We start from the raw sequence: 128,673 nt of genomic DNA, 5'->3' as shown, positions 1-128,673 counted from the left end.
AGAGTCTTAAGTGAAAGAATAAAAATCATCCATCTTCTAGAACAGAAAACATCTTTCATCTAGAACAGAGCTAAACTTTACTGATACATTTATGGATTTTCTTTCAGTACTTAAAAATGCATATAATATGTGTATAATATTTAAACAAAATTGAGGGTTACACATACACACAGGTTGGTATTCTAATTTTCCTCCCTCATTGGCATGGTATCAAAAGTAGTTTATGTGTCTTTGAAAATAAATTCTTAGTAGTTTTACCTTCTTTTAGCTATTCATTCTTTGTTGATCCTTCATTGTCATTATTTTTTTAATGTTTTTTAGTTGTAGAGGGACACACAATATATTTGTTTGTTAATTTAGTTTTTATGTGGTGCTGAGGGTCGAACCAGTGCCTCACACATGCAAAGCAAGTACTCTACCACTGAGCCTCATCCCCAGCCCCCATTGTCATTATTACCAATGATGTTGTGGTGAACTTTATTGTGTATAGCTCTTTGACTCCATCCTTTGGAATTTCTTGAGGATAGAATCCTAGAAATGATTGTGAAGTGGGGGACTCTCATTGCCCCAGTGAGTACAAACTGATACCTTTAGAATTACATGTTGAGGAAATGTGTCTCTTTGACCCTTTAGCTCCAAGTATCCCAGTACATTGACTGAGCTTTCACATGAGTGGCCTCTGTCAGCCCCTTTAGTTTACTAAGCTCAAATTTCTCATTCTTATCCATGATTGAATAGATACCCCTGTGGCTTGGGAATCCTGACTCTTCCCAGCATGTTACCGCTTGAGAAGGTGAGCTTTGGGAAGCAGAAATGGTAGGACAGTGCCATAGCAAGGGTCTCTGAATGTCCTGGGTAGTTAGGTTGGTGGGCTCTGAGTGTCTTTCTGCTCTTTGCTTTCTCCCACTCTTTTTTTTTTTTTAAGAGAGAGAGAGAGAGAGAGAGAGAGAGAGAGAATTTTTTTTGTATTTATTTTTTAGTTTTCGGCAGACACACATCTTTGTTTGTATGTGGTGCTGAGGATCGAACCCGGGCCGCATGCATGCCAGGCGAGTGCGCTACCGCTTGAGCCACATCCCCAGCCCCTGCTTTCTCCCACTGTTCATTGCTATGTTTCTTCCTCTGTAGTCAGTATTTTTTGGGAACAGTTTATTTTAAAATAAAAATATTAAAAAATTTAATTAAAAATAATTTTTTTCTTTAAAAAAAGGTTACAGACAGATTATTATTTTTTTTAAAAAAGATAATAAGCACTTAGTGATTTGCCATCCTGAAGTGAATGAGGACATATTCAGGTATTTGCTTCCACTTAAGAGTGCAGCCATAAGTTACTTATTCTTATCCATGTCACGGATTGATCAGATGACAAAATGTGTTCCTTTGAAAGAAAGCCATTTTAATCCTTCATTTTTGACTCCTAGAAATTCAGCAGGCAGAAAGAGCTTTGGTTCAGCTTATTCTGCCTGTTATTTTGAGTCCCAATATTTAAATTAAGTTAAATTCTTAAATTCTTAGTTTACCTTACATCTCTTGTGTTTTTCATTCATTCCTTTATCTTTTCCTTTTTTTCTTCATTATGTCTCATTCTTATGAGAGGTGTTTTCTAAAGGATGTTTGCTAGTTTACTAATTATCTTGTATTACTAATTATGATATATTTGAAATGAAAATTTTTTGGACTTTTTTCTTTTATAGGAAGGTCATTTTGAGAGTTTTCTAATCCCCTCAGAAATATAGTGAGAACCAGTTTTTCTTAGTACAGTGAACTAAAAGAGGGTGTAATGATTCATAATATGATTAACTCTTGATCTGAATAACATAAAAATAATACGTAATCCCCCATATACATTTATTTTGGAACCCAGACATACTTTTCAGGCATTCACTAAGTTGCCCTTGTTCTAGAGCCCGGCACCTTCTTCCTGGAGCAGTTCCCCTAGGTGATGGAATAGGGTTGGCATGCAGCCAATGACACACAAGTTCTAGAGTACCCATTCTTTTTTTTTATACGTTGATAGACCTTTATTTTATTCATTTATTTATATGCGGTTCTGAGAATCAAATTCAGTGCCTCACACATGCTACATGAGTGCTCTACCACTGAGCCACAACCCCAACCCCTAAAGTACCTATTCTATCAGCCCACTGGGGATGCTTGAGGCACCAAAGCACTGGCTTAAGTGCCAATATATTATTTAGAAGGTGGAAAGTACATTAGATCATGTTTTCTTCTAGTCAGTTTTGCCTATGACCAACTCTGGTTGGAGGCCCCTGGACACTGGGTAACCAGACCAAATGGGTTATCATTTGGGAGATAATCAAGAGCTGACTTCCTTCACACAGGAAGGGGGAATGTCAGAGAACCTGATTCACGCATCCTTGGTTGTGCCCTCTTCTCCTATGGTACACATTGCCTTCCAAGTCATTCTCTGCTTTCACTGAGTGGAAATGGTTCATCTCATCCTCCAGATTGAGCCCAAAGCATGTGCCCTCCTTCCAGTTTCCTTATTTGTTACTAGTTCTTGAATTTTTCTCTCTTGGTGGATGGGTCATCTGTTGCCTCTCTGGCACCATTACCTTCAAAAGCTGCTGAGTTTAGAGTGAGCATTATTATAAGCAAAATGTGTGATCCAGAATATTCCTGAGTTGGAATAGCTATTTATATTGTACTTCTGCTTCCCAAAGCTCACCCTTCTCAAGTGGTAACATGCTGGGAAAAGTTGGGATTCCCAGGCCAGAGGGTATCTATTAAATCGTGGATAAGAATGAGAAATTTGAGCTTAGTAAACTAAAGGGGCTGATAGAAATGGGAGATTGAAACATAGGTAGTTTTAAAGGAGATGTGTTTATTTGACTGATGCAGGGAGCCTTGTTCATGGACTTTATATATTTTGTGGTGTTTTCCCCCCTAAACCCAGTTCATCATGTTAGTGATTCAGAGAAAAGTGTGCTGATGACTTGGGTTCTGCTGCCATTAGCCTGCTGTGTTATCTTTGGACAAGTCACTTAACTTTTCTGGGCTTCTTTCTGTACCTATAAATTTAGAGGTTTGGATGAGATGTTCCAGAAGAGCCCTCTGAGCTAGAGCATTCTGGGACACATCCCCCCATTGCTTTATGTGGCCTTTCCCTTGGGTGCTGTGTATCTTCTGCTTTGTTGCACACTCTTACCCTGCCCAGCCCTGGAATGGAAACTAGAAGGAAAGCAAAGGAATAAGGGAAGCAGGATGCCACCCCATGTCCTCCTGGCCTCATTAACTAGGGAGAAACCCCCTCCCTCCCTCTGGCGCTCTACACGGGGTCAAAATGCCCTTCTCACCAGAAATGTGCTGTGTGTGGCCCTCGGGTTCTCAAGTTTCTACTCAGTCTGCTACTTAACCTCAGACGGGAGGGACATCTTTATCTATAGCCGCAAGGCCAGTGCTGTGAGGCTGATTAAGCGATCAGTGTGGAGTGTGCCAAGTGTTTAGAGGGAGGTTGATGAGAGGGGAAAGAAAGACTTTCAGTTTAATGATAAGAGAAATTATGTGTCATAGAGAATTGAATAGAATTGGGTGCTTTAAAAGGAAAACATGAGAAGTCGAGTAGCGTCTGCCATGTTAATTCCTTGTTATCCATCCAGGAACCCTAAATGAGATTAATGCATAGGAGGCCTGTGTCTTGGGTCAGCTGGCTTGCCCTGGACTTTGTTCTGCTCATCTTTGCCTTTGTTGGGCATCAGCTAGACAGACGTGTGCAAAATGTAAAGTTTGCGTTTTACAAGCTGCAGAATGGACTTTCTATATACACATACATTTCCTAGGACCTGGCAGAGAATACTTTTCGAGATAAGGTGGGTGTCACCATAATGACCAATCTGTCCTTAAGCCCCTGATTCTCCCTGAGTAGCTGGGTTACAGGCACATGCCACTGTGCCTGGCAGAAAGTACATTTTCTGGATCATCCTTGTGCTTAGTTTCAGCCCCAAGGGAACTTGTTGGTTTTTCTTTGTGTAACACAGATTTGTACTGAGCATGCTCCACTTGAAGCTCTTTTCTGTTATCTAGATAGACATGGATGTGAGCCCTGGTTTCTACCAAATTGGGATCTTTTTTTGCAAGGGGGGTTGTTACTCAGAAATTTAAAAAATGATGACCCGTTAGCCAAAAAGAAGGCTCAAATATGTTACTCCAGCCTCTTCTACTTGGTCTCTAAAGTGCCTAGAGTTCTGACATCTTCTGTGTATCTCACAAAGCCAATAAAAGCCCCCATCAGCTGAATTAGTTTCTCTTAAATTGAGAGATTCGAGTCTGGCGCTAGAGGCCTGGTAGGCCTGCGCTGAAGCACATATGGCTTCCTGAGTTCTTGGATACAATAAGCAGGACTAAAGTTGGCTCAGGAAAGGAACAGAAGATGACTTGGGGTTAGTTTTTCTTTTTCAAATGTTATACAAGTGCAGAGCTATTGGCTGCCACCCACCTCTCCAACCATCAGCAGAGCTTGACCTTGGCCAAGATTTTGCCTCATCCTCTCGGCATTTCAGCATAGAGTTGCGTTTCAGCCGTGGAATGCTTAACCAAAAGCACATGCTATAGTGGTGGTTTCCAAAGAGCAAGTTTTTGCAAAAAGTCTGCATAGTGTTGTTTTATCAAAACAACAGCTTCCTCCAAACCATCAACCCAGCAAACCTCTAAATGGTGATTCTTTGGCTTATTTGTACACAAGGGCTAGGACTTTTATTGAATACTCATTGAAGTGTGGCATAGTTAACATATGGCAGATATGCACATCTTCAGAGTAAAGCCGGATAAACTTTGACAAGTGTACACACACATAACCAATAAGGGCTGGGGCTTTTATACTATGTGAACATCTATTCCAGTGATAGGCTTCTGGGTATTGGAAGGTTGTGTACATCTGGTCATACAAATTACTCTAAAGCAGTACATCCAAGTAAAAATGAAGAGTTGGTGGTCTGGTCTGGGCAGTTTGCCCACACTTAGTGGACTTGGTAACTACAAAGCTTCATAAAGCTTGATTTTAATAATTTTTTAAAAATGGGTAATATGTGTCCAAGTACAGTGGCACCAGCCTGTAATCCTAGCTACTTGGGAGGCTGAGGCAGGTGGGTCACAAGTTTAAGGCCAGCCCAAGGAACTTAGTGAGACCCTGTCTCAAAAAATAAAAAGGGCTAGAGATACAGCTCAGTGGTTGGTAGAGCACCCCTTGATTTGATCCCCATTACCACAGAAAAAAACAAAGTGTGGGGGGGAGTAATATGAAATTTTTAAAAAATGTATACTGAAATCTCTCCAGTCCTTTACTTCCTTAATGATAACCAGTATAATTTATTTGTATATTGTCCACCCATCAAAGAGAGAGTATATAGAGTTTGATTTGATTTGTTTTGTTTTTGTGGTGCTAGGAATTGAACTCAGGGCCTTGTGCATATGAGACAAGCATTTTACCAATCGAGCTATATCCCCAGACCTGGATTTTTAAATCTCAAGTTTCTTCTTTGGTGTTAACCAAGAACATTTTCCTACCCCTTCCCTTCATCCTCTAGAGCATTAATGCAGAAATGTTTTGGATCCCACAGCCTCCACAGTGCTAATCCTATTTATCCTATACTGTACTTTGCCCTCTGTCTGGCTCATTTGGCTCAGAAGTCCAAGTTTCTCATAGGATTGCCATGAGTTGATAATTGTTGAAGCTGGGTTATTATATTGGGTTCTCTACTTTTATGTCTATTTGAAATTTTCCATTAAATATTTTCATTCATTTTTCTTTCGAAGTAGTTCCTGCAGCACAACTGTCTGCCTTTTTGTTGAAGTGATGCTCATTCGCAAATTATAGGCAAATCTCTACACGGAAACCCCCTACCTGCCATACGATTTTATAAACATGAACTGGGATGATTACTTACCTTCAAAAGCCATCCTTCTCCTTAAACATAGGATTGACCTCAAATTTATTTTGAAAAGCCAACATCTCTGGCAGGCAAAATTTTTATTTGATTTGTTCACTAAGTTTTTCAGGCATGTAACTCTCATGCGTGGCAGAGAACTTCACAGCGAGCCACAGTGAACAGTATTTTATACAACTCATAGGTTCAAGAGCCAGGGAAGGAGGGCCTGTCATCTGACCCTCTTGGTGGGAGAGGAAACAAATCTTGCAGGGATGGCCTTCCTAGGTCACTTCCAGCTCCCAGTCGCCCTTTGTCTTTCCTCTGTGGCAGGTGGCTAGGAGTCACATCTCCAGATTGGAGCCTCCCAAGATACGGAGTCTGGGAAAAGTTGTGGAACCCTTGATGATTTTCTAAATCAAGACCCATATGGTTCCCCAAAGCCATTTTACCCTTGATGCCCTTTCATGCTGTCCTTTGTCTTGCTGAAATCTAATCACTGAGGCCTCTCAGATGAGAACATTCCCACTGGCTGGGCAGGCCCCTTGGAGCAGCTGTCACGTTTGAGCAGCATCTGCTTTCTGACAAGCTTGAAGACAGAATGAAGGACGTCTTTGAGTTTGGGGGACTGTGTTCAATATGCTAGCAGTTCGGTGGCCTGGTGCTGGGGTGGGAGGAGGGGTCATTCCAGATGGGTGAGGATCTTCCCGATTTCAGTCTATGGTCCTTGCGGAGTCCTAAGGCTACACTGGTTCCCTCAGCCTTTGGCTCCAGCCTTTTCTGGGCAGGGAAACAGAATGAGGCAAAATGCCTGGTGTGTTTTAAATAGATTCTGCCTGCTGCAGCCAATAAGCCCAACAGCTTGGAAGGTGAGTGACCCTTCCCGAGAGATTTATGTTGCACCAGTGCTCTTGCCTCCAGCCTGGAACACTGGCCACCCTCGCCCTCCTCCTCCCCCCCCCCCCAGCCCTCTACTGTTAACTATCCTCTCCTCTCGCTGTTCTCTGGATGGTTTCTCTTGAGGCCTTTCTGGCTTTAGTATTTGTTCCACTTTTATTGGTTTTCACTCTCTGCTTTTTCTTTCCCTGAAGCTGTTTTTCCTCGTATTCTCTTTTTCATCTCTTGGAGTCTGTTTGTATCCATTCTGCTAAGTACACATCTCCCTCTGCTGCTTGTCTATCATGGCTTTTCTCTTCTCTCTCTCTTTTTTTTTTTTTTTGTACCAGGAATTGAACTCAGGGGCACTTAACCACTGAGCCACATCCCCAGCCCTTTTTAAATATTTTTAAAGACAAATATTTGTAATATTTTAATACTTTGTTTAGGGCTGGGGTTGTGGCTCAGCGGTAGAGCACTCGCCTAGCATGGGCAGGATCCGGGTTCCATCCTCAGCACCACATAAAAAAATAAAGGCATTGTGTTGTGACCATTTACACCTAAAAAAAAATATAAAAAAAATATTTTGTTTAGAACTCTTGCTGAGTTGCTTAGGGCCTCGATAAATTGCTGAGGCTGACCTTGAACTCACAATCCTCCTGCCTAAGCCTCCTGAGCTGCTGGGATTACAGGCGTGCACCACTGTGTCCAGTTCTATCATGGTTTTTCAATGGTCCTCTTGCTCTCACTTTCCACTGCCTCTGGGACACAGTTCAGCCCCTCTTAGGCTTGTGTGCAGTTGGGGAAGCAGGGGAGGTGGCCCGCTGCAGTGTTGGACACTGATACTTGTGATCTGAGGTCACAGTCTGTGCTCCAGCACTGCCAGGGTACCTCAGATTGAGCAAGGATGGTATGCTGTGCCATTTTCAAAAAGGTTCCTTCTGGTAAAGAGAGACTTAGGAGGACCTGTGGGGCCTCTTCTCATCCTATCAACTCACAGAGACCACTTACGAGACCTAGGAGTAACTTTCAGAACATTTTAGATTTGATGTCTGGATTCCCGGGAAGAAGTAATGCAGAGAAAGTTAGTTAATTTTTCAAACTGTTAGTGGGCAATTGGCTGTTCATCTTGGAAAGAAGTAGGGCGTGGGGGGTGTGGATGGAGAGTGGAAGAACCTACCTGGAGCAATCTCATTTGGGGGACAGTGCCACTCTGAGCAGAACCTCAACCGTGGCAGCTGTTTCTTGGCACTAAGCCAAAAGAGGGGCAGTCCGAAAACAGAGGTGGGGGTGGAAAGTAGGGGACAGCACACATCCTAGGTTTTAAGCAGTAAAGGAGGCAGAAGAGGAAGGCCGTGTGAAGGCTCAATGTCAGAAGCTAATGAGGAGTTGGCACTGGGGAATCAGGGGAGTGGAACTTGGCCAGAGATGCTGCAGCCTGCTCTGCCAAGTGGAGGCAGGCAGTGTGAGGGGAGGCCAGGAGAAAAGGGTCCTTGACGACCTTTCCCCCACTAATCTCTAGCCCTTTTATTCTTTTTTACAGATTTGTCCTCATGTTTTTTTTTTTAATTTTTTAATGTTTTTTAGTCGTAGTTGGACACAATATCTGTATTTATTTATTTATATGAGGTGCTGAGGATTGAACCCAGGGCCTCGCACATGATAGGTGAGCACTCTACTGCTGAGCCACAACCCCAGCCCCTCGTGTTATATTCACAAAAAAAAAAAAAAAAAAAAAAAAGCAAAAAAAACAAAAAGGGCAGTCTTCTTTGAAAGGGACTCACAAGGGCTGGAGAATTTGAGGCTGAATGAACTGACCCTTTTGCTGGATTCTTAGGCCTCTTTGCCCACCTGGTTGCTGCAGCAGTGAGAGGCAGCCCCTCACTGGGATATGCTGAGGCGAGTCCCTGTGCAGCTTGACAACCCAGCAGAGAGCCCAGGGACAGGGGCCAGCCGTGGGTGTGTGCCCACAGAACCTCTGCAGACTGTAGGGCAGCCAGAGCAGTGGGGCTGTTGGCCAGCCCAGCTGGAGAGTTGGAGTTTGTCTTAGACCTGATCTGAAAGGCGCCTTCAGCATGACTCCAGCTCCAACCCTGGCCTCCTTTCCCCTCAGCAATGGGCTGGACTGAGACCTGCGGTGGAAGAAAGAGAAAGGAGAGCTTTTTTTCTTGCTTAAAAAATTTTAGGGGCTGTGAGTATGGCTCAATGGTAGAACAAACATGCTTGGCATGAGGCCTTTGGTTAATCCCCAGCACCAGAAAAAAGAAATGTGAAGAGGTAATAAATAGCAAAAAAGAAAAAAACAAAAAAGAAATTCAAAAGGTATACGGGATGTACAATAAAAACATCTCATTCTGCCTCCTCAAGCTCCCCTCCTTGGAGGCATCCCTGGATGTACCAACTTCTTGTATGTTCTTCTATTTTCTCCTTTTTAGATCTGCTGTAATCTGGAAATATTCAGATTCTTGATCATATAGAATGCTTTAAATTGTTTGGGTGTATTCATGTGTATGTAATGTGTATTGAGATCAAATGATGATAAAGAAAATTGTATCTTGGGTTGGGCATGGTGGTGCACACCTGTAATCCCAGTCACTCAGGAGTATCAGGAGTTCAAAACCAGCTCAGCAAATTAGCAAGGCCCTAAAAACTCAGTGAGACCCTGTCTCTATTTCTTTTTTTGGGTACTGGGGATTGAACTCAGGGGCACTCGACCATGGAGCCATATCCCCAGCCCTTTTTTTGTGTGTATTATTTAGAGACAGGGTCTCACTGAGTTACTTAGGGCCTTGCTTTTGCTGAGACTGGCTTTGAACTCACGATCCTCCTGCCTCAGCCTCCCGAGCTTCTGGGATTACAGGTGTACACCACTGGCCCAGCGAGACCTTGTCTCTAAATAAAATATAAAAGAGTGGGGATGTGGTTCAGTGGTTAAGCATCCCTAGGTTCAATCCCTTATCTGCCCCCCCAAAAAAATTGCACCTCAGTTTATTGTTAATAATTCTTGCTACAGCAAGAAATTATTTAAAATAAGTAGAATACGTAGAATCCTAAAATGCTAGTCCTAGAAAGGACCTTCCAAGTATTTATGTACCAAAGTCCTCTTTTAAACATGAGAAAAAGACCCAGATAAGTGACTTTTCCAAGGTCACCAGGATGGTTGATGGCATTCCTGGAACTAAAACCCAGGTTTCCCACCTCCCAATCATCCTTGCTTCCCAAGAACATGCCAAATGCTCCCTTTTTAGGTAGTAATATTTGTAAAGATCTGTTTCAGAGATGGAAGGAAAAACAAATGATTAGAGACAGGAAAAGAAATCACGAATTCCAAGAAAAAGGTGAAATAAAATTCCAATTAAAAATGGACCACACACACATCCACACACATGCACACATGGCAGAGGACAGAGGCTGTGGGCTGAGTTAATTGTCCACCTCTTCTGCTGCACTCCACGCTGAGACGGGGCCAGGTGGACTGTGAACAGTAGCATGGTGCCACCCTCTGCTGAAGGATGTGCAGCCTTCAACCTATTGTCACTGCAGAAAGCAGAGGCAGGTATGTTCTTGTCTGGTAGGAAGAAAAAATGTCACCCTAGACCAAGTTGTGTGTGGACACAAGGCAGGGATGTCAAGGTAGAAGGGAAGAGGTAGGAAGAGTTGCCTTATTACTCTACCTTGGAGCTCTGCCATCACTGGTCCCTCCAAGCATGGATAGCCCCGCTGTTTACCACCACCTGCCAGGAGGACGCTCCCCAAGACCTACATGCTGATAAAAGGATAGGATGCTTTTAAATTTCCTTTTTCTACTCTGGCATCAGCTCCAGATATGTGAACAATTTTGGTGTCTAAGCCAGATTGATGGGCCTTTTGATGGCTTCAGAGGGTGGCTTCACTGAGAGGGGACATGTATGACTGTAAACGCTGGTTGTAAAACCCTCAATTGCTTTGAAATGGTAAATTTCCAGGCAACACGGATCTGGTATTACACGCCTCCTGCATTAACAGCTTTTTCTTCCTGTTCAATTATTTTGACTGGCCATGGAGTAGAAATTACACTTCAGCATATATCGATGGATATTTTCAGCATGGCTAAGAGCTTCAAAATTTATACCAACCCCAGGAAAGGTCCTTTAATTTCTGCTTCACAGTTTCACAAGGAAAATGGAAGTATCAATTATAGGCACCATTAGACTGAAGGAATGTAGAATCATGGGTCTCTTCAACTCAAATTCTCTCTAGTCTTACTGCCTGGCCTCTTCAGTATTGAGCCAAAGTTTGTTCTAAGCCTCAGATCTAAAGGCCCATCCTCAAATAAAGAAGGCCCTTGAAAAGAAATGAGTATGCCTGTAGGGAATACACCGTAATCCCAGCTATGCAGGGGGCTGAGGCAGGAGGATTGCATGTTTGAGCCCAGCCTCAGCAACTTAACAAAACCATCTCAAAACAAAAAATAAAAAGGCTGGGGATGTAGGCTCAGTCTCATTCAATCTCCTGGATTCAATCTCCCAAACTCTCACATATCTTAGCCACTTTTGTTTGTTCCATTTCTTGGACTTACCTGCTTACCTGTCCTTCAAGGCTCTGCTCTCAAATGTCTTCCAACTTGTACAGTAGAGCTGTAGAGCCCTGTCTAATCCTGTGACTGTTTACACATATTTCTCTAATGTCAAATACTGAATCCCCCAGATGCTATGACCAGATATTGTTCATTTTTTTATCCCTATGCTAGAAGTGCCTGGCACCTTCTAAGTATTCAAAAGGAAATGAAGGGACCCCAACAGGCAACAAGCACTGGCTTCACTATCTGAGGCCTTTTTGGCATTTTCTCAGTCCAGAGTGGCAAGAAGCAGCAGCTTCCCACCCTCGATATTCATTCATTCATTGATTTACTCCACACAGATTTAGTACATGCTGCCAAGACGCCCAATATTGTGCTGGGAACTCATGATACACAAAAGGCTGCCAGGCCTTGCTCAGAGGCACTTCCATTCAAGGCAGAGAGACAGGAGTGTGGTAGGCCTTGGTCTGGCATCTCCGTGGGCCATCTGGTCTGCTCTGAGAACCTTTGCCATTCAGCTCTGCAGAGGCTGTGTAGAAAGGAGGTGATAGAGGTGGGAAGGTCAGGGGCCTTGGAAAAGGCTCCGCCTCTGGGACCAGTTCTGCTAACCAGTAGCTTGATTTGTGCATTTTTTTGGTATGAATTTCTTGCTGTTAGTAAAGAGCATTTGACACTTTTTTTTTTTTTTAGTACCTGGGATTAAACCCAGGGGTGCTTAACCACTGAGCCACATCCCTACTCTTTTTTTATATTTTATTTAGAGACAGGTTCTGAGTTTCTTAGGACCTCACTAAGCTTGCTGAAGCTGGCTTTGAACTCTCGATCCTCCTGCCTCAGCCTTCTGAGCTGCTGGGATTATAGGTGTGCACTAGAGCTTAAAGCTACAGAATTTAAAGCCTCTGCAGTCCTGTTACTCCCAAATGCAGAAGCTGGGTCATTATGATCAGCAATAACCATCATAGTTCTGCCATTGCCCAACAGAATCAGGGTCACTCCTTCTATGACTTCTGATGGGACCACAAAAGACTTTCTCACCTCCTCATCTTGAGGGCAGCTCATGAATAGAACCCCTGAGGGAGGACCTATAGCCCCAGCTATTCGGGAGGCTGAAGTGGGAGAATCACTTGAGCCCTAGAGTTTTAAGACCAGCCTAGACAACACAGTGAGATCTTGCTTTTAAAAATTAAGATAAAAAAAGAACACCCAAGGGCTGGGGTGTAGCTCAGTGGTAGTGCATTTGGCCTGGGTTTGATCCCGAGCACTGCAAAAGAAAACAAAAATCACAAAAACAGAAAAAGCCTTGCCCTCTTAGAGTTTACAGTTTAGTGGCAGAAACCAGTGATAAAAAGCCAAGGTTATCAGACAAATTGGATTGAGAATAAGACTGGAAGTTCCTTTCAAAGAGCCAGGTCCTAGCTGAGCACAGTGGCTCATGCCTGTAATCTAGTGGCTCACGAGGCTAAAGCAGGAGGATCGCCAGTTCAAAGTCAGCCTCAGCAATTTAGTGAGGTCCTAAGCAACTCCATGAGACCCTGTCTCTAATAAAATACAAAAAAAGATTGGGGATGTGGCTCAGTTGTTAAGTGCCCCTGGGTTAAATTCCTGGTACAAAAAAAAAAGCCAGGTCCTGCCCTCCATCCATAACAGTTTATAGAAACTTACAGATACCTTTTCCTGGGAAGACAATTGGTGCATTAAGCGTGATCAGCTGGCAGTGGGCAGCATACATCCACTGGATGGCTGTGACTTTGTGGGCATGAGTCTCATCTGTAAAATGGGGGCTTCAGGACCTTCTTCACAGGTGCCTGTATTCTGTGATCCCATATCAGCATAGCATGTGTTGCCTGGTTATGAACATTCTGTACCCCTAGCAGCCTCTCTTCTGCTTAGGACAGACATGGGCAGGGCTGGGAATCCAACAGGTGTCTCCCCTATGTCCTGGGGGCCTGCTGCAGCAGCAGACAGGACAAGACACTTCTGAGCTGGCACAGGTCTAAGAGTATTGGACACAAAGAGGCGGGGGCCCTGCTCTGTGCCTCTCTCCTCCACCCTGCCTTAGTGTGCCCAGCAGAGGCTCTGGAAAAGGCATCCACCCACCTGTTGGGCAGGACAGTTCACCCTTATCAGACCTTAGGTGTGGCTTGTGCTCTGTTCTTGGCAGCCATGGCAGCAGTCCCCTTCGTGTTCTCTGGGCAGGCCCTTCAGGAGTCCCTTCTCACCCCCAGAGCATGTCTGTGGGAGCGGGTCTCCAGTAGATTGGGGTGGTTACTAGGCACTGAATTTCATTCAGTCTTTCCCAACAGGGCTTCAAGTAAGGGCTAACACCCTCATATTACAGTTGAGGAAACTCAGGTTAGGAATTTGCTCACTCTCCTCTTCTGTGACATAATTAGCATTTGAATTGAGTTGTCCAGCTGCACATCAACTGGGGTCCCAGCTTACCCCAGGCCAGCTTTGGTGGCCTTAAAAGAGAAGGTGAACTGAGCTTGAGAGAAATAGCAAACAGGGGAACATGCCTAAGAACTAGAAGTTTAAAATGGCTCAGCTAGAGGGAATCTGAGAGCATGTCTCTGTATCCCTCCTTTTCCAGAGGAGAGGACAGGCCCAAAGTGACGGGAGACCTCTGCACATAGAACTCTTAAGCACCCTGCAGACTGCCTTGCACCCGTGTCCACACACTGACATTGAAAATGGCTCAGGATTTAAACCCAGCTCCACCACTGACCTGCTGTCAGACTCCAGGCAAATAATTAAACAGAGCCCTGTGAAGTGTCAGGGTCCTTAGCTGCAGGTGGGGATGGTAATCTTGAACTCATCTCAAGAGCATGAGAACTTTAGAGACAGGACATGTGGAATGTACGCATGGGGGCTGGCTGGCACCTGGGAGGTCCTGAGTAAACTGTAGCTAATACAATTACTCTTGTTTTTAAAGTTCAGTGAACACTAGGAATCAGCAAATCTCTTAGGGATGGCTTTGATCTGTCATTCTGCTGGGATCCACTCTAGGACCAGAGAGGAAACAAAATTCATTGTTATCCCTGATCACTGAAATCTACCTCAGACTCAGTTTTGGGCCCATTTGTGATTCAAATCTGGAAGGATGACCATAGTTTGTAGCCAAGGTGGCAGTTTCTAGTCCCCAGTTCTGCCAGAGTGCCTGTGGCTTAAGGCACATCAGTCAACCTCTGTGTCAAATTTCAGTCAGTTAAATGAGCATAGTGACTTCCAGCCCTCTTTTACTTCCATCCCCAGAGAAGTGCCCATCTGAGGGCTATTGTGCAGTCTAACAGTCTAACACTTTCATGAAGGGCTATGCCCCTCTGGTGGAGGGTGAGGGAAGTTTTATCTTAGGGACAGAGCTGCCAGATAATGACAATTGGCCTCCACTTATTCCTGGGGAATAAGTGGTGAGACTTGTAGAAACCCTGCCAAATTCCATCTTCCCCCTCCCTCACCTCATGGAGCCACCAGAAAGCCCTCAGCCTGATATCAGCCTGGCATGGCCCAGCTTCACCTCCCATACCCAGGGGTGAGTTTTTCAAGTTGAGGGGATGCCTTTGGACCCCACATCCTTTCACCTGGTTCTCTCAAGATCAAAGGCAACCAGACATGCAGGGAGCAACCTATGGCAACTAGAGGGCTGGTCCCTAGTCCTCCCACCTGGCTGACCTCCTGATAGATCACCTGTGTTAAAAGGCGGCACCAAGAGAGCAGTTCCCTTTCATTTTCATGGTTGACTAGAGATGTCTGTGGAGCCTGGTGCCTAAGGAGCAACATCTTCTTCCCTGGCCTCACACAGATGCTGTGACACTGGATCTGTCCCATGATTCCTGTGAAATCAGGCAGTAGCTTCACAGTGATTTTCTCCATCTGTGCAAATGAATCCTGGGCCCTAGGCAGTTTGATTGAACTCCCCAGGTGAGAGAGACCTGGGACAGGACCCGGGCATCTCTGTCCTCTTGCCTGTTGTTTATGATGGCCACACAGACTATTCCTAAGACTCCCTGCTATTTTCAAAGACCCTCTTTGGTGTGTTCTCTATTTTGTAGGGTCACCTCCCTGGTTGGGCCATTTGGAGAATTGTCTAGGTATCCTCATGATCAGTCTTTTGAGTCAAGGTATCATAATTGTGATGATAAGTCTTCTGGGAAAATCAAGTGGAGTTTCTTCCCTTTCCCTAAATAGAAAGGTATCAAGCATCTATTATGTACATAGTTCACTTCCAGAATGATGGAGAAAGAGATGGAGAAACAGAGAAACACCTCCTTATTCACTTCCATGCCTCAGGGTGGTGCAGACAGTGTGAGGGAGGGAGGACTTGACGCTGTGACCTCACTGCCTGATTCCCCAGGTGGCTTCATTTGGAGCCCTGACCCTACCTGAGTCTTCAGAAGAGCCATAAAACCCAGCAGCATCAACAGGAAGCAAACTCCCTGCCCACTGCTCCTGGCATTTAAGGATCTCCTGAGTCCAGACCAGCCCAGTCTTCCAGCCTCAACTCCCACCAAACCCTTACCAGGTCCGGCGCTATCTCCTTAACACAAATGCTTCCATCCTCTGGACCTTTGCTGGGGCAGCTATTCATGATCCTGCCCTCCCCTCCCCCTTATGCCTCTGAAGGATTTATTCGGACTTCTCTAAGCAGCTTTCCTGGCAACTAAAAGAAGACCGCCTTGCAATAAATTATTTCTCTTTCTGTGATCTTACTTCATCGTTTCCCATTTATTCATTGAGTGTCGGCCTGTACCCCCACCCTGGGCTGGTCTCCTAGGGCTAATCTAGCCCACCTGGCCTTTTGTCAGGAGAGAGTAGTTCACACATGATTGTCACCGCCTCCAGCACCGGCGCAGAATCTCAGTGATGTGTCTCTCACCACCGTGTTTTGCACTTTGTCGAAAAGTGTCAGATGGCTTGTAGAAGAGTGTCAGATGGTTGTAGACTGGGCTCTTCCCACTAATTAGTCATGTGACCTCTGGGGAATCGCCGGGCCACTCTGGCTTCTGTTTTCTGATGAAATAGTGATGAAGATACCTCAGAGTTATCCAGGGGACAGCGAGGCAGGATGTAGGAAAGTGTCATAAAAGCCCGGAACCCTGGGCCAATGAAAGATGTACACTGATTGTATCTCCATTCTCCTCGCCCTAGCTGCGAGACAATGTCGCTCCCCCTTCGCTCTCCCCAAATGTCAAGTGCACCAGCTTCCAAACCTTCCTCTGGGCGGCTCCCCCACGGATCGGAATCTAGGCTGTGGAGGGTTCCAGTGTAAACTCAGGACACCTCTCCTCCCTGCCACCCTTTCCCAAGGACTCGCAAAACACACCTAGAACCCCTCGCCGGAGCGCAATTCAGAGCGCCGCCCGGAACTGCAGCTCCACTGCGTGGGCCAAGGCCGGGGGTCGCGCATTTCTGGTCGGTGACTCAGGGCCTCTTGGTCCGGGGGTGGGGTGGGTAGGCGGGACCCACTAGGGCCGCGCGGGGGCAGCGCCGGGCGATCGGTCGGCGAGCGGTGGGAGACCAAGCTGGCTCCGACCCGTCGCCATTCCGCCGCGGGTGTCTGTCTCGCCAGGTCCCCGAGCGCAGGAGGAAGGCCCGTGCTACTTTCCATTCCCGGCGCTCCTTTACGGGTGCGCAGCGGCCCGGGCCGCCAGCAGCAGCTGGAGCGCGGATGAGGCTCTGCGCGCGAATGAATGGGCGCCCGGGGGAAGCGCGGGCTGAAGGGCATTAGGACCGTGAGGATCGCTCCGCGCTCCTGTCTCTCCCTATCACAACCCCCCCCCCCACCTCTCTCCTTTTTCTGCTCTGCAGGACTGAGCAGCCTGGCGCAAGCGAAAACAAACAGCTGGGGCTGGTAGCGCCCCCGCCCCGGCCTCGAGAGCACGCCGGACCCGGCTCCCACCCTGGGCGCCCGGCTGCCCACCATGAGGAAGATCCGAGCCAATGCCATCGCCATCCTGACCGTAGCCTGGATCCTGGGCACTTTCTACTACTTATGGCAGGACAACCGAGCCCACGCAGCCTCCGGCGGCCGGGGCGCGCAGAAGACCGGCGGGAGGCCAGAGCAGCTGCGCGAGGACCGCACCATCCCGCTCATTGTGAGTACGCCCAGCGCGGCGGGGGAGCCGCGGCGCGCGTCCTGCCCCCGCGCGGCAGCCCAGGGCGCGGGGCCCGCCGCGCCAGGCCGGCTTTGTATACGTTGGAGCATTCCTATTTGTTGTTATGGCAACCTCTGCTGGTCCGGCGGGGCCAGGGTGCTTGGATGGAGGGAGGGTGACAGTGGGTGGGGGTTGGGAGAAAGTGCTGCAAGTTTGGTGGGCCCTGCGTGCACGCGCGACTGGGAACGTGGCGGATCTCCCGGCTCTGCGCAGCCGGGGCTGGGGGCTGAGGGGCTGAGGGTGCCTTGCCGGGGGGAGAAAGCAGCTGGCCCTTGAGCGCAGCGATCAGGCGGTGGAAACCGCGCAGCTGAGCGCGTAGGTGGCGGTGCGCACTGGTTCTCCAGCCTCCTGGGGATAAAGGACATCGGGTGGGGGCGTGGGTAGGGAAGGGTCGCTAAGCGCTGCTTCTCATCCGGATCAACGTGGACCTTTCTCTTTGGCATTGACACCCTTCCAAGGGGGTTCTGTGGGTCAGGGAAGGGTCTTGTACTGTATGCGCCCCGCACCCCCAACCTTAGTGTTCACACTACAGTTGAGCCGGCTGTGTCCGCGCCTGGACTCAGCGATTCCTTCGCATGGGGTCAGCTCCGGGACGGCTTAGCAAGCAGGGAAACAAAGGCTGTGTGGAATGGTTGGGGCTTTGGTGGAGCTGCGGGGCCCTAGGCGCTCTGGGGACCCCGGCGGTGGCTTGCGGAGCCCCAGCCGTCCTGCAGGGGGCGTTCCTATCGGCGCCCGGGCACGGGGTGACAGCTTCTTGTGGCCAGGCAGGGGCACCTGTTGAAGCAGGAGACTCTGGGTTCCGCAGAGAGCGCACTTGAACGCGTGCGTTCTGGTGCGTTCTTCCAACAGGGGCCAGTGGTGAACGAGAGTCTCTGACTACCCTCCCGACAGACTGCTGGCCGCGGCAGCCTGGGGGAGCGAGGACCAGGAAGCAGAGTGGAGCCGGAGTAGGGGATTGGGGGAGGGTGCAATCCTGACGTGGAAAGATCTGGGCCTGGGAGAGGCGGGGTGAGGAGCTCCTCGGGGAGGTACAAGGTCAGGAGAGCTGAGGTTTGTTGTGGACTAGCGTACTTATCCAAAGGTGCCTCAGAACTCCAGGAACATGAAGCAATCGGTGGACCACTCTCATATTCCCATCCTGCCCCAGATTCCACTCTTGTTACCCACCTGGGAAGAAGTAAAAATCCTCAGCAAAGGAACCATTATTTCTGCAAAGGAACCTGACCTTTGCAGAAATAATGGGTTATGAACTTTATCCTAGATCCCAGTCTGGATGCATCTGTGGAGGCAAGCCTATTTAAGTGGAGGGTTTCCTTTTGAGCTCTGGATCCTTTCCCTATGACACTGTTTCCAAAGCACTTGACAGTGTTTGGACTGAAAGCCTGGAGGAAAAGCCTCCTGTGTCAAGACCCCAGAGTGCTGAAGTCTAGGTTACAACTGGAACCAGCCAGACCAGTAGTGGCCCCAGACCCCAGGGAGCTCCCATACTGCCCTCATCCTAGCTGCCTTCATCTGGGAGAACTAGCCTGGTCTCAGGGAAGGCCAGCCTGGGGCCAGGAGGGGAGATGCAAGCTGGCCAGATGCTGGTGACTGATGGGAGGAGGCTCTGAGTTGGAAGGGGGAAAAGGCCAAGGGAAGGTATGGAGGAAGAGAGAGGGCACGGTTAAGTCACCCAGACCCTCTTCTGCAGAACCATGACCCTAACCTTGCTGGGGCATCTCTCTCCTGCTTCCTCCCACGTGTGAGCCCTGGAGTGGGGACACTGCTGGAGGAATACAACCCTTGTTTTGAGGGGTAGGAATTAGAGGTGGGGGGAATGTGCTGGCCAGCATCTTCTTGCCCCTCCTTATCACCACAGGTGTTAACTTGCTGCAGGTAAGAAAAGGGCTGAGATCTGGAAGCTAAGTTTAAAAGAGTAAAAGAGGATCAGGAAGACACCTGGGAGCCTGGAAGAGAAGGTATAGGAAGAAAGGGAGAGTAATAATATCAGGGGTCGAAGTGACTGAGCCTTCTCTGGCCACTTAAGCACACAGCCAGCTCCCTCTCCGTTCTTAAGCTTTATCTCTGGAAGTTTTTTCCATCAGCATCAGTGCCAATCACACACTGCCCTTAACACTGCCTGGTCTTATATTCCTATCTTTGAGTTAATTCCCTTCTGAGTAGTTCTAAAGCGAGCGTAAATTCAGCATGCAGGGACTGTGTTGGAAGCTCCTGGCATCTCCACATTGGTGAACACAACAAGTCCTAATAAGAACTTCTTTTGCAAAGAAGTGCAATAGCGTTCTGGCCCTTTTCTGAGAGCAGTCAATGGTCGAAGCTTCAGATACCCTTGATATTTCTTTGCAAGTCCACCCTGACTGTAAGTAAGGAGGTAAGGAAATGCAAGATCATGCATCTTCAGGAGTGGAATCCTTTGTTCAACTTGAAAGGGGCAGGTGCAGCTGGGGAATTGTTCTCCCTGGAATTGTAGCCACTGACTGTCCTTGCCATTTCAGGCAGGTCAGAATGTTGCATGTGGATTTTCAGATTCTTAGAGAATGAGGTGGCCAGTCCTGATTTCAGAAGCGGAGCAAATTCAGACAAGCGTCATCATCACTCCCCTGGGGAATCAAAGAGCTGAGCCGGAGAAGGGAAGGGCTGTGTAACAGGCTGCCCAGGCGGCAGCTCTGCCTTCTTGCTGTCTGGATTGTTTGAAGCCAGCCAAGTTCCTTCTGGACTTCGGAGACACTTGTTTGGCATTGTGGGGTGTTGGCATGGCAACTGTATGGCCCGATTTCTCTGGGAGGTCCTGAGTTTTAATATTCGGGTTCTGCTGTCAGCCCCTGTATCACAAATTCTGAGGTGAAAAATTGGTTATAGGATTTGCAAAACTAAAGGGAGATCCTGATTCCATCATTTCTTTAGCTGCTAAGGATGGGGCAAGGTTTGCAACTTTTCTGTGTTGTGTTTCATGGACAGGGCAGTATACTGGGGACACATCTCTTGAATCTACACTGATGTACACTGTCAAGAACACCACCTAATGCAGGAGGCAGAACAGACATGCTGGCATCTTGAGCTGCCCCGTGGGGGAGAACATTGTGATTGTTTTGGTTTTGGACACAGGTTTTCCATATGCCAGTTCTCTAACAGGCAGGCACAGGAGGCCAAGGTGTTATATGGACTTTTACTTTATTGGAAAATACTACCCATTATGGGTGTCTTCAGCAGAGGTATACTCATTTGCAACAACAACCATCCTCAAATGTCAAACCATGAGAGATTTGGGCAAGAGTTTTCCTAAACTGGAGTTTCTTATCCTGAAATTGAGATACTGCTCAGTGACCATGGGCAAAATATTGACCATCACTGGATCTTGGTTAATCCGAGTGTTAAGTTTGGGTTGAATGATCGGCAGCCTTTGTTGATGCTTTGATAAACCAGTGATACTTTCATTCTTGAAGTAAGGAAAGGGCTTTAAGGAAGTTCTCCTGCAGGATGCTATGAGGTCTAGGCCATGGAGGGACACACCCCTGTCAGGAGAAGTTTCCAGTCACCCTCAGGCTTTTCAGGGATCTCCACCTACCTAGTAGGAGGGGACACCAATGATGGCTTTACTGACACTGTTCTCTGAAAGCAGAGGATTCAATAAGATCGGGATGAGTTTATATTTATAACGTGTGCATTTTGGTGTCATGGGAATATGATTTGCCTAAATGACAAGATGATTTTGTATTTAATTTATCTAGATGCCACACTAAAGAAAGTGGGTGGGGAGGGAGAAGCACAAACACCCACAATTCCCTTTGCCAAAAGGTTCTGATTTAAAGGGCCAGTTTCTGGTCAATAGGGTCTGTCCCTGGGCTATTGTTTTTAAAACAATATCTTTTTTTTGTTTACTTATTATTATGTGGTGCTGAGGATTGAACCAGTGCCTCACATGTGTGAAGCAAGCACTCTGCCACTGAGCCACAACCCCAGCCCTTCCCTGGGCTATTTTTGAGATCTCCCTGTGGGACATGGGGACAGCTCAGAGACATCTATATCTGGAGGGGGTGTTGACAGCCCAAGAGCCCCTTCCCAGGAAACCAGAGGCCCCAGGGCACAGGATTGGTCTGAAGGTGCTTCTTCTCCTTACAGCCCCTTTATTTCTGTGCTAGGACAGTAATCCTCCCACCAGCTGCTCTGAGGGCCATGGGAGTGGCTTTGTTCTCTGGTGGCTGTGTTAGCTCAGAAAGCAGAGGAAACCCTTGGGTATAGAAATGCCAGTGAAAGGTAGACAAGGAGGAGACCCTGGTGGGTAGGGCTAAGCCGAGCTACCCTGGGGGCTGTCTTGCTTTATAATGGAGGCAATCCCTCCAGGGTCAGAGGGGAGCACAGAGCCAAGCAGTTCATTACAGTGACAAGATTGGAGCTTCATACCCTGTCTGCTTCTTAAGGAGACCTGAAGCAGCTTCCTCATGAGTAGCAGGACAAAATCACAGGAGGCCAAACAGATTCAGGACTTGAGTCTTCTGCGAAGAGGCAGGGGAGTCAAGCCTCCAGATGGGTGTCAAACAATGATTATATTTGGGCAGTAAATTCAGTTCACATCATCAGACAGCATGCTTGCCTGGTACCGTAACTGACAGTGTATGGCCCTCTTTGAAAACCGATTCAAGCGACTTGTCTCTGAACACCTGTGGTCCTTGATCATCTATACCTGTCTAGCCTTCCTAATAGCCATTTACTCTGTAATATATTTATGGCAGCTACATTCATTGGATACTTTGACGCTGTGTAAATATTTTACAAGGTTTACTTCTGAATTCCCTCAATAACCTAATAAGCTAGGTATCATTTTTAGGTCCAGTAACATATGAGTGAACTGAGGCTCACTCATAGTTAGTGAATACATTGGAAACCAGATGTTTCTTATTCTACAGTCCAGGCACACGTCTTTTCTCTGGAGCATCTTCAGGGGAAGATTCGAGTCTGATGGATCGTGGGCCCTCCATGTCTTGCAGGTTTCACATCTGTTGATTCAAACAACTGTGTGGCGCATGCCTATAATCCCAGTGGCTTGGGAGGCTGAGGCAGGAGGATAGTGAGTTCAAAGCCAGTCTTGGCAACTTAGTGAGGCCCTAAGCAACTCAGCAAGATGCTGTCTCTAAATAAAATATTAAAAAGAGCTGGGGATGTGGCTCAATGGTTAAGCCATCCCTGGTACCAAAAAAAAAAAAAAAAAAAAAAAAAAGGAGGAAAAAAAATTGCATCTGTACCAAACATGTAGACTTTTTTCCCTTGCCATTAGTCCCTAAACAATACAGTAGAGCAACTGTTTACAAAATATTTATTTTATGTTAGGTATTATAAGAAGCTAGACATGATTTAGGCATACAGGAGGATGTGTGCATAGGTTCGATGCAGATACTTGCCATTTTGTATAAGGGATTTGAACATCATTGGATTTGAGTACCCTGGGGTGAGTCCTAGAACTGGACTTCCTTTCAGATTCCTAGGGATAACTATCAGTGAGTCTCTCCTGAAGCCCCTAGAGCAGCACTTTCCTTTGTCTTCACTCCAGAAGCATTTGTTGGAGGAAAAATGCAAAAAACAAACAGAACGAAATGCTAACAGGTTGGGGATTTTTTTTCTCCTTCAACATTTTCTATAATAAGCATTTATTAACATTATAATGGTAAAGTCAATATCATTATTTTTTAGATATTTGCTGACTGATTAGAATCACTCTTGACTCCTCAATTAAAATAGAAACTTCTGCACATGTCATACACTGTGATTCTCTCATCAATGCTGAGCAGTGAGCCAACATCAAAGGCAGAGGACTTATTTGAATTATTCGGTGGAGTTCCAGGGAATAGAGCTGGTAAAAGTTATAGGGAGAGAGATTTCTTTGCAGCAGAAGGAAAACTTCTTTGCAGAACAAACCAAACACTGGAGTGGTACAAAGGCTGGCCCAGTCTCTCTATAGGCCCTCCCTGTCAGTAGATAAGCGCTTCCCACAGTACAAAGAGTTCAAAAATTCTTGAAACCTTTAAATTCTCATGAGGAATCAACTGGGACCCACCTGCTTCTGTCTTTCCCTGAAATACCATCTGGCAGAGCTGGGCAGCCCCCTTCTGCTAAACTAGAAACTGAAGGTATCTGTGATGTACACATGTGCATGCAGAAGTGTCTCTAGGTGGACTTCAGACATCTCAATCATCTAAGACCTCAAGGAAGCTACGAAGATCTCTGTGCAGGGCATTGATAGCAGGAGACAGGCATGGAACTTGCCAGAGGCCACAGCTTGGAAATCAACATTGTTCCGAAAAATCAGTTCAAGTTTGCCCTTCTCCTGGCAGCCTTTAACTTTTCCTTGGTTACAAATCCAGCAGATTAGAAGAAGGTGAGGGAATTGCTAGGAGCTGCTGTCCATGCTGAGAAGTGACAGCTGTCAGCAAAGGACCAGGCCAAAAAGGGCCATGTGAGATGGGAGCAACCCCTCTCTCCATGCACATACTGGTCAGAATGCTGAAGGCATCATTTATTCATTCTCTTGACGATTATTGACCAAGCACCTACTATGTGCCAGGACTGTTAACCGCACTAGGGATAATAAAATAGAAATAGAAGTGGAATAAGCTAACATTCTAGTTGAGGGAAACAGAAAATAAACACATCAACATGATTTATTAGGCAGTGGGGAATGCTATGAAAATAAAATAAAGCAGTCTAAGAGGGCTGAAAGATGAGGGATGAATGGCCGGGAAGGGTTTCTCAGGTAAGCTGTGTCCTGAATGGAAGGAGAGTGTGAGCCATACAGACGTGAGAGAGTGTGCCGGACAGCCTCAGGCCCTCCTGGGTTCAACCAGCACTGAAAAGAAAAAAAAGATCCAGAGAGCCAAGCAAGGTCCAGGCCACTGTCCCAAGGGTGTATGCTTGGTGTCCTTGGCTGGGGCAACCTGAGCAAGCGGCACAGCAGTCAGTGCTGGCGGTCAGGTTATTAGGCCTCAGAGCTGAGGAACAGACAGGCTCAGACACACTCCTGAATCATCAGGAAGTGACAAATTATATTCCGTGTACAGGCGTGGTAAGTCAGGGAACTATGTCATTCATTTCAGAAAAATTTCCAGCAAGATGATCAAATTTATTTGTAACTGTTGGTTCTTAATGTTCTGTGGCTTGGAACACTTTGTTCCCTTATAATGTGTGATCAATGAGGTCCTTGTGTGTTTTGTGTGTGTCGTAGGTGGAGTGTGTGTGCTATGTGTCTGTGCATCACGTGTGATGTGTGTGCGTTTGTGTGGGCTATACGTAGTGTGTGTGAGCTGTGTGTTTTGTATGTGTGTGTGTGTGACTGGTGAGGGGGAAGGGAGGAAGCTGGTGCCTGAAGAGATTTAAGGGACAAAAGATAATGGGTCCCTTGTTGAAATATTGGAGTGGGGGGGGATGGGGGAGGACTCTGATTTTGTGGGAGGGAGGATTCCTCTCCCTGGTGGCACCTGATCACATCTGCCTTTGTTTCCTGATTCGGTTTGCAGTGGGCTCTTCAGGTCCAGCTGAAACTCTGGAGATGGTTTTCTGGGAATGTGGCACTAGGAATTCTTTCCTCTTCTGTTCAAGCAGAGCCCCTGACCACCAAAGCCTTCCTCAGACCCCGCAGTGGGTACCTGTGCAGCCTGAGGCCTGGCAGGACCTGGGACTCCAGGCAACATTTTTTCAGCCCTGTGTGGGTGCAGGGGCTGCTGGGTTCCTTGAGGCTCAAGTGCCCGAGTGACTGGTCTGATGTGGCTTCATGTGTCCCTGGCAAGCCGCAGGTGCTTTATTTTTGTGGTTCAGGTCACCCGTGCCCCGTCGCAAGCCGCTGTCAGTCATGCCCTTTCAGATGCTGCTTTCAAAGTCCAGATTTTCAACCCTTTATCTTCTCCCAGCAGCTCTGGCTTTTAACTTCTTTAAACAGACTGTCATGGAGGCTTCTGATACTTCAAGGCCTTGCATTCAAGGGGGTCCGGCCTTGTGTTTCCATAGCCAGAGGGAACCCATGTTACCCTCCAGAGTTGCCAAGTCAGAGGTCAGTTGGTGGCTTGTGTGTGTTGGGGGGTGCTTCTGGCACCTCTCAAGTGCGACACCTGATTCTTTGCTTAAAAGCCATCTTCCACCTCCCTGTGGAATCTCTCACTGGGGTTGGGAGGCTGGAGACATTATTCCAAGATTGGGGCAGAGCCCAGCTGGAGGTTCCGTGGGAAAGAACATAGGCTTGATCAGTCCCCAAATAGTTTACCAATCCAACAGACCAGATAAGAAAGGGATCCAAGAGACGGGCAAGCACACACAGGGACCAGGGAGGGCAAAGCTGCCTTGGGAAGATCAAGCCAAAAGGGATGGTCCAGGCAGAGTGGAGGCTGCTCACAGGAATGTTTTAGCACTGTTGGTGCCACTTGTGGGGGCACGAAGATGGCCAGGGCCTTCTCCCAAAACATGAAATGCCGTCCTCCCTGGATGCACCCCAAGATGGTCAATCCCCCTTTTTTTGTGTAACAGAGAACATAGCATCTCCTAAATAACCCTTCCAGACAAGGAGGTCCTTGAACCACACCTGGGCCTGGGTCTGTACTGGGGGCTGGGAGCAAGGTGGGGTGGGTCTGCTGCAGAACTCAGAGTATGGAGCCTGGTGAAGCAGAAAGCCAGCCCTGGGGCAAAGCTGAGGGCAAGCCAAGCACAGGGTCTGAGAAGGGGCCTGGGCAGAGAGTAAAGCTGAGTGTGAGGTGACAGGCCCAAGCAAGAGTGCCCCTAGGGTCCCCAGAAGCCCTCAGAAAAGTCATGGGGACTCTGAGAGAAGCCTGGCATCACTTGTGGGTGGGAAGAGCTCCCCTTATCTGGTCCAAACCTGCACTGATCTTACAGTAGCCATCAGGCCCTTGTGGCTATTGGGTACTCCAAATATGGCTATTGCAACTGAGAAACTATATCTTTAATTTTATTTAACTTTTGTTGTCTTAAAATTTAAAATAGGTGTTTCAGTTGTTGGAGAACTTTTATGAGTGGTTAGAAGAACTTCAATATGCAGAGTCTACATTTTAAAATAAAATTGAAAAATAAACTAAAAAATAAATAAATATATATATATATATATATATATATATATATATATATATATTTAGTTGTAGATGGACACAATACCTTTATTTTTTATTTATATGTTTTTATTTGGTGCTGAGAATAGAACCCAGTGCCTCACACATGCCAGGTGAGTGCTCTACCACTGAGCCACAACCCAGTCCCAGAATCTATATTTTTAACTAAATTTTATTTATTAATATTTCTAGTGAAAAATTTGTATCTAAATTGAAATGTACTGTAAAATTCACACTATATTTCAAAGATTAAGCATCAAAAAAAGATATTGAAATACTTCACTAATGTTCTTAATGTGTTGAAATGATACTATTTGAATATTCTGGGCTAAATTATGTATGTATGGGGGAAGTACTGGGATTCAAACCCTCATCCTGCCAATGTGCTAAGCATGTTCTCTACCACTAAGCTACATTCCCAGTTCCCTATATATTATGACAATTAATTTCACCTGTTTCATTTTATTTATTCAAGGTGGCTATTGGAAAAAATTTAAGTTACATACATAGTTTGTATTCTATTTCTGTTGGAAAGTACTGGTGCTCCTAAAGTGCTAGGAGGTTATCAAGGGAAGGTCACATACAAAGGGAATGGCTACACACCCTTGTTTATCTAGATCTCAGGCCTTCCGGTCCTTTTTGGAATGGCTGCTGCCTGGCTGTGGGTTCCTGATTCACCATCACCTTTGGGCACAGGACACCTCCCAGCATGGGCCCTAGTCCTCATATGGTCATTAAAATCAAGGTCAATATTTCTTGCAGTCTTTTCTTTTAGAAATCCCTTCTAAATCTTGCTGTGGTAAAATGGGTTTTGGAGGAGGGGTAGGAGCTGCGGAGGCAGGAAGCCTTTTACTCCCCTGGAAAGAAGAGGGATTAGTTCCAGTCTGTTGCTTTTGGTGTTCTGTCTTTGTCCTGTTAGAGCCAGAATGACAAATAGATCTCAGCTCTGCAGCCAGCTCAGAACCTGGGGAAATGGAAGGCTGGGTCCAGGGTGAGAAGGATTCCCAGGCTGCATCTGGGCTGAGTGGGAAAGGGCTTGGGATCGATTGACTGTGTCTGCAAAGGGCTTGGAAAGGGGCCCCACCCTATGTACCTTATATTTACTAATCCTGAATTAGATGAAGTTGTCTTCTTGGAGAGATTTTTCTCCACTTTAGAGACTGGATATGCCACTTTGAAGAAGCCGGAATCAGGGTCACAGAGAATCAGAGCATGGGCAGAGGAGATGATGGTCACCTCCGGGGGCCAGAACCCTGAGGAGATGTGCACAATTTTAGTCAGCACTTCTGTTGGCAAAATCTCAACAGCCACTCCCCTTACTCCATGGAGATGAACTTGGCTGTGGTTCAGGGCCAGCCTGTGGGGACAGGAGGCAGAGCCATAAACCCAAGAAGGGCAGGACCATGGTCTAGGGGAAGAGAGGAGACTTGGCCCTTTTTCTCTGTTTCCTCTCATCCTGTCCTTAAAAGTAGGGATGTAGATTTGAGAACATTTCTGGATTCTTGGTGTCCAATTTCTGCTTATGGCTTTGCTCACGGGGCAGCCTGGGATTGTGGTTGTCAGCACAGACACCAGAGCCGTAGCATCCGGATGTGTGTTCTAGTTCTGCCACTCGGCGAATTATTGAAACATTCTGTGCCTGGGTTTTCCCACCTGTGGAATGGAGATGCTGGCAGACCCCATTTCGGAGGATGGCTGTGAAGATTAATGAGTTAATTCACATAAATAGTTAGAACTGTGCCTAGTGCACAGTACTATACAAGCACTGGTATATAAGTTGTTAGCAGTAACAGGTTGTTACCATTTGTAAACTTGTTTATTAGTTACCTAGTGCTGCGTAACATATCACCCTAAGACTTAATGGCTTAAAGCAATAAGCATTGATTTTCTCTCCTTGTTTCTTTGGGCCAGGAATTGGAGAGTGTCTTGGATGGGTGGTTCTGAGTTTTCTCATGAGGTTGCAGTCACGTGTCAGCTGGGGCTGTAGTCACCTGTGTTTCTCTCATATAATTGGAAACTTGGTGCTTGATATTGGCAGGAGGCCTCAATTCTCCAAAAGGGCCTGCCTACTCCTTATGGGCTGATGACTGACTTTCCAGGAGCAAGCAATCCAAGAGACTTAGGCCAAAGCTGCAAAGCCTTTTTTGGAGGGGCAAGGGGTACTGGTGTTGAACTCAGGTTCACTCTACTGAGCCACATCCCCAGCCCTATTTTGTATTTTACTTAGAGTCAGGATCTCATTGAGTTGCTTAGCACCTCACTTTTGCTGAGGCTGGCTTTGAACTCGAGATCCTCCTGCTACAGCCTCCTGAGCTACTGGGATTACAGGTGTGTGCTATCACACCTGGCTGCAAAGTCTTCTTGACCTATCCTTGGAAATCACCTAAACATAAGACTACTGTGATTTTTTAAAATCTATTTTTTTAGTTGTTGAGCCTTTAGTTTTTATTCATTTAGTTTTATTTATTTTATTCATTTATATGTGGTGCTGATAATCAAACCCAGTACCTCATGCATTCTGGACAAGCACTCTACCACTGAGCTACAATCTCAGCCCTGCTACTGTGATTTTAAGAGATCACTGAGGCTGCTGGTTTGAGAACAGACTGAAGAAGGGCAAGAGCAGAAGTGCTTTCACCTGCCTGGATTGTACCTGGTACCTTCCCCCTAGCCATCACAATAGGCCTGTGAGCTGAGGACCACTGTGCCCATTCACAGAGAAGGCTACCTGTCAGCACAGCCAGGATTCAGTGAGGCTGCCTGGCTCCAAGTCTGAGGAGACACCCACTTCTCAGGATACCACCACCTGATGCCCCAGCTTCCAGGGGGAAGATGGGCCCTGTCTCTTGAAGTCAGCATGGGGAGCCACAGAGGTATTGATGGGTCCTCAGCACTCAGCCAAGGCTATGGGAAGAGAGAGGAACAGGGACAAGTTGGAATGTGTGATGGACTAAGGAGTTGAGGGGGCCCTTGCAATGGCGTTAGACTCTCCAAATTCCTGAAACACTGAGCTCAAGGAAAGTGTTGATATTACTGATGCCCCAGGGAGTTTTGTGCACTGGGAGCAGGCCCACCACCTGGAATGGATCCCTTACAGTAGGGAAATAAATGAACTGTGTCAATATCTAGCAGTATGAATGGAGTTTAAAAACATGATGCTAGAGCTGGGTGCGGTGGCACATGTGTGTAATCCCAGTGGCCCAGGTAGCTGAGGCAGGAGGATTGCAAGTTCAAAGCCAGCCTCAGCAATTTAGAGAGGCTCTGAGCAGCTCAGCAAGACTCTGTTTCTAAATAAAATATAAAAAAGGGCTGGTGATATGGCTCAGTGGTTAAGTGCCCTCGTTTCAATCCCCAGTACCAAAAAAAAAAAAAAGAAAGAAAAACCCAATTCATTGTGTATGTGTGCGCACACACACACTCAGCATGCACGTATATACTTCAAAGTATAAAAATTTACCAGAGAGGATATACAGCACACTTAACAACAGTGAGTATGAGTGTCCCTAGAAAGAGACAGAGGAGGACCAAAAAGGAATTTGTCTTTATTTGTAATGTTTTGTTAATTTTTATAAGAGACATTTGTGAAGTAGATGTAACCATGCATTGACAGTTGTTAGTCTGGTGGTAGTGCAAGTAATTGTATTTCTAGTGTTTGTGCTTTCTGGAATTAAAAAAAAAAGAAAGCCCTCAAATCTAGAGTTGGACATGGTGGTGCACATTTATACCTGTCACTTGGGAGACTGAGGCAGGATGATTGTTGGGGACTAAATGCTCAAGGCCAGCCTGGGACATATGTCAAAAACAAAACAACAATAAAAAACAAACCCCAAACTTCTCAAATATAGTCATATTTTAAAAGTAAATAAAAGAAAGAGGCAGCGGCCGGCCCAGGGAGGCTGGGTGTCAACTGCATGAAAACAGAGAAGGAGGTGCAGCAGCCTGAAGGCAAGGTGCCCGTCCCCAAGCTTGTCCCTCATGTGGCACTGCTGTCACCCACTGGAGGACAGCAAAGCCATGCTCAGGCTTTTCTTCTGAACCTGAGACCAACCTGGCTGGGCTGTCATTGGAAGGTGGTGGGGGAGGGGAGAGCACTTCCTCCCTGGGGGGCTCAGGAGAGCCAGGGCCCTTGGGACATGAATCCCAAAGGTGAGTCTCTGCACCCTTCCTGGGGATGAGGGGTCCACACGAAGCCTTCTGGCAGAAAGGTGTGCGATCAAGACAAGGAGCTTTTACTTAACTGTTCTTTCATCTCCCTTTAAACAATAATTTTCCAAAGACAGGAAATCAAAAGGAGGGGAAAAAAATCACCTGCACCTCACCATTCAGAGTCATCACTGTTCATATTGTTCATATTCAGGTAAATCATTGATTCAGATATTTTTTGATTGTTGTTGTTTTTATTATTATTATTATTATTATTATTATTATTGTGGTACTGGGGATTGAACTCAGAGCCACTCGACCACTGAGCCACATCCTCAGCCCTATTTTGTGTTTTATTTATTTATTTATTTATTTTTTATTTATTTATTTTTTTTTAATATTTTTTTATTTTTTAGTTCTCAGCAGACACAACATCTTTGTTGGTATGTGGTGCTGAGGATCGAACCCGGGCCGCACGCATGCCAGGCAAGCGCGCTACCGCCTGAGCCACATCCCCAGCCCTTGTGTTTTATTTAGAGTCAGGGTCTCACTGAGTTGCTTAGCGCCTCGATCTTGCTGAGGCTGGCTTTGAACTCGAGATCCTCCTCCCTCAGCTTCCCGAGTCGCTGGTATTACAGGTGTGCGCTGCTGCACCTGGCTTTTTGATTGATTGTTGAAGAAAACAAATTTATAAATTTCATGCTGTTTGTAGCTTGCTCTGGTTAACACTGTCTCTTGGACACTTCCCTTTGCCGTGAATTGTCTTCACGATATTTCTGAATGGCTGTCTAGTGTCTCATTGTTCCTTAGGTTATATAATCACCCTTCACACTGAGTAGTTAAATTGGATTGAGTTATAAAAATTGTTTTTTTAAGTAGAAATGGTCAAATATTGGCAGTTTCATGTGGTTCAACCAAACATGTTTGCCCAGTGTCTTTCCTTAATTTTGCAGTCCTGGGATTGAACCCAGGTGTGCTCTAACACTACATCCCCAGCCTTTTTTATATAATTTTGAAACAGGGTCTTCTTGCTAAGTTGCTGGAGCTGACCTCAAACTTGCCATCCTCCTGCCTCAGACTCCAAGTAGCTGGGATTACAGGTGTGTGCCACCACACCCAGCCAGTCTCATTTTTATAAACCCAGTCCTAAAATTCTTTTTTTTTTAGAACATTTTTTTAGTTGTTAATAGACCTTTATTTTACTTATTTATATGTGGTGTTGAGAATTGAACCCATTGCCTCCCACATGCCAGGCAAGTGTGCTACCGCTGAGCCACAGACATAGCCCCCAACCCTGAAAATTCTTGTAGGTCAGTGTTTACACATAGACTTTAAATCTCTGGAAAAGAAACTGTTGAATAAGATATCTAATTTTTAAATAAACACTGAATCTGACAGGGCTGGAATTAGAGTGAATTGAGCCACGTAAGTACAGAGTCAGAACCTGTCTTTATCTAAAATGTTAGTATTTTGTTTGTTAAGGATTTTTTTTTTTTTTTTTTTTTTTGGTACAAGGGATTGAACTCAGAGACACTCAACCACTGAGCCACATCCCCAGCCCTATTTTGTATTTTATTTAGAGACAGAGTCTCACTGAGTTGCTTAGGGCCTTGCTAAATTGTTGAGGCTGGCTTTGAACTTGTGATCCTCCTGCCCCAGCCTCTGGAACTGCTGGGATTACAGGTGAGCACCACTGTGTCCTGCTCATCATTAAGGATTTTTTGCATTAATTTTGATTATTAGAAATACTTCATTCAAATATGATGTGCCTTGATTACTGAGGTGTTGGGGGCCCCCTGAAGCTAACTTGGGTGCCTTACTTGCTACATCCTGATCTAGGTCCTGAGTGACACTGGTACCTGCCCTTTAGAATCATGTGGCAGTGCTCCTAAATCTCTGGGACCAGCAGGCCCAGGCAGTGCGCCCAACAGGTGAGGGTTCTTACCCACTCAGACGCTGGCTTTCTCACGTGTGACCAGCACTGAGCCAGAAGCTGGGGCGGAATAGGACCCAGTGTCTGCCCTCAGTTGTTGGGCTCTGGCGGAGGCTGATGAGGCGGGAGGGCTGTTGCAAGGAGGTAGGGCACATGCTGAGTGAGTGTGGCCACTTGTTCGCCTAATGGAGGGGACGTCCCTGAGGGTGAGAAATCAGGCTGTCTTCACAGGAGCACATACTGGTTAGACAGGAAGAGAAGAAACATCAGGCAGAGGTGTGGCCTGAGCAAAGGCTTGGTGTGGTCACCCCAAATCCAAGGTGCAGGAGAACTGGGTGAGAAACAAGCCTAGGTGGTGGTCGGGAAGAGACTGACATTCCATCTCAAGTGTTCTCTTCCCAAGCCACACAGACTCCAGGACAGCCCAGTCTAGAACAATCCACGCAGGCGGTCATTCTCCCTGTGTACTGGAAATAATGATGATGTTAATGTCTGCTATTGATTTCTTCTTATGATTTTTTAAATTTTTATTTGTGGTAAGGATGTGTAACACAAACGGCACCATTTTAACCATTTACTAGTGTGCAGTTCGGTGGCATTAGAACATTCACACTGTGGCACAACCAGCACCATGATTGGTCTCTGGAATTTTCTTTGCAGACTCAGACTCAGTCCCCAGGAAGCACTGCCTCCCACCCTCCCCACCGTTCTACTTCCTGTCTGTATGATTTTAGTTTTTCGTTACTAAGAATCAAACCCAGGGATGCTTAATCCTGAGCCACATCTCCAGCTCTTTTTTAGCTTTTATTTACAGACAGGGTCTTGCTAAATTGCTGAGGGCTTTGCTGAGTTGCTGAGGCTGGCTTTGAACTTGTGATCCTCCTGCCTCAGCTTCCTGAGCCGCTGGGATTACAGGTGTGCACCACTGCACCCAGCCCAGGTGTATGAATTTGACTAACTTTGGTACTTCATATAAATCGTATGTGTATGATATGGAATCACATCAATGCTGACTCTTTGTGATGGTTCCATCCATTTAACATGACTTCAGGGTTCATCCATGATATAGCATGCGTCAGAATGGCCTCCCTTTTTAAGGCTAATGAATGTCCATCATGTGTATTCCACATTTGGCCAGCCCACCCATCTATCCATCCATCCATCCATCCATCCACCCATCCATCCACACACACCTGGATTGCTCCTGTCTTTCAGCTCTTATGAAGAATGCCGCTATGAACGTGGGTAGAAAAATAGCTATTCAAGACCCAGCTTTCCATTTCTTTGGGTATATACCCAGAGGTGAAATTGCTGGATCCTGTGGTAATTCTATTTTTAATTTTTTGAGAAACCACCATACTGTTTTCTCATTTTTATTATTTTCACCAGATAAGGGAGCTGAGGCATCCAGCGCAGTGCCTACCCCTAGTAAATGTGCAGGGAACCTTGGTGGACCGGATGAGGCTCATGGAGGTTGAGTAACTCCATGGTGGGGGGGAATGGATGGGCAGCGTAGGATTCGAACTCAGAGACCATCTCCAGGGCCAAAGTCTCTTTGCCTCCAGGACGTGTGGCTCCCGGAGAAGCCCTGAGAGGGCCTGGCTCTCCTCAGAGAAGACTCTGTCTTTTCTTCCCCTTGGGGCAGAGGCTGGGGATACAGCCCTCTGGGGAGTCCCCTTCCCTTTGCTGCAAAGATTGTCAGTGATGGATAGGATCATTGTGACTCTTAGGGAAAGAAAGGGGCAGGCAGGTGGCAGCTGCAGTCACCCGGGTTGAGAAGAAAAGCAACAGCTCGGGCAGTTCATGGCTAATACAATCCCAGAGTCTTTGCCATCTGCCTGAAGCCAGGGCAGTAGTGACTTCACTGTCAGCTGACTTTTCCTGGTATGCCCGCTGGACAGGGTTTGTACCCAACCTCCCACAGCACCTGGTCTATGGCGAGCACTCAGAAGCTGCAGTGATGGAATTCCGGGGACGACTGCGTAGTCACCCTGGGCTAGGAGCTTGAGGCATGTCTTACTTAACACTGCCAGTGAGCTGGGGATCACTGATAGGAACCCCATTTTACAGGTGCAGAAATCGAGGCTCAGAGAGGATGTGCCAGCTGATTGATGGTAGTGCTGGGGTAGACAGCTGGCAAATGGGCTCCTAACCACACAGAGAGAGGGAACTCCAGTGCAGCTCCAGACCTCTGAGGTGTATGTGGTTCCACTCAAACCCCCACTGAACTCTGGGAGTGGGACAGAGGGAAAGGAACAAGAGAGAAGGGGGACAATTCCACAGCTGGTGGACTCCCACTCTCCCTGCTTGCTGTGTTCCCTGAGCCCAGTCGGGGGAGTCTCTGTTCTTTGTTGTAGCAGGGCTGTGGCTGCATCCCTGTGTTGACAGGCCACCAGCTGAACCCTCCGAGCCTCCTGGGCTCAGTGAGCTCATGTGACCCCAGGGGAGATGGCTTGCTGGGTAACACTGACGTCATGCTCAGCTCCATGTGGTGTGGTGTTTCTGAGATCTGAATCTCACAGGTCTGCACTGGGGAGCCCAGGACCGTTTCCTTTACTCCAGACACAGTCCTCCTCTGGCCGGTGGGAGCTGGGTGGGAGCCGAGCCTGTCCCCAGGGTTTATCTAAATCCCAAGCCACCATGACGGGCATTAAAGAAACAATATCCATCCTGAAGCTGCTTCCTGCTGGTGAGTACTTGTGTCCACAGAGCTCCTCAAAGACCAAGTGTTGGGATTATTAATTTTCCTGAGTTCCATGGTGGGGTCTGTCTCAAAGGGCCTGTGAGAGTGGTTGGAATTGATGAAGGTTCCCTGCCCTGGCTGGGGGTTTTTGATGTGCAGATAACTCAAGTTGCATGGGAGGGTGTGTCTCCCTCACAGGGACTGTAACCTGGGACCGTCCTTATTGTCCTCTGGAGGCGATTCTTTGTTTAGTTCCCTTTCACTTTTTTTTTCTTTTTTTTATTGGTTGTTCAAAACATTACACAGCTCTTGACATATCATCTTTCATACATAGATTCAAGTGGGTTATGAACTCCCATTTTTACCCCAAATACAGATGGCAGAATCACGTCGGTTACACATCCACATTTTTACATAATGCCCTATTAGTGACTGTTGTATTCTGCTGCCTTTCACACTGCCTGTTTGGTTAATACTGTGTGGTGTTGGAGCTCACAGGCCTGGAATTCTCCAGGCCTGGGCGCAGATCCCCTGCTTTACTCTCTTATGTGCCTTCTCTTCCCTGTGCTCCAGCTTTCTTCTACATGGTCAAGGTGTCCTGCCCCGGGGCCGGCACAGCACAGTCTGGCTCCTGCCTAAAACATCCTACCATACCCCCTATCTGATGATGGTTGGCTACTCACCCCACACTTGTCACACCTTGTTTATGTGCTCCTTCCTGTCTTCTGTCCCCTGCTCCCCATCCACTGCAGGCACAGCCCCTCAGAGGAAAGGCTGTCTATGGTGTTCACTTCTGTACCACAGAATAGTGCCTGCCACATGGATACCTCTAAATATGTGTCGTCACCATGGGACAAGTGACCCGACTTCTCTAAGTCTCAGATTCTTTACCAGTACAGTAGGCATAATTACAGTCATGGGGATGATATTAAAAGATACCATGCTCACCATGGCACTGTGTCTGCTACAAAAAAGCACAGGTGACTGTCACTTGGCTTCCTTGAGTGCAAGCCACATGTCTGCCAGGCTGCACTGGGGGCCTGTACAGTGCCAGGCATACCACTTGCTAGTTGTGTGGCCTTGGGCAAGTTACTTAACCTCTCTGTGCCTCGGTACCCACTTCATAGGAGAGTTATGATTATGTGGTGGCTTGTGCTTATGCTTATAATTCTGGCGACTTTGGAAGCTGAGGCAGGAGGATTCCAAGTCGAAGGCCAGCCTCAGCAACTTATTGAGGTGCTAAGCAATTTAGCGAGACCCTGTCTCTAAGTAAAATATTAAAAGGCTGGGGATGTGGCTCAATGGTTAGGTGCCCCTGGGCTCAATCTCTGGTACCAAAATAAATAAATATATAAATATATATATATATATATATATATATATATATATATATATATATAGAGAGAGAGAGAGAGAGAGAGAGAGAGAGAGAGAGAGTTGATTAGTGCTGATAGAATGTGGCACAGCACTTGGTAAGTACTGTGCAATTTCTACTGTCATTATCCCTCTGTTTCTCAGCTTTCCCATCACGTACCCATTCATTTAAGAGAGTTCCTTGAGCACCTACCTTGCACCAAGAACTGCCCAGGGTGCCAGGAAATCATAGGTGCCCCAGGCATTCTGGCACCTGTCCTCAAGGTGTGTTCAGAAGGGTGGGGGACAGTTGGTGGCAGGCGTGGGTAAATACGTAAGAAGGATCTGAGCCAGGTGTGGCGGTGCCCATCACATGCCCAGGCTGGACGCCCCTTTGACTTCCCATCAAGCTGTCGAGTTGCCCTGTTCTGTGTGCTGTTGTCTACATGGCCTCTGCCACCTGGGCTGTTTTGTGGCTTGGAGAGAGGCCTGCTCAAGTTCCCTTCAAGAAAGATGTTTTGTGAGGGCAGAAGGGAGCTGGGACTGCTACAGAAATTGGAGAAGGCGGGGGCCCTCTCACCCACCTGCCTCTCCCAGGGATTGTGTCATTTCTGAGTCTCTTTGTCTCCCAGGTACACATCCTTAAGCCTTAGTAGACCCAGCTTCTCCACACTTTCCACTGCCAGGTGGCTCATGACCCGGTGACCCCAGATCTGCCTCATGGCCCTTCAGTTTACTGCGCTTACCCGGCCGGCAGTTTCTCAGTTTCCTGAGAGAGCCTCTCATTGGCCCCACCGGCCACCGAGGTCAAGGGTGACTCGCCAACATTTGGACAGGCTACCTTTGGGTCCGGTGCCCAGCCTGGTCTTACAGCTATGGCTAGGTACTCATGGTCACAGGGAGCAGCATCACACATTAGGGCAGTAAGTGATGTAGGGGGGAGGCCAAGGCAGAATCCTTTACAAGTGTGGGATGCTATTAATGTCCTATTTCTTGGTAGGGATTTTGACTGATGCATGCATTTATCAAAATTCTTCCAAAGGTACTCTTAAGATATGCATTTTACAAACACATCTTAAGCACATATTGAATTCTAGTTGATAATATGCATGATTAAGCCAAGTATACTAAGGTCTCCAGCTTCCTTTGAAATGCACCATAAAATTAAGATATATTGATTGACAGATGAAAGGATGGATAGAAGGATAGATATGAGAATAACAAATGCGACAAAACCTTAGTGGTAGAATCTAGGTGGCGGGTATGTGGGCGTTCACTACGCAATTCTTTCAACTTCTTGGTGCGTTGGAAAAGTTTTGTAATAAAATGTAAACATTAATGAATAAAAAGAACTGTGAGCAGGCAGGCATCGACAGGCATCACAACACAATCTGCCCTTTTTCCAGTCAAAAGCGTGGGACACTTGTTCCCCAGGCCACTATAGGATACTGGGCATCTCACTGGCCAATGTCTAACTCTTGCCACAAGCCAGGATGGGTTGGTTGGTCAGTAACTGAGAATCTCTAGGATCTGCATGTCACTCACCGCTCCTGGGAGTCAATCCAGATCCTGGAAAACTGGTGTCCCTGGCCATGATTTGTGATTTTGTCCACTGTTGGAACATCTTTGTAGAATTGCATGCTTGTGTTGCACCTCTTGCTTTTATAGGGCCTCCATTTGTACAGTCGCACTGACATCCCTGTGGTATTTCCACTGTTATGACAACCCAGGAGGTAAAACCAGCAGGAGTTAGACATCGGCCAACAAGATGCCCATCATTCTGGGCTGGGGCTGTAGCTCAGTGGCAGAGCACTTGCCTAGCATGTGTGAAGGACTGGGTTTGATTCTCAGCACCATATATCAATAAATAAAATAAAGTTCCATTGACAACTAAAATATTTTTTTAAAAAAAGATGCCTGTCAGTCTGTGGTGGTCTGGGGCACAGGCATCCTGGGCTCCCTGGGGGCAGAGGCCTCAGGTCTAGTTGCTAGTCTGCCCAGTCCAGTAGCTGCCTAACTAGGTACTCAGGAAACATTTACTGGCTTGATGCGGAATGGATGAATTGTGGATTTGAGAGCTGGAAAGAAGCATTGCTCTCCTGATTGATGGGTAAGCTTCCTTTTAGCAAACAGTGAGGACTAAGCCATGAACAGTGTTGCAGCTAGAAATTCAATATAGCAATTACAATTGCTGGAGCATCCTGGGCTCCCTCTCTAGGCCCTCCGTTTCATGACTATGGGATTTTTTTCTTTCTGCATCGAATGCTACCAGAATACATAATAAATATGTGAATAGAAATAATCAAGTCCAGACTCTCATGTTGCTGGTGAGAAAACTGACTCAGGTTAAGTGACTTTTCACAGGCAAACGGTAGTGCATTGGGCAGCAGAGCCAACCCAGATCCCACCCTCCTGGGCCACACTGCCTCTTGTGTTTGCAGCCACAGCATGGAAACGATACAGCTGCCTCTCAGTGAGATATACTAACCCCCAAACTGCAGGGCCTGGATCCAGAAGGAGATTCTCCACTTGATCCCATCTGGGTCTTTAGTGACTGGTTCTGAGGGCTTGGAGAAAGTCCTCCACAGTATACTTGGAGCTGGAAATTCTCTCTGAAGTCTCCAGAGTCCTTAAAGACAGGTGCTAAAGCCCCACAGTGTCTCTTGGTGTCATTGAACCTCCAAGTCCAAAGCACGCTCACAGGATGTCTGCCACGGGCTATCTGCTAGGTCACTGACAGAATGGCACTTGAAGCTGAGGAAATGAGCTGGACAGGTGAAGGCTAGGGACAGTTTAATTTGTCTCTTTGGGCCTACGAGGGCTGGAACCTCTGAGCCACAACTCTTCCCTCTACGCCATGATGCCTCTTTAAAACCCCACTGGACATTTGTTCTGTGTTGAGGCAAACCAGGAGGCCGTGGGGACAGGTGGATAACCAGCTGCCAAGAAGCCTCTGATGCAATTGGGATGAACTTTAGCTAGGATGCTACCTGTCCCCACCCCCACTGACATGCTGGGCCCACCTGAGACGACACCTCCCTGCCAGTAACCCTGGGGCAGTGCCTTCCCAGGGCCCAACTGGGGTTGGTGATGTACATTTCCTTCATCATTTTTCACTGAGTGAGCACCTAGTTAGGCCTGGTGAGCTGCCACACCAGACCCTACTAACTTACCATCTGCTATTACTTGGCAATAATGAGATTCGAGGGATATTCACAGGGTTCGTCCTCAAGGACCAGAAAGTCACCGTCAACCCGGAACTCTGTAAATCCGGAAGCAGTCGAACTCTACCTCATCAGAAATTTAAGACCCCAGCACAAGGTGTGGAGAGTCAGCACTTAGAGAACAGGACACCATGCTGGTGGCAGGGCCCAGGCCCCGGCTGAGCCAGGCACCGGGACTCTCTTCCTGCTGGTGGGTGGAGTTCTTCATTTCCCTTTTGGAGGCTCCCAGAGATGGTGAGGCACTGGAGGCCTGGGAGAGGCTCAGAGTGACTGAGCCAGGGCTGAAGTCATCATTCTGCTAGAATCCCAGGCTTTCACAGAGCCATTCTGAGTCTCTGGTTGTCGTTAGCATGACTGAGTCACTGGGGATTGTGCTCAGGAGAGCAGGAGGCTTCTGAAGGTCTCTGTGGTCAGAAGCTCTGGGCTTCACCCTGCTGGAAAACTCAGGCTGTGTGGCTTCCCTGTCGCTGCTCTCAGTCTAAGGCGGAGAGATGCTGGTGGACTCAGTCCAACTTCCTGCCCTTTTGCAGGAAGACGTAGGATGTCTCCGATGGGCCCTTGCAGGATGGCTTCCATGATGGAGCTGATGGCCAGGGCTAAACCCTTGGTCTTACCCTCCCTGTGAGGTTGCCCTCCGAGACAAGGGGCAGTTCCCTTAAGGGAAACCTGGTGCTTTTAGAAAGGGGAAATGGATATTAGGTTCTCAAAACAAAGACTGTCCCCCAGGCTCAGTGAAGAAATTGTGCCGAGTTATTTTTGCTAATTAATTTAATATGAACATACGCTTTGTTGGCCCATGTCAGTGATCTAATCTGTACAGTTGTAAGAAGTGAGGGACAGTGCACAAGGCAGTTACCTCCCCATGTATGCATCTTGATGTCAGGACTGCTATTTGGAGATGCCCTCAAGTTTGCACTTTGACCTGCACAATCCTAGCAGGCTTCTTGGGAAGCAGTAGTTGTTGTTTTTTTTTTTTCCAAACAAGTTGGGCACTCCCAGAAGTACCCTTTGCCTCAGGAAACTAACATCTTGGAGGTCTTGCAGCAATCAGGAAGGCCGGGGAAGGGCAAGCTGTCCCAAAACATCAGAACCGAACCTAAGATGCCTGTGGCTGGAAACAGAATCTGGCGGATTCCAGAATCCTCTGTCTGGGGCACCTCCCTGAGGGAGCAGACGCAGGCCCTTGGCATGGCCGTGCCCTTTGGATTCACTGTCTATGATTTTAAACTGACAGAAGCAAATGAACGAGTTATAAACACTTTAGTAAGGCTCCCATTGACAGCCCAGATGCTGGGTGGAGAGTGACCGAAAGATTCACATGAAGAATGTGGCCCTGGGGCTGGGGCTGGGAGGAATTAAGTGCCCAAACCTTCTATCTGGGTACCATGATGGGCCACCATTAAAATGTGTTAAAGGGAGCTAATGTCACCCGGGAAGGCCCTGGCCAGCTTGCAGGACTTACAGAGCTCCTTCAACACATGTGGTTCTTGGAGACGCCTGTGAAACAGGAGAGAGGGTTAAAGTCTCACACATCAAGGAGGCTTCTAGGCCCCGCTGGCTCAGTGACCCCGATTACATTTAAATCCTCAATTCAACAGTCAAGGGATGGATAAGAGGATTTTTTTTTTTTTTAAGAGCAGGTCTTTGTATTTTCCTAACAGTTAATATTTTAAAATGTTATGTAGCCAGGTGCTGTGGTGCACGCCTGTAATCCCAGTGACTAAGCAGGCTGAACAGGAGGATCACAAGTTCAAGGCCAGCCTGAGCAATTGAGTGAGACTCTCAGCAAATTAGAGAGATCCTGTCTCAAAATAAAAACTAAAAAGGACAGGGGATGTAGCCCCGTGGGAAAGCATCCCTGGGTGCAATCAGTCCCCAGTACCAAACTAAGATAAAATAAAAATTTTGTGTAGGAAACTTTGGGTTTTCCTCAAAGCTTCCTGGGGGACTCTGACTTTGACTGTCTAGCACTTCTGCACTGGGTGACCAGGAAGACCGCAGACAGGTTGGCTTGCTGAGGACAAAATGAGACCAGGGGGCTGGGGTTGTGGCTCAGTGGTAGAGGGCTTGCCTAGCATTTGTGAGGCACTGGGTTCGATTCTCAGCACCACATAAAATAAATAAAGGTCCATTGACAACTAAAAATATTTTAAAAAAATGAGTCCATGGTCTTCGGGTCAGGATTGTGGGGAGCACCTGCTGCCACAGATGTATACCAAGGTCAGACTCGGAACCTGGCCTGCCAGGCCTTCCCCCTGTGCCCGCTGACCACAGGTCACAGACGTGCAGGAGGAGACCAGTGTGATGGGCAGGACCGCCTCACCTCTGCTAGGAAGGTTTGAAGTCATGTGGACAGAGAGTCCACCACTAGCTGGGGACCCTTGTCCCTTTATCTGTAGAACAGGGTGAGGTCAATGCCGGCAGGTTCATCAAACCCAAGCTCAGATGAGGTGGTGCCTGTGAATCTGCTTTACAAACTTTCCAGAGCCATAAGAACTGAAGGAACCACTGTCATTACTGGGGTAGGTATCCCGAGTTCTATAGTGGATGTGACCCACAGCCATTGCTGACTTGGGAGAGGTTCAGGTACCCTCCCGGATGGCTCAAGATAAGTGTATCAGGTGAGAAAGGGGACCTCTGGACGGCTTTGTCTGCCTCAGCACTGGCTTACTTAATAGTAGCAGCCAACTATAGAGTGCTGACTCTGAATCCGGGAGTGCTAAGCCTTTTACAGACAGGATCTCATTTTCTTCTCCCAGAACTTCTATGGGGTAAGTCCTGGGGAACAGAGAAGTTAAGTAACTTGCCCAAAGCCACACAAAAGTTCCATAGCAGAACCGGGACTTGCACTCAGGTTGTCCCACTCCCAAGTGAGTGCTCTGCGGGTGTGCTGACCACCTCCCCCTTTCCCATTATGGACTCTGTCCTACATCAGAGGGAGAAGATGGGTTAGTTACTTAATAATGCTCCCCCTGCTGGGCCCTGCTCTTCCTGGGAGAAGAGAGGGAGGCCAGTCCAGGCCAGGCCAGGCCAGGCATGGCGGCGGGCACCATCCCAGAGCCTGGGGGTGGGGGGTAGAGAGGGCACATGTGACTACCCCCCAGCTTGGCCCTATCCCTGAAGACATCAAGATGGGGCTCCGTCCGTACCCTTCCCACTACAAAGGGTCAGCTCACTAAGCAGGGAGTGTGAGACATTTGGATCATCATCTTCTACAAAATGCTGCAATTCCTTAATGAGCTCCGGTAAGCCATGTACCTGTGGGTGACGGGAAAAAATAAGCTCCCCTTGTCAGGCCCTAAGTGTGCGCTGGGAACCTCTGCTGAGCACTTTGCCACAGGGAGCCCCCACACCTCCAAGCGGATCTAATTCCAACCCATTTTACAGATGGAGAAGCTGAGACTTAACAGAAGCTAATGTCACTAATCAGAAGCCAAATAGAAGAGTCGGGTCAAACCCCACTCCGTCTTGCCCCAAAGTCTGGACTCTCAACTCGGCACACTCCCGGCAGGAGTTGTGCAGCTCAAGTAGACTAACGTATGTAGAGTACTTGGAATGTTGCCTGGGATTATAGTAAGCATTAGCTATTATCAGGACTATGTTATAGGGGAGGCCATTGAAAGGTAAAATGACTTGCCCAGGCAGAGCTGATTTTGTTTGTGTGTGTGTGTGGGGGGGTGTGCCAGGGACTGAACTCAGGAGCACTGGACCACTGAGCCACATCCCCAGCCCTATTTTGTATTTTATTTAGAGACAGGGTCTCACTGAGTTGCTTAGGGCCTGGCTTTAGCTGAGGCTGGCTTTGAACTCACCATCCTCCTGCCTCAGTCTCCTGAGCTGCTGGGATTAAAGGCATGTGCCACTACCCCTGGCAGAGCTGGCATTTTAATTTAGAGAGTCTAATGCCAGACTCTTGCCCTCAACCACTACCACCTCATAGTAACCCTGATCCATTTACCTAGAAAAAAAAATCCATTTTATGGAGACATAATCCACATACCATAAAAGTCATGGGCTTTAAGTGTAAAATTCTATGACTTTACTAAATTTCCAGCTGTGCAAACATCACCTTCACTGTAACCAGTTGAGGACACTGCCATTGTTCCCAAAGGATCCCCCCACTCAGTCCCTTCCCTGTCCCAGCACCTGCCCTGGATGACCGCTCCTCTGCCTCCCTCTGTGGATTTGCTTGGGAGAACCTTCCTGATGAATAGGCCATACGACATGCAGTCTTCAGTGGCTCCCTCCTTTTATTTCTTGTGAGGTTTGGGGGTTCACCCACGCTGCAGTTCATATGAGTGCCTTGTTCCTTCTTCCTGATGGATGGTCCTCTGTGTGTGGATAGGCCAGGTGGCTTTTCCCTTTGCTGGTTGATAGACATTTGGATGGTTTCCATCTTTTGACCTTTGTGGAAGACCCATTTATGTTTTTGTTTGTTTGTTTGTTTTAGTTGTGGTTGGACACAATACCTTATTTTATGTTTATGTGGTGCTAAGGATCGAACCCAGGGCCCTGCATGTGCTAGGTGAGCACTCTACCGCTGAGCCACAACCCCAGCCCCCCTTTTACATTTTAATAATTTATTCTGAAAAGTTCCAAAAGTAGAACGAACCCCTACAGACCCATCAGCTACCTTCGCACTGAACACTGTTGCTTCACCGAGATTTCTACTATTTTTTTTTTCTGGAATATTTCGTAGCAAATCTCAGACATATCGTTTTACTCTTCTTTTTTAAAGCATATGAATCTTTATTGAATTTCAAATGGGTGATATGTTCATAAAGTTCTAACCAAAGAATATAGAAAGGCATACGGTTTCATTCTGGAAAGTCCTACCTCCCATCTGCTCAGTTTCACTCCAACACTGTTATTTGCGTGTATCCTGCCAGAATTTCTTTAGCTATAATATAAGAAAATATGAATAGACCATCTTTCCCCACTTTTTACACAAAAGTACATTACATATACTATTTTGTACTGACTTTTTATTGGGTGGGGGGTACTGGGGATTGAACTCAGGGGCACTCCACCACTGAGCCACATCTCCACATTCTGTATTTTATTTCGAGACAGGCTCTCACTGAGTTGCTTAGAGCCTCGCTTTTGCTGAGGCTGGCTTTGAACTTATGATCCTCCTGCCTCAGCCTCCTGAGCCTCTGGGATTTCAGGTGTGCACCACTGAGCCTGGCTGATTTTTTTCACTTAATTATAAAACTTCATATCAGAAGTTTCTTTATCCTTCTATTTTTATTTTTATAGCTACATATTATTTCTTTGCATGGATATATACCATACGTTAGTTAACCAGTCACCTGTTCATGGACAACTGGGCTATTTCCTGTCTTTTACTACTATAGGCTATGCATGTTCATAACCTGTACAGCTGGGGATGGTGGTGCATACCTGTAATCCCAGTTGCTCAGGAGGCAGAGGCAGGAGGATGCAAGTTTGAGGACAGCTTTCACCACTAGTGAGACCCTGTCTACACCCTGGAGGTGTAGCTCAGTGGTAGAGTGCTCACCTGGCATGTGTTAAGGCCCTGGGTTCAATCTCCAGAACAGGAAAAATAAATAAATAACCTCTACATATGCCTTTTGTCGCACTAAAATCTTCATAGAATGAACTTCCTGAAAAGGGATTGCTGGGTCAGAGAGTGTGTGCTTCGTAGCACCTGCAATTTTCAATGATTTACCCTCTTTGGCCAATTTATACCCCCCGCCCCCAGGCTCCACACCTATTCTCTATTCCGTTCCCTGTTGCCCAGCCAACAGAATAAGTCACCTGACTGTTCAACATCATTGTTCTGCTTTTTCAACTCTTGCCTTATTTTCTGTCTTTCTTTTTGAACTTGCTGTAGTTTACACGTTTTATATTAAAACCGTTTGAGTGGATTATTCTTGTATATCTTGATTCATATTGTAAGGCATTTAAAAATAACAACTTCATTGAGATGTGATTCACATGGTACAATTCACCCACCGAGAGTCTTCGATTCAGTGATATTTAATCCTTAGCTCATTTTTAATGCTCATCTCTAACCTTTAAGAAAAGTGTTTGTTTTTTTTTTTTTCTTATAACAAAAGTAATACATGATCAGTTCAGAAAGCTGGAAAAAAAACCCAGAAAGGACAAAGAAAAAAATGTAGCACGGTCACCTACAGATATCCACTGGTAACTTTTTATATAAAAACAAAAACCATATCCTAATGTGCATACCAGACTGAGGTTTGCTTGATCCTTCTCAGTGTTCGTAAGTCTCTCCATCCTCTCGATTTGCTAATTGACCTAATCATCCTTGATGAGAACAATAGCAATACCGATGACAATGTTTCCTGCTTGTTGAGAGCTTCCTATGTGCCAGATACTGCCTTGCATACTCGGTGTGCCAGATCTCAATTAATCCTTGAAATAATTCCAAGAGATTGGTACCATGCTTGTGCCTATTTTAGAACTCAGAGAGGTTAAGTAATTTGCCTAAGGTTAAACTGCTTCAGAGAGGTTAAGTAGTTTGCCTGTTGTTAAACAGGCAACCAATGACGGAACCATGGTTTGAGTTCTTATCTGTGACTTCAAAACCCTGGCCACTTGACTCTAGTTCAGACTGGAGATATTCAGGACTCATTAAAAGAAACAGCCCCTCTCATAGGAAGAGTCTATGGGTGTAGGGGTCACAGCCCCCCTCAAGAGCAAACCTGGGACTCACCAAAATGCCAGTTCTTCCCCATGGCCCTCTCTGTCTCCGGGCTGGTGAATGCTGGGCCCGTCACCTGCCATGGCAAATTCTCTCCTGTTGTGTGGCTGTCACTTTGCCTGGCAGGGCCCGTCTTCCTCCAGCTTGCAGGAAGGGGGTGAGGCGTGGAGTGGTGTCCCTGGAGAAGGGGTCTGCTTCACCAGAAGATGTGGGGGCCCTTCTGGCACAGGTATTTTCCAGCTCTCTCCACCCGCACCTGTTGGTGGAGAACTGAACTGGAGCTTCTCAAACACCTTCCCCCTCCCTCTCCCTCACTTCCTGTGCCCCCCCCCCACATACACCTGTTCCAGCCTCTCAGGCACTTCAGGGCTATCTTCCCCTGCAGGTCCCCAAGCCAAATAGCCAGCAGGAGGCTCATGGCTGTGAGGGAGGATAGCAGGCTGGTGGCTTGGTTGCTGTGGCAACGCTGTTTGAGTGAGTGGGCCTCTGGCAGGAGACAGTTTTCTAAACCGAGTCTGGGAGCCCAGGGCAAAGACCTGACAGATGCCCTGCTGGGCATCTTCTGTGTGTGGTGCTGTGGTGGGGTGTGGCCCAGGAGGGTGGGTGTGTGGGGAAGGAGCTGGGCGTCTGCATGACCCAGCCTGGGGCTGTTGTCCTGCAGAGTAGCCCAGTGACGGGAGAGCTGCATCCTGAGTCAGAGACCTGAGACTCCCCTGGGGACATGGTCCCAAGCTGAGGCCTTGTTCTTCTGCTCCCTGCCAGGCTGGGCTGGTTCCTAACAAAAGATGTTTGTGTGAGGTGGAGACGAGGTGATGTCCATAGCTGGGGGTGGAGTGGGCACCTGCAGGAGCCCTGGGGAAGCAGGGCTTTGTCTCTGTGTCTTGGCACCAAGGGTGAAATAGCAGAACCCCAGGGAACCCCCATCTGTGCTTGCTCGCTGTTTCTCGCCTGCCGTTCTTTCTGGAATCCACTCCACTGAGGTCTCTTTCTTTACTGCTCTTGTCGAGGTCACCAAAGACCTCCACACAGGACTAGACCTCAGAGTTCACCCCTGGTCCCCATCCTTCTCTGTCAGCTGCTTTTGACATTGTTGGTCACTCCTCTTCCTGTCACTCTTGACTTCTGGAGGCCACACCTGGGTATTCCCTCCCCCTTGACATACTGGGGCTTCTTCCTCTGACCTAGGGCTCAGGGTTTGGTCCCCCCATGTGTTCTGACTTCTTTTCCCCTGGGAAGCTGCCTGGGGCGGTTCTGCATGCAGCACATTCACGAGAAGTGCCCAGGGACAAGTTCCTGGCAGGGATAGGATACAAGATGGGCAGGACAGGGATATTGCTGCAGTGGGGGCTGGAGTGGCCTCAGTCCCCAAGGCGGGGTGGGGAGAGCCAGGTGCTGCTTTAAGGCGTCACCTCACACACTCTTCCTAAGCGCTTCGAGGAGGAGTTCCAGTCACGGCCCCCACTGGGCAGGTGCAGGGGTGGAGGCTGAGTGAACTTGTACAACTGCCCACTGTGGGGGGCTGAGGCAGACTCTCCATGTTGCTACCTGCCAGCCTCGCCCCAGCTCCCCAGAGCCACGAAACAGCGGGCTCGGTGATACCTGCGTGCGGTCCCAGCTACTCATGAAGCTGAAGAGGCAGGACGGGCACAGGTTTGAGGCCAGCCTCAGCAATGAAGCGAATGAAGCAAGACCCCGGCTCAAAGTAGAAAATAAAAAGGGCTGGGGATGTGGCTCAGTGCTACCAGTACCATTCCCTCCCTCCCAAAAAATGCATGCTGAATAAACCAGGAGGCCTTGCTAGTCCCCTAGCTCTGCCACCTGCTCCCTTCATCAGTGGCATCACAATTGCAGGCCTCCTCAGGTCTGTTCCCAGGCCCCGTCTGAGGAGAGAGAGCACACGCTTCTGGAGTAGGTAGGGCCTGAGGCCCTATAAAACTGGGGGAATCTCTTGTTTATTAAAGATGCATGAGAGCCAGGCACAGTGGCACACGTCTGAAATCCCAGCAGCTCCGGAGCCTAAGGCAGGAGGATCGTGAGGTCAAAGCCAGCCTCAGCAACAGTGAGGCTCTAAGCACCTCAGTGAGACCCTGTCTGTAAATAAAATACAAAATAGGGCTGGGATGTGGCTCAGTGGTTGAGGGCCCCAAGTTCAATCCCTGGTACCAAAAAAAAAAAAAAGTACCTACTTCTGTAGGCATGCAGGTACACCCCTGCACGCCAACCACACTCACACTTGCACAGATGTACAGACCAAGAAATGGAACCACTCACCAGAGACAGGACCCAGATGAAGCTGTTTCTGCCCTTGCTGTCACCAGGGCTGTGATTGTGGGTGCTGCTGTCCCCCAGGGAGTCCAGGCAGCATTCCTGATCCCTTAGAAGACCACTCTGGCTCTCACGTCCTTGGGGCCAGGGGTGGTGTTTGGAGCTCACAGGATGGTTCTGGATGTCTACTTGAGGAGTGGCCATGGAACCAACCATCTGCAGAATTTTCACAGTGTCAATTGGGATGTGTACATCTAACATCCTAATGGCTACTGCCCGTCACCCACTCTCTTGCCTAGGCCTTTCTCCCAGGCTCCGTGCAGTCTCCTTCACCTTGTCAGTTGGCAAGGGACAGGATCCAAGGGCCACACTAGGTTGTCTCTCCACACAGCTGCTTGAGAGATCCTTGTAAGTGAGCAGGCAGCCAACTTGGAATTGAGGTAGAGCTTCTGTGTCCTTCCCCCCAGCCCCTTCTTTCCCATTCAGCAATACAAAGGCCCAGATCAGAGGAGGTAAAAAGTTGACTCTGGATCCCTTCCGGTCCTTCTTCTCGTCGGTGGAGCCCTCCCAGATTGAGAGCTTTCCAGAGGTGGTCAGAATGCAACAAATCCTTCTGGCTGCAGTGAGGGCCCAAGGCTTGACCTCCCCAGGGTCTCTAAACCTGGACTCTTACGATTGGACCTCAAGGGTTTGTGAGCCTCCAAACCCACCCACACCACAGCAGTGGGGAGGGAGTATGTGTGTGCTCACCCCCAGGAAAGAGCCCATCACTTTTAACAGGGTTTCAGAGCAGGTATATGGTCAACCCCTGGCCCCCCAAGGTTAAGGACCACCGCCTCAGAGATAGGATAAGATTTAAGAAGGCAAATTACAGAAATTGCATTCTAGAATATAGAGAGGAGTTCTTAACAGGAAGGGAGGAGAGAGGGCTGTATGCAAAATTTTATGTGAATATACCATCTGATAAGAATCTGAAAGTAGGTCACAGATTAACTAACTCCTGAATTTAATGATGAATTGAAGGGCTTTAATGATGTTAATGTCATTTGAGAGAAGATATGCTTAATAAAGATTATTTTCCAAAATGTAAAATGTCTGAGAAAAATCTTCTAGAACTCTTCCCCAAAAAATCACCTATAATCCCAACACTCAAGAGATAATAACTGGCTTTAAAAGAAGATTTTTTGAAAAGGTTTTTTTGTTCTCTCTCTTTCTCTCCCCACACAAACTGAGACTCATACTGATTTTTGATGTTTTTTTTCCCACTTATTATTTTATGAGCACTCTCTCCTGCTATTAAATAATTTTCTGTAACAGTGTTTTTCAACTTTTTTTTTTTACTAATGGAATCCTCATTTTCAAACAAAGTCTTACACAAAAGTCTAAAATATGAAAGAAATAAAATATGAGCAATTCTAGTTAAAAGCACAAGGAAAGAAGAAATACAATTTGCAAACCACCTCTCTTAAAACATGGCTAGCTGGGCTTGTGGCACACACCTGTAATCCCAAATACTTGGAGGCTAAGGTAGGAGGATTGCAAGTTTAAAGCCAGCCTCAGCAACTTAGGCCCGAAGCAACTCAGTGAGACCCTGTCTCAAAATAAAAAATAAAAAGGGCTGAGATATGGCTCAGTGGTTAAGCGTCCCTGTGTTCAATCACCAGGACCTCCCCCACACACCAAAAAAAAGTAAAAACATGGTTACATAGTATTCTATCATATGATGTGGAGGATAACTAGATTCAACAAACAAAAATGAAAAATGTCCAGGTAAACCATAAACAAATAGCCACATCCCAATTTGAACATCAGATAAACAGTGAATATTTTTTTAGAATAAAAAATATATCCCATGCAATATGTGGGATATGCATATACTAAAAAATTATTTGTGGTTATCCGAAATTCTAATTTAACTGGGTGTCCTGAATGATGTGCTGTAATTTATCTAATCAGTCTCCCATTATTGGACATTTAGATTATTTCCCATGTTTTCCTACTATAAAGAACAGAGAGCAGTGTATCTTTATACCCATATCTCACATCCTTAGTATTTTATATAACACCCTGGAATACAAACCGCTAGATCCAAGGCTGTGAACCACTGAAAGGCTTTGGATATCTTTGCCGAGTTGTTTTCCACAAAGGAATGTGCCCTTGCAGCTGTGCGCAAGCCTGCCCGTGTCAAGGGGGTTAAATCTGCCTTGATCTATTATTACCGGCTTACATTAGCTTGTCATTGTGCCCCAGCAAGGCCCAGGAAGCTTTAAGCCTGGCAAATTAGATCCATGGGGTTCAAGGTGGTGGCTAGAATGGGGCCTAAAGGTGTGGGGCCAGTTAGCCTCCTGGTGCTTGGGGTCAGGGGTCAGGATTGATAAAAAATAGGGTAGTAATGGCAGAGACTTCACCCAAGGCCAGCCATTTGCTAAAGAGGCAGTCCCCTCCCCCAAGTAAAGTGGAGTAAGCCATGAGCCAGGCCCGGGGAAGCACTCTTAAAAAAAGAAAGAAAAGTAAGCACAGCAGTTCAGGAGGCTGAAGCAGGAGGATTGCAGGTTCAAGACTAGCCTCAGCAACTTAGTGAGGCCCTAAGCAACTACCAAGAACCTGCCTCAAAATAAACAATAAGAAAGGTGTAGGGATGTGGCTCAGTAGTTAAGCACCCCTAGGTTCACTCCCCAGCACAAGAAAGTAAAAAAGTAAATTAAAAAATATTTTAAAAACCCACGTGGGCAGCTATCCTCACCACAGCATTCCGAGGACGGCAGAGGCTTCAGAGGAACAAGTCTGAAAAGGTTCTCCCCTCCAACACACACACACTTAAAAAATAAAAATTATAAAAAAAGAATCACAACCACCAAAAAGCACAGAAAATCACCCATCATGTCCCCATAACAAATCAGTTTTTCTTTTTCACCAGGCCTTTCTTGTCGAGGTCTGTAAGTTTTACGTAACTGCAACCATAGAGTCCGTGTGATTTGTTTCCTGCCCCCTCCTCCCGTTATTCTGCAGGCAGTTTTCTGTGCTGCTACAGAACTTTCAGAGTTAATTTTGTTAGTGTTATTTTTTTTCTTGCCACAGGTAATAATTATTCATTAAGATAAATGAAAATATCCAGATAAACAAAAATTGAATCACAATTAATTTGTAGTTTGTTTCTTCTCCTATTTAATTGCACATGAACATCTTTACACATTAAAAATGCGTTTAAAAAATTCATTTCTACAATAATTAATTAATTGATTAATTAATTTTGCAGTGCTCTGGATTGAATCCAGGGCCTCAAGTAAGCTAAGCATGTGCTCTGCCTTGGAGCTACAATCCCGACCCCTCTACATTATGTTTAATAATTATAATGCATTCTCCTAAAAGAGTAATCCCATAACTTTTCCTCCAGGTCCTATTACGATTTTATTCTATAAATGAAGAAATGGAGAGTCAGGAAATTTAAGGCACTTCCAGTAGGTCACATGCTGATGCATGGGAAGATGTAGGTCCTTCTATTCCACATATATTGTTTTCTATTTTATTTTACTTTATTAAGAACACTCGACAGGGGGCTGAGGATGTAGCTCAGTTGGTAGTGCTTGCCTCATGGTGACTGTAGACAGTGTGGTGCAGCAGATTTCTAGAGCCTATTCATCTTGCTTGACTGAAAGTTCATGCCTGTTGATTATTAATTCTGTCCTTCCCTACCCTTACCTCAGGGAAACCACGAATTTGACACTTTGATATCTATGAATCTGACATTTTAGGTGCCTCCTATATGCGGGATTATGCAATGTTTGCTTTTCTGTGATTGGCTTATTGCATTGAGCCTATCTTCCTCAGGTTCATCCATGTTTCACAAATGGCAAGATTTCTTGATGTTTTTCTCTTCTTTTGTGGTACTGGGTGTAGAACACAGGCCTAACTCATGCCAGGCAAATGCTCTTCCACTGAGCCACATCCCCAGCCTAGATTTCTTTTTCTTTTTAAGGCTGAACTTTATGTGCATGCCACATTTTCATCTTTTTTTGGGGGGGGGGTTACTGGGGATTGAACCCACGGATGCTCTCAACCAAGCTAATTTTTCTTTTGAGACAGAGTCTTGCTAAGGTGCTTAGACTAGCCTTGAATTTGAGATCTTCCTGCCTTACCCTCCAAAGTAGCTGGGACTACAGGTGTGTGCCACCACTTCTGATTTATCCATTCATCTATTGGTGGACACTTGAGTTGATGCTGTGATGAACATAGGAATGCTGATATCTCTTTCAGATCCCAATTCCAATTTCTCCCTTCCTCCCTTTCTTCCTTCATCCATCCATTCCTTCCTTCCTTCCTTGCTTCTTCTTTCTTTGTTCAGTTCTGAGAACTGCTCCCAGGGCCTCATGCATGGCTACAAAAGTGCTCTACCACTGAACTACATCCCAGTCCTTTTTGTTTTTTGGGACAGGGTCACTCTAAATTGCCCAGTTCTCCTGCCTCAGCCTCTGAGTAGCTGGGATTACAGGTATGCACCCCCCCCCACCCCCAGCCCAGCCTGATCTCAGTATTTTTTTTCTTTTTTTTTGGATAAATACCCTTCTCATTTCCCCACAGTCTGCAGCAAATACTGTAAATGATAGCCAAACACTCCATTCAGTCAAGAGAACATAATTGACTTACTCTTTTCCTTGCTGTTGACATTTAGAACGATTTCAAATCTTTCTTTTTTCTTTTAAAACGATTTCAAATCTTTGTTCTCATAAATAAGACTGTTGTGAACATCTTTGTGCCTAATTTTTGTCTGTGATTTAAATTGCGATTCAACTAGGAGTCTCAGGGGCTGGGAGCTGGGAGGAGCTCAGTGGTAGAGGGCTTGCCTGGCCTGTCCAAGGTCTTGGATTCAAACCTCAGCACTGCAAGAAAAAGGAAAAAAAAAAAAAAAAAGGGAAAGAAAGGAAGGAAGGAAAAAGTAAATGAATGAGTGAATCCCAACTGAGAGGTCATATTCACACATGTCACTCCCTCTTTCTGAAGTTCAACTTAAATCTCTGGGCATGTGGGAGATTTGGTGTACCATGCCTGGGATAGGCAAGGCCATGTGCCAAAGGATATAGCACTAGAAATGTACTGCCAGGCTGTTTTCCAAACGGGGACCATTGTAGTGGCTTAAAAACAATTTAGTGTAATACTCAAAGATATTCTGTAAGGAAGAAAAGCTCTGTTCCCCATTAACCCACAATGCCGTTCTCCAGAGGACTTTTCAATCACAATGTTTTCTATTTTATTTTACTTTATTGAGAACACTGGATGTGGGGCTGGGGATGTAGTTCTGTCCCTCCTGGACCCAAAGCCAACATGCCCATCTGTCATGCACTTGACAGGAACCACCAGGGGGGCTTCCTGGGTAAGTGGCTTCCTGGAGCCTCCCCATTGGGTGTAGTCTTATCTCTTGTCTGAATCTCAAGGGCCCCTGAGGGAGCAAGTACCATCCTGGTGACCCTTCATCAGAGCGGCTGCCTGTCCTCCAGCTCCCCGGCACTGAGGTCTCTGGGGCACAAGTGCACACCTCCTACAGAGAAGCTCTCTCGGCTCCCCAGAGGCCTTGTGCACAGACCTGGCCCTCAACGCTTTGGCATTTGCTCCCTGATCTGCAATAAATATGTCTTGGACGCTGATGGGATGAGCAGGTGTGTCCCAGATCATTTACTATTCAGGGTGGAAGAGGCCTCAGAGACCATCTTGCTGAACACCCTCTGGCTGTGCAGTAGTTTAGGGAGGGCCTCTGGAGGACTGCTGGGACAGTTTCACTTAAGGTGCATCATTACCTGCTTTTCTCCTAAGTGGAAACTGCTGCGCTCAGGTTAAGTCACCCTGCCATGCAGATGGCCTGGGGATTAGCCCGAGGGACTTGACCCACAGCCCTTTCAGCGCTCCTCCGCCTGCCCGCCCCCATCAGCTAAGTTACTAGGTTAAGCACTCATCACCAGGTGCTTTAGATAGGTATTTTTTTTAAAAAAAGTGTTGAAAATGGACAAAATGGCATTCATCACCCATGTACCTAAGTACCAGCTTCTTCAGGGCGTCCTCCTGTGGTCACAGTCTGCAAATACAGGTGAGGTCAGTTACCCTTGATGGGGGCTTGGCTTCTAAACCTCGCCTCACTGTTTATTGTTATTATTGTTGTTAATAATAATTGTATTAGGGCTGGGGTTGTAGTTCAGTGATAGAGTGCTCACTTAGCATGTGGGAGGCCCTGGGTTCAATCCTCAGCACCACATAGAAGTAAGTAAATAAAAGTATTGTGTCCATCTACAACTAAAAAAATATTTTAAAAATATTTGATGTATTATACATATTTATGGGGTACGAAGTGAAACTATGATTTTTTTAAAAAAATTTTTTAGTAGTTTTAATTTTATTTATTTATTTTTATGTGGTGCTGAGGATCAAACCCAGTGCCTCAATGAGCTAGGCAAGCGCTCTACCACTGAGCCACAACCCCAGCCCAATGCTATGATTTTTTTAAAAATATTTTTTTAGTTTATTTATTTTTTATGTGGTGCTGAGAATTGAACCCAGTGCCTCACACATGCTAGGCAAGCTCTCTGCCACTGAGCTACAACCCCAGCCCAATGCTATGATTTAAAAATAAAAATAAAAATAAAAATAATTATTTTTTAGTTGAACATGGACACAATACCTTTGTTTTATTTATTTATTTATTTTATGTGGTGCTGAGGATCGAACCCAGTGCCTCACATGTGCGAGGCAGGCGCTCTACCACTGAGCCACAACCCAGCTGTCCCCAGCCCATGCTATGATTTTTTAATGCAGCATGGATTCAAGCCAACCAATCCATCCATCGCCTCAAACATTTGACGTCTTCCCCAATGGGAACATTGCTGACACGCCTTCCCAGAGATATGGAAACCTACAGCACTCAGCTCTTAGTTATAGCTATCACACTGTGAAACAGATCTCCCCCCCCCAAAAAAAATCAGACTTATGTATGGTATCTGAGGCTTTATGCCTGTAGATCATCATCTCCTCATTCCCCCACACCCATAGAATGTTCTCCAGTTCTATCCATGTTGTTGCAAACGACAGAATTGATGAAGTTTCTTCCTTTTTCAAGGTTGAATTGTGTTCCATTGTGTAAATAGGCCACATCTTCTTTATTGGTTCCTGCACAGGTGTGCGCTCAGGTTGATTCCTTGACTGGCCAGGTTAATAATGCTCCAAGTGGACATGGGCGTGCACACACACTTGGTCCCTCTCCACCCTGTTTTCAGTTGTTGAGCTTGAGCTTCAGGAGGAGTCAAGTTGTGTCTCTAAGCATCCCCTGAAGGATGAATTCACATATAAAAGCACCACCACCCCCACACCACTGTTCAGCCCCCATCTGCTGCCCTCCTCCCTATCCCCTCCTGGCCATCAGAGCAGCTTCTGAAGTGGTGCAGCTGAGGAAGTGTGTGCCTCTCATCATTTCTTCATCCCTGAGACTCACTCGCAGGGCAACAGGTGGATGGTGACACTAATCAGCTTAGCCCTATTACCTTAGGTAGAGAAGAGTTAACATTCTTTTTTTTTTTTTTTTTGGTACTAGTGATTGAAACCAGAAGGCCTTTGCCACTGAGCTGTATCTCTAGCCTTTTTGTATTTTTTATTTTGAGACTGGGTTTCACTGAATTGCTTAGGGCCTTGCTAAGTTGCTGAGGCTGGCCTCAAACTTGCATTCCTCCTGCCTTGGCCTCCAGAGTCACTGGGCTTACAGGCTTGCGCCAATGCACCCAGCTACTAACACTCATTTAAAAAAAATATTATAAAAGGATATTTATTTATTTTAAAAGCCTGCCTTGTATAAAGTAAATGGAAAATTCTTCAGTTTTCCCATCTCATTCCTGCGCCACTTTCCAGAGGTGACCGCTGTTGAGCAGTTTGCTGTGTGTTTTTCCAGATATGCATTTATTTATGAAAACTGTTTATACAAAATGAATCACACCATACATAACAAACTTATTCCTTCTAACACTCATTTAGAATTCTAATTTAAGGAAAACCCATAATTTACTTAATCAGCCTCTAGATAGACACTTTTTCTGGCATTTTCTGTTATAAATAATGCTGCAGTCACAATACTTGCACATTTCATGTCCTGTGCCAGTTTAATCGTAGGGTTAATGCCTAGAAATGTAAGATGATCATGTAATCTACCGTCTGAATCAGGGCTAATGCAGACTCCTGGGAACACAGGTGGATAATGGGCCATCTCAGGAAAAGCAGGTGTATTTTTACCTAAAAATGGAATTTCTACTAAGTCAAAGAGTCGTATTTAGAAAGCTAATGTGGCGAAACAGCCTTCTATCACGATTGTACCAATTTATAATCCACCAATGTATAAGAGCTTCTATTTTATAACTGTCAAAATTCCATATTTACGACTGTCAAAATTCCATACATTGATATTATTTTTAAACTTTTCCAGGTGAACTAACAAGGAATTATGTCTTGTTTTAATTAGCACTTATTTAATAATCAATAACATCGAACATTTTTTTTGCATTTGTTCTTTTTAGATATACATGACACTAGAATGTATTTTGACATATTATACATACATGGAGTATAACTTATTCTAATTAGGATCCCAGTCTTGTGGTTGAAATGATGTGGAGTTTCACTGGTCCTGTATTCATATATGAACATAGGAAAGTTATGTCTGATTCATTCTATGTCTTTCCTTTTCCCTTCCCTTCATCCCCTTTTGTCCAATCCAATGAACTTCTACCCCCTGCCCCCCATTGTGTGTCAGCATACACAATTCAGAGAGAACATTCAACCTTTGGTTATTTTGAGATTTATCATGATAGTCTCCACTTCCATTCCTTTACCAGCAAATGCCATAATTTTATTCTTCTTTATGGCTGAGTAATATTCTATTGTGTATATATACCATAATTTCTTTATCCACTCATCTGTCAAAGGGCATCTAGGTTGGTTCCATAGTTTAGCCATTGTGAACTGTGCTGCTATAAACATTGATGTGGCTGCATTATTGTAGTATGCTGATTTTAAGTCTTTGGGGTATAAAGTACTGGCCACTTGCATTTCATTTTTCTGCTGTATCTTCATATCCTTTATGTGTATGTTGCTTTTTAAAATTTGGTCCTTTTCTTATTGGTTTATAAGAGCTTTTCATATATTAAAGAAGTTAATCCTTTTTTCTTAGATTATTTGACTAGCATTTTTTCCCCAATATGGTTTGTGTTTGACTTTGTGACATTTTTGCATTATAAAAGTGTTAATTTAGCCAGGCACAGTGGCACACACCTGTAATCCCAGCCGCTCAGGAGGCTGAGGAAGGAGGATCACTAGTTCAAAACCAGCCTCAGCAAGGGCAAGGCACTAAGCAACTCAATGAGATGCTGTCTCTAAATAAAATATAAAATAGGGCTGGGGATGTGGCTCAGTGGTCCGGTGCCCCTGGGTTCAATCCAGTACCCTCCCCCAAAAGTTAATTTTTTTGGTGGGGGGAATATTGGGGATTGAACTCAAGGGCTTTGCACATGCTAGGCAAATAATCTACCACTGAGCCAGATCCCCGGCCCTATTTATTTTATTTAGAGACAGGGTCTCCCTGAGTTGCCTAGGCTCACCCTAAACTTGTGATCCTCTTGCCTAGGACTTTTGAGTAGCTGGGATTACAGGCACATGCCTCCGTTCCCAGCAAAAGTGTCAGCTCTTATGTAGTGTTTCTTTTATGGCATTCGGTCTTTATGTCCAAGACTGGAAAACAAAAACAAAAATGAATTTTTCCTTGTACTTCTTGTTTCCTTTTTCAAATTTAAATTTTCAAACCACCTGGAATTGATTCTGGTTTAAGAAGTGAGTTCAGCCTTGTTCATTCCACATTGTCCAGTCACTTTTCCCAACATCAGTCACTGAGTAGCACCCCCCTCCCTCCCTCCGCAGGGCCATTTGAAATGCAGCTATAGCTCATTTGGCATCAACTGTCCATATGTATCTGGGTCTGTTTCTGACCTGTTTTCTCCCATTGATTTATTTGGTCTTGTATCTGCCATAGAAATTCTGCTATATAAAATCTGTAATATTATATTACGCCTTAATATCTGGCGGGTCTATTTCCCAATCTTTAATTGCTTTCAGATTTCCACTGATTGTTCTCTCATGGTTAAACTCTTCCAGCTGAACCTCCCCTCCCACATAGCTGTCATTTGATCGGGATTGCATCGAATTTGTATATTATGTCAAAGAGAATCTACATCTTTGCATCCCTGAGTCTTTTTTAAGAAGAAGCCGAGTCTTCCCTCTCCAGATCTGTTTAACTACAGGGTGGGTGGCCCTCAAGGAAAACAGGGATAAACACATATAATAAGCACTTTATTTAGATTACGTTACAATACATGGCATGTGTTGTTGCTCACGAACAATGTTTGGTTCGGTGCCTGTGCAAAACAGCAAAGAGCGCTGAATGTTCATCCATTCCCCGCATGGGTGCACCCATGAACATTTATGTCTTTGATCTCTCATGGAATAAAACTATAAAACTGCACCTTTAGTATGTCCCAGACATAATCAAAAGAGTTTGTATATATATATAATCCCTATTCCCAGATTTTACGGCCACTTTGTATATTGAAACTAGGTAAAATGCTGGGCTACAGGGATAGGGGAGGAGCCTGCCCAGGAGCATGGTCCTCTTGAAGGGACAGGTCGTACTGCAGTAGCAATGGCCCCTGTCTTAGTCTGTCTGTGGCTGCTAAAACAGAATAGCCTAGACTGAGCAGCTGATAAACAATAGAAGCTAATTCCCACAGCTCTGAAGGCTGGAAGTCCAAGACCAAGGCACTGGCAGGTTTGGTATGTCATGAGAGCAGCTCTCTCTGCTTCCAATATGGCACCTGTTGCTGCCACTGGCAGAGCATGAGTGCCCTGTCCCCCACATGGCTGGAGGTGGAGGGGCAAAAAGGGGCAAACTCTTTCTGAAGCTTCTTTTATAAGGACATGAATCCATTCACAGGGCTTCATCACTTCTCCAAAGGCCTCACCTTGTAATACCACTGCAAAGGGGACTGAGTTTCACCATAGATTTAGGAGGGGCCACAGACCAAGTAGACACCCAAAGGGAATCCCACGAGGGGAGCTGCTTTTCCCCAAGTTCTTCCCCTCTCCCTTCTCTCTTGATGCTTCATCCTATTCAAAAAGTCTGCTTTTGGGCTGGGGTTGGTGGCTCAGTGGTAGAGCACTTACCTAGCATGCGTGAGGCACTGGGTTTGATCCTTAGCATCAAATAAAAATAAACAAATAAATAAAGGTATTGTGTCCATCTACCACTAAAGAAAATATTTAAAACAAACAAAAGTCTGATTTGGGGGCTGGGATGGCGGCTTAGTGCTAGAGCGCTTGCCTGGCATGTGTGAGGCACTGGGTTCAATTCTCAGCACCACATAAAAATAAATAAAGGTTCATTGACAACTAAAAAATATTTTTTAAAAGTCTGCTTTTGTTATGCCCTATCCTTTGGGTGGACATTTTTGGAGAAGTATAACCTCACCGTTTAATGATTAGACACAAACCACAGGCAGTGTATTTCTGGATTTGCCCCATGATGTCTATACTGTGCCACATCAGCCTCTCTTCTGGTTTAGCTCTTTGTCTGAAAAAGGTTATAAGTTGAGATGACTGGCTGGTGACCAGGGCCTTGCTGAGTTTTAGGGGGTTGAATTTGAACCTTGCTGAGCTGGTCCTAACCTGTCACCGGCCTTGCAGCAGTCGTGCTGCATGTTCTGTGTATTACATGAGCATTGTTGTATTTATTTTTTCAGATAATGCCTGGCAAGTCCAAGTTCAATAGCTTCTGACAGTGAGATACCCAATGTGCAATGATAGCATGCTGACCTTGGCCTTCGCTGACCTGCACCAAACATTGGATAAAGGGATATTTGTTGAGGTCTGGGGAGCCCCGAGGTTTCCCTGTCTCAGCAGTTCTTTCTTCTCACCTCCTCTCTTGTAGAGTGTGGCCATGTTGTTTGGGGAATCATTATGACTGGGCAGAAAAAGACCCTAAACAGGAATTGGCCTTGTCCCCTCTTTGATGTACCTATGGCTGAGGGCCATTCAGCACCCTGAAGGTGTCCCTAGTTGTGAAGAACCAGGAGGACCCAGGCTGATCCAGCAAAGTCTGGTTGCGTACTGGATTGGTTTGAGTAACACAAACTCTTGTATTTTTCCTTTTTTCCCATGTTCTTTTGAGCCACTTAAGCAGAACCGTGTTTCCAAGCCTGTGTGCAGGCCAAGAGGTGACAGCATTGAGCAAGTGCTCATTGGAGCCATGAACTGATGCTCTGATCCCTAAGCCAAGGAGGGAGCTGGCCTCCAACCTCACTTGTCAGGGCTTGGGTTGGCACTGGGCACCAGAAGCTGGCCTGTCCCAAAGCTAAGGAACTCAGAATTGGAAAGGAGTACCAGGCACACTTGGGCCGGGCTGCAGTCTGAAGGCACAGAGAAGTCTTTGTGCTAGGCTCAGTGGCCAGACAGCCTCCATTCCAGTTCCAGTTTAGTCACTCAGTTGCTGTGTGACCTTGGGCATGTTACTGCACATCTTTGGGCCTCAGTTTTCTCTTCCATAAAGTATGACTAGGAACACCTATTTTATAGAAGTATTTGGAAATGGAAATCAGCACCTATCATAGCACCTAGTGTGCAGTAGACCCTCAATGAACAGTCAGTATGGCCCCAATTTACCTCTTCCCCTGGGCTTCAGCCACAGTTGCTTGGAAGATAAGCTGGGACTCTGGTACCCTTCACAGATCTGGACATGCCCTACCCAAGCTGATAAACTGATATGCAGGTGGAAAATGAGCTCTTGCAAAAGATTTCTGGGAACTCCTCAGAATCCCTCCATTCCCAGCAGAATGGGCTAGGCCACGGTGAGAAACAGAGACCTGGGAAGCCCCTTGGACCTGTTGGATCTAAGAAGAGACTGTCCAGAATAGGGGCTTGATGCCTTGACCCAACCTTGGATAGAGGACGCTGGTTGGGTTGGATTCCTAAAGAAATGGGCAATGGGTCTCCCCCAGTTATTTTGGTGAGACCACTAGTACTACTAGTACTTATAAGACCTCAAGAACCCTTTCTAGGTGAGACCACTAGTTGTCCTAGAGCCACCCCTGGAGGAGTGATATTATCATTTGGTGGGAAATCTAACTGGAGGCACTTGGTGGGTATCCCCAAGCAACCCCTTGATATGCAATTGAACTGGAGCCTTCCAGGCCTATGGGACAGAAGTGCTGTGAGGCAGAGGGTTTCCATAGTAACTAGGCTCAAGCTGAGTTGCAGTTGGTTCTGCTGATGGTGAAGCCCCAGAACAGAACAAACAAGAGGCCAAAAACCAAACTCATGGAGAGACTCGCTAGAAAGGAGGGTCTGAGGAGATAGCCTTGGAGATCCCTTTAAGATTCTGTGATTCCAGCAGCTCCATCATGCATCTGCTCTTGGCCGTGGTATCACACTGGAATTACCTGGAGACTGTTCAGAATACCTGATGCTTATCTCCCTGCCTCCCCCAGAGACTCTGATTGAATTGGTCTATAGTATGGCCTGAACATCAGAATTTTAAAAATCTTTCCAGGTACTTCGAAGGTGCAGCCCAGGCTAAGAAGCATTGATAAAAACACAGGCAAGGCAATAGCAATTAATAATAAAGATTACAGTGTATGTGTCAGGCCCGTGACAAGTGATCTCTCTCTCTCTCTCTCTCTCTCCATATATATATATATATATATATATATATATATATATAGCAAATAACTCCAAGGTCAGAGAGCGGTAAGAACTGGCATTCCACCCCAAGGCCATCAGATTTTAGAGCCCAGGTTTATTGCTATTATAATTGCTGCTTCTGAGGCAATGGAGAATGGAATACGGGAACACATGTGGGGCAGGCCCCTCAAAGACCCTTGACACCCTACTCAACCTATGTCCAACCTGAAGATCTTGGCTCTTTGCTACCACAACATCTTGTTAGTTGGATGAGAGCACTGGTAGGTCCCAGGAAGGCCCTGGGGATCTGGCTTTTCCTTTGGGAGAGCCTCAGACCTTGAGCTCAGAGAACTTGAATCATGTGCTCAGCTTCCAAGTTCTTGTAACGAATGGCAGGCTTTCAGCTTGGGACATAGCATCAGATGAGATTTTGCTCCTGGGGGAGGGAGGGAGGAGTGGCTGGGAAGCACGTTTTGTCCACCAGGTGTTTTTGGTTTATAGCCGGTTCAGGAAAAAAGTCAGGAGCCATCCATAAAGTAGGACCAAAGCACTTTTATTTGTAGTTTCATTGAAATTTAGTGAAAGGCAAACCCAGCAGGTACCTGTTTTACTGGCAGTAAAAGGAAATTGGGCAGCAATTATTTAAAAGGAGTTGGAGTTGTTTAAATCTAAAATTAAGCAGTATGTGTATGTTTTAAGAGAAAGTTTACAAGGCTTGGGAATTGGAGCTGAACTGTTCTTGACGAAAATGACATGGAAAATATTTTCCTTTCTTATTTTAAACCTTCCCCTTTTGCTATTTGTTTCCTAAATTTAGCAGGCCAAGAAGCAATAAGCAAATCTAGCAGGAAAAAAAAAAAAAAACTGAAGCTAGTCTCAAAAGTTTAATCGAAATGATAGACTGGAAAAAAAAAAAAAAAAAAACCTCTCCAAGATGAGAAGTAGTTCTTCCCATTTTATAGAGCACAGTCATTATTTCAACTTAAACAATTTCAGATGTGATTGACCTTATTGGATGTGGAAGTGCTGGATTTGGCACTCCCTTAAAGGACAAAGCCTGGAGAGGGAGTCACAGCCTAAACTTCAGCCAAGAACTCTCTGTGGGGGGCTGGAAGGATGTGGGAGGCTCATGGGGCTGTCACTCACCAGCTCCCAGCTCTCACTCCTCACCATGGCAACATGGGAGCTCTTCAGCAAGGTCCAGATGGAACCCCCACCCCAAGGCCTGAACACAGCCCTGCCTACAGGGAACACTGGGAATGTCCCACCCTGCCCTGGACTCCAATGTGGGCCAAATCCAGAGACCAGCCAGACAGCTGAGAGTGGATGGCTCTACCTATACTGGGTCATTGTCATTGCCATCAGTGCTCATTTGCTGAGTTTTGTGATTTTACTTTTGGAGAATGGTTTTCTATTTGTTAAAAGGACTACAGAACTAATATCTCTGAGCTTTTGGTTCCTGGAGCAGAACATCCAATTCAAACTAATTTTATAAGGAGAAAAAAACAGAGGGAGGGAGGGAGAAAGAGAAAAAGGAGGAAAAATTGATTTAAACAGGTAGGTGGATAGTTGGGGAGATGGAGAGAGAGGCTGAGAGAGAGAGAGAGAACTCGACTCTATGGACCTATACAATATTATCAGAGCTCACTCTTTCCATCTCTTGGTTCTTATTGTTTTTTCTTGATTTCATTCTCCAGACAAGATTTCTCCATGTGAAGGACAAGAAGATCCTCATTTCTCAAGCTTAGCAGAGTTGATGAAAAGAGCTCATCATATAGAAAAGCCTCAGGGAAGATTTTGATTGGCCCAGGTTGAATCTAATGATCATTCCTGAACCCATGGCTGTGTCTAGCGTCCCAGTGATAAGATTGGCTTGGCCCTAGTCTGGTGCTCACTCCTGTGGGAGTGCTTGGGGTGTTGATGGATGGGGGCAGTAAATGACAGCTTTGCCAGGAGCATGTGAGTGGAGGGGAAGTTCCCTAAGGCAGGCAAAAACTACCCTGTCACCTGCTTGAGCCACCAGAGTTGTATTTGGTCAGATGTGGGGGGGGCACAGGGTCACAATCACTCATCACTCAATCGTTCACTTGCCATTGTCTTCAAGGACCTGTGATCACCCGGACATTGTCATGGGCTTTGGAATCCAGTATTATAAAAGCAGACAGTCCCTATACTCTTGCAGCAACCAAAGTACATGTATGAAGACACGAATTGGTGTGAACATACTTTATATACAACCGGAGATATGAAAAATTGTGCTGTATATGTGTAATAAGAATTGTAATGCACTCCGCTGTCATTTATTTTTAAAAACTCAATTTAAAAAATAAATATATAAATAAATAAGTAAAATACAAACAGCATATCAGATGAAGACAAGTACCATAAGGAAAAATGAAGCAGTGGAGGCAGAGATCGGGTGGAGGTCAAGTGGTTGGGGAGGCTCACAGAGAAGGCAGTGTTTGAGCGGGGCATTGCAGGAGGTGAAGAAAGTAAACCATGCAGACATCTGGGAGAAGAATCTTCCAGAAGGAAGGCAAAAAGAACCAGAGGGCTACGGAGTGGGTACCTGGAGGGCTCAAAGAACAGTAAGGAGACCCGTGTGGCTAGAGCAGAGCAAGAAAGGGAACGGTGGAGTAGACTCCGGCACAGTGACAGGACATCCTGTCCCATGGATCATTGTGAGTCCAGGGCTAGTATTCTCTGAGGCAAGGTCACTGAAGGGCATGCGATGTTTTGGAGGATCTTATTTGTTTGCTGTTGGTTTCTTCCTGATATAGTAATTTAGGATTGGGGATGATATTTAGATATTCATTCATTTATTCATCCAGCCATTACCTACTATGTGCCAGGTGCTGGGGACTCACAGATGAACAACACACCTTCTTGCAAAAGTAAGAGGAAAGAGCACTGTCAGCGCATGTCTCAGATGCCCCAACCTGACATGGGGATTCCACGAACAGCCACAGTATCTCAGTCACTCCAGAAAGGGCTCCACACCCAGCATCTCCAGTCTCTACCTGGTCCAGCTATGACTCCTGATGGTCCTGCACCCCAGGGCCAGATGACACATTTACTCCCTCATCCCCACCATGTTTGGCAACATGAATGGAAATATGAGATCGTAGCTCTCCATTCCCTTTTAGAAGGGGGCAGAAGGAAAACAGCATTCACAGGTCACTACCCCTGCTGGCAGGGGTCAGGTGAGATGAGATTCTGGGGTCAAATCTGCAGCTCCTGTGCTCTAAGCTTGAGGTGGGGATTTCTTCCTGACCCTCTATGGCCATGCTTGGCATGGATGGGCCAGATTCCTAGGCTCTTCTTCCAGGGGCCACCCTGCTTTTTATTTCTGTGTTCCAGCCTCTGTCTGGCACAGTGCCTGCGCATAGTGGATTTCCAATAAATATCTGTTGAGTTAATAATAGTGATATATCCATGGAGTACCTACCACCTGCTAATACCCAGGGCAGAGGCCTGAGTCAGGCTGCAGATCATGGAGAGGACATCAAGGATGACCTTGATTTGTGCTGTCTCTGTAACCAGGACTACAGAAGCAGCTGCCTGGGGATAAGTGGGGACTTTGAGATCCTGAGTTAGAAGCATCCATGGGACACTCAAGTCCTAAAAGATCAAAGAAGGGGATTGAAAGCATAAGCAGTTCAACCACCTGAGGGAGCCTGAGTTAGGGTCCAGGTATGTGAACTGGCACTTAGACATCAGAGGTCAAGGGCCCTGGGTGATGATTGGACGAGGCTGGGGAGGGGCTGAGGAGGGAGGAAGTGAGAGTCCTGCATGGCATTTCCACGAGCCACATCCCACCCATCCTCAGTCTATCCTTCTCTTTGCTGACTCGGGGCCAACTGATATTTTAGCTCCAAACACAAGCGGTTGCTGGGTCACCATGGAAGAAGAGCTGGGACCTCTAGAAGGCAGTGGGCCTGGTGTTTCCATGGCACCCTCTTTTATAAGTTGTCTCACAGCGGAAGTGCCTCGCCACAGACCCTGGTCCACCTGGAGGAGGCCACTCCAGGGATCTGGGGCTGCCAGAGGGAGCCACAGACTTTTCCTGATGGCACCTGTGAGGTCGTCTAACTCTATTAGACGGGGCCTTCTCTGGAGAGCCAGAGCCTGAGCAGACGTTCTTCCACAACATTCTCTGCGGCCCAAGGAAGTTGTGAGTGAGATGTGTGAGGGGGGCAGGCAGGGGACAGACCTAGAAGTCTTCCTCCCACTTCCTGGCACATAGTTGGTGCTTTACAGAGCTTTGCTGAATGAATGAATGACAGAGGGAGTGAGCTCATCGTTCCTGAATGAATGAATGAATGAATGAATGAATGCTCAGGTGATCCAAATGAATGCGTACAGGAGGGGGCCCAGGTCTGGGGGATGGGTGGCTCTCCACCAATGTTCACTGGGTAGTAGTGAGTATGGGATGAGGATTCAGAGGTTTTCTGAACCCACAGAGTGGCCGTAAGTCCTAAATAAATAAACATGGCTATTTCCCACAGTCGACTTGTAAGATAATGAAGAGATATATGCTCCCTTCGGGAGCTCAAAAACTCACCCCTTTGCTGTTTTTCTTTAATTTTAGCTCCTCAGCCATTAGATGGAGGCTTCTTTCCATTCTCCTGACCCAGATTTGGGAGGAAGGGTAGGGACAGCACTAGTGCCATTATTGTCCCAGGTGGGAGGGATACAAAGGAACACCCTCCTTTCTCACTGAGTTGGACAGCTTGGATTCTTCTAGCAATCCAGGGCTCAAGCCAGAACATTCCTCTCCCTCTCTCCCTCTCTTCCGTCTTTCCTGAAATGGATTTTGAGACCCCGGTGGGGGGGGGGGGTGGAGCTCTGCCCCATCTGCTCAGTTCCTGGCATGACACCAACTGAGAATATCACAGGGTGACATCTGCATCTGTGTCACCCTCTGAACACACACCATGAGCGTTTGTGGCTAGCATGGGGCCAGGCCCACGGGACACAAGATCTCCTCTCAGGAAGCTCCCTATAGGCTGTCCTAACAGGAGGCCAACTTAAATAAATGACAGCCCCAGGGCTGGAGTCCTGGCTCAGCGGTAGAGCGCTCACCTAGCACGTGAGACACTGGGTTCGATCCTCAGCACCACATAAAAATACATAAATAAGATAAAGGTAGTGTGTTCAGTTACAACTAAAAAATATAAATAGGGGCTGGGGATGTGGCTCAAGCGGTAGCACGCTCGTCTGGCGTGCGTGCGGCCCGGGTTCGATCCTCAGCACCACATACAAAAAAAAAATATAAATAAAAATATTTTTTAAACAATGACAGCCCCTCAGAGGGCCCCAGTTTAGGAGGTTGGAGCTCCCCAGATCTTTAACATTTCCTGGCCAAGAAAGTTGTGGGGTGGGAGTGAGACTCTAGAGGGACATGAGGACTCTGAGCTGCCTCCTTCTAAAGGGAATCTCTCCACTCAGGGGTCCCATCTGCAACAGGTCCAGCCGCCTTGCTGGACCATTCCTCTAGGCTAGGGTTCTGTGAATGGAAGATTCTAACTGTTCTTCCTGCTTCCTCAGGGGCCCAGAGCTCCTGCCCAGGGCTTCTGATTGGGAAGAAGAGTTGGAGTTGGAATGCACTCACAGTTGGTGAGGTTTAATGGGGAATATCTGGCCAGAGGTTTGGTTCCCGTAGTCAGGTGTCAGGATGCCTTCATCCAGCCATTCATCTCTGTGTGTCTTTCCCCAGGGTCTCTCACTGGGGACTCTGGAAGCACAGAACAGGGTGTGGCTAAGGAGGGAGAAGCTGGGCTGTGGCATCTGTCATCCATCATTCCCCAGCGCTTACTGCCAGTGACCCAGTGGATCTGATGTGGAACCACTTCAGTAGCTAGCAAAAGTCCCAGAGCAGCTGCGTCGTCGGTTGAGTTCTGGTGGCTCTGGCATTAGCCTGTGAGGGCTTGCTTGTCTTTATGGGCAGTTCTGTTTGCAGCAGCTTGTCCAAGTCCTGGAGTTTGAAGGATGGAGCACCTCCTCTGTGCCGAGCCCAGTAAGATGTCCAAGTCCTGGAGTTTGAAGGCCCACTTGAATCCCAGGAGAGGGTCAATCTGCAACGTGCTTGGCAATCTCCATTCTGATTTCTAATACTCTTAGGATACCTTGTTTTGGGAGGCTGGTGTCCTCCAAGACCTATCCTCTCCAGAGAGCTTTGGTTGAGAGTGTGAGTTTTAAATTCAGAATGACCTGTTTGAATCCAGACCTATGACTCAGTAGCTCTCATCTGGGGCACTTTTTTTAAAAAGTCTCTTTGGCCTCAGTTTCCTCATCTGTACAATGGGGGAGAGCCAGGGTACAAATAGGGTAAAGTAGTTATCTAACACCTGACAGTATACTAAGCACCCAGCACATGGTGGAACTCTCCTGCCTGTACCCCCTCTGATGCTGACCTTCGTCTCAGGTGACAGGAACACCCTCAAAAGGCTTTGATGAGAAGGCATACTTGTCAGCCAAGCAGCTGAAGGCTGGAGAGGACCCCTACAGGCAGCATGCCTTCAACCAGCTGGAGAGCGACAAGCTGAGCCCAGACAGGCCCATCCGGGACACTCGCCATTACAGGTATGGCCTCCATTGTGTGGACCAAAAAGAAAGGCTGAGAAAGGACCAATATTGTTCAGCTTTTTTTTTTTTTTTTCATTTATGTACACTTGAGAAATGAGGAAGATTCCCTCAGTCTCAGTCTAGTGATTTAGACACTGAAAAACCCACACCCCAGCTACATTCCTGCCTCCCGTATTCTGTTGGCCTACTCGGGGTCAGTGAAGGTCATGGAAACCCCCAGCTGGGACCAGGGAGGCCCCTCAGCAGCTCATCTGGCATTCCAGCAAGAACGACATGCCAGGGGACCACAGGGAGGCTTGGGAGCAGGCAGCTGAAGTGGGGCCTCCAGCCCTGCTCCATGCAAATGGTGGAGTGCTCTGACCGTCCCCCCTACGGCCCTTGGCCCTTCTCTTCCTCCTGCCTGCCTGCCCCACCTCCCCAGCCACAGCCAGAAGCGCTTCCCAGTCACCCTTTCACCCAGCACTCAGTGTTCCTGAAATCCTCTACTCCTCTTTCCTCCCTTCCCCGTTTTCACCAGGAGGCTTCCTCTGCCTGAATGCCCCTCCCCCACCCCACCTATATCCTTCAAGTCTTGGCTCCAGGTCCTCTCCTCTGGGAAGGTCCCTCACCAACCCCAGCTAATTCCAGGCCCTTCTCTGTGCTCCACGCAGACATTTAACAGAGCCACCAGGTCACTGTTGCTGGATCCACCACCCACCCACAGCTTTGAGTGACAAACAGGAGCTGCACTGGACCCAGCTCTGTACACAGAGATGGGATGGGCCTCTGACTGGCCCCAGTTTGAGAGTAGATGAGAGTGACTCTGGAAATAGCTACTCCATAACACAAAGGACACGTGTGAGATGAGGGTGCAGGGGGACTGGTTCTCGAACCTTCCTGGTCACTTGGAGGCATGCCTGAGGTCTGGAGGCTCTCCAGGGCTGAGGGGCCCTGGCCCCCTGTCCTGTCACCCCAGCACTGTCAGCTTCCCCTCCTGCTACCAAATAAGTCAATGATCCTGCTACTAGGCCAGGTCCCCCACCAGGTCTGATGGCCACATCCAGGCCTCAGTCAACCCTGGGGCAGTCCTCCCTCGTGACTACCTGCACTGCAGATGAGGTTAGCATGAAGCTCCTCTTGGCCTTTTATAGGAGCCCTAGCCATGGCTGACCTAGTCCCTACAGCTGGGAGGATCTGCTGTCCCAAATCTGTGACTTGAGGGCTGGCCTGAATCATCTCTGCACACCCTCTTTGCTCATTCACACCCTGAACCTTCTCAGGTGTTCACTGAGAAATTGAAAGATTGCCTGCTAGGCATGGTAACTCATGCCTGTAATCCCAGTGAGTTGGGAGGCTGAGGCAAGAGGATTGCAGGTTTGAGGCCAGCCTTATCAACTTAGTGAGATACTGTCTCAAAATAAATTATATTTTAAAAGGACTGGATATGTAGCTCAGTGGTAAACCGCTCCTGGGTTCAATCACCAGTCTTGACAAAAAAAAAAAAAAAAAAAGAGGGATTGGCTTTATTAAGGCTATGAACATTGTAAAATAAGACTCTTTATATCCAAGGCAGTGGTGAACTGGTGAGGTGCCATATGCTGCCCCAGGGCCTCTCTGAAAGCTGAGGTGGATCAGGGTGTAAATGTGTGCATATGCACATGTGTGCAAGTGTGTGTGTGTGTGTGTGTGTGTGTGTGTGTGTGTGGAGGGAGCAGAGGCTGGACTGTGCCTCCCGTGATGGAGCCCCTGTGCTGTGGGGCAGTTTCCACTGGACTCCAAACTGTCACAAGACAGATCCACTAGGATTCCAGAGAAAATCCCACCAGCCAGACAAAGCAGGAGCAGGGGACAAACCATCTGGTAGTCCTGGCTCCCTGGAGCTGGGTACCATCCTCACTGATCTACATCTCAGAGGAATACAAGGGGTGGTGGGAGTTCAAGTCCACCCTCCAGATAGAATGTGGGTAGGTGTGCCCCCTTCAGGGAGAGAAAGGCATTGCTACCAGATTTCCTCCTTCCTGGGCACCTAATGACCAGGGAACAAGGACAGAGAATGGGGCCCTGGAAGTCAGTGCCAGGAGGCTGGGTACCCTCATGCCCCTTCTCAGCTAGCCATGTCCACTCCTGTCCCCCAGTCTGCAGGCATTTGGGAGCAAGCACTTGGGAAGCGTGACTTCTCAGGGACAGAGAGAACGTCCCTCCCCCTTGGCTGCCTCACATCTTTCTCAAGGAGAATTATTTTAGAGCCTTGAAGGATTTTTCCCATGGGGGACCCAGGCTAGTGGGACTCCTGCCTGGCTGACCGGCTGCTCTGCAGGGCAGGAAATGGGCCTGGGAATTCAGGCTGGAAGCTGCTCTCCGTGGGATGAATTCTATAATGAAAAAATAGTCACTGCTGGAATAGTCAGACAGCGATTGTAATAAAGATGGCTTATGAAAACCCGCGGTGGCAGTCGCCTTCCCGCCTGCCCAGGAGCCTGCATAAACACCAGGGGGGGAAGGCTGGCAGGAAGGGTGATTTCTAACTCCCCTTCCTGAGGACGGGGAGCCAGTGGTCCAAAAATGTGTGTCTGTGGATGGCAGAGTGGGGTAGAAGCAGGGTGGCCGGAGATGCTCTTGTCCTCTCTGAGGCTGGTTTCCCCTGGAGCCACTGGTGCCTGCCCCCTGCCTGGTGTCTCCCACAGTGCTGTGCGCAGGCAGAACAGGGATGCTCATTAGGCAGGTGGGAGTGATTCCTCCCCAGATCCTCCCACATGTCCTGAGGTGCTAGAAGGGAAGGAAGAAGCCGCAGGGGACCAGAAGACAAAAGGGAGGTGGTTTTCCATTTTATCTTGTATCCCTATGTTGTGTCACCAGACTGCCCCATCTGCAGGGACAGTTTTTTTGTTTGACTCCAGGCAGTGCCCTGGGGCCTAGTGTGTGTGTGTGTGTGTGTGTGGGGGGGGGGGGGCTGAACAGCAGGGAGCCCTCCCAACAGGCAGAGGGTGTGGCTCTGGGTTCTCTAGGGCTTGGTTAGGAGCTCCCAGGCCTGGAGATGCCCCCAACTTGCTGCTTCCCTCCTAAGACCCCAGGCTAGGTGGCATCTTGGGGCCAAGCCAGTGTGGGCTAGAGCATGGTCCGGAGAGGCAGGGAGCCTGTGTCCTGGCTTCCAGCTTGCCTTCCCTGCCTCACAGAAGTATTGTAAGGGGCACAGAGTGGACAAAGAGAAACATGGAGGCTCTCTGAGGATATCCCCATGGCTGGCCTCTCCTCCCTGCTCCATTTTCAGTTGCCCATCGGTGTCCTACTCCTTGGACCTGCCAGCCACCAGCATCATCATCACCTTTCACAATGAGGCCCGCTCCACACTCCTGCGCACGGTGAAGAGGTAAGGCCAGCCACCCACCTGCATTTCATTGGTGCCATTCCCCCAAAGTCTCGGGGGTCTGCAGTGCCTCTGGCCGGGCAGGACGTTGAGATTGAGATCAGACCATGTGAAAGCCAGTGAGCACTGGGAGGATGAATCCTGTCCTTCCAGGAAGCTGGGGCTAGTGTGTACGGGGGTCAGAGAGATCCCGGGAGTCTACAAGGAGTTGAAGACAAGGTCAGGTGTCCAGGGTGAGGGCAGAAATGCAGGGGGTGGGAGCAGAGGGAGGCAGGGATGAACAGAGGCCTCCAGAGGTGATGGGGGGGCAAACCCCATAGGTCCCTGTTGGTGAATCAGAGAAAGGTGTCCCTCTGTCCTCCTAATCCTGGTCTTACCGTCAAGTTCAATCCACTCTTGACCCATTTCCTCAATGAACTTAGACAAGAATGGGATTCAGAAAGGAGTGCTCAGTGGTATTCCATGGATTAAAGAAACTTGGGTGTCCCTTCCCAGACAAGGGGGGCAGAAGAGGGACAGAGGAAGGGCAGGGGGCAGGAGCTCCTTGAGAATGACCTTGGAGCCAGCAGGAGTCTCGCCAGCCTTCCAAACAGGCAGCTCCATCCAGCTGGGCTCCCAGGGTGGCTTGGTGAGCCTCAGGCAGCTCAAGTAGCTCCTGCCCTGACGACCCCATGAATGCAGTCCCCTGAGGGCCCAGGCAACAGTGCCAACCAGGTCCTTAGAAAAGCTCAGAGAGCTCTTCCAGGAGCCCAGAGAGTTAGCAAGCAGTTGACCATGACCAATGTGCTGGTCCTAGAGCTGGGTGGTAGGAGAATCCCATGTCCAGGGAGGTATAAATAGGAGGTCGCCCCAAATCCAGACTCTGTCTCTGTCCCCATTGCTGCTCCAGTGTCCTGAACCGAACTCCTGCCAACTTGATCCAGGAGATCATCTTAGTGGATGACTTCAGTTCAGACCGTGAGTATACACCTTCCTGTCTGCACCGATCCACACCCCACCCGGCCCGTTCCCCCAGGATGCCCAGGCAAGCTCTCTTAGGCTTGGCCTGGCCTGGCACACTGACCTCTTTGCCAATACCTGAGATCCTTGGTCTTTCTAGGAGCCCTTCCAGCCCTGGTGCCAAAAGAGGGGGAAAGTGTTGCTGCTTTGGATGGGACCCCAGTGACAGGACATGTTTCAAACAATGGAAACAATATAAACAGCATTCTTCATAATTCTAACTGCCAGCATGCAGAAGAGTGCCCCTTCTTTCTAGGTCTATGAGAATTGGGCCAAGGACAGGCATGGTGGCACACAACTGTAATCCCAGTCACTCAGGAGGCTGAGGCAGGAGGATTGTAAGTTCTAGGACAGGCTCTGCAAATTAGAAAGACCCTGCTTTAAAATGAAAAGGCTGGGCTGGGGATGTGGTTCAGCGGTAAAGTGCTTGCCTGGCATGCATGAAGCCCTGCGTTCAAATCCCCAAGCACCAAAAAAAAAAAAAAAAAAAAAAAAAGAGATGTAGATCAGTGATAAAAACAACAACAACAACCACAAAACCTCCTGGGTTCAAATCCCAGTACTGCAAAAAAGAGTAGATTTGAGAGCTGGGCCATTGCCCATTGCTGGTGCTCTCCGGCACTCCCTGGGTGGGGTTCAACTGATGTCATAGGTTCAGGCATTCCTGTCTGGGACTGGGGACAGGACAGTCCTTTGACCAGTAGTGATGACCATGGCCCTCCATCCTTCCCCATCCCACCCCTTTCCCCAACCTGGAATGGGACGGCCCCCGGTGCAGCCTAACCACTGTGGTCTGATGCCCATATCTGAATGAACCTGCCTTCCTTCCCTCCACCTCAGCTGAAGATTGCGTGCTCCTGACCAGGATCCCCAAGGTCAAGTGCCTGCGAAACGACCGGCGGGAAGGTGAGTGCTTGGACCTCAGGTGCCCTCTGGGTACCATGTCATCTGAGCCAATGTGGTCCTGCTCCCTTCCTGATAGCTGGGACCAGGGTCTGCAGAGGACCCTCCTTCTGTCGCCAGTCAGCCCTGTCACAGCACAACCTAGGCACCTTGCCGTCCTTCTGGATGCTTCCATTGTTCCTTCTGAGAAGCAAGGCAGTGATGGCGCTCTTTCTGCCTTGGAAGGAGGCTGTCAGGATGGAATGGAAGGGCCTTTGAGAAAACTGAAGGGAGGATAAAGTAGCTGTGAACTCACCTTGAATCCAGAGGTGTTTGGGAACACCAGTGACAGCATAGCATCGTGCTCAGCCCTCAGGGGACACATGAGAAGTACAACAAGCATGGTCCAGGCCCTTCGAGGGGTTAGTGTGTGGCCAAGAGTCAGAAATCACCACCACACAGGCTGGTTATAGTCGGATAATGTGGAGGTGGGAAAGCAAGAGGCTTCTGTGCAGGGGTGGCCTGAGGAGAGTGTTGGGCCTGTGAGACCCAGGAAGAGAGCAGAGGAGGGCATGCCTGGCTTGGAGGTGGTGCAGGTGCAGGATGCATACGTGTGTGGTGCTCACCCATGCCAGGCATTCACGGAGCCTACGCTGTCACATCCTATCCTCATAATGCCCCGTTGTCCCCATGTTTTAGACAGGGAAGCTGAGGTTTCAGGTGGATCTGTAATTTGCCCAGGGTGATGAATGGAGGATCCAGGCGTCCACCCAAAGGCCAGCTTCTTGTCCTCTCCCTCTGCTTCCACTTCCTTCCTGTGAGAATCCAGTCCTGGTCCATAGTCAGGAAAGGACAGTGAATTTTGATGTCAAAAATGTTGGGCCAGGCATCGTGGCCTACGCCTGTAATCCCTGTGGCTCCGGAGACTGAGGCAAGAGGATTGTGAGTTCAAGCCAGCCTCGGCAACTTAGTAAGGCCCTAAGCAACCCAGCGAGACCCTGTCTCTAAATAAAATATATTTTTTAAAAGGGCTGGGGATGTGGCTCAGTGGTTAAGCACCCCTGGGTTTAATACCTGGTAACAACAAAAAAAGCCTTGGAAGCCGTAAGAGGGCATTTAGAGTTGGGAAGGGAAGGAGTCTATTGTTGGGAGCCACTGATGATTTGAGAGTGAGAGAGGAATGGGATGGGCGACTTAAGACCCGTCAGGCCAAGGGGCCATGGGGATATTGATGAGGGAGGACTTCAACTGTCATAGAAGTAACCAAAGAGAAATGTTTCCCAAACCACTGCATTGTAGGGGCCATCAGCCTGTGGAGGCTGCAGATTATTTTTTTCCAGTTGTGGGGATTGAACCCAAGAGGGTTCTCCTCTGAGCTACATCCCCGGCCCTTTTTATTTTGTTTTGCTTAGTTGCTGAAGCTGACCTCAAACATGAACTTGCATTTCTCTTGCCTTAGCCTACTAATAGGCTTTTGGAAAGATGGATGGCTGGTTTGATAGATACAGGCTGAGAGCTGGAGAGAGGTGTGGCCAGGGACATCTCTCCAAAAAGTGATTGTATTCAGAGGTCTTAGAGTGAGGCCCTTCTTTCTCACAGCTCACAGGACATGGATGGCTACTCTGTCCAGGGCAGGACCAACTGGACTTCCTCTCTCCTGACCAGATAGGTCCTCAGGCCTGAGCAGGAAACTGCCAGAAGCAAGGTCATTCTTTGCCATCAGTGAGCCATTGGTGAGACTGTCATGGGATGGGGATGGAACAGCGCAACCTAACATGCGTAGGTCCCCCAGGCGCTGGGCTCTCCCCTTGTCATCTTGGTTCCTCCTGACAGGCAGGGCTCAGTGTATCTTTCTGAGACTCAGAGAGGCTAAATAACATGCTCAAAGTGAGTGAAGGGGTTGGCACACAAACTCAAGCCTGTTATAATCTAGAAGATTCTCTCCATGTCACACTTGGTGGTGTGCCTGGAGAGGCCTGCCCAGATGTCCCCAGGTGGAAGGGGCTTTGTGCTCTGGTTCCGCCTCGGTCTCAACCCATACTTTATTGTATTTTCCACTCACTACACTCTAACGTAACGGCACTGTCTGGTGTATGGAGGGTGCTCAGGGAGTGACCTTGAACAATGACAGGTGATGGATGGAAGAGAGGAAGAAAGGGTAAGGAGGAAGCAAACAGATGTGCAGAAGGAAGGCCACTGACAATACCTCAGAGAGCCTGTGCCCATAGGGGCTGAGGGCCCTGGGCAGCACCTTGGCTCAGTTCTGGTGTCAAGTGCTGCTGCCCTCTCCCTTTGCAGGGCTGATCCGATCCCGAGTTCGAGGGGCAGATGTGGCCGCAGCTGCCATCCTCACCTTTCTGGATAGCCACTGCGAAGTGAACACGGAGTGGCTGCAGCCCATGCTGCAGCGGGTGAAGGAGGTGAGCTGTGTGTTTGGAGGGGAGGGTGGGGGCTCCTTCTATGTGCTTGCTGTTCTCCAGAGTGGGAGGATTTGGACAGATGGCGAAGAAGGATAAGGCAGTTACAACTCAACTAGAAGAGGACAAATAGCCCAATTTTTAAAAAATGGGCAAAGGATTTGAATAGACATTTCTTCAAGGAAGATACACAATGAGCCCATGAAAAGATGTTCGACTTTATTAGTCATTCAGGAAATACAAGTCTAAGCCATAACGAGATCTCACTTCATAGCCACTAGGATGGCTATAATCAAAAAGAGGGACACTAGCAAGTACAGGCAAGGACATGGATAAACAGGAGCCCTCAGATATTGTTGGCAGGAAGGTATAATAGTGCAGCCACTTTGGAAAACAGTCCGGCAGTTCCCCCCAAATTTAAATAGAATTCCTAGCAGTTCCACATGGAAACAAAAACTACATCCACATAAAAACTTACACACAAGTGTTCAGAGCGGCAGTATTCAGAATGCCCAAAAGATAGGGAACCCTATCATCTGATGACTAGATACATAAAATGTGGTGTGTCTGTGATAGAATATCATCCAGCCAGAAAGACACATGAAGTGCATCTGTGTGGTACAACACGAATGAACTTTGAAAACCTTGTGTGAAGTGAAAGCTCGTCACAAGAGCCCATATATTATATGTTCCATTTATAGGAAGTGTCCGGAATAAGCACATTCATAGAAATAAAAAGTAGATTAACATTTCCTACTGGGGTGATGAAATATGCTGGAACTAGCCAGTGGTGATGGTTGGACATACTAAAGACCACTGAACTGGACGCTTTCAAGCTGTGAGATTATAGCATGTGAATTCTGTCTCTGCACAGAGATGTCTATGAGTAGGAAGCAGTGAGGCTGATTTAGTTTTTAAATGTTGAAACAGGGTCTCACTAATTTGCTGAGGCTGATCTTGAACTTGCAATCCTCCTGTCTCAGCCTCCTGAGTCGCTGGGATGACAGGCATGCTCCACAGAGCCTGGTCTTTATTTTCTTTTTACAGCACTTTTCACCCCTGAGCACAGACAGGCCATGGGACCATCCCCCCTGAAAAGCCCCCTCCCTAGGTTTTCATTATCCTGAGGGTGTGGGAACTGAGGCGTGGGGCTGGAGCACAAGTTAGGGACAAGAGCGATTTGAGGGTGAAAGCAGAGTAGGTGAAGAGAAGAGGGGGAAAAAGAGGCACTGCTTTGTGGCCCCCCTGGAGAGCAAGACACAAAGGGGGCTATAAAGTGAGACTAAATTTTGAATGTGGTTTAAGAGAAAGTGTTGAGAGCTTTGCCTGAGGTTTATCACGTCATCCACCTCTCCCACAAAACAGCAAAGCCCACAGTACTCACGGGTGTTTTGGGTTCTGGGGGGTGGGATGCAGGGAGTGGCCAGCCTTGTAGTGGATGTGGCCTGAGAGAAGTGGCACCTGTCCCCACTTACCTGGGGATCCTAGGACTCCTGCCCTCAAGTTGCTGGTGGTCCAGCTGGGAAGACTCACCCGAACATGTCCCGGGGTAAGTGGCAGTAAACAAAAGTCCTGCTCAACCAGTAACAGGAGGGCCAGCTCACACAGCACCTGAGTCACTGTCCCAGGAGTTGGGACACTGTCTCACACTGATGGTGAGAGCAGCTTAAAAGAGGAAGAAATCCTTCAGCTGGTAGCAGTCAGGGAGGCGAGATCCCAGCAGCCTTGAAATGATGGGACAGGAAGAGGCCAGGGAGCATTGTGCCCTAGGGACCCAGGAGGGACCTTCTAGGAGCCTGGTGTGGAGATGCACACAGCTCCTAGGAGCCTGTCAGGGTTCTGGGATGGGCCTGGGCTGACTACCCCACGTCCAAAGAGATTTTCTTCCCAGAGCAGGGCCTGGGCCTTTTTTTTTTTCCCCTTTTTGCAGAGGGTCTCACACCATCTCACACCCCCTTCCTAGGACCACACCCGTGTAGTGAGTCCCATCATTGATGTCATCAGTCTGGATAATTTTGCCTACCTGGCAGCATCTGCTGATCTTCGTGGAGGTAGGTCCTGCTCCCAGGGAAGGGGCTTGAGGTCTGAAAAGAGGCAGGTGAAGGAAGAAGAGCCCTGGGTTGGAGCTCTTCCCAGCCATGCCAGAGTCTTGCACCACCCCAACCCTTCCTTGCAAAGATAAAATCAAGAGGGTTTGGATGGAGCCCTGGGTACAAGGGCAAAGGGCCTGAGCTGGCAGTTGCAAGTTTCTGGAACAATCAGTGACAGAGCCGGGCTAGTCACTCATCTCCCCTCCCCAAGCACTGGCACATCCTTTCCAAATGCTGCCAGCCCAGAGACCATGGCCACAGGTCCTGGCAGAAGGCCACTATGGGACAGCTGTCTCTAGGGTAAGGGAGGGGGAGCTCTAAGCCTTGTGTGAATTCCTGATATGTACACCCCAGAGGTGGCCAAGGCCTGGCTGTGTGATACGGTGGCTGTCGGCCACATTTGGCTATTGAGCTCTTGAAAAGTGGCTCATTTTGAAAACTGATGAGTTGGAACTGAGATGTGCTATAAGCAAAAAAAGAAAAAAAAAAAAAAACAGACTGCAGCAGTTGAAATTTCCAAGACATAGTATGAAAGAATGTAAAATATGTCATTAGTATTTTTTTATAGGTTGCAATGATATTAGTTTGGATTTATTGCATTATGACTATTTTATTCAAATTAACTTCATATGTTCTTATGTTTTTATATGGTTCCTAGAACATTTTAAATTATGTCTGTGGCTTAGGTTTGTGGCTTGCAGTATATTTCTTTTGGAACACTCTGGTCTAGACTGGCACTGTGCTGTCCTGTATAATAGATAATAGCCCCATTTAGCTGTTAAAGTTTAAATTAATTAAAATAAACTAAGACTTAAACTGATGATTCAGTTTATCAGTTGTAGCAGTCACATTTCAAGTGCTCAACAGCCACATGAGGTCCCAGCTACCACATTCATGCTGATATAAAACAAGTCTACCACTGCAGAAAGTTCCTGACCACCACTGGTCTAGAGAAGAGCTGGGGGCCATAGTGGATTTCCTCTGTGGGGCCAGTACTCCAAATAATGGACTTAACCATTAGCTAGATCTTAGGGCTGGTGGGGTTCTGAGGGGCCAGACATCTCCCCTTTGGAAAATCACCCCAGTGCCCTGGCTCTTGCTGCTGCCCTGGCTGGAATTCCCTCTTCCAGGATATCTTCATGGATCCACCCTTCATTCAGGTCCCTATTCAAAACGTGCCTCTTCAGAGAACCTTTGCTGGCTACCTTTGTTTGGGGGGTTGAGGTACTGGGCATTGAACCTAGGGGTGCTTTATGCTTTACCACTGATCCATATCCCCAGCCCTTTTGATTTATTTTTTTTAAAAAGTCTGAAATAGGGTCTCACTACATTGCTGAGGCTGGACTTGAACTTGTGATCCTGCCTCAGCCTCATGAGTCGCTGGGATCAGAGGCTTGCTCCATGGTGCTTGGCCTTTATTTTCTTTTTAAAGTACTTTTCACCCCGACTGGTGTACAGAACCCTTATCTATTTACCTTTGGGGTGGGTGTCTGGTCAGCAGATTGTAAACCCCAGGAAGGCAGGGCTTGTCACCTTCTGAATGAGGGAGGGACTGCATGAAGGGCCTCTACCATTGGGCTCTGATCAAGGGAGACTCTGAGGGGTGGCAGAGTGAGGGGATAAGCAGGTTAGCTCTGCCCTAAGCCCGTCCTCACCCTGCTCTGTCCCTTAGGATTCGACTGGAGCCTGCATTTCAAGTGGGAGCAGATCCCTCTGGAGCAGAAGATGACCCGGACAGACCCCACCAGACCCATAAGGTCAGGGCTGCCATGAACTCTGAGGAGTCCCCTTTCTCCCTGGGCCAGGGGTCTGGGAACTGGGAGGTACTTGGGAGAACCGACCGGTCACCAGGGCTCCTGAGGGTGCACAGTCTCAGTGCCAGCTCTCTTCTGGGTGCTTGAGCCCTGCAGAGACTGAGAGGAGGGGCCAGAGAGCCAGTCAGACATCCTGCCACAGTGACTCTGCAGGCAGGGACTTGGATCAAGTGGCCTTGGGTCCTGGGGCTCTTTAAAGGGCTCCTGGCTTCTGCAGCTCACACATTGCCTCTTCTCTCTCTTTTCCCCCAGGACACCTGTCATAGCTGGAGGAATCTTTGTGATTGACAAGTCTTGGTTTAACCACTTGGGAAAATATGATGCCCAAATGGACATCTGGGGGGGAGAGAATTTCGGTAAGTTGAAAAATAATAACAATAAACACAACAGCAATATTAATAACCCTGACAAGCACATCCTAAGGACTTGACCCATATTAAGTAATTTAATTCTCACAAGGATCTGGGGAAAGTACCATGATCTCCATTTTACGAATCAAAAAACGGAGGCAGAGAGAGGTAAAGCAATTTATCCACAGCTATTCAAGAGATTTAGGTATTCAGGGAGAGCCTGCGGCCACAGGGTTAGGTGTGTGTGGAGGGACATAGTGACTGAACACAGACCACAGCTGCTTCCCTACCAGAAGGGCTTGGGGGGTGTACAGCCCATGGGTGGTTACATGTGATGATGGCCCTCCCACCTGCTCTTTGACCCTAGGCCAGGGAAAGTGCCCCCAAGCCTCCTGCCCTGCAGAGATTGCAATGATAATAAACTGAGGAGGAATTGAAATGCAGGCCACAGTGCTGGAGGCATAATGCTATGTATTCTTGGGTAGGAACCCTTAAGACCCAGAAGGATCAGGAAGCTGCCTAGTCCTCCCAGAAGCAGCAGGGAAGGAGACAGTAGGGAGCAGGATCTGCTGCCCCCTCAACGCTGGCTTCTCAGCTGGGTGTTGGGGCTGCAGAGCACCCCAGAGTGGTCACCTGTCACCTGTCGGAGCCCAGACTCCAGCTCCAGCCTGTGTGGGCTGCGTGTCCTGGGTTAGTTAGTTAGTCAACTTTTTGAACCTCAGTTTCTTTGTTTGCAAAATGGGAAGGAAAGGGCCCTCTCCCCCAGAGTGCAATTAAATGGAAGTCAGATTGAGTAAATCCAGGCAGGGTCCAGATGGCGCCCTACACGGTTTTTTAGGAAAGGACCTATTTACAGTGCGGCCACGTTACATGGACTGGGTCAGTGTAGTTCTGGGTGGTGCCACAACTGCAGAGAGCTGTAACCATGGATAGGTAGGAAAGATGGAGAGGGGTGGTGCCCGGGGGAGGGCGTGGGATAATCCCTCCTCACCCCTCTGCCATCCTAAAGGAAGCCCATCGGGGCAGCCCACACAGGGTGGAGAAGGGCAGAGCCACCTGGCAGGTCTCCAGAAGCAAGGCCATTCCTACCCTCACGGTCCTTTCCTACTGTCTCCTTTTTCATCCTGACCGGGTTTCTGGACCAACGAGAAGGACGGGAGGTGTCCCACCCATCTGACAGGTGGGGAAACAGGTGGCACTGTGTCTCAATCAGGAAATGGCATGTCTGACAGGTGTATGCAGCTCTCCTAGCAGAGCCACTGTGTCAGGGAAATGCTATCAAAGTCAAAGTGTCTCCGAGAGGTTAGGAGCAGGGCTCTTCTCCCTGCCCGAGAAACCCAGGAACGGTGGGCTGTAAGCAGTCCTGCTCAAACCACCCTGGTGGAGATGGTTGTCGGTTTTCTCCACTTTGTAACTTACTACTGGAAAACGCTGCCAGGCAGACATTTGGAAGAGTAAATTCTGACAGCTGGGGTGTAGTGACTCTTCCATCCTGACCCCCTTTCATGTGTTCTGAGCCCCAGTGACCTCCTCTGTGTCCTGGGACTCGGCCTGAAGGCAGTGTGGGCAAAGCCAGTTTTGCAAAAAGACTCAGAAAACTGGAAAAGAAACAGCCTCTCTTGCATCCGGAGGCCGGCCTGCCTGTCTGTCTCCCTCCCATTCTTTCTTCCTTCCGTCCTTTCTTTCTTTCACGGGGGACTGACAGAGACAAGTGAATGATCAAATAGCCAACTCTGCCTGAGGCGAGGGCTCCTGAGTTTGGGGAATTTGAAAGGAACACTGCTGAGTGGTTCTGCCGAGGGTTTGTTTCTTACAAGAAATTCAGAGAAACGTCTGTGCATTCAAAGAAATGTCTAGGTGAGCTGCAGTGCCCAGCCAGTCGGCTGTGGGACTTGTTTTGAGGCGTGAGACTCGTGTCTCTGGTGGGTTGGAGCCTTTCATTTCATTCCTCTGTTGAAGGAAGGAAGATGCCCAAACTAAGACGTGTTCCTGTGTCCCCTGGGACATTCAAACTCAGGAGTCCAGAGGCCACCTTGAGTGGGGATGGCAAATGTGAAATCTTTGGGATTCTTCTTAGGGATAATTTTATTTTTATTTGATTACTTATTATAATTATTATCATTATTGGTGGTACTAAGGATTGACCCCAGGAACTTGTGCATGCTAGGCAAGCCTTCTACATTGAGTCATATCTCTAGACTCAGGAATCGTTTATTTTATTAATTTTTTGGGGGGGGTACCAGGGATTGAACTCAGGGGCACTTGGCCCCAGCCCTGTTTTGTATTTTATTTAGAGACAGGGTCTCTCTGAGTTGTTTAGGGCCTCGCTTTTGCTGAGGCTGGCTTTGAACTTCTGACCCTCCTGCCTCAGCCTCCTGAGCCGCTGGGATTGCAGGCATGCACCACCTGCCCAGCCCAGGAATCCTTTTAACAATAGCTGGATTGTGTTCCTCCTCTTCTCAAACCCTGCAAGGGCTCCATGTCACTTAAAGCACTGTGGAGACCAGGCCCTGCACCATCAGCCTTTCCCCTAAACCACACCCCATGAGCTCCATCCACCTCATCTCCCACTTCTCCAGGTCTCCTACTCTGCACGGCTGCCCTGCAACTCACAGCTCTTACCTCTGGGTATACCCCTTGCTTGTCCCTCTGCCTAGAAAGTTCTTTCCCTAACAGTTGAGGGAAAACAAGCCCATCTGTCTTTTAATGTCAAACCTAGTGTTTATTTGGCTCCTGGGGTGCCCAGGACCCCTGATATTTCCAATAAAGTCACATGAATCACTTGCTCTCCTGTTTTGGGTCTTGTCACAGATGTCCCCCTTTCAGTGAGAAGTTCCCTGATCCACCTAATTAAAAATATAGCCCCCCAACCCACTACCCTTCCTTAGCCCCTGCTCCGCTTAACTCTTCCCCGTGGCCACCATCTGATATGCTACATGTTCTATGCACTTTCTTGTTCACTTATTTTACTGAATTTCTGTCTCCCCCTACTAGAGATAAAGGAATCTAGAATATGACATATGATAGGTTTTTAATAAAAAGTTGCCTAATGAACTAAAGAATCTGATCCTAAAAGTGTGAATTTTGTGTTGCAATTCTGTAAGTGAGTAGTTGGATGACTTTGGAGAGGTCATTTAACATCGTTGACCTTCACGGTCCTTATTTTAAAAACATATAGTTAAGTCAATTGTGGTGGCCCACACCTGTAATCCCAGCTACTAGGGAGGCCTTGGCAACTAAGTGAGACTCTATCTCAAAACAAAACAAAATAACGCATAGCTGGGTGCAGCGATCAATACCTGTAGTCCCAGATACTCAGGCTGTTGAAATGGGAGGATGGCTTGAGCTCAGGAGTTCAAGACCCGCCTGGGCAACATAGAAAGACCCCAACTCAAAAACAAACGGATAAGGCTGGGGTGGTGGCTCAGTGGTGGAGTGCGTGCCTAGCATGTGTGAGGCACTGGGTTCAGTTCTCAGCCCTGCATATAAACAAATAAATAAAAAAGGTCCGTCGACAACTAAAAATAATTATTAAAAAAACAAACAAATAAAAAATCACCCCAAAATGGTATGAATGATAATAATCTGACTTTACATGACTGCAGTAAGAATTAGATTTTGAATGTCGAGAGCATGGTACATGGTAAATGCTCCCAGTAAACGGAAGGTGGTTACTTCTCTCGTCATTGCCACTGTTGATAATAGTAGCAGTAATTAACAATAGTTTGGGTGGCATGGGCTGAGCAGGATGAAGTAACTTAACTATATAACAAAGTTGGTCTGGCAGAAATGGAACCAGAGTATAGGTCCTCTGTCCCCCAGTTCTGTCCCTAGTTCTATAACCTCAGTTTCTAGGGAAGCCCATTAACATGACCCACCTTGTATGGATCCAGGTAAGCCAAATGGCCATCCTGGCCCCAGGCCACATCTGAGCGCTGCCTGATGCGCACAGTCTGGACAGAAGGGGGCGTTAGTGCTGCTTCCTCCATTTCCACTCTGCTCATCACGGGGAGGGCCCCCATCCAGGTGTGCCAGGTGACAGCCTCCACCCAGGGACCACAAGAGTCCTTAGGGCCAACTGGGGAGTGGGAAGAGGGATCAAGGCTAGAACTCCTGAGAGGACCAGCCTTTTTATTTTTTATTTAATTATGGACTTTCTGGGGCAGGAAAAAGGTGTTTTAGTGCCACATGCTGTCTCACTCTAGGGTTAACATGAAGGGAAGGAGGAATTAATGAGATTGAGAGGGGCGGGGCTTGTGGCTCAGTGGTAGAGCACTTGCCTAGCACGTGTGAGGCACTGGGTTCGATCCTCAGCACCACATATAAATAAATATAGTAAATAAATAAATAAATGTATAAAAATAAAGGCATTGTGTCCATCTATGACTAAAATAAATAAATAAATAAAATGAAAAAGAAAGAACAGATTGAGAGGCTCAGTGAGCTGCCCAGGAGGGTCCTTGCTATAAAAGGGGATTGGCAAGTGGAGAACAAAGAGGCCAGACCGTGACATCCCTTATGGAAAGCACAGTGGCAACTTCTTGTATCTCCTGATGTTGCAAAGTTTTCTGCAAAGCTCTTTGGGCTTCACCACCACCCTCAGAAGGAAGTGAGTCTCACGAGGGCCTGGATACAGGACCATCTGGAGCTGGAGGCAGGACTGGCACCAACCAGAGAAATGCCAAGGAGCAGCCTTCGGTTTGGCTGGCGGTTGGCTTTCTGGGCTCACAGGTGCCCAGAGCTGGCCAATAAGCAGATGAGTTCTTCCTCAGCTTGTGCATGGCCAGGGCCTCTGGATCCAGGCAAGAAATGTTTGGTGCAGTTTCCCCTCCACTCATGGTCTTGGTGTCCCTTTAAAACCGTTCCCACTGCTCCCCAGGGCTCAGCCATAGGGCATTTGTGTACATGCATGGGTAAGCATGTGCAAGGAAAGGGACACCCTTTAATCAGGCCCATGAGCTCAACCCCAGCAGGTACCTCCAGGGATACAACAAAGAGAAGGAGGGCTGGGGTGCGGCTCTGTGGGAGAGCGCTTGCCTAGTGTGCACCAGGCCCTGGGTTCCATCCTCACGCCCCAAAAGCCAGCAAGACAATGAGACAGCCAGCCCCTCTCACCCTCACCCAGTGGGTCTCGTCTTGCCTCCTCATGGCTGCCGTCTCCTACAGAGCTCTCCTTCAGGGTGTGGATGTGCGGTGGGAGTTTGGAGATCGTCCCCTGCAGCCGAGTGGGCCACGTCTTCAGGAAGCGGCACCCCTACAACTTCCCTGAGGGCAATGCCCTCACCTACATCAGGTAGGTGAAGCGGAAAGAGCCCTGGAGTACCAGCAGGACACCACAGCTCCAGACCCACCCCATGGTTACTCACCAGGTGGCTTTGGTCTGCCTCCCTCCCTCTCTGCCCTCAGTTTTCCTATTTGCCCTTCCCAGGTCTGACATTCTGGGATTCCATGATGAAGTTGGGAGTGTTACCACCAGTTTTCTCTGGTTTTGACTCCTTTTGTCCATGACAGTCTTGGAAAACTGGCCAAATGACCAAATAACTGCTGCCCTCCATTCACTGAACCCTAGGTTCACTTGGTTCTGGATCCCAGTATCCCAGATCATAACTCAGTCAAGCATCTGTCCTTCCCTGTCCCCAGCCACGGGGTGCACTTGGTCTTAGGAGAGGGGGCAAAGTCCTAGAAGCCCACCCCAAGACCCAGTGTCCTGATAGGGGTGGCCAGGGGATGGTGGGGAAGTCATGAGCATCCCCTCCTCCTAACGATGAGTCTCCACCTTCTTCAGCCATGCTTATTTATGCAGGGCTTAGAGGAGCAACTACCCAAGTCTAGCAAAATGAGTGATCTAGAGTTTTGTTTGCTTCTCCTACCCCATTTTTATTTTTATTTTTTATAATCATAAAAGTCATGCATGTTTACTGTAAAAACTCAAGCAGTACCAATATGCATACTATGTACATTGATATTATATATTTATTTTTTATGTTATTACAGAGAAAAAAGCAAATATCCTCTTTACCCATTCTTTCTCCATGCATCCTGATTGTCTATTCGGAAATAACTACCATTACTAGTATATAGTCTCTCATTCCAGACCCTTAACAAGAACTAACTACTGTTAATAGATTGCTGGTCTGTCATTTCACACCTTTAAGTACATTTTCACATATACGATTTATGTATATAGACAGACATACCCACCATAGTTAAATTTGTGTCTGTGTGGATAGGGTATGCCATGTGATCCTTCAGTGGCTTCTCTGCCACCCAATACTGTGTCATAACGTCCTTCCATGTCAGCACATACTAACCCCAGTCTTCCTTGTCAAAGCTGATGGATATGGACAGATTGTCCTCCAACGAGACTGTACTCACAGAGCTCAACTTTTTTCTTTAATATGTGGGGGTTTTTTTGTTGGTTTTTTTTTTTTTTTTTTTTGGTACTGGGGATTGAACTCAGGGCCACTGGACCACTGAGCCATATCCCCAGCCCTATTTTGTATTTATTGAGAGTCAGGGTCTCACTGAGTTGCTAAGTACCTCACTTTTACTGAGGCTGGCTTTGAACTCATGATCTTCCTGCCTCAGTCTCCCAGGCTGCTGGAATTATAGGCGTGTGCTATTGTGCCCAGCAAATATGTTTTTAATTAACAACAACAAAAAAAAATCATATAGAGCTCATCTTAATCCTAACCCTCCCCTGTTGTCTCTCTGGTGAACTTGCTCTTTCCTCTTTTAGGAACACCAAGCGCACAGCAGAGGTGTGGATGGATGAATACAAGCAGTACTACTACGAGGCCCGGCCCTCGGCCATCGGGAAAGCCTTCGGCAGGTGGGCCCCTCCAACAAGCCTCCCTGCCACTTGTCCCCCTCCACCCATGTCAACATGGCCCCTGCAACAGGAAGTGGTGTGCAGCCAGGGAGCCACTCATGATCTCCCTGGCAACCGGGCCCTGATTGGGCTCCTCTGGGCCCAGGGAGGGTACACGATGCAGGGATAAGACCCTGGTCCTTGAAGAGCATGCGCCTCATGGGGTGGGCTGGGGACAGTGAGAAAAGGCTTGCTGTGAAGGCAGTGCCATCCATGGGCTGAGCTGCATGCAGGAAGAGGGGCCTCTTAGGGAGGGGCTGTCTGTGGAAGGCGTTTCAGGTTTGCCTCCTCCCCCGGTCAGATTGTGATCTGTCAGTCTGTTTTCCTGTTGTGGACTGTTATGACTACAGTCGAGTGAAGCATTTTCAAAATGCAGATGGGTTGTGAAATCAATTTAGGGAGTCGTGACCAGCATTAAAAAAGAGAGAAAGAGAAAAGCACCACAGATTAGATTAGTAGAGACCAGAATAGAAAATCAGAGTTGATTGCAATTAAGGGTAAGTATTGTTTTATAAAACTCATTTCTGTTGTGTGTGTGCACACACCTGCATGTGTGCCTGTGGGTGTACTCGGGGTACACTACATCACGATGTAAGATGTATATTTATCTCCTCCTTAAGGTTGTGGTCAGAGAAGTTTGAAAACATTGTTAATGATCAATCATGGATGAATCATCTTCCCTCTATTTATTTATATCTATCATTTAAAAAGAGTTATGTCACTATGTATTTTTTAATGGGAAACTATCATCTACTGAGGACGATCCTGGGCTTCATGTCCCTTTAAATTCATTTTCTTATCACAAAAACCTCCCAAGTAGTCATCATGTCCCCAGTTTACTGTAGAAGAAACTGAGGCTGGGCTAGGTGGCACTGAGGGTCCTCAGCTGGTGGCCATTGTGGTCGGTGTGACTGAGGCAGGTGAGGAAGCTGAACTGAGGTGTTTCAGGGACCCCCAGATGGTTCTGACTCCTGAAAGATGTAGAAAGTCTGCTCTTCTTGACATTGAGATAGTTTCTCCTCAACTGAAAAGCAGGAGAGGACAGCTTCTAGTTCACAAAGTCTCTGCAAAAATAAGGACCAGTTTGTGGTGTGCTAACTGAGGGTCTCAGGAGTGAGAACCCTGGGGCAAAGTGTGGTCACCTGTGAGCTGGGCTTGTCCAGAAAGGTGAGCTCCAAGCAGGATTTGAGATAGGAAAGAGGGAGACCCAGGAGGCCTTCCAGGTCAGGGGATGACAGGAGGCAAGTGGCCACGGCTGGACTGGGCAGGTTTCCATGGCTCTCGCCCTTGATGCCTTAATAGGCAGGAAGAGGGGACCAACCTCTGGGAACCTGGAAGGGGTCTCTGCCATCCTTCCCAGGCTTCCTCCCCACACAGTGACCTTGCCCGGTTCCTTGTCTTCCCCTCAGTGTGGCCACTCGGATTGAGCAGAGGAAGAAAATGGACTGCAAGTCCTTCCGCTGGTACTTGGAGAACGTCTACCCTGAGCTCACGTGAGTGCAACCCTCACCTTGCACATGGGCCTGTGCTGCCCAGGGGGATCTCCCTACCTGGTCTGGCTCCTTCTGGCTGCCAGGGTTTATCTTTGGGACAAGACCCTGGCGAAACTGATAGGGCATTGCCAAGAGTTATCTATTAGGTGTGATAGACAGGAACCGAATTTTTAACAGACTGTATCTTCGATCTAAAAATGGATATTGTCCCCAGCACTGCATTATGCAGTCAAGGCTGCAGAAACCCTGGCACCTTTGACCCTATCCTCCTCCTTGTGGGAATTTATCCTGAAGAAACAACAGCCACAGCAGAAGGCTGTTGACAGTCACTCTGCAGGCTTCTCTGCTGCTGTGGCACAAGGAGAAACAATTCTCAGTCGGAGCTGGGCTCAGTGAATCCCGTTGATTTAAACAAATATTATGCATCCAAGAATCTGATCACCAAGACTGTGGGGGAAAAAAAGTAGACAAATGTTTCTTCCAGTGTATGAGGTAGCAAAATGTGAATGGTGATGTCCTGGGGTTGTGCTCACCTGGGAACCTGTGTGCACTCTCAACAGGATTGCAGCTGTGACCGCTGGGGACCCCCTTTTTCCTATTTCCAAATCCTTCTCAGTGTCTTGGTCCATCTGAGTGACTCATTTTCTCACCTTTTTCAGCTCTTGACTCAAATGTCCCCTTCTCCGGGACATTTTCTCTGAATGCGGTAAACTGGCAGCAGCCTGCCCTCTCACATTCTCTGCTGGATTTCCCTCCATAGCCCGTATTGGCATCTAGGGTATATCTGGTCAGTTAATTCTGTTGTCAGCTTGCTGTACACTCCAGGAGGGAAGAGGTTTGGATCTGTTTGGGCCACTGCTCTGCCTCCAGCACCTAGAATAGTGCTTGTCACAACATAGGCGCTTGATAACCATTTTTTACTAAATAAATCGCAGGATCAGTGTGCCTCCATAATGTCTAAGTTACAGCCTCCCTCCACAGCTTGTCCCTCTACTGCCAGCTCTCTCCCAAGGATGCTGCCATGGCTCTCTGGAACACTCCACCTCTCAGAGCCTGCGTGTCCTCGAAAGAGGCAAATCTTTGTCCTTGGAGGGTACAGTTGATGCCTAGAAAATAGGCACAGTTAGGCCATAGCCATACCCAGGGAATAAGCTAGATGATTAACCCAGATAACACAATCCCAGGTCCCAAATACAGCATGCCTCAAAAGTAATAAGACTACAGTGACTCTTCAGACAATTTCCAAGAAATTCCAGCAGTTTGAGCCACAGCAGCACCTTTGAAGGAAAGTTGGTGGCTTGGATAATCCCAGCTCCCTGGATAATTGCTGTGTAGGGAAGAACATTAATTTATAAAAATGTAAAAGTGAACAACTTCCTGAAGTGACTCCTTTTAAGGGGACTCTGCTCATTCACATGGAATGTGTCTCTTCTGTGACACATTTCTTTACATCCTGTCAGGGTTTGTACAACATGTGGAGGGAGCCCACAGACCCCAGCCCCAGGGGCAGGACTGGGAAGCCTGTGGGAGGGACTGGGAGAACTGGGAGCATCCTCCCTCTCCACACCTCAGCCCCGCCCACAGTGGCATCCCCAAGGCTCCCAAGGAAGCCGATCCTGGGTGGATCCCAAGTCGAGAGCAGAGAGTACACCAGCTGTGTTGACTGAGGAGCATGAGGGCCTCCGCTGCTTTTGTCATTCATTGCTATCTGGGTTGCTCACCCCCAGTTCCAAGGGAGAGGCCAGGAGTGGATCAGTTGTCTGTTTGAAAGGAGATGTATCAGCCCCAGCAATGCCAGCTTCCCTCCAAAACCAGGAGGCTAATAGCTGGCCATGTTGCTCAGATAGTCACAGGAAGACTGAGGAGGCTGGAGGAGAAGGGTTTCATTCTCCTAAGCCTGCAGCACTTCCTCCATAGCTCCATCCCCATCCAGTCCCTACCTCTGCAGTTGGCCTCCAAAGCCACAGCCACTAATTTATTGCCTTTTTTCAGGACTGTCAAGAATGATTGTGTGAGCCTCGCATTTGTTTGTTTGATTTTGATTTTTATTTTTTGGGGTGCTTAACTTCTGAGCCACATCCCCAGCACCTTTTATATATTTAATATATATTTTTTAAATATATATTTTTCAGTTGTTGATGGACCTTGATTTATTTATTTATTTATTTATATGCGGTGCTGAAAATCAAACCCAGTGCTTCACACATGTTAGGCAAGCACTCTACCACTGAGCCACAGCCTTTTTAATATTTTATTAGAGACAGGGTCTCACTGAGTTGCTCAGGGCCTCACTAAGTTTCTGAGGCAGTCCTTGAACTCGAGATCCTCCTGCCTCAGCCTCCCAAGTCTCTGTGAGTACAGATGTGTGCCATTTTACCCGGCTGAGCTATGCATTTGTGAGAGTGCTGGTCACAGAGTAGACATTGAGTGCTCATTATAATTCCAAGCAGATGGCAGAAAATATTCTTCTAATCAAATCAGTGTATTATGACAATTTTCTTTTTTTAAAATATTTTTTAGTTGTAGTTGGACATAATACTTTTATTCATTTATTTTTTATGTGGTGCTGAGGATCGAACCCAGGACCCACACGTGCTGGACGAGCGCTCTACCCCTGAGCCACAACCCCAGCCCTTATGACAATTTTCTATTGGATAGAAGTGTAGCATCTTGAGAAACAGATGTCTTACTTCTATAAAGAGATATCTTCTTCTATTGGACATTGTCATTAAGTGTGTGTGTGTATATATATATGCAAGTCTATATGGAAAACATAGTGGGGACAGATGTCTCACTTCTAAGGCATCTTAAGGTCTAATGGCAGTCCTGCTTAGAGCAGATCCGTAGGAAGGGAATCGGGGGTAGACTTAAGAGGGCCACCAACAAACCCGGCAGCTCAGTCCTCTGGAAGGCAGCTGGGGAAGTGGTGATCACTGCTATCCCCTCTGCCCTAGGACCACTGCCACAGAGTGACATCAGGAGCTGCACCTGCTCTTGAGCTTGCTGTCCAGCTCAGGGTTTCTTTGCTAGTGTCAATGGGAAGCCACACTTACTGCCCCACCCCGCTGCCCCCTACATGAGCTGTCACACCTCCCTCAGCAGCAGCACGTGGGGAGAAGCAGAGCACAGGAGGGTCAGGAGCAAGCCCTGGAGCCTTCACAGCCTTTCCAGACCCTCATCCTCCACACAGTTCCCACAGAGGCTTCAGCAGGCCTCTGGTCTCTGGAGAGAGGGAAATCTAACACATTGTCACTGGACAAGGCAGAGAGGGTGGATCTCTTGTCCCCCAAGCCCTTGTACCTAGCAAGGGTTGCCAACTCAGATGCTTATGATGGTCAGACAGGTGATGTAACTAAGTCAGGTGGGTGGGATGAGGAATGGGGAATGGTGAGGACTGTGGCAAACTGAGATGCAAAGGCCCGGTCCAGCAGGGACAGCTACTACACAGACGGTGGATTAGTGTCATGTTGGAATATGAGCATGTTGAGGCTTGATCTTTCTGTTTTTTCCAAGAGAGCCCAAATTCAGATTTTTCTGTTACGTTAAATTAAAAAATTATTGCCAACTAATGAAAACCAAATAACAACCACCCTGAACAGGTCAGACAAACATTCCTAAGAGCCAGATTCTGCTCGGAGGCCAGCAGTTTGCCACCGCTGCTCTAGAGCTGCCCAACCTCTCAAGGAGGGTCTGGAGGCAGGCTTGCTGCTGCAGGGGGAGGGAGAGGACGTGACAAGGACCCCCTGGGAGCCAGGTCCTGTGGTTCCGTAGGCTTCTGGCCAGCCTGAGAAAGCCCTGGTTTGGTCAAGATCCTGGAAGGTGTCCACATCAAAGAATGCTGGAAATGTTAAGATACCCCACCCCAGGCCCATGTTTTCTATGACAAAGATACCAGGAGACAGATAAGAGTAGACAAAGGTCAGATTCTAACCTCCAGGTTCCTTATCACCCCCTGGAGGATCCAAATTCCAAGAAACTTCTAAACCTAGATGTATAAGACCACACCAGCTGGGGCCAGCAGCCTTCTAGGTTCATTACCCAAAGAGTGTCAGTGTGTGTGTTTAAGCATTTCCTGGGCATATAAAATGTTTTAATAGGGGCTGGGGTTGTGGCTCAGTGGTAGTGCGCTTGCCTAGCACTTGTGAGGCCCTGGGTTCGATCCTTAGTACCACATAAAAATAAATAAATTAATTAAAGGTATTGTGTCTATCTGCAACTAAAAAAATGTTTAAAAAGTTTTAATAATGTAATATTTTGCAGTATGCTTGTTTAACTTGACAGTATGCTATGAATATTTTTTGCAGATTACCAGGTAGTCTTTCACAAAGTCATTTATAATGGCTGCAGGATTTTCTAACCTGTGGATAAATCAGAATTTATTTAGCCCAGCTCCTATTGTTGGACAACTAGGAATTTCCAGTGTTCTCAGTATCAACCATTCTGAGATGAATATCTTTTAACACATCTTTAATCATTTCCCTAAGATAAATTCCTTGAAGTGACATTGTTAGGTCAGAGGTGTGCACATTTTTGAGGGCTTTGAATCATAATACCACACTACCCTCCCAACATGTGCTCACTGGTGGGGTATGAGAAGAGTCAATCTCACATCCTCTTGCCAACGTTGGGCATTGTCGTTAAATATATACATGCCTGTATGTGCATATATAAGTCTATATGGAGAACATAATGGTGACCATCTATTATGTATCTCTTTAATCCTCAGTGAGATTGAACACACTGTCATATCTGTATGTTTTAAGTTTGCCTCTTCAAAATCACCCTTTCCTTATCATTTTGAGATGGTTGTTAGTCCCACATTTAGGCCCCAGCCTCTCCCTGTTTCCAGGTCCCGTGTTCCAGTCTGAGCTCTCTCCTGCCAGGGTCCTCTTCTCAGACCTGTCCTTCAGGGAATCCTGGGAAACACTGGGACCGAGGCTGTCCCTGTCCCTCCCCCCCCACTGCTGGCCACGACTGAAGGTCATAGTGGCCTTGTGCCTGGGTACTGCCCTCTGCCAGAGGGCATGGGTAGGCTGGGGAGCGCAGAGGACCAGGCTGACGGCTGTCTTTTTCCTCAGTGTCCCGGTGAAGGAAGTACTTCCTGGCATTATTAAGCAGGGGGTTAATTGCTTAGAATCCCAGGGCCAGAACACAGCTGGGGACTTCTTGCTTGGAATGGGGATCTGCAGAGGGTCTGCCAAGAATCCCCCACCAGCCCAGGTAAGCTGGGAAGGGCCTCGGGGTCAGATCTGGGCGTGGGACAGGAGCCAGGGGCATTGACCATCAATAGGGTCAACTTCCTGGACCCATTCTCATCCTGTCTAGCTACACCCTCCACACACCCTCCTTCCCAGGGTCTTCATGCTCCTGACGCGTCTTCTTAGCCCTCTGGGTACCACACACTTGCAGGGGGAGAGAGGCCCCTTCTCTCCTGGGTCACAGCTATGTGATGAGCAGCAGGCCCCAGAACTGAACACACGAGTGAACATGAGTGTCACATCCACATCAACACTAGAGCAGGTCATGAGACCCCAGCGTGGACCAGCTCCCTGGCTGCCTGGCTCCATGTCCTATTATCCCCCATCCCCTGGGTCCCTTGGTATTTCCTTGGTTTCTCTCTGGCCAGCTCCAGCTGAACTTCCTCACCTCAGTATTTGATTATGAAAAATTTCAAACATACAGAAAAATACAGCCCCCCCCCAAGAATTGTACCATAAATACCCGTACACCCACTTCCAGCTTCTACAATCATTTGTAAAAATATTCTACAAAAATACACATTGCATTTGCTTTATCACCTGTCTGCCCATCTGGCCATCTAGAACTGTCCTTCCCTGGTCTTACAGGCATGGCTGTTCAGTGACCATCTCATCCAGCAGCAGGGGAAGTGCCTGGCTGCCACCTCCACCTTAATGTCCTCTCCCGGGTCCCCAGTCATACTGCAGGTGTGCAATTCAAGAGAAAGCAAGCAGGTAAGTCTCCACTCCTGGGCACAGATGGCCAGCAGCCCCAGGGGGACGTGCAGTGTGTGTGGCAGACCTTGGCAGAAGTCTAGTCTCAGAGACACCTCCAGAGGAACCAAGTCAACCGCTGGGTCCAGCCTATTATTTTGCCTATGAGGAAAAGCTTCTTTTTTTAATATTTATTTTTTAGTTATAGTGGACACAATATCTTTATTTTATTTTTATGTGGTGCTGAGGATTGAACCCAGTGCCTCATGCATGCGAGGCAAGGCTCTTCTTCTGAGCCACAATCCCAGCCCCCCCAAAAGCTTCTTTTTAAAAAAAAATATTTTTTTTTAATTAATTATACATGACAGTAGAATGCATTATGATACATCATATATAAATGGAGTGTAACTTGTCATTTTTCTGGTTGTACATGATATAGAATCACATCGATCATGCACATAGGGTTATAATGTCTGATTCATTCTACTATTCTTCCTATTCCCATACCCCTCCCCTCCCTTCACTCCCCTCTACCTAAAGTAACTCTATTCTTCCCTAGCTCCTGGCTCCCTCACCCTTATTGTGAGTTAGCATTCACATATCAGAGAAAACTTTGGACCTTTGGTTCTTTGGGATTGGCTTATTTCACTTAGCATGACATTCTCTGGCTCCATTCATTTACCAGGAAATGCCATAATTTCATTCTTATTTATGGCTGAGTAATATTCCATTGTGTATATATACCACGTTTTTCTTGTCCATTCACCTATTGAAGGGCATCTAGGTTGGTTCCAATCATGAGTTGAGCTGCTATAAACCTTGAGGTAGCTATAATATGCTGATTTTAAGTCCTTTTGAGTATAAACCAAGGAGTGGGATAGCTGGGTATAAAGGTGGTTCCTTGAGGAAATGCTTCTTTAGGTATTTGGTTAATGTCAGTCCTGCAGGTCTGAAGGCAGGAAGTCTGTCTCGTTCATACTGTATCCCTGGTCCCTGACAACCGCACAGCGCAGATGTCAGCTCACTGCCAGCCTGTGTTAGGAGTTTTACATACATCACCACGTCTGATCTTCCAAGCTATCTAGTGAGGTGCTTCCAGTACTGCCTCCTTTGATAGGTAGTAAAGCAAGGCTTGCTGATTACAGGCAGTCAGATCCCACATCTGAGAAGCCTAGGATTTAAACCTTGGCCAGTGTGACTCCTAAGCCAATAGTCTTAAGCCAGCACATAGTAGGTGCCCAGTAAGTATTTCTTGATTGCTGACTGGGGAAACTGAGACCTGACCAGCCTCCCATGTCTACTCTCACCCACACTATCTCCTTGACTCCTGGGAGGAGGCTGGCCTACCTATCCAGGGAGAAACTGATGGCTTGGAGTGCTGAAGTCACTTGCTCAGGGCACACAGCAGTGACTGGGGAGAAGTGGAGGCCAGGTTTCTGGGGCCAGCCCAACTCCCTTCTATGCTGTTCTCTTCCTGCCTGGAGGTGCTGCCTGCTCCCTGGGGAGGGCACTCAAGACCTGAGGCTACTGCAGTGCTTCCCGCCACCCTCCTGGCATGCTCCCTGGGCTGGCCGCCTGAGTACAGGCGAGGGTGGAGGGCTGGCTTTCTCCTTCTGCCTGCAGACTTCTCCACCCACCCCTCTTCTTCTTACCAGGGTCAGCTGGTCAGGGACGACTGGGAGTCTGCTATTCCATTCTGGAAAAGCAGCTGGGTCCTCTCCCTCCAGACTGGGTGTGTGTGTGTGTGTGGGGGGGGGTGTCTCAGCTCTGTGACCTGCTGAACAGTTTATATATATATATATATATATATATATATATATATATATATATATTAGTTGGTGATGGACCTTTATTTTATTTATTTGTATGTGGTGCTGCGATTGGAACCCAGTGCCTCCTGCATGCTAGGCAAGCGGGTTACCACTGAGCCCCAACCCCAGCCCTCATGCTGAACTACTTTTTTCCCCTTTTGGTCCTGGGAATCGAGCCCAGGGACAGTTTATCATTGAGCTACATGGCCAGCTCTTTTTATTTATTTTTGAGACTGGGTCTTACTAAGTTGCTTAGAACCTCACTAAAATGCTGAGGCTGGCCTCCAACTTGTGATATCTCAGCCTCCCAAGTGGCTGTGATCTTAGGTGTGCACTAACCTATGGGGCCAGGCTTCTGAGTGCTTTCTAACTGGGGGATGCAGCTTATCCTTTCTATCCTGAGCTGCTCATCTTCTGCCCAGCCCAGCAGCAGAACTGGTGCACAGTCTGCCCTTCACCTGGAGCGGGGACCTCCATGAAGGGAAAGCCTGAGCCACGCCCACCCTCTCCTTGTTGAGGACAGACCTGATAAGCGTCCGGCAGCCTGCACTCAAATACTTCTCTGGGGCTGAAGCATTGTTTTCTCCTTTGTGCTGACCCAGCCAGCAGGGCTTAGAGGATTCTCCTGGGCCCATTCATTCTGCTCCTGTGCGTCCTGCCAGGTGTCCAAGCACTCTGGACTCCTATGCCCCACCCCTTCCGGGAGGACAGCATAAGCAGCTCTCCCACTGCCAAAGCCTCTGGAATCTGGCCTTTTCTCCTTTGTCCCCTTTTGGCCAATTGGATGGCTCTAAGGTACCAGCCAGGCTCCTATGCATGAGACGGGGTCAATGGTGTCAGCAGTCCCAGCTTCTGCACTCCTCACATCTCCCTGAGACTGGCTCCTCATTTACAGAATGAGGGGCTACCTTCTCTGCCTGCCCTGGAAGGAACTGCACAGAGACTATGCAGATTAAGTGCTGTGACTTGATACTGTTTCTCTGGCCAGTCCCAGAGTTGAGTGGCCAGGAGGTCCTGAAACTACCTGGTAGCAGGTGGGAAGTGAAGAGTCCTGCCAGTTGGGGAGCCCCTCCTGATGACTGGGTGATTCATTCATTTATCACAAAGCTGCACTGAGTGCTTCATTGGGGCCAGGGAATGTACAGATCATGCCGGCCACGGGGATGGAAGGGGCGTGGACTTGACTCCCAAGGTACACACAGTCTGGAGGGGGAGACAGAGGAGGAGGCAGCAGCTACAATAGGGAGGACTGGATGCTGAGGTGGCACTAAGTAGGGTCCCTGCAGCCAGAGGACAGCCCTGCCACCCCAGACGTCCTGGAGAGAGGATGGCCACACTGCCCCCAGATGGGCATTGGGGGAGGTCTGGCTGCTGTGAGTTGAATGTGAGGAACTCTGAAGAGAGGAGACTCTGGAGCAATAGCACACTGTGAACCGTGAGGGGCCACAGGCTGCTCCCACTGGCCTTTGACTTTTAGGCTTGTAGCTGGGGCCACTTAGACCTAGAGAGGCTGGCTCTCAATCTGGCCCCTCACAGCCTCAAGGGAAACCCAGGGAAACTCAGGCTCTGCAGCCCCCACCTTTCACCTTACTCACCCCACGTCCCTCTCCAGCTCTAGCTCTGGCCCCATGGCTGGGTGCAGGGGATCCCTCTCCTCCTAGCTGCTCAGTGAGAACATGGACCCACTCCCTCAGAACTGTGGTCCTGAGCCTTCCCACCTCTTCTCAAGGACTAGGTGGATATAAGAAGAGGGGAGAGCTGGGCGCAGTGGCGCATGCTTGTAACCCCAGTGGCTTGGGAGGCTGGGGCAGGAGGATCATGAGTTCAAAGCCAGCTTCAGCGACTTAGCAAGGCACTTAACAACTCACCGAGACCCTGTCTCTAAATAAAATATAAAAAAGGGCTGGGGATGTGGCTCAGTAGTTAAGCATCCTTGGGCTCAATCCTTAGTATCAAAAAAAAAAAAAAAGAAGAAGAAGAAGAAGAGGAGGAGGAGGAGGAGGAGGAGGAGGAGGAGGAGGAGGAGAGATAGTAGCATGGGAGGCAAACAGGAGAGAAACCAAAAATATACTTGTCTCACTATTCTGTCTTCCCTGATCCTTGAAATCTGGGTCTCTCACTCCCTCTTCTCCATGTTCCAGACAACACTCCATGCTTTATCTAGGCCTTTCTAAAATGCTCTACAGCGGGGCTGGGGATGTGGCTCAAGCGGTAGCGCGCTCGTCTGGCATGCGTGCGGCCCGGGTTCGATCCTCAGCACCACATACAAACAAAAGATGTTGTGTCAGCCGAAAACTAAAAAATAAATATTAAAATTCTCTCTCTCTCTCTCTCTCTCTCTCTCTCTCTCTCCCTCACTCTCTCTTTAAAAAAAATAAAATAAAAAAAATAAAATGCTCTACAGCAAAAATTCTTCCCTGCTTATCTCAGCTGGGAGAGGAAGTCACCCAAAAGTGCAGTAGGGGACCTCAAGTACCCCTGTTGTCCCGCTCAGTGTGCCATGCCTGTAAAGATGGCGTCCAGTCACCAGCCTCATGGTTATAGGCTGGGTCCGAATTCAGGCTGCAGGAAGAAGAAATCTTATTCACAGAAATAGGAAATTCACCTAGGCCAAGACTCACAAACTTAAATCCTGAGGAAGCCCAGGTCCCTAGAGGACCAGGCAGGGACTATGACAAACTGGAGAACAAAAGCCCCACTGGGAGCAGAGAGAAGGCAAGTCCTCAGCCCGCCAACTGATGCCATTTAAGAAATTGGGCCCAATGTCCAGATAGAAGCTCAACATGCAGATTTGTATGTAGTAACTAAGCAAAATTTCAAATGAACGCTGTACTGTCCAAACAAAATACATCTCTGAGCTGGACTCAGCCCATGGGCATCTGCACTGTCTCCCTGGTCCAGACAGCAGCTATATGCCAAGCAGGTGCCCTGCCGCCAGGACTATGAGCTTGGCAGGATGGGCAGCCACTGACATAAGGGACATGCAGTCTGTTTTAAATGGGGGGATGAGGGAGGTGAAGGTACATTATTATTATTTCTAATCATTGCTTCTCATGTCCCTCCTTCTCATCTCTCTCCCTCCCAGAAATGGAGGAGAAAAGGATCTTTCATCCAGCATTCAGTCAGCGGCCTCTGCCTGGAGACGAAGCCTGCCCAGCTGGTGACCAGCAAGTGCCAGGCTGACGCCCAGGCCCAGCAGTGGCAGCTGCTGCCACATACATGACAGTAGCCCCAGGGCCTCTTGTACCTTTTGCATGAGACTTTGGGACCGGAAGGGGGTTGGGGTGGGAGTGTCAAGCGGGGCCGTTTCCATCTCCTCACATCTCTGCCGGAGTCATCAGCAAACACCCTGCCACGACACACATTACTCCAAAGCTCGTTCCAGGGAGGGCGCACAGGGGCACACCCAGTGTCCTTTATGCCTCCCTGGCCTTGCCCTGGGAGAGGAGACGGTCAGGGTGCCAGACTGTTGCTGGCTAGGGACTTGGCAAGTGTCCCTGGCCTTTTGTCCTCTCCCTTGGCCCTACATGGGGCTCAAACAGTGGTGTGTGGAAGATCCCCCTGTTGCCTGGGGGTGCGAAGGACAGAGGCCCTCAGAGGGACCCAGTGGGGACATGGGGCCTGCTAGTGGGGACAGTCTGAGAGGAGAAAGTGGGCAGCCTGTAGAGAGGCTTAAGGCTGGGAAGAGAGGGACAGAGAGGAGAGAGGCCACCTGTAGGGGCAGGTAGAGAACTGGAAGGAGCTGAGAAGTTTGGGGCCCTGAGAAATGCCAGACCCAGGGGTTGGGTGTGGGAGGCTTGGGATCCTGGGAGCAAAGGGCGGAGCCTTCACAGGAGACCATGGATGGAGGAGCAGCAAAGCAACAAAAGACCAACGTCTCTTTCCCAGGTGCCATCCTGACCACCTTCACCAGTCCCTAGGCCTGAGCCGCACACATGCCTCCAGCCTTAATGCTGATCTAGCAGGAGGCTGCAGAGGGATCTTTGAGGGCAGACTTGGGGTGCAGCTTATTAAACAGACTCCACTTCTGTTTGGCCACGTGTCAGGCTGAGACCTCTCTCTTGGGCCATCATGACCAGCTGGTGCCCTGTCCCCCCGCCTGGGCCCAGTGGGGAAACAGGCAGATGTCATGCACCCTTGAGCAACCCCACCCTCCTTTGTGGTTTTGAACCCTGCTTTCTCAAGGTCTTTGTCTCTGTAAATACTGCGTCATGGGTCAGGGTGGCCGATAAGAATGTGACTTCCTTTCGGAGTATGAACACCCCCTGAGTCACAAGGGGCTAGTCACCTGGCTAAACGGCACTCTCAGTTCCTTCTACTTACAGGAGGGATTCCCTTGAAAGGTCAGCCATTGCACTTGGCCAGGAGGCTGGCTGTGGAGAATTCCCAGTTCCCCCATGGCCTTGTCTTGGGATTCTTCCTGCTGTTCCCTCAAGCACCTGACCCCAACCACTGGCTTGGGCAGTATGATCTGTTGGTACCAGGACCCCTGGGGTCTCCCTCCCAAAGCAAACAGCCTGGGGCACATGCTTCTACCTCAGGAGCACCCAGTCTTTCATAGAAGAGAGCCACACTCTAGAGAGTTCATGCATTCCAGAAGGTCTAGGAATTTCCAGAAATTGTCCCCCAAATGGTGTGTGTTTGTGTATATGTGTGTGTGTATGTGTGTGTGTGTGTGTGTGTGTGTGCATCTTCCTGGGGAGAGTGACCCAGGAAAAGAGGATTTCCCTGGCTTCTTAAAGAGGTCCCTGATCTCAAAGGGTCTAGGCCTCTGCTCTGGATTGGAGCTATTTGACCTGCAGCTCCCCTCTCCCAACCTTCCTCCCTGCTGCACCCAAACTGCCATCACCCTGTTCCCTCCACGTGGCCCTTGGGGTTGGAAGCCAAGTGTTCATGGTCCCCAGCACCCACTCTGGAGGGTTCTCCAGCAGTGTCCTCTTGCCTCCTGGCTCTCGCCAGCACTCTCAGCAGGTATAAGTGCACCCCTGGACTCACATGTGGGGGTCCTTTGCCTCAGTGGCCACACTTCTCTCATTCTCTGATGTGGAGTTTCATCCACCGCCATTTGTGAGCCTGGCTTCAGATCCCCTGTTCATCCAGGAAGCTCCTGCTGTGGGCTAGAATAGAACCAGGGTTGGGGCGAGTCCTCTCCCTAGAGCCTAGGCCATGTTCAGGCGTGGCCCTTGGGGGCCAGGAGCATGAGCTCTTGAATGTAAGGACTGCTGCTCAGAGGGCCTTTGAGAGGGTCTCGCCCTCATTTCCATGGTCAGCCAGGCTCTGGACTTCTCAGCTGTCCTGAGTGGGGACTTGGCCCACTCTGTTTTTGCTTTTCCTCTTCTTGACCAAAGCATGTGCCACTAGCTGTCCTTGAGGACATTGTCTTTATGAAACACACCTGGAATAAAACCACTTCTTACATGTTCATGTGCACTTGTGCCTTCCTCTCTGACGCAGCGCCCCCTTCCCCTGCTCGGGGAAAGTTGGGGCCCGAGTGATACCAAACATGCTCCAGTCTAACCCTCTCCTGCAGCTAGGCCAGCCTCTCTCAGGAGAGCCAACAGGTGCCCTGCTCCTGGGGCAGGCCTGGGACCCAATCCCAGGGACCGGCTCAGTTCAGGCTTCATGTGGGACACTATGGGACTTGGAAACGGAAAGCCAAGGGCTTCTCCAAATGTAAGTGGCCCTACCACCACGCTCACTTTAGCAGACCTTCTCTGCTTTCTTGGGAGCCAGCTATGGCCCCTCCGAGCTGCCCTTCCCCTCCTCTACCACACAAGAAGTCACTCAGGCAGGACAGTATTCCTGGTAAAAAATGGTACAATGATTCTAGAAAGAGTCATGCCAGCCTAGGCTTGCTTGATCAGGTAGCAGATGTTCTGCATAACGTTTCCATGGAAACCAATTGGAAACCCCCACCATGTCTGATCAGAAGCTGAGTCGACCTAGGTAAAAATAAACGCTGCTTCAGTGCACATGTGAACTGCTGTGGGCAGGCCAGGCACCACTAACTCCCCTGGACCTGGCCATTTCCTCCCTTCCCTGCCCCCACTTACCTCAGGACTGCTGATGAGGAGTCCCCAGAACTTCTGACCCCTGAACCCGAGGGGCCTGGAGCAAAGCTCCAGCTGGCCGAAGTGTGCAACTTGGCTACAGCATCCAGTTTGGTCTGGACTTAGGAGACGTGTCACAGCAGAAGCTCCTGGCTGTGATCTCCATCCATCCTTCCTTCTATTTGTCCCTCTGGTTGCCCAGCACCCTCTCAGGTCACCTCCTGGCCAGGGTGGGTCAGCTCTCCACTCTCCATCCATTGTCGCTCCCAGCCTTGAGGGGCTCCGGTGCTGGCTTCTCCTGAGTCAGTCTGCCTCTCCAGAGACCCACTTTTCCCTCCCACCTCTTTTTCTTCCTGGAAACGGAGGCTGTCAACCTTTAGCCAGCCTCTAGAGGAATCCATGAAAGCCCTCCTGCTGGCCATTAACAACAACTGGTTAGGAGTCTTCCCCAGAACAGGAGGGTGGGGCGGCAGGAGGGATGTCTGTCCCAGGCCCAAACTCCAGCTTGTCCAGTAGGGAGCAGCTCCTGGGTTCTGGGCCTTTGGGTCTTGGCTTTGGTTTTGTTTTGTTTTTGCAGTTCAGGGATGGAACCCAGGGCCTCACATATACTGGGCAAGTGCTCCTCCACTGAGCTGCACTCTTGGCCCCGGGCTTAGGTTTTTCACAAAGACTCTTCCCCCAGCATCTCAGTAGGGCTTTCCCGGTTTGCAGTTGGTAGAAATAACCCAGCCAACATCCCTGTCCTCCAGGGGGTCTGGCACCCCAAGGCTTGAGAGGAAGGTCTTTTGCTGCACTGGATGGGGTGTGGTCCTCTCCCACTCGGGAATGGGGAAGGAAAGCTGGGAAGACTGAAGTTCATAATGTCCACATGCTCGTTCTGAGAATGTTCTCAGTGTGTCTGGTATTCGTCCCCTGTGCTGGTCTGAGTCAGTGTTCCACCAGAAGAAGGGAGGGGACCCCTTGTGGTACGAGGTCCTCACTGCCAGGCACGTAGCAGAAAACTGGAGATGAGCAGAGGAAGGGCCTGCTTTCTCCTGGCCAGGCTGCCTGAGCAGCAGAGGTTGACGGAGGCTCCAGAGCCATCTGGAGGACAGCCCTCGCCTGCTCTTTTAACTTGGGAAGTGGGGGGAAGAGTGGACTAGGGGTGTGGACTCTACAGACCCCATCATCTGGGTCCATCCCCGCTCTGCAACTCAGTAGCTGTGTGATCTGGAATAATTTGATCTCTCATCCTTGATTTCCTGACCTGTAAAATGGGGCTACTCCTAGCACTAGAGGATTTTTGTGAAGACTGATTTATTTAATGACTGGGAAGCACCTGACCCCATCTAAATGCTTACTAAATGTATGCTATTACTATTATTCACAAGCCTGCTAAATGCCTGCTATATACCAGGCCGTTGCCGGGGTGATGACACATATATAACCAGAGAGAAATGGGCCCAGCCCTCAAGAGCTGATTTCGAGCAGGGAAGTGGACAAACACTCATTTAGAACCTAGAAATTAGGCAACTGTAATCCCACATGGTAAAAGCAACAAGATAAGACAGGATCTAGGGGACCCCTAGAAGGGGCCTGGGGGTCCCTCAGAAGATGATGCTTCCAGGACAGCTCGCAATGACATCCCAGGAGACTTTTGCCTTGGGCTGGGTAAGGTCAGATAAAGTCAACTGGTCACCCCCGCCAGGCTGACAGTTGAGCAGGCAGCTTGCGGGTGTCCTGAGCTTTCCACCCTGTACACGAAGCACTGTGGTGATGTAGACCAGTCTGTAAACAGAAGAACTCTGGAAGGAAGTTATAGAAGCCAAACAGACATGCTGCTTGAGCTACTGACCATTTTTCCAGGGCTCAGTTTTCTTCCTGTGGGGAGCGGTGGGTGAGCCCAGAAGTGCTGGGAAATGCAGTGATCCTTGTCTGGAGAAAATGAATACAAACGATCAGGAAGGGCCTGGGAAAGACTTGTTTTCTCCTTGCTCTTAGATTGTCTCTGATCCCCCTTAAGCCACCTGCAAACCAAGGCTGTCTTGTGACAATAGGTCTTTCCAATAAATCTCTTGCAGGTTACTGTGGAGGCAACCTGCTCAGAGTCCTCTGAGGGGCTAGTGAGCAGGTGTGTTCCTGGGCTCGACCCAGCCCTGCTGCTCTGTCTTCCTGTAATTGGAACAAGTGGCCCAGGTGATGTGTATGCACATTTAGGTCTTCAACCTTCTGCACCTGGAGGGGCAGCCATACAGGACAGAGTCTGGCTGGGTGAGTGGGTGGGGCTCTGGACGGAGCCTGCTGCAGAGAAGCCACGAGGGGAAGGAAGGCCGCCCCTGTACTCGCTGTGCTTCCCCAGGCGCTGGAAGAGCGCAGGGACCAGGGCCAGAAGTCAAAGGCTCAAGCCAAGCGGTGGGGAGAAGTCCCCACTTTCTGGGGAATCCTCAGCAGATGGGAAACCAGCGCCGGTAGCATGTGTGAGTTCTGGGCCCAGAACCAGGAAGGAAGAAGCTCTGGAGGTGGGTGCTACGGGGACACCCCAAAAGAGCCTTGGTCTGGCCTCTCCCTCTCCTGGCTGTGAGGGTCGGGGCAGCTCCCAGCCGGCAGGAGGCGAGCTGCTCTCCATGTGTGGGTGGACGTCTCCCGCAGCTGCAGGGTATGGGTTTCACTGCTCACCAGGGCAGGGGCTGCCCTTGTCCCAGGCTGACTCTGCTTTCCAGAGCCTTGGTCTCCAGGGAAGGGGACTAGAGGAGAGTTGTTCAGGTTAATCAGATCACAGTAAGCGATGGGGACGGTAGAGTGGCACTGGGGCTTTCTCCTGGGTGTGCTGGGTGGCCTAGGCCCTGGGGCTGTCAGGGAGGAGCTTGGGCTGACCTGCATCCTGATGGGTGTGGGGAAGGTGGGTAGGCCCTGGGAAGCAGAGTGGGCCCTGCAGGGATGCCCCACCCAGGCCACACAGACTCCCCCACCTGTAGTGGCACATCATGGACCCGGTCAAGGTCGTCTTGCATCTGAGACTCGGCTCCCTCCCTCTTCCTCACTCAGCCAAATCCCCTGCAGCCTGTTTTCTGCTTCTGTTTCTTTGTGTTGTCCCTCTGCCTTGTTATCTCCGTGGGTCAAATGTTGCCCATTTTTCCAAAGGCTGCTACTGTAAAGAAACGTCCCCTGCCTTAAAAGAATCTCCCCAGCTTGTTTCTTGAGTGTTCTGATTATCCCTCTCCGGCCTCCGTCACCCCCTTCCTGGTGCACTCCTGGCTTCGATTCTCCGTTAGTCTCGGCTCCTTGCTGCCAGGAACTAGGCCTGCTCCAACTTTGTACCTCCCCAGTGCCATATAAGTGAATGTAAAGATAAAGTGTTCAAGCTGCATTCATTTTGGTTCTGGAGGTGTGGCTCAGTGGTTAGGGTGCTTGCCTGGCATGCATGAGGCCCTGGGTTCTATTCCCAGCACAGCAACAAAACAAAAAACCAACATTGCCTAGAGAAAGCCCTCTATGTATATTTGTTTCATTTTTTTCCCCTCTTACTTCTCTTAGTTTGGCGTTTTCACAGTGTCCCCCCTTCCTTCTTAGTGGTGGTCTCCGAGTCCTCAATAATAATGTGCTGGTGATGCTGGGGGCTGTGAAGATGCCTAGTCCTGCTGCACGCCCCTGAGGGAGGCTCAGACTCACACACCTCACAGAGGAGGGAGTAGGGGGCTCAGTCGGGAGAAAGAAATTTGCCCAAGGATAAACAGCTCAGATGCAGCTCCTCACCCGTCACCCCTTAGAAGTGTGTCAGTAGTTCTCAATGTGGTTCTGTGGACCAGCCTCTTGAGCATCACCTGAGAACCAACTAGAAATGCAAACTCAGGCCTCACACAGACCTACTGACTCAGAAGCTCTGGGGCCAGGGCCCAGTGTCCGTGTTTAGCAAGCACCCAAGGGATTCTGATGCATGCTCAGGTCTGAGAGCCACTCACTGGTTTGGTCACTGTGATGGGCTCTGGTGCCCTGAGTGAGTGCCATGAGTTGACGCCGGTACAGGAGCCATGTCCTGCTGCCTTGCTAAGTAGGCTGCCTGCTGCAGAGCTCTGGGCAGCAATGGGTCCCTTGGGGCAGAGGGCAGGTGGGCATAAGGCTGGGCCGAGGGCTGCTGCTGAGCCAGCTGCCACATGCCAACCTTGCTTTGTGTGATTTATGAGTCTCTTTCCTAACATCAGCTACGTATGGCTGAGTTCATTCTAGAAGAGTTTCTGCCCCAGAAGATCCATTAATCAAGGAATCAGTGCTGTACCACCCAGCCTGCAGGACAGGTGTACATTTGCCATAAGTTACAGGCAAAGTCCTTCTGTGGATCCTTCATCCAGTGACCTGATTCATAGCCAGCTCCATCACTTATTAACCAGTCACTGAGACTTACACATTTTAACTTTAATCCTTACTGCAACTCTATCTGATAGGTGTTTTCAATATCATCCCCCTTGACAAACTAGGAATTTGAAGCCCAGAGAGGTTAATGGACTTGTTCAAGATCACACAGCTATTAGGAGATAGAGCCAGGATTTAAAATTGTAAAGTCTACCCAGGGATCACACTTTCCTACCCTTTGTTGCCTTTGATATCTTGGTTCTGAGTTTGAGGCCTCCTGAGTTCCTACCAACTCTGAAACTTTTGATCTGTTATATCCACGTGCAACTGAGAACACCCAGGCCCCCCAGGACCTCTCAGTCTCACTGCAAAGCCCCTTTGCATACCCACTACACCCTAATCTCTTGCCCGGCTGATTCTCGGAAGCCCGGAAGGTAGGGTGAGCCAGTGCTGGCTGTACCACTGTCAGGTAGAAAGAGGCCCAGAGTCACAGGGCAGGAAATCAGGACACAGGGGACAGCAGGCCCAAGGTCACCATGTTCCAAGACACGGGGGCAGAGGCGATGGCTACTGGTATATCAGGCGTTGTGCATCTTCTCCGGGGCTCAGGACGTTGGGACCCCGGAACAGCCTGACCCTGGGGGGCTGTTTGTCCATATGGTCTGCATCCTGGCCAGAGCTGTTTTTTTCCAAAGAGCCTTTGGGGATTGAGGTTTTCTGTTCTCAGAACCTGTTTGTTCAGATTTGTGGTTTTGTCTGTCAATGGAGGCCCAAGAAGTTCCCAGAGAGGGGACTTTGACTCAGGACAAGTGGAGTTCTTGGCTTGTGTGACAGTACCTACCAGTCAGAGACAAAAGGTTCATTTAGGAAAGCAGAGACACATTCAAGGGCGCACACAGGCCATCTGGGGCGGGGGGAGACAGCAGCCCCCGGGTGTGGGTGTTGATATTTATAGTGGCATGGTTACTAGTGGCTGGGCTAGAGGAGGAATCGGGTGGAGTTACACAATTTCGTGCCAGTTTCCCTGAGCCTGCGCATTGTCCTCATGTTACTGTTTTGCAGTCAAGGGCGTGGGCCAAGGGTGCAGGCTGGGGACCTGAGCTGGGTTCTCACTAAAGCTTGTTTGTTTTTTTTTTTTAAAGGTAAAGCATTCTTTTTTTTTTAACCTTTATTTTATTTATTTACTTTTATGTGGTGCTAAGGATCGAAATCAGTGCCTCACACATGCTAGGCAAGCGCTCCACCACTAAGCCACAACCTCAACCCCTTGTTTTGCTTTTTAAAAGTTCACTGATGCTTCCTGCACTCCAAAAGTTTGTGAGCACTTCTGAGATACAGTCTTTCTTCTTCTGTATCCCCAATTCCTATCTCACATCCAAGGTGGGGGCTGGAGGGTGCTTTGTGGAACCCCAGAGTGTGCTCAGCTTGTTAACTTTGCAGACAGAGAAATCCTGGCAGTCATGGAGCCTAGATATGGACAAGTGATGTAATTCTTGTGCCAGGTGCTTCTCGGAGCACCTCCATCCCCATTCCTAGCCAATGGGTGAGGGACTTTCTTGGGGAGTCCCTAATTGCGTGTACTTGTATTGGATTGAAAACTGCACGAAGACAAGAACATTATCTAAGCACCTAGTACTGTGCCTAGCACACACCAAAGAGCTCAGTGCATTTAAAAATTTTTTTTATTCTAATTTGTTATATATGACAGCAGAATGCATTACAATTCATAGTACATATATAGAGCACAATTTTTCACATCTCTGGTTGTATACAAAGTATATTCACACCAATTCGTGTCTTCATACATGTACTTTGGATAATGATGTTCAACTCATTCCACCATCCTTGCTAATCCCCTGCCCCCTCCCTTTCCCTCCCACCCCTCTGCCCTATCTAGAATTCATCTAATCCTCCCATGCTCCCCCTCCCTACCCACTATGAATTACCCTCCTTATATCAGAGAAAACATTTGGCATTTGTTTTTTTGGGATTGGCTAACTTCACTTAGCATTATCTTCTCCAACTCCATCCATTTACCTGTAAATGCCATGATTTTATTCTCTTTTACTGCTGAGTAATATTTCATTGTGTATATATGCCACATTTTTTTTATCCATTCATCCACTAAAGGGCATCTAGGTTGGCTCCACAGTTTAGCTATTGTGAATTGTGCTGCTATAAACATTGATGTGGCTGTGTCCCTGTAGTTTGCTGTTTTTAAGTCTTTTGGGTATAGACCAAGGAGTAGGATAGCTGGGTCAAATGGTGGTTCCATTCCCAGCTCTCCAATGAATCTCCATACTGCTTTCCATATTGGCCGCACCAATTTGCAGTCCCACCAGCAGTGGATGAGTGTGCATTTTTCCCCACATCCTTGCCAACACTTATTGTTGTTTGTAATCTTAATAGCTGCCATTCTGAGAGGAGTGAGATGAAATCTTAGTTTTCAACACCCATAAATCAAAGGCATTTCTGTATATCAGTGTCAAATACTCTGAAAGGGAAACGAGAAAGACTACCCCATTTACAATAGCCTCAAAACAAACAAACAAACAAACTTGGGAATCAACAGAAGAGGTGGAAGACCTATACGAAGAAAACTACAGAACCCTAAAGAAAGAAATCAAAGAAGACCTTAGAAGATGGAAAGATCTACCTTGCTCTTGGATAGGCAGAAACAATATTATCAAAATGACCACACTACCAAAAGCACTCTACAGATTTAATGCAATTCCAATTAAAATCCCAATGACGTTCCTCATAGAAATAGAAAAAGCAGTCATGAAATTCATCTGGAAAAATCAGAGACCCAGAATAACTCGGAGCATGTTTGCGAATGAATGGACGGTAGAATAGACCCACCGTTCTCCCTCTGTTCTGAGGGTCTCTGGGGTTTGGGCAGCCTAATTTTGACTGTTGACTTGAGTTTTCATGAAATCAGCAGAGGACTGACCCAGTGGAAATTCTGTTTCATCAAGTGTGAGAGACTCTCGGCATTTGCAAGTTAAAGCCACGTCAGCGCCTGATTAAACAGACAATGGAGAGCAAGGATTAGAGCCCAGAAGCTGCTGCCCATACAGATGGGGATGCACCCCCCACCACCACCTTGTTAGAGACCTCTCTTGCATCTTAATGAATTCCTTAAAAGGCTAGGGCAGTGGAGGCTGCAGCTTTGGAATTATCTAAGGTTTTCCTTTATTTTTATTTTTTTTTTTTAAGAGAGAGTGAGAGAGGGGAGAGAGAGAGAGAGAGAGAGAGAATTTTTAATATTTGTTTTTTAGTTTTCGGCGGACACAACATCTTTGTTGGTATGTGGTGCTGAGGATCGAACCCGGGCCGCACGCACGCCGGGCGAGGGCGCTACCGCTGAGCCACATCTCCAGCCCATAAGGTTTTCCTTTAAATTGGCAGCAAAGGTAGAGGTTTCTCTGTGGCCTAAGCAGCAGTCTTCTCCAAGCTTTTTGCCTAGGGCCATGTCTCATCTCAGAACAGAGGCGTCTTTACTTTATTTGCATACAAATTGCAAACATCTACAAAGTCTACGCTCAAGCAATTTTTAAGTGAAACGTTATTGCTTCCCTGAAGGCTATAATTCCTTAGTTTTTCTCTTCAATATTCTTCTCACTTAGCAGCCACTCATAGTGACCAGATTTTTTCCATCACAGGAGTGTATAGGACTGAGGAAGGAGCCACAGGAAAGAGAAGGGGCTAGCTGGTTAAACCTGCTTTATAGGATATCCGGGATCCGACCAAAGTGTTTAAAGTATGATTTCATTTAATTCTGAAGCCAACTCTGGACTAGGTACTATAATCACTTTCATTTGTAATCAGGAAAGCAAGGTTCAGAGATGTTATGTGAGTTTCTCAAGGTCACACAGCTAGGAATTGGTAGGGCCTAGAGGCCAAGGACATCTGACTCCTAGGATTTATTCTTAAACTACAGTATCTCTATGAAGTGCTGACTCATTACAGTTCTTTATATATCTTAAGGAATTCTCATAAAATTATTCAAATAGTGTGTGGGGTTTACCGACTCGTCCCTAAATTATTTTCAAATCCGAACATGCTAGGAGGTTTCTGAAGTTAAAGTAGAGTAGGATAAGCTACATGATTTGGGGGGTTCAGTGGAAAATGAAAGTATGGGTCACCTCATTTGCAAATTATTCAGAATTTCAAAACGATGGCAGCAGAGCATTAAACCAAGTGTGGGGCCCTTCTTACTTGGTACAGGGCTCTGAAAAACTGTGCAGGTTACAGGTCCACGAGGCTGGGCTTGAGTCAGGGTTCCGGGTAGAATGCACATCTGTTTTGTCCTGGTATCTGGCATTGGGTCTGATACATGATAGATGTTAAAAAATTGTTGGCTAAGCAGGGTGCGGTGGTGCACTCCTGTAATCCCAGCAGCTCAGGAGACTGAGGCAGGAGGATCATGAGTTCAAAGCCAGCTTCAGCAACTTAGCAAGACCCTAAGCAATTTAGCGAGATTGTGTCTCAAAATACAAAATAAAAAAGGGCTGGGGATGTGGCTCAGTGGTTAAGCACCCCTGGGTTCAGTCCCTAGTACCAAAAAAAAAAAGCTGTTGGCTAATTCAATAAAACAATGGAACAAATATCTATTATCTACTACATGCCCAGCAGTGGTTTAGTACATGGGACGACACAGAAGAGGCTGGACACCCGAGGAGTTTTTGGGAAGCAGATTTATTTAGCTGCAATGGTCCAGAGTATCTATCACCTAAAAATCTCGAGACCCTGCGTCTGGAAATTCTTTTAGATTTGTATTCAGTGGGTGGTTACATGTCAGTGGGTGGTATATAATTTACCCTTTGTCCCATAGTTTTAGCCTAGATGGAGGTTTTACAATTTTTTTTCCTGCAAACCTTGCATTTACAAAAAAGAGGAAGCTACAAACCACAATATGCTCTGCAGAAGTTTTTGCTGATATCCTGTGTAAAAATCCCATGTATATATTTGTTTTCCCCACTCTATTGGGTGTGTTCTTCTAGAGAACCCTAATTGACCTTACAAAAGATCCCAGTCGGGCATGGTGGCACACACCTATAATCCCAGTGGCTTGGGAGGCTGAGAAAGGAGAATTGTGGGTTCAAAGGCAGCCTCAGCAACAGTGAGGTGCTAAGCAGCTCAGTGAGACCCTGTCTCTTAAAATACAAAATAGGGCTGGGGATGTGGCTTAGTATTGAGTCCCTGAGTTCCATCCCTGGTATCCCCCACCCCGCCCCCACCGGGGGGTTTGGGGAGAGGAACTCTCTTGCTTCCTTTCTGCCATATGAGGGTACAAGAAGGTGACCACCTGCAAGCCCTCTCCCAAACTCCACCAAGCTCTTTGACTTTCAGTCTCACAATCTGTAAAATATAAATTTCTGTTGGTTATAAGCTGCTCGGTCTCAGGTACTTTGTTTATAACAGCATGAACTGATTAAAAGTGATAGTGCTTTAAAAAATTCAAGCAGGAAAGTGACATCACCAGATGTTCATGATATAAAAATCTCTCTCCCTTGGTGAAGGATAAACTTTTGAGTCATAGTGGACATCTATATTTTTACTAGCCAAAATCATCCCCCTCCTTTTTCTAGGAAATTGTTCTTTCTCTTGTGATTTGAAACAGAAGCTTCCATTTTATTATAGATTCTATTTGCTTCTACTATTGCTGAGTAACAAATTACCCCATAATTTAGTGGCTGAAAACAACATTAATTATCTCACCATTTCTAGGGGTCAGGAATGCAGGAGTGACTTAGGTAGTTTTAGCTCAGGGACTCTCATGAGGTGGCAGTCAGGGGTCAAGCCAGGACTGTCGGCACCCCAAGGTTCAGCTGAGGACTGAGAATACACTCTCAGTCAGCAGGTGGTGTCTGGTAGGCCCTGATGGTTGCCTGTCAACCTTACTCACATGGTCCCTTTCCCATGCCAGAGTAAGCAATCCAAAAGAGAGAAGAGAACATCTAAGAGGAAGCCATAGTCTACCACTTTATACTAGAAGGAGATTCCGTGGCTTCTGCTGTCTTCTATTTATTACTGTCCACCGTCACTGGACAGTAGAGGTTTACACCAGGGTATGACTACCACAAGACGGAGATCACTGGGGGACATCTTAAAAGTTGCCCACCATACAGATCTAGCTCTTCCCTAGGCCAGATGACCCAAGTGGAGCTAATCAGAACATTTCCTTGGGATTTCTGAACTTGACTAGAAAGAAGACAACTTTTAAAAATTATGGTAAATTGTGTGTGTGTGTGTGTGTGTGTGTGTGTGTGTGTGTGTGTGTACTGAGGATTAAACCCAGGGGTATGTTACCACTGAGCCACATCCCCAGCCTTTTTTACTTTTTATTTTGAGACAGAGTCTCACTAAGTTGCTGAAGCTGGCCTTGAACTTGTGATCCTCCTGCCTCAGAGTCCTGAGTCACTGGGATGGTTGTGGTAATTTGAAGACTGTGAACAGCCATGTTCCCCGCTGATAGGAACTTGTCTGTGGGAAGAATAAAGCAGACAATTAAAGGAAACAGAAACCTTTATGTGAAATGCTAGGCATTCCCACAGCCTGTCAGTTTCTGGTTCCATTTGACCTGAAGACCCCCCTGTGCTCTGGCCAGTCCTGATTTGGTTACATGAGTCAATGAACTATGCCCCTTCTCTCTTGCCTAAGCTAATTCAAGGTGGGTTTCTGTCATTTGTAACAGGAGAATGATGACTCACTGACAGGCAGATCCAGAGTCAGGAAGACCAATTAGGAAACTTTCAGGGAAAAAATGATGAGGATCTGAACTAAGACCCTAGGATGGTGATTAGGGTTCAAAATAGGAAAATATGTAAGAACTGAAGGCCGGTATCATGGAAGACTGTCTTATTCACCATTGTATCCTAAGAGATCGGTGCTGAGTCTTGGCACATAGTAAGTGCTCAGTAAATATTTGTGGAAATGGATGATAAAATGAATGAATGTAGGCAGAGACAGAAAGGGAAGAGTTGCTGTTAATAGGATACAGAAAATGTAAAAGTGAAAAATTAAACCCTCAGTTGGGGATGGAGATGAGTTCAGTTTTGAATTCCTGGCAAGTTTTCTAGGTGAATGGCTGTTAGGGAGCAGGGTAGTTGGCCTCATGAAGAATACCTCTGACCTTGTCTCCTCTTTTGTCCACATAACCCAGTGAGTGATGTAATGACACACATTCAAAAGCCCTTCGCACATGAGAGAAAGACCTACTTTTGCAAATAGGCAGAACTCACAACCACCTTAGGGACTGGTGGTCCTTGATTAGGAAGAGGCTAAAGTTAGCATGACAAAATCAGCTGTCAAGTGTCGGCTTAATGAGTCCTTCCAATTCCTAGAACAGAAGGTCTCTAGGGTCCCCTGTACCACAGCTGACTCCTCAGCCAGACTGCAGAAGATCGTGAGACAGGCTGAGAGGCTTGAGATTGGGTATTCAGAACACAGTGGCTTTTCTTATTTGGGGATGCTCATACCGATGCTGGGCACAGCTGGCAGCTTCCTAACAACTGGCATTGTAAAGCTGTAGGAGGAGGGCAATGCCCCCTTTTATACGGGCATTCTGCGTCCAGCCAGAAGCAATCTGAGGAGGTGGTGAAGCAAAGGTTGTTAAACATCACCAGGATTTAGTGGGAGGCGCTCACTCTGTTCACATCCCTAGGCAAGGCTCATTAGCCTGTGTCAGAGATGCAGCTTCAGACGCTCCAAACATCCCCCACTGCCCGCAGCTTGCAGGACGTGCACCTGACACAGCAGAGCCACCTTGGCCTCCCTGTAAGTTCCTCCTGCCAAGCAGCCAGGCAAAAAGTCCAGAGTAAAGGCTCCATGAAGGCCCAGGTTGGCTGTGCACCTGGGACTCGACTTCCCTCCTGGGCTTGGGAGGGGCTGGGTGGTGGGTGCTGAATGGAGCAGTGGACTTGAGGGTCTGCAAAGGGCAAAGCCTTTGGAGGGCAAGGAGCCAGCACAGTGTCAGGTACCTGGCTTCCACACCACAGCTATGCAATAGTCAAGACAGGATCAAACTTGATTATTCCATTTTTAAAAATCTTTTAAAACTTGCCATTATGGAAAATTTCAAGCATATAAAAAAGCAGAGATTAATATCTACCACCTAGTTTTAATAATTATCAATTTATGGGCAATCTTGTTTCATCTACTCCTTCCCACAGTAAACCCTAGATAGGACTTCATTTTATTTCTATATATACTTTAAAAGACAACTTAAAAAAAAACATACTAGGACTTGGGGTATAGCTCAGTGGTAAAGTGCTTGCCTAGCACATGAGAGGTTTAACCCTCAGCAACACAAAAATAATATAACCACATTACATTATCAAACCTAAAAAAAATCATATTTCCTGAATCCTGATGGGATCTTTATACCAGCATGACCTTCTCCTTTGCCTACCATCTCTAATAGGAACAATGTAAGACGGGATCAAGGTAAGGCTGGATCTCACCCAGGCTGATGTACTTAGCAACTTTAAAAACATTCCTTAGCTGGGTGCTGTGGCATACTCCTATAAATCCCAGTGGCTAGGGAGGCTGAGACAGGAGGATCACGAGTTCAAAGCCAGCTTCAGCAACTTAGCAAGGTGCTAAGCAACTCAGTGAGACCCTGTCTTTAAATAAAAATACAAAATAGGGCTGGGGTGTGGCTCAGTGGTTAAAGTACCACTGGGTTCAGTCCTCAGTACCAAAAAACAAAAAACCTAAAACAAAATAGAACATAGAACATTCCTTGAAATAGTATAAGAGAGAAATTTTAAAAACACAAAAACAAATATAGCCATATGTTTTCATCACACCTTGTGGCACTTTCAGTGCTACAAGGACAGCTCCGCAGAGAAGTAGGAGGTGCTGAAGAGATTCCTTATCTAGGCAGCTTGTGGCTGGACTGACTGCCTGAGGGTGCCAGCCCTCTGCTAGGATGCAGAGCAACTTCATAGTAATGTGAGTTTTTTTAACTTTCCTTCTGGCAGTATTAACAATAGCATTAAGTATTTCTGGGGAGTAAATTTCATTAAAGCAATGTACATACAGAAAGTGCACAAAACTCTTAAAGAGTTTAATTGCCTTGTAATAGTAGTTCTTACTTACTGAGCCCTGTGTTTATCCTGAGGAGTAAGTTAAACAGTGAGAGTGAGGTAGAAACAGCATAAGGGTGATTAGGGCAGTTAGTCATAGAAACATAGTCACCTTTATGGATGAGCAGGGCATTCCCATGCAGGGGCAGCCTGGAGTGGGGAGTCAGAGCCCAAGCAGGGGGAGAAGATTGTCTATGCAGATTGTGGCTGGGAGCCAGGGTGGCAGGTGTCAAAGTCTCATGTTTGCCAGATGCGATAGTGGCTCGGGAGACTGAGGCAGGAGGATCTCCAGTTCAAAGCCAGCCTCAGCAAAAGACAGGCACTAGCAACTCAGTGAGACCCTGTCTCTAAATAAAATACAAAATAGGGTTGGGGATGTGGCTCAGTGGCTGAGTGTCCCAGAGTTCAATCCCTGGCCGCCCCCTTCAAAAACAAGTTTTATGTTTTTATCTGACCTTTCCGCACTTATTAGAGCTATAAGGACATCTTATGAGAGAATCACCCAGCAGAGGGGAGGAGGCTGTCTGTTGGGAAGCCGGAGCCCTCTTCCTATCCACAGGTTCTCAAGACAGTGTGCTCATGCTCCATGTGGGCCACCAACACTGCCTCACTGCTGGGAGCGGGGGTCTGTTGAAGTGCCCACCCAGAATCTTTTATACAAATGCTGTCCTCCCAGTGTCTACATTGGTAGGTTGCAGAATAACTGGGTGATATTTTTCACAAGTGACACGGGTCTAAATATTTGTCACTGGTGATCACTAGCCTTACACATGAAAGAAGGTACTTTCTTAAAATACTTAAAAAGGCCCAGTGGGTCTGGCTCAGAGAAGCCACCTTCTATTGGGATGTCAAGATTGTCCATCTTTAGATCCTCAGAGCTGCACTGGGACTATCCTCACAAGCATGTGTCCTCAACAGCCTTTCAGTACCAGCACCCTCAAATAGTTCCCTAACATTCCCCTGTCCTTACAATCGCAACTTCCCATTTGGAATTGGCTTTGTGACTGGGGTGGGCTTTATAGTAACCCTTCCCAGAACTGCATTGTAGGTAGAAGTAGGGACCATCCTTCCGCCAAGCATCTGGGCCCACTGCGAGCATCAGGGGCAAAGCCATGTCTGGAATGGCCAGAGCCATTGGGTGGAAAGGGCCCAGAACCGTTGGGTGCACTGCTACCTATTCACCTGGAGACCACACTCCAAGACTCAGCCACTCTTTTTCTTTAAGACAGGAGGGGCCCTATACTTGGCCAAGCCCAGGGGGTCCTCTATAATAAAGCCTATAGGTGAGAGTCGGCATTACCAGGGCAATTCCTCCAACCCCAGGCTTCCAAGGAAGAAACAATGATCTATCCCATTTCTTTAAAATTACAGTCCAGAGACCTTAAATTCAAACACTGATGACAAGGACCCAGGGCCTGTCTCAGTTAAGTGATTCAATCAGTTCTTGTTAGTCTTCTCCCTTCTCTCTTGAAAAGCATAAAGCAAATCACCTTTGGCACAGAAGAGGCTTTTAAACCAACCTTTTCACAATATATCTCCAATTCATCATGCTGTGGAAGCGCATAATTACAGAAAGGTGTGCACTAGATGAGCTGGCACAGGCTCCTTAAAAGTCGTTGAAGGGATTGCTATTGTCTTCAAGGCAACACATCTTTTGTAGAGCAGGCTTACAAGTCAGACTGTGCACTGGAGCAGATAGGAAGGGAATCACTAGGAAATTATCCCCCTCTAAGGTTTCTATCCCTGAAATTCCCTCAGGCCATTGGCTAGCTTCCACCAACCTCACCATCTGCCAAATGTCCTGATGACCTCGGGCTCTCAACCCTTTCTGTTCTTTAGCCTGTCTCCCTTGCCTTCCTGCCTGTCCTAGAGCTTGGTTGGCCTTTCCATATTATGCTTGTTACCCATGATTCTTTGTCCTCTGAACACTCCTCCCACCCCAGTGTTCCCTCCCTGGCCGATTTTATAATATATGTAAATATATATTCGGGCTGGGGTTGTGGCTCAGCGGTATAATGCTCGCCTAGCACGTGTGAGGCGCTGGAATTCGATCCTCAGCACCACATAAAAATAAACAAACAAATAAATAAATAAATAGAAAGTTGTAGTTTAGTGTCCAACCACAACTAATATATATATATATATATATATATATTCATATTTTTGCTCTTGTCTCTCCATACTGCCTCTAGTCACTCTTTGCAATATAATTATAGCCAATTATGTGCCTTGCCATGTTTAGTCGGGTACAATCAATGATTAGGGTGCATTTAAATACCACATAAAAAGTGATCACCTGGAAGTGTGTTCAAAATGCAGAACATCTGAGCCCACCTCAGGCCAACTGAACAAGACAGCAAGGTGTGCAACATTCACAAAGAGACACACACTGCTTAATGTGCATCAGAATCTCCCGAGAAGCTTTCTATTTCATGTATTTTGAAGTTCTGCTATTGGCTGCATGTCCATGTAGGTTTATCTCTTGATGATTTTGCCCTTTAATCATTATAAAAGAGCACTCTTTATTCCTGGTTATGAATACTACTTGCCTGATAGTAAGTATAGTCACTCCAGCTTCTTATGTTTAGTGTTTGATTGCTTATATCCACCCTGCATCCTTTCACTGTTAACCCACCTGTGTCTTTAAGGTAGGTTTCTTGTAGACTGCGTGTAGTTGAACCTGGCTTTATTGATCCAGCCTCACAATCCAGTCTTTTTATTGGAGTGTTTAGACCATTTACATGTAATGTAATTATCAATGAGTGGGTCTAAATCTATCATCTTGTAATCTATTTGCCTACCTGTTCTTTGGGTGTTCGGGCGGGTGTGGGGGGTTCTGGAATAGAGCAGGTATTCCACAACAAATGCCTGTGGGTAAAGATGGGGTTAGCATTACCATGGCAACTCTTCCATTCCCACATTTCCAAGTTTTTTAGGTTTTTTTGGTGGTAGTTGCTCTTTCTAGATATGATGTATGACAGTAGAGAGTCCGTATAATCTTGATAGCCTACTTTCTTTTGGACTGAATTTCATTTTTGTTTGTTTTGAGATGGGGACTCACTATGGTGCCTAGGCTGGCTTCAAACTCCTGGGTTCAAGCGATCCTCCCACCTCAGCCCCCTGACTTGCTGGGACTACAGGTGCCTGGCTGAGGAATTTCTCTAGGACTTACAAATAGACATCTTTAACTTTTCACAGTCTACCATTGAAATGATCTTATACTCCTTTGTGTTAATGTTAAAAAACATTTTGACAGTGTATTTCCTTTCCTCCTGCTGTCCTCTGCAATACTGTCATACATTTTAATTTTTTGTTATAAAACCTCATAGTACATTTGGACTTTAAACAGTGAATTATTTATTCAAGAAATTTAAAAATAAGAAAAGCCTTTTATATTTGTCCAGACTTACCATGTCTGATGCTTTTCATGTATTTGCATAGATCCAAGTTTCCATCTGTTTTTATTTACCTTGCCTGAGGAATATTCTTTAATATTTCTTGTAGTGCACACATGCTAGCAATCGGTAATCTTAGATTTTGTTTATCTGAAGAATTTTCTTTTTTCTTTTTTTTTTTTTTTTGAGGGGAGAGGCCACCAGGCATTGAACTCAGGAGCACTCACCCGCTGAGCCACTGAGGATGTCCTCAGCCCTATTTTGTATTTTATTTAGAGAAAGTGACTGAGTCGCTTAGTACCTGGCTTTTGCTGAGGCTGGCTTTGAACTCAAGATCCTCCTGCCTCAGCCTCCCAAGCCGCTAGGATTATAGACATGTGCCACCGCACCCAGTTTGAAGAATCAAAAGTTTTATTTATTTATTTTTTGGTGGTGGTGGGATTAAACCCAGGGATACTTTACCATTGAGCTACATTCCCAGCCCTTTTTATTTCTTTACTTTTTACAATTTTTAAAAATTGTTTTTAGTAGTTGATAGACCTTTACTTTATTCATTTATTTCTACACAGTGCTGAGAGTTAAATTCAGTGCCTCACACATGCAAGGCAAGTGCTCTACCATTGAGCCACAACCATAGACCCCTTTTTATTTTTGAGACAGCATCTCACTAAGTTGCTGAGGCTGGCCTTGAACTTGTCATCCTCCAGCCTTGACCACCTGAGTGGCTAGATTCATAAGCATGTGCCACCATGCCCGGCTTTTATTTTTTAAATTGAGAAATAAAATTTGAATACGCTGGAGCTGGGTGTAGTGGCATGCACACGTAGTCTAGCTACTTGGGAGACTGTGTGGGAGCATCACTTGAGGAGTTCAAAATCAGCTTAGGGTGGGAGAAATATATATATGTATATAGATATATAATATAGATATTTATATTTATGAAATACAACATAGTTTGAAATATGCATATAGGATCTGGAGATGTAGCTTAGTGGTAATGTTTGCTTAGCATGCAAAAGTTCTATCAAAAAATCATATACATTCTGGAATAGCTAAGTCAAGCTAATTAACATGTATATTATGTCATATACTTATTTTTTTGTGTATTGAGAACACTTTAATTCTTTTTTTTTTTTTTTTTAATATTTTATTTTTTAGTTTTTGGCTGACACAACATCTTTGTTTGTATGTGGTGCTGAGGATCGAACCCGGGCCGCACGCATGCCAGGCGAGCGCGCTACCGCTTGAGCCACATCCCCAGCCCCGAGAACACTTTAAAATATGAAACAGGAGCTGGGGTTGTGGCTCAGTGGCAGAGCGCTTGCCTGCACAAGGTACTGGGTTCAATCCTCAGCACCAAATAAAAAAATAAACAAAATAAAAGTATCACGTCCATCTACAACTAAAAAATAATATTAAAAAAAAGAAACAAATCACCAATTCATGTCATCCTTGCCTGAGGGTCATTAATAACCTGCATTGTTCTAATTTTAATGTATGTGCTATCAAAGCCAGAACTTAAGAATTTTGTTATCTTGCCTTTATTATTCTCATCTTTCTTCCCCATGGTGTTGGATATTGAACTCAGGGTCTCACACATGCTAGGCAAGTGCTCTACCACTGAGCTACATCCCCAGCCTTTTCTTGGATTCTGGGGTTGTGTTTATTTTTGGCGCTGGGAATTAAACCTAGGGCCTTGACATGTTAAACTTACACATCACTGAGCAATACCCTCTGCCTTTATTTTTGCATATTTTTCTGATTATAGGATTTTAGGTTAACATTTTTTAAATGTTAGTATTAAAGTTGCCATTCTATTGTCATTTGGTGTTCATAGTTTCAGATGATAAGTCTCTCTTGTTTATTCCTCTGGCTGCTAACATTTTATCACAAATTTTTAGCCATCTGATTATGGGTGCTGACATAGTTATTGTAACTGGGACTGATTGAGCTTTATAAATCTTCAACTATAAGAAATTTGGGCTATAATTTTTTTCTCTCCACCTCTGCTTTTTTTTTTTTCTTCAGAATGCACTAACACATGTTAGAGTACCTGCTATTATACTCTTATGGTCCACTAAAGCTCTGTTCTTTTTTCCCCCTTCCATTTTCTGTTTCATTTTTAAGTTTCCATTGTTTTCTTTAGCTGCTTTTTTTCTGCAGTGTCTAATCTGTTACAAATCTCATGCAGTAAATTTTTCTTTATATGTAATTTTACTATTTACATTTTTAATATAGCTTTAAAGTACTCCTTTTATTTTTCTAATTTATTTTTAATTGACAAAATATTACATATACATATTAGGTAAAACAAATTTTGAAATATTTATACATTGTGAAATGGCTAACTCAAGTTAATTAATATATGTATTATTCCACATACTTACTTTTTCTGTGGTGAGAACACTAAAAATTTACTCTCATTGATTTACAATAATATAGTACATTGTTAACTATAGATCATCTAGTGGAATTTTCATTTAATGTGTTTTTCATCTCTAGAAATTCCATGTTTTAAAAATCTATTTCTCTCCTAACACATTCGTTTTCTTTTAAATATTTCTATTAATTTACAATAGCTAGGTTTTGTTGTTTTTGTTTTACTTTGCAGTGCTGGAGCTTAGTACTCGACCACTGAGCAACACTTCCAGCCCTTATTAGTTGTTTTAGTGTCCATGTCTGGTAGTTATATCATCTGTCATTTCTGATGTTAGTCTCTGGTTGCGAGTAATATTTTTCTGCCTTCCCATGGTTAGTAACTGAATGCTGGACAACCGTGAATGTTATTTTATTCATTTTCCTTTAATAAGTGTTGAACTTTATTTTGGCACACAAATTATAATAAGACTCCCTTCGAGTCTTATTTTTAAAACTTTGTTAGGAAGTTCTAGAGAAGTCTTTACTGGAGGGGCAGTTCAGGCATATTACTAAGGTGTAACATATTTGGGGGCATCAATGCATGCCCTTGATGGCCATTAAGGACTCTATTCTGGATGGTCAGAACTTATAGATTCCTTATCCCGTAAGACCTTTGAGAATAACAAAAGACTCCTGTCTTCTTTTGCCCAGGCTTGTACTCAGCCAAGACTTCAGGGGCCACATGCAGACTTCTGGAGTTCTTTTTCCATGTAGCTCCCTGTTTCCACAACTTTGCCGGGCAACTCCCAACAACTCAGCTTCTCTCAAACTCATCTGTCTCCTCAATTCCGCCTGGCAGCAGGGCTGTTTAGATTCTCCCTTCTGGTGCCTTCCTTTCAGAAAAATGCCTGCAGGCAGAAGTGTTAGATCTCCCCCTTATTTCCCTATGAACTCAGGGCTCACAGTTCTGTGCTGCCCATCGTCTGGTGTCTGAAAAATAGTAGCTTCAGTTATTTTGCCGTTTGCCAATTGTTAAGTCTGATCCTTGTTACTCTGGAAGTGGAAGACTGGGGAACTCTTAAAAATTTCTTATTTCCCCAGGTCCCAATCCAGATTGATTAAATCAAATCAGGAGTTTTTTGTTTTTTTTTTTAATTGTAGATGGACATAACACTTTTATTTCCCTTGTTTAGTTTTTATGTGGTGCTGAGGATTGAACCCAGGGTTTCACAAGTGCGAGGCGAGCGCTCCACCGCTGAGCCACAACCCCAGCCCCTAGAGCAGGAGTTTTAAAACTATGATACATAAACTAAATCAAGGCTACAGGGTTTCTGGTGTTGTTTTGTTTTGTTTCAAAGGCATAGGCAGAGGTTTATTTAGGAAAATAGGTACACATTCAAGGGAGAATGTGGACCCTCAATAGGGAAATGCCTTTGGGGTAAAGCAAGAAATACACATTTAAGGGAGCATGCGGGCTATCTCCAGGGGGAGAGACAGACAGCAACCCATTGATGGGGGGTGTTAATATTTATGGAAGGCCAGAGCTGAGGGCTGGACTAGAGGAGCAGGGTGGAGCTATACAATCATAAGCCTGTTTTCCCTTTGCTTGCACATTTCCCTCATTTTACAAGGGCAAGGTCCAAAGGCGAGTCACAAGTTTGATATGCTTTCTGTACCTTGATGGGCTGTGGGAATTTAAGACTCAGTATCTCTCTCTTTTATCCTAAATCCCTTTGCCATTTCTCCTCCCATTGAGACTTTGGTCTTTAATCTTAAGTGTTGGTGAGGGGTAAAGATCCATCTTCTATGGCTGCTTAAGGCTGGCAAGAGGCAATGACCCTCCCTAATTAGGAATTAAAAAGTTTCATCCTGACTGATCTCAAGGAAATAGACTCCAGTCTCAACTGTGGGGATGATGGAATTCTTGTGTTGCCATCCTCTTAACATGGACTTGTTATAATCGAAGCCTCTGAAAATCCCTGTAGGAGCCACAAAGAGATGTTACTGAAGAAGGGTCTCTGGAATTCCCAGAAAGAAGTGGAAACTTGACTCAGGACCAGTGGGGTTCTTGGCATATATGACAGAAAAGAATTTTGGCACACATCAGAGAAAGGCATAGACAGAAGTTTATTTATAAAGTAGATACGCATTCAAAGGAAAATGGGGGGCAAGCAGATGCCTTTGTAGTAAAGCAAGTGTACACATCAAGGGTGCATGCCGGCTATCTCCAGAGGCGGGGGAGAGTCTACAGTTTATTTCTGTATGGCTGGCAAGCTAGAATGGTTTTTGCATTTTTAAAAAAATATTTATTTATTTATTTTGTAGTTATCGGCAGACACAACATCTTTGTATATGTGGTGTTGAGGATAGAACCCGGGCTGCACGCATGCCAGGCGAGCGCGCTACCGCTTGAGCCACATCCCCAGCCCGGTTTTTGCATTTTTAAAGGATTGTTTAAAAAAGAGTGAAAGACTGAGACAAACAGATTTAAAATATTTACTATTGGCCCTTTACAGGAAATATGTGCTGACTCAATCTGGAGGAAGAAGCTGAGAACCTGGTAGAAAGTTCTACAGTGACTATGTTGTAGACATCTCAACACCAGTTAGAGGACCAGTATTTGAGATCCATTAGTGTTGTGGAAAGATCGTGATCTTTGGAGCCAGAAAGATCTGGATTTCATTTCATGACTTTGGATAATTGCTCTTAAATTTGTTTATTTAGTTGTTAAATAAGAATAACTAATGCACAGCATTAGAACAAGAAGATATTTGGGTAAAGTGTCGCCGTGTGGGACTGCATAGGCTGACTTGAGAAATTATTTTTTAAATTTAATGAACAAAAAGCATTCAATATCTAACTCCTTCCTTCCTTTTTACTGATTGAATGTTTCTGGTGAAATTCTCAAAATATGATAGTTCCACCCAAAACATGTTATCCTCCTTATATTCCCCTACATCTGTTTCGAACTTTCTTCACTATCTTCCAGGACCTACTGTTATCTATTCCTGTCTCCAAATAGTATCCTATTTTGCTCATTTAAATTGATTAATACCATTGACACAAACCCTCTCAATTTCCACCTCACTTTTTCTTCTAAGGTTAACTTAACCTTTCTACCAGTATATCAGAATGTGGTGTATTTTCTTCAAATGGTATTGCGATCTTCTATTATCAATGTCTAATTATATTTAATTAATTTTTTATGGTGCTGGGATTGAACCCAGGGCCTTCCCTACCCATACTAGGCGAGAGCTCTACCTCTGAGCCAGTATATGATTTTTTAAGCTTAGACCCTTTCTCTACTTTAATACAGAAGTTGCTTCTATTAAAAAGAAAATCCATGGGCTGGGGTTGTAGCTCGGTGGTAGAGTGCTTGCCTAGCACATGTGAGGCCCTGGATTCTATCCTTAGTACCACATAAAGATAATTTTAAATAAAATAAAGCTACTGTATCCATCTACAACTACAAAAAAAATTTAAAAAAAGAAAATCCATTCTTACAATTTATTGTTAGTATTCCAAGTTCTCAATAAGATTTGCCTTCCCTGACTATACCTCACCATTTCCTTTACTCTCTTTTTTTTTTTTTTGGTACTGGGATTGAATCCAGGGCCCTTAACCACTAAGCCACATCTCCAGCCCTTTTTCTGTATTTTATTTAGAGACAGGGTCTCTGAGTTACTTAGGGCCTAAATTGCTGAGGCTGGCTTTGAACTTGTGATCCTCCTGTCTCAGGCTCCCCAGCTACTGGGATTACAGGTGTGCGCTACCACACCTGGCTTCCCTTACTCTTTACCTATAAATTTGCTATTTGCCTTTGTATCACACTATTGAAAAGACCTCCTAAAATCCAAAACAAAAGCCCTTTTATGATCCCTTTCTTTTTTTAAGAGTGTTTTTTTTTAACATTTTTTTTTTTTGGTATAGATGGACACAACATAATGCCTTTATTTTTATGTGTTGCTGAGGATCAAACCCTGATCGAGCCCGTGCTAGGCGAGCACTCTACTGCTGAGCCACAATCCCAGTCCCCCCTTTTATGATTTCTCACCTTAACCTGTCTCACTGAAAAACTCTCTTGACTTGGCTTCTGGGGCATTATATTCTTTGGCTTTCCAACCCAGTCTACAAAGAGTAGCGCTTAATCCTTCTAATGCAATGATTTGACAGGTTATGCTTGAAAAATCTTTTAAGGTTACCTGCAGCCCATAGAATTAAATTTAAGCCCTCAGCTTGCTGATGAAGGCACTGCAGCTGTAACTTTCCTGGCTTCTATCCCACCTGTCTTAAATTTTCTCTTTCCTCCCACCATCATGGCTTACTTGCTATTTTTCAAACATTTCCAGTGCTTTGATATTTCATTATTACTTCAATTCTATTTTCCTGCTTTCGAAGTCCAGCTATCCTTCCAAACCTAGGTCAAATGACACTTCCCAGCTGGGCCACAGTGGCACAAAACTGTAGTTCAAGCTATTCAGGAGGCTGAGGCCGGAGGATCACTTCAGTCCAGGAGCTCAAGACTAGCCTGGGCAACACAGTGAGATCTTATCATAGACAAACTGTCATTTTTTTCCATGAAGCCAGCTAAATGTACCATCTTACACTCCTTAAGTGTCTATAGATAAAAGATTAATAAAACTCTTTGTGCTCTATGGACAAATTGTGGGTTTCCTAGCTCTCTGTTCTTGGAAACACAATGGCACAATAAACTAGCAAACTTGGTCCTAGTAAAAATACATTTCTATTGGTACATCACACCTAAACTGGGAGAAACTACAACTACCTGCTGGAAGACATGGCCTTGTGTTTCTCTGAATGCAGACTTTTGTTACTGGGGGATGACTCCTGCAGGGACTTACTCTGTGGAGTTGGCTCTTGCACTTAATCTGTCTTTTCTCTTGCACCTGAGCTGTCTGTGTTTAGAATAATTCCTGGGTTGCTGTATGAAGTGCCACAGGGACTTCTCCCATGGAGGAGAAACACTTGCTGCTGCTGGGTTGGCAAGTTGTTTGCTTTTAAATACCCTTGTGCCAAAGGTAATCTCCTCTGACCTTGTGAATCCAAATATTTGAGTCTAAAAAGGTCTCTCTGACAGGCATTAAGATTCATTAGGTAGCTTACAGCTATTCAAGATCTTTGGGATTAAACCCTTGTCTTTTCCATTTGGCAAAATTTCTGTGGTATTGCTCTGAACCTATTTTTTCCTCATTAATAGAGAAATTCTTTTCTACCTCAAGGGGTTATTGTGATGATTAATGTGAAATGTTTTCTAAGTAGCAAAATGTTATGCCTAAGTATTGATACTCATATTAGGCTAACATATAAATTAACATTTCTCCATCTAAAAGTATCCCTACAGAGTAATTTTTTTTCTTTTTCTTAACAGTACTGGGGAATGAACCCAGAGTGCTCTTCACTGAGCTACATCCCCAACCCTTTTTTTTGAGATACTGTCTCACTAAATTGCCAAGGCTGGCTTGAATTTGCAGTCTGCCTGCTTCAGCCTCCCAGGTTGTTAGGATTACAGGCATGTGATACTGGACCTGACAAGTAATATTTATCAAATAGGTCATATATTGATCCTGATTTTCATCTCAACCTTGAAGTAATAATAGTCTGATAAAAGCTGATGTAATACTTAAAGAACTGCCCCACCCCATTCCTACCAATGTAGCCTGTTCTGTTTTTAGGACAATCCAAACTATGTGCTCATCCTCATTGAAAGTAAAACAGCACACCATCACCAAGGCATAGAACTTGTTTGGGTATTTAGTGAGTTGCTGGAAATATTTTAAGCCAGAGAACTGAAGTGAGACAGTTGAAATCTTCCTTTTATACTCTGGCAAATTCTTAGATTAGGCAATGAAGAACAGATGTAACCATTAACAAGAAAAATTTTGAAAATCTTCAGGTATATGAAACAAAGTATGGTAGGCTAGAGAATCAGGATTTTAGTAATTTGTCTACTAGGTTCCACTTTGGGTAGTAATACATCACTTAATATGCAGAAATTAAAACTTTATTACTTATGGTTGGGGCAAAGCCGATCAATCAATATACCAAATATACCAAACAACATAGGGACAGTGGTTGTAGCTACCTGTTTCAGATTCTACCATAGCAAAAAGGCTTTTATTTCACTTCTGTGTAATACCAGACATAGTTAAATGTTTGCTTATTCCAGTCCTACTCTTTACCTTACACTTTTTTAAAAAAATATATTTATTTAGTTA

The 128,673-nt window shown here is 47.0% G+C and overlaps 1 protein-coding gene across 1 annotated transcript; it reads left to right on the top strand.

The window, feature by feature from the left end:
- The first annotated feature begins 16,876 nt into the window (after nt 1-16,876).
- Nucleotides 16,877-102,613, top strand: Galnt16 (polypeptide N-acetylgalactosaminyltransferase 16). Its single transcript, XM_026385199.2, has 16 exons — nt 16,877-16,940; nt 17,122-17,408; nt 69,032-69,189; nt 72,440-72,538; nt 73,425-73,492; nt 74,375-74,440; nt 76,715-76,836; nt 78,797-78,884; nt 80,596-80,680; nt 80,990-81,093; nt 86,254-86,380; nt 87,827-87,919; nt 89,368-89,451; nt 94,530-94,671; nt 95,298-95,423; nt 100,299-102,613. Exons 2-16 carry the CDS (start codon nt 17,235-17,237, stop codon nt 100,434-100,436), a joined length of 1,674 nt encoding a protein of 557 aa, XP_026240984.2. The 5' UTR covers nt 16,877-16,940; nt 17,122-17,234; the 3' UTR covers nt 100,437-102,613.
- The last annotated feature ends 26,060 nt before the right edge of the window (nt 102,614-128,673 follow it).

This window comes from Urocitellus parryii, chromosome 6, assembly GCF_045843805.1.
Source record: "Urocitellus parryii isolate mUroPar1 chromosome 6, mUroPar1.hap1, whole genome shotgun sequence".
Classification (NCBI taxonomy): Eukaryota; Metazoa; Chordata; class Mammalia; order Rodentia; family Sciuridae; genus Urocitellus; species Urocitellus parryii.
This window is presented reverse-complemented; position numbering and strand designations above follow the sequence as displayed.

Excerpts from the sequence above, each read along its gene's own strand:
- Galnt16 (XM_026385199.2), top strand. The coding sequence starts at position 17,235 with ATGAGGAAGATCCGAGCCAATGCCATCGCCATCCTGACCGTAGCCTGG. Across the intron at positions 73,493-74,374 it reads GGATGACTTCAGTTCAGACC|CTGAAGATTGCGTGCTCCTG; the intron begins GTGAGTATACAC and ends CCTCCACCTCAG. Across the intron at positions 76,837-78,796 it reads TGCTGCAGCGGGTGAAGGAG|GACCACACCCGTGTAGTGAG; the intron begins GTGAGCTGTGTG and ends CCCCCTTCCTAG.